At 41.3% G+C, this 144,179-nt stretch overlaps 2 protein-coding genes across 8 annotated transcripts; both read right to left on the reverse strand.

The window, feature by feature from the left end:
- Positions 1-8,009: 8,009 nt before the first annotated feature.
- On the reverse strand, positions 8,010-19,079 carry GP1BB (glycoprotein Ib platelet subunit beta). The gene is made up of 2 exons (XM_063457036.1): positions 18,991-19,079; positions 8,010-9,074 (listed from the first exon to the last, which is right to left on the reverse strand). Exon 2 carries the CDS (start codon positions 9,064-9,066, stop codon positions 8,443-8,445), a length of 624 nt encoding a protein of 207 aa, XP_063313106.1. The 5' UTR covers positions 9,067-9,074; positions 18,991-19,079; the 3' UTR covers positions 8,010-8,442.
- Positions 19,080-28,471: 9,392 nt separating this feature from the next.
- Positions 28,472-90,499, reverse strand: SEPTIN5 (septin 5). 7 transcript variants are annotated; one of them, XM_063454450.1, is made up of 14 exons: positions 90,323-90,498; positions 90,184-90,194; positions 73,909-73,983; positions 57,891-57,987; positions 57,650-57,736; positions 54,378-54,501; positions 54,167-54,301; positions 40,090-40,207; positions 39,248-39,349; positions 38,578-38,674; positions 38,188-38,323; positions 35,529-35,558; positions 33,492-33,594; positions 28,472-31,778 (listed from the first exon to the last, which is right to left on the reverse strand). In XM_063454450.1, the coding sequence occupies exons 1-14, from the start codon at positions 90,363-90,365 to the stop codon at positions 31,722-31,724; spliced, it is 1,215 nt and encodes a 404-aa protein (XP_063310520.1). In that variant the 5' UTR covers positions 90,366-90,498; the 3' UTR covers positions 28,472-31,721. The 7 variants fall into 7 exon arrangements, with proteins under 7 accessions (XP_063310520.1, XP_063310521.1, XP_063310525.1 ...); XM_063454451.1 differs by lacking the exon at positions 90,184-90,194 and having other exon boundaries at positions 73,909-73,981; positions 90,310-90,499; XM_063454455.1 differs by lacking the exon at positions 73,909-73,983.
- Positions 90,500-144,179: the final 53,680 nt, after the last annotated feature.

Here is a 144,179-nt window from a genome sequence, read left to right on the forward strand (position 1 = left end):
CTTGGTAAAAATCTTGGAGCCCTTCAGTCTATCAAATAGCTCTGTAATCAGGGGAATAGGATATGCATTCCTAATCGTTAACTTATTTAAGCCCCGATAATCTATGCAAGGCCGCAGAGTGACGTCTTTTTTATCCACAAAGAAGAAACCGGCCCCAGCCGGAGATGAAGACCTCCTAATAAAACCTTTGTCTACGTTTTCTCGTATATATTCCTCTAGGACTACGTTTTCCTTAGTGGTTAGAGTATATACCGTACCCCTCGGAGCCATAGTACCAGGCAAGAGTTTAATATTACAGTCGTAAGACCTATGAGGAGGTAAAGTATCAGCCTTCTTCTTGTCAAACACTGCCTTCAAATCCAAGTACTGAGAAGGTATCTGTATGTCTGTAGATTGGGAAGAGTTAATAGGAGCATTTACTATTACTAAGCAAACCGGTGAGACTTTCTGTAAACATCCTTTCCTACAAACCTGACCCCATAATACTATTTCTCCTAGTTCCCAGTCAATGGTGGGGTTATGCTTCTTAAGCCAGGGATACCCCAAGACCACTGGAACTGAAGGGGATGAGATTAGCATGAGAGACATATTTTCCTCGTGTAGGATACCAATGGTTAATCTAACGGGTATGGTTTCACGAAAGATAACAGGCTCTGATAGTGGTCTACCATCTATGGCCTCAACGACCAAGGGTGTATCTCTTAGTTGAGATGGGATAGAGTGGTTATTGGCAAAGGCTTGATCTATAAAGCTTTCAGCTGCCCCGGAATCTATCAAAGCCATTGTATCTATAACTCCCTTTTCCCAAGCTAAAGAGACAGGTATACGAAGCCTATGGTCTTTATAATCATAAATAGAGGACAAGATAAAAACACCCAAAGCCTGTCCTCTTGAGAAACTTAGGTGCGAGCGTTTCCCGGCCGGTTCGGGCAATTTAGGCGTAGGTGACCTCTTAGCCCACAATACATACAAAGACCATCCCTTCTCCTGTACTGTCTCTCATCTTCTGAGAGCCGAGTGGTTCCTATTTGCATGGGTTCTGGGAGAGCTAAGGTTGTAGAGTCAGAATTCTGAAATGAGGGGGCTAGTCTTATGGAAGGTCTACGGGTTCTATCCCGAGTATTCTACCTCTGTCTCATACATTCATCTATTCGGGATATAAATGAAACCAAATCTTCCAAATTTTCTGGAAGTTCTCTTGTGGCAACCTCATCTAGAATCTCATCAGATAACTCGTTCAAAAATACGTCCATATAAGCCTGTTCATTCCATTTGACTTCTGCCACCAAGGATCTGAACTCTAGCGCATAATCCACGAGGGTTCTGTTATGCTGTCTAAGACGTAACAGTAGTCTAGCTGCATTGGCCTTTCTTCCTGGGGGGGTCAAAAGTCCTAAAAGCTGCAACAAAAGCATTATAATTATAGACTAAAGGGTTATAATTTTCCCACAGAGGGTTAGCCCATCTGAGTGCTTTGTCAATTAGTAAGGTAATTATAAATCCAACCTTAGCCCTGTCAGTAGGGTAGGCCCGGGGTTGTAGCTCAAAATGAAAACTTATCTGGTTTAAGAAACTTCGACAAGTATCTGGAGAGCCGCCATAGCGTAGAGGGGAAGAAACACGAGAAGAAGCACCCAATGTGGTTACCTCTAAGCCTGTGCTTACAGGAGAGATAGTGGAAGCACGCATTTCCTCTGACTGAGTATTAGGACGTGATAACAAAGCTTGCAAAGCTAGTGCCATCTGGTCCATTCTATGGTCCATGGCCTCAAATCTAGAGTCTGGGGAACCGATCTGAGAGTTAGCACCTGCAGGATCCATTGGCCCTGTCGTAATATCAGGATCGTGACGGGGATCCAACACGCAGAATGCAAACAGGAGTAGGTACGTATACCGGACCTTAGAATGGCCGCACTAACGTAAGGAGTAGACAAAGAATGGTCAGAGACAAGCCGAGGTCGAGGAAACGAGAGAACAGGTAAGCGAGAGACAAGCCGAGTCAAAAGGATAAGAGAGGTAAGCAGGGTCAAAAATACAAAGCCGAATCAATAACCAGATACACAAGAGAAGTAAGAGCACTGAGTGACCAGACTAGCTAGAACCACGACAGGGCAATGAATCATTGCAAATGCATCTCTTTTATACCTTGGTTCTTTAATTGTTGACCACGCCCCCAAAATGTCCTGATTTGCGGTTTCTGGCGGGTCGTGACGTGATTGACGTCATGACGTCGGCTATTGAGCGCCGCGTCATAAAAGGAGGCGGGGCTATCGTGGCCGGCGTGTAAAGCCCGGAAAGGCTGAAGCGATCGGGTGTACCAGCCCCCTTCTGAGGAACCACGTCTAGGTGTCTAACCTCCTCTGAGGTAGACACCACAGGTACCATGACAGAGAGACCACCAAGAGACACTGGGGTGGGAGGAGAGACCACTAAGGGAAAGATGGGGGGGGGAGGAGAGACCACTAAGGAAAAGATGGGGGGGAGAGACCACTAAGGGAAAGATGGGGGGGGGGAAGAGAGAGACCACTAAGGGACACTGGGGGAGGGAGAGGAGGAGGGACACTTGGGGGAGGGAGAGGAGGAGAGACCACTAAGGGACATTTGGGGGAGGAGACACCACTAAGGGACACTGGGGGGGAGACAGACCACTAAGGGACACTGGGGGAGGGAGAGGAGGAGAGACCACTAAGGGACACTGGGGGGAGGGGGAGGAGGAGAGACCACTAAGGGACACTGGGGGGGAGCCCACTAGGGGACACTGGGGCGGTAGGAGAGACCACTAATGGAAAGAAGGGGGGGAGGAGAAACCACTAAGTGAAAGGTGGGGGGAGGAGAGACCACTAACGGAAAGATGGGGGGAGGAGAGAACACCTTAGGGACACTTGGGGGAGGGAGAGGAGGAGAGACCACTAAGGGACACTGGGGGGAGGAGAGACCACTAAGGGACACTGGGGGGGTGGGGGGGACACTAACATACACTGGGGGGGGGAGAAGAGACCACTATGGAAAAGATGGGACAGGTGGGAGGGAGAGCTCTATGAGAAGGGGGAGCAGGAAAGAAATTAAGTCATATTAACCCCTTAAATACATAGCTTTAGAGGTAAAATGTGTCCTGAAGGGGTTAAAGTGTTAAAATCTGAATCTTTACAATATTTAGAACCATTGATAAAGAAATGATCAATGGCTAAATACAGTCTAAAGCAGGCCTGTCCAACCTGCGGCCCCCCAGATGTTGCCGAACTACAACTCCCATGATTCTTTCAATGAAACAGATAGCCAGTGAATCATGGGAGTTGCAGTTCAGCAACACCTGGGGGGCCACAGGTTGGACAGCCCTGGTCTAAAGCATTTGTCACACACTAGCACTTTGATAGAGATTTTATAAGGATATACTAGTAAGTACGAAACACTTAAGACTGTCTTCCCCTTCCTCCCATTTGCCATCTGATGCTCATGGTCTTTTTTATTTTTTCTATGATCTTTACAGGTAGAGGATTTTTTTCTTGTTTCCTCATTATAAGGTCCAGCAAGGCATTTGTTTAATTTCCATGAACTGCAATAATAACACACTCCAGTAGGATCCTCCAGAATTGTAAATATGGAGTAAATTCAATAATATTTGTATCATCATACACACACTTATAATGTACATAAAATTCCAGAACACAGTTATCTATACAAGCATTACTACATAACAGACAGCATGTATAAAGTACGGATTTTACTCACAATTGACTGATCTATTCTATACATTAAATTCAACCTCCTCCATTCATATGGTTAGAATGAATTAACCAATGTATTCCTTAACAACAGGGCGATGATGTTTTAGTGCCCTCTAGTGGTTTCATTTACAATGAACATCCTTTATACGAACAGTATAAAAACTTGTGAGCCAGATAGGCTGTGTTAGTCAGTGTTAATTTTGGCGGCAAATTTCAATTTAGTTTTAATCAATGTCTTTTGACCAGTGGTATTTTAGTGGTATTTAGTCATCCGAATTGTTTTAGTTTTAGTCTAGTTTTAGTTGACTAAATCTCCAGTAGATTTTAGTCGATTAAATATACTGGAGATTTTAGTCGACATGACTAAAATCTAATGGGTCTAGTTAAAGCCTCTATCTGTCTCTCTTGCCCTTTCCCCATCCCCACTTTGTCTCTTTGTGTCCTCCCAGCCCCTCTAGGTGTCTCTCTCCCAAACCCCGGTCTGTTCTCTTTTGCCTCTTCCACAGCCCCTCGGTGCAGTGTTAATTTTGGCGGCAAATTTCAATTTAGTTTTAGTCTTAGTCTTTTGACTAAAAAGCCATTTCAGTTTTAGTCGTATTTTAGTCATCTGAATTGTTTTAGTATTAGTCTAGTTTTAGTTGACAGAAATGTTAGTCGACTCAAATTTGACTAAAATTGTCAGTCGACAAAATTAACACTGGTGTTAGTACACAGAAAATGCCATTAACCCCTGCCAGGTTTGTACAAAATATACATAGAAGGTCCCTGTTTTCTTTTGTTGGTGTCAGTAAAACAGCATTCTTTGCCATTACAGAGGCTACCTAACCTTTAATTGGAGATATTTCCAGCTGTTCTTTATATTAATGAAATGGTGATAGGTTTATAGATTTTGTGCTGTAATGTCTCTTCATCTTTCTCAACGTTATGAGTTTTAATCCATCATCCTAAAGGGATCATTTAAAACACAGGCTGTGAACTGGAGATTTGAATCTGGTCTTTAATGCAGGGATTAATACCTAATGTCCAGGAGTAATGCTACCCACGGAATAAACCTTGCATTCATACATTTCAACAGTTCTGAAAATTTTTGACAGTGACCCAAATGATGTATATTACATGTGCAGGGAGGCTCATTATTTGGTTGTAGAATTAACCTTTTTATCATGTGTGATGTGGGAAATGTTTTTTAGGGATAAACTACATTTCCCATAAAATACTTCTGTGCAGAGGTTTATGGGATACGAGTAACTCCATGATTGGTTAAACAGTGCACAGAGGGAAACGTTAAATGTATGTATTGTTTTTCTTATTTTATTTTTAAATACAGGCAACATGGATATCATAGGATCCTAAAAGAGAACTTCCGAGTTAGCAGGAGGATTTATTTGACTCTGCTGGACCATGTGGTAGTTTAACCTGGGACCTTTGTGAGTGGATATTGAGTGACTTTGGAGCCTTTAGAAAAGCGGTATTGAATAAGAATTATTGCAGATTCTACTTGTAATTTATTGTAAGAGGTTTGGAAGAGATCATGCTTATGGGACATCATGTAGATACAACAAAAAGATAAAACAATAAAACAAAAAAATAAACACAGAGCGTTGGTTGAATCTCAAGATGATACACTGATGTTCCTGCAAATATTTCACAACCAGAGTAACAGGAAAATATGTCCAGTCCCCTAAATCAAATGACATTGTGGCTTTCTAAGATTAACATTTAGATCAAGATTGAATATTTGAAAGTGCATCATCTTACTAAGAGGAATATGGATTCCATAATAATTCAGTTGCAGGTTGTGGGCCCAAGTGGGATGACAATTTCACATGAAAGTGGTCATTTGTTCCTTCTCTCAAGTCAACCTGCCATATTGATGAACCTGTAGAACCTGCCATACTGCTGAATATGTAGAGCAATTTAATCCAGCATCTGATTTGCTTAAATGAAGGAACTTTTTTAGCTACACAGTGTACATAAGACAGGAGCATGTCTGGCAATTATCCTTGGGAATAAAATGCATTTGACAGGGTTTCCCACGAAAATAAGACACCCCCGAAAATAAGCCCTAGCCTATTTTCGGGGGATGCTCCTAATATAAGCCCTACCCTGAAAATAAGCCCTAGTCATTCGCTAATCTATGTTTGGGGAATTTTCCCTGAACATAGTTTCGCGGAATTCCATTCGTGAGTAAGCTTATATATGTTTGGGGAAGTTTCCCCGAACATAGATATGCAAGATTCCATTCGGGAGTAAGCTTGTCTATGGAGATACGCAAGATTCCATTCGCGAGTGAACTAATCTATGTTCGAGGAAGATGCTCCTAATATAAGCCCTACCCTGAAAATAAGCCCCAGTCATTCGCTAATCTATGTTTGGGGAATTTTCCCTGAACATAGTTTTGCGGTATTCTATTAGTGAGTAAACTAATTTATATTCGGGAAAGTTTCCCCGAGCATAGATTTGCAGGATTCCATGCTCTAGTGAATTGGTCTATGTTTGGAGGAATTCTCCTGAACATAGACCTGCTTTCTAGCACACGTTTTTCCACGAAATAAGACCTCCCACGAAAATAAGCCCTTGTGCATTTTCGGGGGGAAAATTAATATAAGACCCAGTCTTATTTTCGGGGAAAGACGGGTAAGTGCTTTATTTGTGGTGACACACCTTGTGTTGACTGTGAGGACTGGCATTGAAATGCAAATATAGAGAATTGTGGACCAGTTCCTTAATTTCAAACACATGGGCTGGTTTAATATGGATTCCAGAAAAATTTCATCTTGGCAGGAAAAGAGCTGGTGATTAGGACTAGTGAATGTCAGATATCTAGAGCAACATAGGAGAGAAATGGGGGGGGGGGGGGGAGTGATATGGGATAGTCAGAACAGATTGAGGTTTCAGTCTGATTTTTCAGATCAATGAGGATCCAGCAGAGTGTTTTAAAAATGGAGCATCAGATGCGAAATATTCAAACTTATGTATTAGCTGGATACTATATTAAACTATGCTGGTTAATCAACATTGAAATGTTGGGAATTCAAAGTGAATTTAAGGTTTTAACTCAAACTAGCTAAATTGGAAAAAATCAACTATGTTTTTAGTTTAAAAAAAAATCTCCCATATTGTAAAAAACTAAAATACAGTGTAAAAGCAGTTACCTATGAACAACAAGCTTGCAGTACCTTTATTTTTTCATACATTGCTCTTTAGAGTCTAATGGTTTTATAACTATTAGTGATCCTATTCTAAAGCACAGTAGGTTTTGCTGAAACTTTATGAAAAGATAATTATCAAATGTCCTCAGGCAAGGTTTGAGACAATTAAGCAGCACTATTTGAGGCTAAAAGGAACACTCTAGGCACCATAACAACTTAATCTTATTAAAGTTGCTATGGTGCCAGGAAACCATCCGGTGCTCAAGGGGATAAACCGTTCTCGAACGGTTTAACCCCAAAGATGCCTCCAGCGCTGATCTCAACTACCCCAGTTGGAGGTGGCATCCGGCTTCTGAAATTTCAGTTTCAGGAATCGCGTAGTGCAGTTGATTGACTAAGAGTGGTCCGCTGACGCTCTCAGTCAATCAGTGACTCGCTATTTACAAAACTGGCTTGGAAAGAAATGTACCTTTTTCAAGCCAGTCTTGTGAATGGGAAATCACTCATTGGCTGAGAGCGTCAGCCACATTGGAGGCAATTTTGGGGTTAAACTGTTCAAGAATTGACTAGCCCCTTGAGGTAAGAGTGCGCCGGGGGCCTCATGACACCATAACAATTTAATTTAGATGAAGTGGTTATGGTGCCTAAACTGTCCCTTTAATTATATTATAGTTCCACACAATATAAAATAGACATAAATAGAACATTGTGTACAACCAATGGGAATCAAGCAGATTAGAGATTCCATTGGTCATAGACTGCACACAAATCTGCATAACCATTGTCACCATAAGTTCTACAGCAAACATCCAGCCATGTGGCATGTATTCACATAAAAAATAATATGACATTTTCGTATATATGCCACATGAAGTGTGGCTTCATTCATCTAGCTTTAGAGCCATCCTTTGCTCTTCACTTTTTTTGTGCATTTTCACATATATATAATGTTGGATATTTTTCAATGTTTTTAACCCCTTAAGGACCAAACTTCTGGAATAAAAGGGAATCATGACATGTCACACATGTCATGTGTCCTTAAGGGGTTAAAGAGGCAGTCTAAGCTCCACAACCATTACAGCTCATTGAGGTAGTTATGGTGCTAGCAGGCTGCAAGCACCATCAACAGTTCTGTGTCAAACTATTTTTGAACCTTTTGACACAAACCAAGGGTTTCCACATAACCAGTATCAATGTCATTGTATCGTATTGGCAACAATATGCTGAATGTTAGCTGATATGTTCAGCTAATTGGTGTCATACAAATATGGATGGATTTGATATTGCTAAAACAAAAGTGTATATTCTGTGTTAGTAATTTAGGCTGCTGGGGGCCAAAAGACAGGTTTTGGACCACTTGCAAACAGTTTAACACATAACAGCAGGACAGGGCCAGTGGCATGCTGGGATCATAACCATTACAGTGGGCTTTAGTGGTTATGGTGCTTGGACTGCCCCATTAAATACATTAGACCTACCCTATATTTTCTATTATGCTGAACATTATCTGTACAAAAAGCACAGTGATTTGACATAGTTCCCTGTATCATGCTTTTTGTTTCGCCTCATGTTGTTCTGTCGTAGTTATACAGTGGAATATTATCGTAGGCGTAAGATTCTGAGTTCTGCTGTAGTTCCTTGGCAGTGCGCCGAGCCTCCCTGGCAATCCTCTGGAATCGGCGCAGTGAAAGAATAACAAAAATAAGCAGGATTCCTTGAACAGCAATAAAGATAAAAAGGCATAGTTGGGAGACCATTGCCAAATTACAGTACCAGTATTGGCAGGTGGTCATCAGTTCATCCTCAGTCAGGTACATGATGACTCTACCCTTGAATTGCTCTGGGGTAATGCAGGTAACATCACGGTAAAGGTCTCTTTTTTGTTGCGCTTGCAGCCAGCTGCGCAAATATAGGATATTACAGTCACATTGCCAGGGGTTCTGTTGCAAATGCACTTCCCGTAATTCAGAAAGACGGTCAAAGAGACCATTTGGGATGTTTTCGAGCTTGTTGTTGTTGAGAAGGATCTTTCTTGTAGATGGCTGGAATGAGGATGGTAGGGATTTTGAGCTGAGGTCAAGATTGGTACAATCCACAATACCAGAGCCACAGCGACATCCAGAAGGACAACAGGAGGTTAAGGGAGTCACAAGCAGGAACGCGGGTATTAGCCAGGACCAGTTCTTCATCTTCTTGTCTGAAAATGATCAAATATTAATAAGAGATAAGTAAGATGAGTAAGAGATTTCAAAAAAAGTAAAGTAAAGTGAATAAAAATAAATAAAATGAGTTAAAAAAAAACAAAATGAATAAAAGATGAGTAAGAGATTCCAAAAAGGTTATTTCAGTTAATTCTTCAAGCACTGACCTTACTTCTCATAATTTTGAGTTTAATTTCACAAAAATACTAATTTCATGATTTTAATACTCAAGACTAAAATGATCAGGCTTCTATACAAACAATTCTTAGACCAGCTCTTAAGATCCATCAGCGTCTGTGGTCCTATCAATATCATTATTTGACCACTGAATCTGGGACAATGATGTCTCTGAGAATTTTTGTCACTATCATTAGTTTGGATATTTAATACTATGTTCGGACCTTTCCTATTATCTGCCCTCCACAATCTCTAGGGTTAGAGTCAGGGCCGGATTAACATAGGGGCTGATGGAGCTGCATCCATCCATTTAAAAAAAAAAAAAAAATATTATTGAGGCTGCCTGGCCGTGCCGGCATTGCAGTAATACCAGCAATACAAATGCAGGTATTTTTCGCAGAATAAATGGAGATTACTCTGCAATACCAGCACCGGACAGTAGGGGTCACTGTGTGTGGAGAGAGGCAGGGATAGGAAGTTACAGCATATCCCTGCCTCTCTCTACTACTTACTGATCCGTGGGGGAGCAGCAACACAACAGAGTTCAGACAGGTAAGTGAGGGATGGGGGAAAAGGCAGCAGGGACACATGGGGACACTGAGACCCTAGGAGACACTAGGGGACACTGAGACACTAGGGGACATATGGGGACGCTGAGACACTAGGGGACATATGGGGACACTGGGGGACACAGACACTGGGAGACCTGGGGACACTGAGACACTTGGGGACACTGAGACACATGGGGATGCTGAGACATATAGGGATGCTGATACACATGGGGACGCTGTGAGACATAGGGACATTGGGAGGCACTGAGACATTGGGACATGGAGACACTATGTCCCAGTGTCCCCATGTCCCCCAGCCAGTGTCCCAGTGTCCCCAAGTCTCCCAGTGTCTGTGTCCCATGTCTCTCAGCTTGCCTAGTGTCCCCATGTGTCCCAGTCTATGTCCACAACTGTCCCCATGTCTCCCAGTGTCCCCAAGTGTCTGTCTCCCAGCCAGTGTCTCCCAGTGTCCCCTAGTCTCCCAGTGTCTGTGTTCCCATGTCTCTGTGTCCCTAGTGTCTTAGTGTCCCCATGTCTCCCAGTTTCCCCATGTCTCCCAGTGTCTGTGTCCCTAGTGTCTCAGTGTCCCCATGTCTCCCAGTTTCCCCATGTCTCCCAGTGTCCCCGGGTCTCTCAGTGTCCCAATGTCTCTCAGTGTCCCCGTGTCTCTCAGTGTCCCCGTGTCTCTCAGTGTCCCCAGTATCTTAGTGACATGGGGACACACTGAGGCATTGGGACACTTGGAGAAATGGGGACACTGAGACACTGGGAGACTAGGGGACTGGGCGACATGGGAACACTGATACTGTGATACATAGGGACACTGAGACACTGGGTGACTTGTGAGACAGACACTGGGAGACAGGGAGACACTGGGAGCAATCCATCTATACAGCAGAATCAAAACTGTGAGTAGTTTGTTGGTGATTTTACAGAATTTTCTCTGATGTCACTCCATGTGATTTACATCATGTGATGTCACACATAACTAATTATACAAATGACAAAGGCTGGTATTTTTTCCAAGAAAGGTGGCAACCCTAACTACTCTTCGCATACTCTTGCTTAAAGGAGCACTATAGGGTCAGGAACACAATCATGTATTTCTGACCTTATTATGTTAAAACCACCACCCTGGCCCCTTTTTGCCTCCCTAAATATAGTAAAATATTACTTGTATTCAAGTCTGCAGCTGCTGGCTCTGCCTCTGAACTGACTGTCTGCTGACATCATCAGAAGTGGTGGTCTGAGCAAATTACAATACTTCCCCATAGGATTAGCTGAGACTGTCAACTAGGCAGATCAGGGGCAGAGCCAGCACAAGTCCAACATAGCCCTGGCCAATCAGCATCTCCTCATAAAGTTAAATTGAATAAATGCATCTCTATGAGGAAAGTTCAGTGTTTGCATGCAGAGGGTGGAGACACTGAATGGCAGTGCTGCACATTAGGAAGTACTGCCCCAGGAAGCACCTATAGCAGCCATCTAATGAGTGGCCAGTGGAATTATTTTCTCTGAAAAGACAGTGTTTACTGCAAAAAGCCTGAATGGAATGATTCTACTTACCAGAACAATAAGCTGTAGTTGTTCTGGTGACTATAGTGTCCCTTTAAGTTTGGAAGCTTAAGAGGGATGTATGGGAACAAAACTTGTGTTGACAGGCTGACAATAAAATTAGTTTAGATAATGCAGACTTTTGTCTCTCTAACACTGTGGCATGTCCCCTTTCTTCTACACTCACTAAATACACCTTTTCTCTGTGTCAGACTATATACCAGGAACTTCTGCCTGCTAGTAAGAAGGTAAGGAGACAAGTGGACCAGCGAGTGCTAGGGGGACAGTCCTTAGAAAGCGTGGAGTAGGCACATCATTTGATGCATTTATGTCAAGCTCCGGGTGCTGCCTGCATAGTATGCCCTTGGTTGGACAGCCTGCATGATTGATGCATTCATGCCAGGCTGTCCTTCAAATTCTTTGGACAGACATGCCCCCCTTTTGGGCATGTTCTCCCCTTTTGGCAGGTATGGTCACGTGATTCGCACCAGTGGCCCACCCTTTTACCCCGCCCATTGACTTCTTGCTTCACTGGACACTGCTGTTAGGGGTTATTGATTTACTTAAAAGATGAAAGCATAAATTAGAGAGAGATTAGCATAGAGTATGTGTTTTCTTATAGCTGCATCCTATGAGTTTCCCTCCAGCACTATCTCCATCAGATACATGACGCTAGAGAGGTATGACTGTTTTAGTGTTTTTGGTCGATAAGATTCTGTAATTAGGCCCATCATAACTGTCAGCACCAGGCCCACTGGGCTCTTAATCCGGCCCTGGTTAGAGTTAGAAAATAATTGAGTGAGGCTAAATTAGTGCCTAACCCCAAGTTGAATTGTATTTTTCTAATTTTAACCATTTTGTAACCTTTTAACCATTAGCCTTACTTAATTATTATTCTAACACTAAGAAATAAAAAAGAGTGGAGAGCAGATAAGAGGACATTTAGGGATAAGGTAAGGTTTAAAATGATAGTTTGCAACTAACCTCACTCAATTGTTATTTGAACGCTAGAAATAGTACAAATAGTGGAGACAGATAACAGGAAATAACCCTAGAATTAGTTGAGGGCAGATAACAGAAAATGTCCGCATGTGTATGTATCATTTTCTATTTTACAAATATGTGTTTATAGGGTCTGAAATATAAAATTCACACCACACCTCCATCTTGACTCCCTGTCAAATACTGCTATAAGCTCTGCTCCCTGGGAGAGCGTAAGGAGCTCAGGTATACAGTGGCAAGTGAAAACAGTAAGAACAAGAAATGTGTTGCGCTGAACTTTCCCTGAATTTAAAACTCCATCACTCTAAAACGTCCATTGTAATCTATAGCTTGTTGACAAAAGCATTGAGTTGGTTTTGTTAAAGGGACACTATGGTCACCAGAATAACTACAGCTAATATAGTTGTTTTGGTAAGTATAGTCAGTCAATGCAGGCATTTTCAGAGAAAATGCAGTGTTTACATTGCACCCTAGAGATACCTCCACTGGTCACTCCTCAGATGGCTGCTAGAGGTGCTTCCTGGGCCAATGCTGTACAGTGTGCAGCACTGACATTCAGGATCTTCACCCTCTGCATGGAGACTCTGAACTTTCCTCATAGAGATACGTTGAATCCATATATCTCTATGAGGAGATGCTGATTGGTCAGCGCGGCGTTTGGCAGAATTGACAATCTCAGCTAATACAATGCTTTTTCTTAGTCAATTATGATGATCTCAGCCAAGGAGGTGAAACAGACGCACGCAGCATTGGAGTAATGGTGAGTTTTATGCTTATTTAACCTCTTAAGGACAAAACTTCTGGAATAAAAGGGAATCATGACATGTCACACATGTCATGTGTCCTTAAGCGCTTAAGGGGGCAAGGAGGGGCCAGCCACCTAGCATAGTTTTTTAACACTATAGGGTCAGTCAAGAATACACGTTTGTATTCCTGACCTTATAGTGTTCATTTAAGTCCATGCAGATGTGAGCAGACTAAAAATTGGAAATCCTCGCTTTTTTTTTTTTGCAACTTCCACCACTTTTTCATGTGAAGTATACAGAGGTATTTGTTTGTAACGTTTGTGTCAACACTCTATGAGTTTTGCTCACAGCAAATTTCTCCATGTAGCATTGTTGCTATACATTGGGAGACATGGTTGTTGGGACATCCTTGCTGGGCACCCCTGGCTAAAGACACACCGCCCTGGCACAGTGAGTTCTCTGGCAAGCAAAGACGTCAAAAGCAAGGCTGCCTGGTAAAGATTAGTGAGAATGAATCTAAGTCTATAATTTGTGAATGATGGTACGCTTGCAAAAAACAGGTCTTCGTACAAAAGAGGCTCACATTGGCCTGTAGCTCTAAGCTGTATCAGATTGAGTTCGACTTTCCTAAAGTTTGCCTTTTTCTACCGGATAATTCTGAAGATGACATAATCTGTGACATTTGCATGAGAAATCTGTGAAAAACACATGGAAGAAATGTAAGTGGATATTCTATGCTACTGACAAACCGACTCACTCTAAATAACATTTTAGGCACAAGAAGTACACTTACTACTACTTCATGCTGCATGCACGCTCCGTGAGTTTCCGTAGACTATGAATAAAGAGGATGAAATTGATGTCATAAATAGAAGCTATTTATACTATATGAGTAAGTCAAGGAGGAAATGAGATTACCGGTAAGTCCATTTAGGCTGAATATTTCAGATAGGGATACACAGGCACTAAGGGCCAATTGGGTCTAACCTACTGTGCAATACTTTGTCTAAACCATATAAACACTGACAATTACATTCTGTAAAGTTAATCCTAAATGACACGTTATTATTACTTCTAATTTTTCTACTGTAAAACGCAATGAAAAACAAGGCTCTATTCACTAAAAAGCAAAATATAATGGACTAAAAACCAAACTGTAAAAATTTGACAAAAAATGCTAATTTGGGAAAATTCTGAATTACAATACTGTTCTGTTTTAGTGAATAAACACCAAAGTAATGGGAGGAAAATTGGGATCATACAGTTGGTAAGAATTCTTTTAGTAATAAAAAATAATCATAAATAAATGATAAATAAAAGAGGACAGGGTGCTTGGCCTGCTCATTTAAAAAAATTAATTCCGACGTTTGGTAAAGGAACATTCCAACATAATACATAAATATGTTTGGAACCCTGAATTGTTGAATTCTTACTGGTACCCTGTTTCCATAAAACAGACTTTACTTACCTCTAATCTAGGGCCAATATTGTCTCCTTGCTTTAGCGTTACTCTTACTCTTACACTTACTAGTAAGGCTCTCCCAGGCAAAATTCCCACACAGAAGCACTGGGATCCTAAGGTTTTTGCTAAGCTTCCACGATGATATTCTTCTTATAGACTTGTTAATATGTAAAGCTCTTAGGATATGAACTTTGAAACATTTATTTCCCATCTATATGTTGTTAGCTACATTATTTGGGCGATTCTACAAACTTATTTCAACTTTTTGCGTTTGTTAATTTTTGATAGTTCTGGGTATGCTGGATAGATTTCCCTGGGGGGATGGTATCCCTTTATGGTGATCTCTGGTCTATGGCAGTCTATGATTCAAGGCATACAATGCCATTTCTTAGGGTAGAAGTGGTGTTATGGCATGGGTGTGTAAGGTTCTTCCTGGAGCTGACTCCTTTCTCTTGATAACGTGACTTGACTGATGACGGCAGCAGTAAGATGAACGCTGAATTGGACAGAAACCTCTTATCTGCTTAGATGCTACCAAAGGCCTCACAACTAAAAAGACATTTTACAGTACTACAGGAAAATGACCCCAAAGATATTGCTAAAGCAAAAAAATTCTATTTTTAAAAGCTTAAAAAGTGGAATGTACCTAAATTACCAGATGAACCTAAATTAAATCACCACAGTTGAAATCAAATGGGCATGTGTTTTACCTAAAAAACATATGACCAAAACCAAAATGTTTTCAAAACAAACAGTTAGATAAAGGGACACGCCAAACACCAAAATAATGTATGCTCCTTGTCCATGTTATGTCCAAGTAGTTCCACTTCTGTCTGCGTACATTGTTCCTAAATTCTTAAGGCCTACCTCCTATACTTCCTACAAGAGAAGCAATGCTTGCCTCAAACATGTACTTGGATGACTTCTATCCTCTGGGTGGCGCTATTCAAGGCCTCTCTGACTAACTCTAAATGGAAGTATGACTGAAGGTATAACTAAGCTGGTATCATTGGCCATTTCTGCCACAAGCTTTGGCGGCGGTTTGATTGACTTTTTCTGAAGAATGGAAGTGCTGAGCTACATATCACCGCTGAGAAAAGGTTTATGAGGAATGCCATTGAAATAATATGATGGGTAAATTTGGCTGACATGTTTTAGCTACTGTCCACTACTAGTATGGGCAAAGAACACTGCATCAATAAGCACATCCCAATTATTAGTATCAAACTGAGGAAGTTATGTATTTTTTCTTTCATTCAAGCAATAATCTAAGGAAAATAGATGTAAATTACAGTTGATAAAATTTTTCATTTTAGCCGTTGTTTCATTTTAAATCCAATGTGCTGGAAAATCAAACCGGAACAAGAGATTTATTTGTTATTTGGATTTTACTGTAACTAGTTAACACCCCTCCAATCCTCCCCACTGGGACTGATTCTCCGGACTGAGTGTGGCATTGTTTAAACTGTAAAAACAACTGCCCTTGAATTCTTCCTATTCTGCTATTTGAGTTACAGCTACAGTATTGCAATTCCCTATTACAATTCAACTTTATTTTCCTTATTTCCGTCCTCCACAATCCTCATTACCTACTTTCTGTAAATAGAGGACACTCATGTTAGCTAGTTTATTTACATATAAAAAAAATCAACATGCTATTCAAGATTTTACTAATCTTTAAAGAAGCTAGATGTATGAAATTCAATTAACATATTTTTTTTACAGGAGCAAAACTCTAGTTTAAAGCGTTTAAACATATAAAAGAATATGTGACTGTCCTGTCAGATTCTAAGCTTGTGTCATACATTTTATTTATTTTATATTCCATTTTATATGGCACCCACGGTTAGAGCATATTATAGCAATCACAATATCCCTTCGCAGTGAGAATTAGACTGGAAATAATACCGTGCTTTATGTTATATGCTATTCTTTGCTATATGCTTTACACTTTAAAGCAAACAAGGTATTTTAATACGATGAATCAAATGCTGCTGAACATTTTACATCATTAACCATTTTTTATATATTTTTTTAACAATGCATTACCTTTTGTAAGTTTTGTTTTGCTTCCTGTATAACTGAATGCAATTAACAAAAAATGTTTGAGATATTTCATTTTTAATCATGCCAGTTTCATAACATTTATTGCTGTTTTTCTCTCGCTCCCTCTATGTAGGAAATTTAATGAAAACGGAAACATTGCAATTCTGTTACATAAATGTCCAATACATAAAAATGTCCAATAAATAAAAAATAAAAAAATAAAAAAATAGCCAAACTGAAATATTATATAATCAGCTATGCTTTCAATTCGGCTAATCTGCCCTTAAAATCAGAAATCACATTGAATTCCCCTTGAATTCTTAGTTTCTTAAATATGTGTTCTAGAAATGCATTCACCCGTTTGTGTTTTTCTTTCTTTATTATATACCAGTGATATAAATTATAATTTGAATAATGCATGTCTGTCTGGCATAAAACAATTTATTCCACGTGAAAATTCCAAGTTCTACATGTAGAATTTATAACGTACTGCACAATTAATGGCGTGTATTATTCTGAATGCTTCACAATTATTAGTCTTGCTATATAATAAAAACATTTTGGTTTCTTGATCACCGTACATAATCAAATGTCAATGTTTTTACATTTGCTATTTTCCTGAAATGGATGTCTTATGTATGCATTTTATACAACTTTGCCACCGGATGCCCATTTTTTGGATCTGCAAATACTGTGACCACAGATGTTAATGTTATCACATTTTTATGATATTTTTGCGGTTCGATTACTGAGCTTTGAGTGTGCCTCCAAAAAATCGATCCAGAATTTACATTTACATATTCACAAAGAGAAATCTAGAGATATATATTTGGCGATAATAAATGTGCTAATTTGTTTCCTGGGAATGTCAAAATCCTATATATAAGAATTCAGATATTTATCAAGCACGAAATGACCATTCAGACGCAGATTCAGTAATATCTTTTTTTGCAGGTAAAATTAAATAAATATCAATATCTATACACTAACCAGCAACCAGTAGACAACAGGTTAAAATCATGTTGATAAAATGAAATGGAGGCCATTAAGATTAGGCTTGCGTGCAAATGCATTGCAGATGGCAAGAACGAGTCGAATGCCTTTTAATCTGTACCCGAATGATTGATCTGACTGGGATTTACCTGTGGAGTTTTATTCGGCTAATAAGACTCTACAGGTAAATCCCAGGATTGGTTCAGTTTATTCAGATTCAGAATAAATTGCATTTTATTTGTTTGTGCCAATTGCAAAGCATTTGTGCACAAGTCTACTTAGGATCCACTATTAATTAGACCTACTATTTATATCTCAGTGACTCATTTCAGGAGGTAGTTTGAGAGTAAATAAAGAGCAGCCACAAGGTGCTTATTATTTTTTGAATTCTCAGTTAATACGGTTTCTGTTCAGGATTTCATTCCAGAGTTTTTCCTGAGTTTCAGGGCAATGTCATTGGTCTTTCCTTTTCAATTTGATCTACTAAAAAGACAATGTAATTCGGGGCTTTACTGACACAATTCAGAGGTGAACTGACGCAATATTGAGGATGAGGATGTAAAATGCAGTTAATTTTCGATTATAGATTACTAAACTCCAAATTTTAAAATAGCCCCCAAGGTATGACTATAGCTGAGTTTACATATTTTTTTCAGATCAGCTATTTTAGCTTCAGTTTTGCAGCAATAAAAAATCTGATTTGCAAAATTTAGGCAAAAATTGCTCATCTGCAAAAACTAATTCATCCCCTTTACAAATACACAAAAAAGTCCTGCGTTCAAACTCCCACTACTCCTGGGAAGCAGCAATGACCATAGTACACATCAACCCCAATACATACAATAAAAACCAAAGAAAATAAGTCACTTGCGTCCTATTCCCAATCCCTATGAGTATTTATATAAATGTGTTTTTTTAGTTTCACTCTAATGGGTATTAGATGTAAACCCACCTGCCAAGTCGAAGGCAAACCACTTAGGTTCTTATTAACCCTTAATAGGTAACACATGGGATGTGTACCCTATTAAGGGTTAATAAGCATGTAGGGGTTTAATAAAAATACCCCTCTGTGAATCATTAGAGATTTTCTTTTGCCTTAAGCTGAAGCAAGCAAGGTGAATTGTTAGTATAGGACCCAAAAGTATAGGACCCAACTAAGAGGTTTGCCTTGACGTGGCAGATGGGCTTACATCTAATGGCCATGGAGTGGAACTAAAAACCCCCATTTATATAAATATGCACAGGGATTTGGAATAGTGCACAATTAACTTTTTTCCTTGTCTATTTTAGCCTAACTTTTGCCAATCATATTACAATTCACTAGATCTCAAAGTGTTGCGAAAAAGTTTGTAAATAAATAAAAGAAATCCACAAGACCTACCCCGTACAATGCAGATTTCCTGGTCCTCAAGGCCACTGCGTTTGAGATGACACTGCCAAACAAACTGTATGACAGCGACAGAGTGCACGCCAAAGATAAGAGAACAGCATTTTTAAAGGAGCCCAATGCAGGTTGCAACAGTTAACTCCTTCCTACAAGTCACACCCAGTCCCTACTGTTGAAGACGATCAGTGACAAATGTGAAGCTAAATAAATCCATGGATATTTAGATCAAATATAATAAGTTTCTTAAGTTTCACATTTTTAAATAACACACATAGGTTATGATTTCTGTATATTTATTAATACTCTGTGAAACTATTCTCAAGAGTGAAATAAGGATAATATCAAAGTATTTAACCATAAAAAGTGTATTTAGCTTAAACCGGGAAATACTGAGGCCTAGATGTTATTATTACCAAATTTAAGGTTATTACAATCTATTGTTTTATATTTCAACATTTTAATGGCTGCTGATGACATTTGAAAGCAACATCAACTAATTTAATCAGTTAAACAAATTAAAACACAAAAAAGCATCTAACAACAAAGCAAAATCTGTGATATAGTAAATACACATATTATTATTATTATTATGATATTTATAGAGCGCCGTCAAATTCCGCAGCGCCGCTCCTGAACAACAAACAATGTCAGAAGCGTCTTACCTGGGCTAAAGAAAAACAGACCTGGTCTGTTGCTCAGTGATCCAAAGTCCTCTTTTCTGATGAGAGCAACTTTTGCATCTCATTTGGAAACCAAGGGCCCAGAGTCTGGAGGAAGAATGGAGAGGCACACACTGCAAGATGCTTGAAGTCCAGTGTGAAGTTTCCACAGTCTGTGTTGATTTGAGGAGCCATGTCATCTGCTGGTGTTGGTCCACTATGCTTCATTAAGTCCAGGGTCAACGTAGCCGTCTACCAGGAGATTTTGGAGCACTTCATACTTCCTTCCGCAGACGAGCTTTGTGGGGATGCTGACTTCATTTTCCAGCAGGACTTGGCACCTGCCCACACTGCCAAAAGCACCAAAGCCTGGTTCAATGACCATGGGATTACTGTGCTTGATTGGGCAGCAAACTTGCTTGACCTGAACCCCATAGAGAATCTATGGGGCATTGCCAACAGAAAGATGAGAGACATGAGACCGAACAATAAAGAAGAGCTGAAGGCTGCTATTGAAGCATCCTGGTCTTCCATAACACCTCAGCAGTTCCACAGGCTGATAGCTTCCATGCCACGCCGCATTGAGCCAGTAATTGCTGCAAAAGTCCATGCTTATACTTTTCAGAGGTTCGATATTGTTCTATGTACACTCCTTGTTTTATTGATTGCATGTAATATTCTAATTTACTGAGATTGTGGATTTGGGGTTTTCATGAGCTGTAAGCCATAATCATCGCACTTATGACAAATCACGGGTTGAACTATCTTGCTTTGCATGTAATGCGTCTATCTCATATATTAGTTTCCCCTTTCACGTTGCATTACTGAAATAAATGAACTTTTGCACGATATTCAAATTTTTCGAGTATCACCTGTATATATGAGAACTTGTCTATTGGTGAAAAAATAATAACAAGGTTCATTCACTATCTAGTCATTAACTTAGTAATAAAAGAATTGTTATAGAAATATATGTAGAAATGTTTATTGGTTACATTTAATACTATCAACAGCTTACTTCAAACACTGTGGTGCAGTTGACTCCAATAGTGCCAATCATTACCTGTCATGCACCTTTACACTCATGTCCAGTCTGTTGCCACATCCTACCGATTCCACCTCAAAAATATTGCCCACATTCGCCCCTTTCTTATTCAAGATGCTGCTTAGAAGCTTGTTCATGCTAGTAATTTCTCACATTGGTTGCTGTAATTCTCTCCTAACTGGTCTCGCCAGAAACCGTACTGCCTTGCCACAGCTCCAGTCTCAATTCACTCTTCACTTCACTCACACCTTCCAAATCTGCTACTTTCCGACCCTGTCACTTGATTGCTATCCCCCACGCTACCATTACCATTGTGTTTTTATACCACACTTCCACCAGACTGTAAGTTTTTTCGAGCAAGATCCTCATCAACCTATTGTTCCTATAAGATTTTGTAATTGTCTCATTTATTCTTAAATTCCCCTCTTTACAATATGGAAAAGCTGGTACTATATTAATACCAATAATAATTATAATAATCATAACCCTTAATTTCCTCACAGCCTTACCCAAACCTCACTGTAACTTTATTTAGCTTGCAGGACTTGGCTGAGAATCCTTCTTCATTCAGTGTTTGTGGCCGTTTCCAAGAGATAAGTTAACTGACCTCTATAAAGTTGTGTAACCAACCATAGGACAATAAAGGCCCAGTCAAACCACACAGACATGCCTCAAGTTTATAGTAAAAAATACATTTACATGATCTCCTCTGTTCATTTATTAGCCTTTCAAAAAACGATAACTACATTGGTCTGGATCCTCTACCTCTCAAATGGTTAGATATAAAAAGATAACAGACAGTTTAGATTCATATAGCTGTCATTGCACAGCTTCCGTTATATAAATAAACCTCAGTTTAGTTCCAAGAACACTGAAGAGCCCATTTCAGAGTCCTCGAGTTGGTGTGGTTAATTTCCTGATGGAGCAATGTGGTCAGTTTACTGACAGAGCAGTGAGATTGGCTTCTCTGTAATGTACACTCTGTGACAGACAGCTGTGGTGAGCAGCAGGAAACCAAGGCAAGCCCTGTGCTCAGCTGATGGTATACTAGTAGGCAGCTGTCATATAGATTACACCAGGGAACCACGCACGTAGCCAAAAATACAGAGCTGCACGTGGGGTGGGCCACGTGGCTTGGCAAGCGAAGCACTGTTGATTACGCTCACACTAGCACTGAAGGTGACGTTTGTAGATGATAGTGTTTAAGTATTGCACCACAAGCAATGTTTTATAAATAATATATAAAATATCAATAGATCAAATATAATGCATTTCATGTACAGTATATATTAGATGCCAGTGTGTGTCTGTTTAAAACGAGAACAGTATACTTTCTGATTGAAAAAATACATAGATCAGTCTCTTTATATTTTTATATGCAGAGTAGTGTGTGTATCATAATGAAACACACCACAGACTACCTGCATCACACACACTGAGCTGTATACTCTGCGTGTTCTAAACACAGAATAATGTACAGGCATATGAACAATATAGCAGTATCTTCATATTAAATAGAACAATGCATGTTTTATACACTGAGCCGTATGTAGGTTGTTTTACAACACAAGTCTCACCAAATTAAAGTGTGCCCTTTGTGCAGTCCTGTTAATGACTAGATCGTCAGAGAGCCATCTGCATTTGCGGGGAATACGTATGTTATTTGTGTTATCACATCTAAGATGCGATTGTCTTTACTGTTATTAAAGTTATAATGTTTTCTTTAGATCATATAAATTGACCCAGTGTGCCATGTTTAACCCCTTAAGGACACATGACATGTGTGACATGTCATGATTCCCTTTTATTCCAGAAGTTTGGTCATTAAGGGGTTAAGCAATGACACAACACACTCAAGGCCAAAAACATCAGCAAATACAGCTGTGCAGAGCCCAGGTACTCAATGTGTATATGCTGGCGAGGGGGGCCCAGGTGACCCCAAGTTTCACCTCTGGTAGGTACAGCATTGGCATGTGTTACCAGAGCAATGCTCTGATGCAGCTCCGACCTGCTCCCTGACTGCCAGAGATGTAACATGGAGTCACCTGGGCCCCTCTTCACTATAAAAGCTGCTGTGCCACCAGGGAATCTACTGTCCCCACTTCCTGGCTATAGGAAAGAGGCAGAAGGGAGGGAATAAACGCTGTTAGAATATTTTTAAACTGCTTCAACCCCCCCACCCCCACTCACCCTCCCCACCCCACATCCACAGCACCTATCCAGCCCAACAAACTAAAACAAACACACAATGCATTCACTACACACACACTGCATTAACTACATACACAGACACAGTGCATCCATTACGCACACACTCTGCATCAACAATAAACATACACACACTACATTCCTCTTACAGACAGTCACACACACAGTGAATCCACTATACATAAACTGCATCCATTTTACTCACACAAACTCTCTGCATCCACTATACACACCAGTGGCAGCTAGTGAAGTTTTAAGATGGTGGGGTGCTTTTCATGAATACTCTGCTAGCTGCCTGTACCGACTTATTTTCTTGGTATGCTGATTACTCCGACTTCTAGCTTCTGGGTTGCCATAAGGTATCAAAGGCAAACTGAAAAAGAACTATATTTGACCCTGTAAATTTCCAAAACCCCATAAAACCTGTGCATAGGGGGGTATTGTTGTAATCATGAACCATCGCTGAATACACATGCGAGTGTTTTATTGCACTAAAAGCAAACAGTATTATGATATGCAATGCAGAACTTGGAAAATAACATTTCTTAATTTCCCATTTTCTTTTAGATTCTAATTCTATTCACTTTAAATTATTATTTACATTTATTAAATTTGAAATATATATATTTTTGTGGATTTGACTTACAAAACAGGGTACCAAGAGAAAACAATAGTGAAAATGATCGCCCGGTTATGGTAACAGTTTCGTTTTCTGTTGTTATTCATATAAAATATATTTGGTATGAAATAAAAGCCCTGTTTCTCCTTAACACAATAATGTTATTTAATAAGTGTGGTAGCCCACTGAGTACAAAAGAGGAAAATTATGGTTGAACAGACATATAGCTCAAATTCTAGGTTTTGTTTTTGTAAGAACTTGTACAATTGCCTCTGTCCATAAGGAGTTAAAGAAGATGATAGGTATGTGCAGTATAAGTTATTAAAACTAACTGTGACAGACAACACAGTGCTTTGTGAAATGTCTCCTTCTCCTTGTCACCCCAAATATAATATAGATTTGCTAGTATGTATTGTCAGCACTTAGCGAATAGTCCCCTTAAATATAACAAGGGTGCAAACATATGCAAATTTTATCTTAAAAAACTGTAGTAGAAAAAAGTGAAAAAGCTATAATAAAAAAGAACTGTATATAAAAAACTGTAATAAAAACAATAATGTTGTAAAAGTCTCAAATAAGTCCAAGGTCCTGGGGGGGGGGGGGGGGGGGAGGGGGGTGTCCAGATTCTTATGTAGTAGATGAGGACCCAGAGATGTATTTTGGAAATACCTTGAGGCAAAGAGAGACAAAAAGAATATATAGTGTAACTCTTTATAACATTTATTGCCCCAGAATATAAAAAGATCCCCCCAACATAGGAACTCTTACAAGAAATTGATTAAAATATGGTACTCATCGTTAGTGACCATGTAGAAAAAAATCCTTGTGGCTGCTCGTTCTCCTGTAGTTCCAGACGGATAGTTCTGTTCCCCAAAAGCGACAGCGTCTACCTGGTGAACTCAGGTGGGCTGTCCGAAAAAGTTTCAATGGGGAAACACCGTGGGTAAATCCGACTTCCTTCAGGAACTTAGTAGAAGAGGGTATGCTGCAAAATACTTGTTGCACCTCATCAACGCGTTTCGCCCTTCTTGGGTGTTTCTCCCAGGGATGAGACCCCATGATTTCCCAGGCATAGAACACACAGGGTTACAAAGAATATGTTATTTATATGAGAGTGACAGCATTGTAGCATTTAATGAATTAACAGGTAGAACAACACTGAAGCCAGTGGACATTTTTAGATATCTCCAGCTCAAAGATTTCACAAAACGAAAAGGCAGCAGAGAAGTTGCATGTCAACAACTGATGTTTTATGAACGGATGTGCTTAAAAAAAGTTTCACGACTCTTAAAAAAGGAAAGATCTTGGGGGGCGGAGCCGAGCAGCCAGGCTGAGCAGACGTGCCGAGTCCCAGCTCCTGATCCAAATCGACTTTTTTGGGGAAAAACCCAAGAAACTCGGCACAACCCTCTCCAGGTTAGCTTTAAACAAGCAGGGGACACCCGGGCGAACAACCCAATACCACATGTTAACAGATCGACAGCCGGGGGACCCGATCCAGCCACTGAGGCCTGCTGAGGCTTGAGGCGGGAGGAGACGGCCGCTCTTCCTGCTCGCGGCCCCAAAAACAGACTCTCAAGCACTACTACCTCCTACCCCCCCCCCCCGGACCGGTGGGGGTTATCCCGGTCCACGCTAGACGTCCGGAGCTATCTGCCTAGCCCCAGTCCTATACGCTGAGAAACAAACCTGAAACGCCTCTCCCTCGTGGCGCTCTCAAGATGGCGGCCGCTTACATACCCGACAAACCGAGCCTGCCTCCAAGCCAAGGGCCCCATCTTGGAACCTCCACTGATTCCCTGCACCGCCTGGAACAAATATTTATGTGTTTCTGGGAAAAACTACGAAAGCGGGCTCAGGCGGAGCAAACGGGACACCAGGCTCTCCCGGTAAAGAGTGTGCTGGACCGCCAACAATGTGGAGCGAAGGAGCTACCCTCGGGCACAACGCCAAATCACACTCCTACTCCTCACTACCAGGGCCCTCCCGGGCTGAAGGCCATGAGGGCTCAGACCCAGAGGCATTACCCACACAAACGGAGGCGCACGCACAGCAAGCGGATGCAGACCATCAGACCCTCCGGCACCTCCACACGAGGAAGACACCCGGTTTCCCGCAATCACCGGGTTAGTGGCACAGAAATGCCGGCCTACGCAACAGCCTGGGGCTGGAGGGACAACCTCACTCACACCAGTACCATGGCGGCACTGAGAGGCACACAGGAGGGCTCCAGCTGCTTACAACCAAAGGGAATCGGATGACCGGGACAGTCAAGAGTTTGCAATCCCGTGTCCCTGGAACCATAGACGAGGATCCCACGTGTTTTTCACACGGACACGCAGAGTCCCCCCTCCAGGACTGACACACAAGGGACCAAAGCTCTGTGCTCTGGACGACCACACAGACACACTCAACATAGCCTGCATAGTCATATAAAATGTTATCCCCTGCTTGAAACTCATAAGGTAGAAATGTTGCAATACACTCACACTCATATGTCTCTATGCCTAACATAGCTTCAAACTACACACGCTGCTTGAGCTAGGCGTCTCGCTTTTCGTATTTTATTATTTGTATTATTTGCATTTTTCATATTTTCTCCTACGTATAATCTCCACCGGAGAATGGATAGCGCCTATCTGCCAGAAAAAGTTGATTCTCTAGGCAATGAGTAATGTGCTTTACAGGGTTTCTTGTATGTCCCTAATAGCGCAGCACTACTGTCATGCCCATGTTACTATTTAGGAGCAACTTGAAATGTCATCTTCCCACATATCTTACCTGTGATATAGGGATGCTAACTTAAACTGCTAAAATCAAGCTGTATTTTCCTTATGCCAATCTGAGTTTTACTAAGTATTACTATGTCTTCTTGTTTCTTCTCTACATTAACAAAAATGTGCAGTGTAAACCGGTTTGTTTAATCTATGCACGAATAAAATAAAGAATTTAAAAAAAAAAAAAAAAAGTTTCACAGAGGCCTAATCACCTCTTTGTATGTCAATCTAAGTTTTTACACACTAGAATGGGGCAAATTACACTATACTGATCAATCAGAGGCGGATTTAGGGGTGGTACTGGAAGGCAGAGAATTGCAGGAAATATGGGAAGCCAACAAAACTACTTCTATCTGCGTCACATTACAAGAACAGTCTTATAAGCCAATGTTTTGCTGGTACACAATCCCTATTAAATTATATCATATGCAGAAAACTCCAGATTACCTTTGATGGAGAATACGCGGTCACAGAGATACACATGTGGTGTAGATTCCCGATGGTACATATCTTCAGGAAGGAGGTTGGTAACCTATTAGCTGGAGTGTTCCAGAGGAGGGTGGAGATAAACCCATGGGTTTACCTGTTATCTAGGCCAAGAGATGACTGGATAAAAACAGAACAAATATTGTTACATAAACGGATCTTAGCTGCTAGACGAGCCCTGGCACAAACATGGCTGAAGCCAGAAGCCTCCACATTGATCGAACAGTAAAAAAAATAAAAGACACATATATGGACATGTTGAAGGCACAAGTCATGGACATGTCTAAGACATTTGACAAAGTGTGGGAACCCTGCTTGTCTAGAGACATGAGCAGTTAGGGGGAAAGAGGGATGGGAAATATCTGCTCCCACACTTCAGTGGACGTTCCGATCCTCCCTTACATCTGCTCTTGATAGCCCTTGGGCTCCTCTTGTGGCACACCCATCACTCTGACTGCATCAAGTTGACCACTCGCCCTACCTTGCAGATAAAACAAGCTTCAAAGCAATCGCACTGGAAGAACATACCACTTACCCCTCTTTCTTTCCTGATAATTACTATTTGTATAAATAGGTTTGAGAGGAGTACAGAATTTTCGTGGCCTTGACTCACAAAACAGAGCCCCGAGAGAAAACAATAGCGAAAATGATCGCCCATTTATGGTAACAGTCTAGTTTTTTGTTGTTATTCATCTGCTTACTTGTTTTCTTACCTATAGATAAAACCTTTGGCGATGTGAGTACGAGCGTGCAACCAAGGAACAGGCTGATGAAGTCATTTTTTTTCTCATCCGTTGTAACACACTATTATTATTTCAATGCAATAAGTGTAATGATGGAAACAAGTGTTTTATTTAAGTGTTTTGATTTATGTTTTCTGACTATTGCGGCGGGCTGCATCATTTGCCATTGCAAAAATAAAGAATATTAAAAAGTAAGCTTCTCCAATCAGCTACCAATTAGAGGGAGGAGCACTGTAGAAATGAAACCTATTACAGAATGAAAGATTCCCCATATTTATTTGGTTTATCACTCTCCTCTAAAGTAATAGAATCTTGCTGTTTCTAAACTACTGCAAACCTTTTTTCCACATATAAAAACTGGTGGGGTGCTGCCACAATGAACTAGCCACCACCGATACACAGACACACTCTGCATCCACAATGCAAACAGCAATGGCAGCCCTGGACACACAGCTGTCAATGCTACATGTATACAAAAGATAGTGCTGGCACTTTAGAGAACTTTAAACTTCTACCTATTTTTACTCCAAACCCAAAGACCTGAGATTTGCTTTCAGCTTAGCCATTTTGTCTTAACTGCGGAAATTCAGCCATCAACCCACACAGAAAAAAAAGAGACAAAAAAATCCAAAACTATCAGTGCTACAGAGCCTCTTTACAGTAGGTTAAACAAAGTTGAACATTTTAGTTATATAATGCACAAAGCATCAACATACTTGGTGCATCATTGTTACCCTATCAGAGTTACCTTGCAGTAGTGGGTATATTCACTTGTGCATTGGCCAGGTAACAGAAATCTCTTAGTTCGGTTTATACACTTGATTACAGCTTTAATTACTGGAAGTGTGGTATTTTTGCATGAAGGACAGGTATTATACACAGAGTAAGAATGGAATCTTAGAAACACACAGTACCTACTAAAGTCACATCAGTGCAAGTCATTTTTAAATATTTATTAGGATTCTCAGGTTGTAAACATAACTTACAGCAACAATCATTATAAGAAATATTCAGGGGTCAGTTATGCACTGTAGGAGGTGGGTTACTGTTGGACAAAGGGTTGCACTTTATTTGTAAGGCGACATAGGCACAGGATTAACAGGCAGTGGGTCTGCTTAACCCCTTTATTTTCAAATTGTCTATAAGTTGAGGTTGAAGGTGAAGTTGTCATTTGACTATGATGAAGTTAAAGTTTACCTATTCAGCCTCTAGCAAGTCTAGCTGCTGAACCAGTTTCAATCTACACTTAAATAGTAAATGAAATCTCAACCAGGGATTTGGCATGATTCGTTTCAATCTTCCAGTAATTCCTGTTTTGATGCAATCAGAATTCAGGAGGCTAAGCACAGATCAGAAGGCAGTGAACAGGTGTCTCATTGTAGAAAGTAGCTCACATTGAGCTTTGTAACTGTGATATGTATAGGTGGAAAATCTTTACACCCATTGGTAATGGTTTGACATTACACAATTAATTGTGGTCCATGTGGCGTGCCTATGGCACCACATTTTGTGTGGTGTTTGTGGCACTTTGATAACAGTGTGTGATTATCTGAAAGTGAACAGTCTGGATGAGATATTCTTAGTATGGGTGCATTTTCAAATGTATTAATTAAACAATACAGTGTTTACGTATACAGAGGAATTATGGGACTAAAAGTGTCGGAACCATGTGCAATATTCCTGTTGTTCCCATGGTGACAGGTCCGCTTTTAAATTTCAAACAATACCGGCGATTTATTACTGCGTAAAAAGAGACTGCAATACATGGCAAAGGAGACAGCAGTGTTTTGTGTAATAAGTTCAGTGGACACAAAGTAACAAAGCTTGGAATATACATATATATTGAGATTGGATATAAGTTATATCAAGATTGGTTTACTATATAACAATTTTGCATGGCTAGAGGCTCAGGGACATAGCTACAGAATACGCTCAGTCCACATGTAATTGTGATATGTTGAAGAATGTGAGCTGCAAGTCTTCATGGCACAAAGTTGGTTAACCACTGGTTGTTATTACAATGCACGATGTATAGCACATTGCAAATGTCTTGACATTTAAATGGGCACGGTGGTAGGTATATGTTCTGCTCTGCTCTCACATTTTTCCTTATTCTTCCTCTATTGCCAAGAATGGCAGTACCTTGGGACGCCATCTGGTAATGGGACGCAAAATGGTAAAGTGATTCTATAAAAATATTGATCTCCAGAGAATCGCTAAATGCAATTTACATGGTCAGCAGCTAATGATAATGATATGCTTGGTCCCTTCTATGAAAGTGGGGTTCACATCAGGTTAGAATACATAGTGTATTTCAAGGAAAGTGCTGAATACGCAAACTAAAAGAAAACATTAACTGAACAGTAGATAAACTCATTCAATTTGCAATAAGAGGTTCATTTGCAAAACAGCTGTACTGAGCTGAAAAATATGTTTAACAAAATGTGGCAATTTCTCTTGTAACCTCCTGATGTCATATTATGACACTCTAAAATGTTCTTTTGTCATGTTGACTCCATTGCTTCTTCCATGTACCAAAAAACTATAATAAAACATTTTTCCACCTCAGATAGTTTGATCTGTTTGGCAAATAACATGTCAATTCACCACAACTTGTATAGAGAATAAACGCCTAAAAGTAAACATCAGATCATGTTAAAACAGATTATACAAAGGCTGTAATAATGGACAGTCAACCTCTGAAACTCCAGTCAGCAGTCTGCATCAGCTGGAGAGTGAGGGGATGCTTGGTCCTCTTTGCAGTACTAAAAGTTACTGTTAGTATAATAGGACACATATATGTCAGGGGTTTGCATTAAATTACTGCATTGTGCATGTCGACACAGAATTGCTAATGGTTTAATATCACCTTAGCTAGAGAGATGGAGTAACCATAGAAAAAAAGCTCAAAGGCAACAAACACACTGACTTTTTTTTTGTACCCGTCACAAATATTAATGTGGTCAACTGTAATTTCATGCTTTAAAATTGATGCAGAGTTTTTTACGTTTGCACTGTTTCTTGCACATTAATTAAAGAAAATTATAACGTCATAGTTTTTTTTTCCACTGGAATTTTGTGTTCCCCCATCCATTTATCCTGATTCCGCATAATCTAAAACAGGGGTGCCTAGAAGACAGATCAAATGTTGTCCAAGATGCTTTGTCAGACTTTATAATGGCAATGGATAATGGATGTTGTAGGCCTTTTGGGCTTCCCCGATCTACAACCTACAGCTTGTGTGCACCTATTTTCGGCGAAATATCCCTACATTATGTGTATTCATTACCTAAACTGAATGCTTACCCTAGCTTCACTAACACATTTCCACACCATTCACTCCCCTACACTATACAGCTGGAGAGAACAAATGTCTACTGAATGGGTGGCAATAACTACCTAGATGTTTTGTCAAGGTAGTTCTACAACAGCTGGGGGATTTACCTATTGTCCATCTGTGGTCTAATAATGGCTTTCCATCACATCACATTTTCATATTGATTCTGTGTTAGAAGTGGACACTCTATGCCAATACACTGTTCACCCTTTCACAATGACTTCCTCCTTCCTCAGTGGGTTACTTATTGAGTAACAGTTACTGTGAATAAACATTGATACAAAAAAAGGTCCTGAGTCCAACATACTGCAACACTGTACAAATAAAAAATAACACAAGCTTTTCTTGTAGCAATGACAAGCATATAGGTACAAAACAAAATTTCATTCCCCACCCCTCGATAAATGCACCTTCTGCTTTACGGACACAGCCTGGTGGAAGAAACAGGATGTGTTCTCTTGAATTAAAGTAAGCATTCGTTTCTGGGACATTTTTTTCCATAAGGCTGTGGGCTGTGTCTTTCTTGTTTCAAAATTTTTTATACATATCCAGGTTTGTTTGTTTGTTTTTCACAGCCTTTTTTTTTAGGATGAAGGGCAAATGATAGAAATAAAAAATAAAATATTTGATTAGCCTTAATGTGAAGTGCTTGGCTCCATAACAGTGATATCACGATGGAATGGGAGAGGTCAGTCAACAGAAGGAGGCGTTCGTATTGGACGGGTGCTGAGAGTAATAAATAAGATACAGCGTTGAGTCCGTAGACATCACATCCTTCTCAGTACTGGTCCTAGAGGTGATAGGCTTGGGGTGTGGGAAACGTGAGGGGAAGTGCCGTCATGACGGGCTGCTCACTGCTCTTGTATCTGTTGCTGCATTTTTTGCAACATTTCCTGCATCCTTCGAAGCTGGAGGAAACAGAGAGGGAGAGAGTTATATAAGTTATATTGGCCATGACTTACACATATCGGGTTATTCACTAAGCCAAGAATTGCTTGGAATTAACAAGGGACTTTTAAACTTGGGCCACAATAGTTAAGCTGGAAAAGATGAGAAGCTGTCATTTTGGCCTAACATTTTAAATTCCCTTGTCATTTCCCAACTATCCATGGTTTAGTAAATAACACTGACAGATATTAAAAAGAAGATAAGGGATTAAAACAGATATTTTACTGACAACGTATATTAAACATACATCAAGGCATGAGCTTAGAACATGAAGGGGTGACCTTGGAACTTAAGTTCCACTCTACCATTGAATTCCTTATTATAACTCATTATTAAAATGTACAAAGCTCCAATAAATGTGTGTTTTTTGCTTCTTTATTTTGTGAATATTTGTTCCTCAAAACATCTGCAACTTTCCCACACTTCCTGTCGCAATTCTCTCCTCAAATATACTTTTGTGCAGCGTCTACACAGCCAATTTAAAAACAAAATGCAGCGGCTGTAATCATATTCCAATATCATTATTTCATCCCTTCACATGCCTTTTAAGCTTCCTTTGTTATATATTCCTATATCTTAGTGGTGAACACTGCTGTGCTTGCATCTTGGTTTGGGCATTGACCATCATCTCTGATGAAGTTACATAAGTTTATACAGTATTAAAAGACCACTATAGGCACCCCCCAGACCACAACAGTTCAATGAAGTGGTCTGGGTGCCAGGTCCCCCTAGTTTTAGCCCTGCAGCAGAAAACATAGCAGCAGGGTTAATCCAGCCTCTAGTGGCTTTCTCCCTGACAGCCACTAGAGACGCTTCTGCGATTTACACAGAGTAAATCGCATGTATTTGAAGCTGGACATCCTCACGGAGTCCAACGTCAACAAAGATCCCCATAGGAAAGCTTTGAGTAATGCTTTCCAATGGGTGGGTTTGAATGTGCGTGCCTCTGGCCGTGCATGCACAGTCGGCTCCACTCTGGATCTGACGTCAGCGGGGGAGGAGAGGTCACCAGCACCGAGGGAGCCCGGTGCTGGATTAAGGTAAGTGGCTGAAGGGGTTTTAACCCCTTCAGCGCCAGGGCAGGGGGCTCTCCAAGAGCAGAGAGTGCCAGGAAAACGGGTTTGATTTCCTGGCACTTTAGGATCCCTTTAAGGGAAAAGATGGAAAGTCCTTAAAGGGCCATTTCAAATATCATACAGATCACAGTGAGCTGTAGTAGTTATAGTGCAAAGAGTCTTTGGGTCATTTCTCCACCAGTTATCATCAAACTGCTTGAGTGGTTTGACACAAACATAGGGCTTTCCTCGGACCTAAAGCCCAAGTGTAAATCTTGGCTGATATAATAGTGCCACATTAGCCTGTCCAACATTTGATGGCAATGACAGGCTAAGTGATCTGGAAGCCAGTTTTTAGCTGGGGGACTATGCCAGATACTTGTTGCACCATAACCACTACAGTGAGCTTTCATGGGTATGAGGCTGAGGTTGCTCTTTTAAATAGCATGACATTTACTTGTTAGAATGATAGAGACTCCACCAATGCCAGTGGTATGTCTGGTATTGGTTAATTTAAAAAAAATGGCAAGGAGCTGACTATCAGGAAGACAGAAGGAAAGGTAAGTAAAGTTAGAGATGATGAGGAAGATCTGGAGCTTGTGGTATAGTAGTACTCACCTCTTCATCCTTCATTTTTATCAGTTTCTCTGTCTCAGCGTCAGGAGTTGGCAATGGTAGAATGGGAATTGGACTCTCTATCCTGTTGTCCTGAGTCAGTTTGCTGTCAATCAAAAAAAGCTGGATCAATCAAAACTCTACAGGAATCAATGAAAACCCAACTAGAATTTTATTTAGGAAAACAAGCAAGCATTGGTTAGAGAAGCCCGGTGCAAACAGCAATTGGTTAATCAGCGACATGCCACTGATTGAAGCCTCCCATGTCCCTACTTGGGAGGAGTGTAACGAAAGAAAAACAAAACATATATAATAAATTAGTCGCCACCCATGGACAGAAAGCCAGTCACAAAAAGCATAGGTTTGTGTTATGCAGAGTTTGTTTGCACAGCTAAAGGTAGTCTGGGCTGTTGGTACAATTCTGTTTATAGCATACTGTAGTTCATTGTAATGAGTAATACATTTTAATAGGAACATCTTAGTAATTATTCAAAGATAAAAACCAACAAATCAACTACGGTTGAAGGTACAACTCAAAATATTATTTCAAACTACTTGACAGAATTATATGAATGTCAAGTGCTTCCGGTTCCATGGTGCTAAACACAAACTGAAAGACAACAATCTATATGATTGAAATAGTACTATAATAATTGTGATAAAAGCAAAGAATAAAATAACTCACAGTTTAAAGAAAATTAACACTTTTAGGGCCAAAGATTTTTTCTAAAATGAGTTGGTCAACGGTTTAGCACTGATGTGATTAAATATATAATAGAAGGAAGTAATTGAATGAATTAAACTTCTAATGCACGGTGTTAGGGCTAAACCAAGGTCTATTGCAGTATGAACTTTACAAAGCTAATTAAAAATTATATTTAATAAACTCTTGCCATGTTTTTAGGCTGATGGATGGTGCAAATTTCAATATGGGTGAACATAACTTAAGTCAGAAAAGACAATTCCCATTCAAGTGCAGCTCTCAACATGTGTTTCTCTGCCCACATGTGACATGGCAAAGTGCCAAAGAGAAGTTTCATTGAGAAGCATTCAGATTAATAGTGGCCCAATGGCAATTCCTCAACCAACGTTTTAAACATATTTCCCCTACGTGAGACACACAGTAGCCCCAGATATTTGTGTAAGCACTTCCACAAAGTACAATGCCCATTTTATTTCAAGATTTGTACTAAAGGTGGCCAAAAGAGGCAAAGTCCCTGAATATTGCTCAGAAAAGTATGCACTCTTTTTCTCACACTGCGTACCTGCATCCATCTATTTTTGCCTTAGCAGATCAATATGGTGCCATAAGGACCAGTAGAGTATCAATTGGGCCCAATGTACACAAGCAGAAAACAAAAAAATGCAAACATCCTGTTCATATCTTATTACTATTTCGCTAATGCCACAACACCTAATCTTTAAGATCAAGTAAGTAAAGAATTTTATTTGGATGCATAAAAGGACACAATATTTGGGCCAACTAATTTTATCTGTCTACGTATCAATGCCATGTAGCTAAAGGTCCAAGAGGTCTCAAGTGGGCCAGGGGTAAAGACATAGAAAAAAAAAAAAAGAAGGTTAATCACAGTCAAGCACAGGCCTTCACCAGAGGCGGATTAATGCATGCTGCAGCAGAGACTCATACAGAAGTTATTTAACACATGAACACGTATAGGCTTCCATTTAATATTGTTGGATATGCTTTCCAAATGATTTCATAATTTTGGATAAACTTTTAAAATGATTTTTTTCAACATATTAAATTATCAAGAATATTAGCATACATAAAAATATATTGGTACATCAAAGATATCGAAACATTACAAAATTAAAATATTTTCACAGTATTACATTATTTGAAAAGTTTATCCGAAAATATTAGATCATTAGGAAAGCTTGTCCAACGATATTAAATCAAGGCCATATTCGGTTATGCATATGATGGCCATTTGTGGTCCTGCCGCCACTTTTCATTCACCCGTTTAGTATGTATGACTTTTCACACTATTAGTATTTCGACTTAGCGATGACCCTAACCTTTGTGCAGTGTTCTGTCTTTCTTCATACCTTGAAAAGACAAAAGGCGACATACATATTAACTCAATTATTTATAACTTCCTAAAAATGGTTCAGGGCAGGAGTGTTTAATAGCTTAGAGGATATTAGTAGTTTCCATGTTTAAGTGTAACATTCTCATGCCACAAGGTCTGTTGCAAGTACATAATGCCTTCACTGAAGCAAGTTCAGAGAGGATTTCCATAAAAAAAATGTAAAACAGATTGATCTTGATTTAATAAGCTTTCCAAATGTTTTCTTTACAGAGGTCACCACTAAGGTCTATGGCAATTTCTGGAGATAAATAATTTAGAAAATATTTATGAGTATTGAAAGGTTATTAAATTGAGGCCTAAGTTATATAAACACCCTCTTACAGGCTGTAAACTAAAGTCAAATATTTATTGAATGAAATTGAGTTATTTGGTCTCCATTCCTAATCTGGTCCCTTGGTATAATACAATCTGATACAAAATCTAACTGTTGCCTAGGTTGTTTGGAGGATGTAAGACGGGTGGTTGAATTCTGGGAACATTTCTTGTGTGATGGATTGCAAGGACTTGGCATCTGTTCTGCCGTGGTAGTCTGTCCAGAACATGACATCACTTCCTGTGTCCAAGAATATCTGCAGATTACTAGTTAAACAGTGCAGGCAATAAGCATTTGGAACGGACACATAATTTTCTGTTTTGGCTCTGTAGTCCAGTTGATTAGATTTGTAGAAAAACACACTAGAAGCATTCAGTTGATGTTATATACATTAAAAATCCATGAACTGTTTAAGAATTCTCACTCATTTGACATAACATTCCACATTAACTGTATAAGTAATGTAACATTTTAGAAAAAGTCAGCTTGTTTAATACATGGTTGGAAATCTATTGCATTTGTCAACTGCCTTCAACTTGTGTAATGTAGAAATCTAAAAACACGGTAGCATGTGCTCCGAAGAGCATCACTAGAGAAGATATGCAGTCACTTTCTATTCCTTTTTATTTCAGACAAATCAGTATTCTCTATCAATGCAAACATTCTTCAGTGATCCACTGTGGTGGCCTTTTGTAGCACACCAGATCATGGGTTAATGTTGAACTCACAGAGCATTGCTGCTTCTTAACAATATCCAAATCAATATCCAATATATGGACTGCATTGTGTGTCCACAAGAATATGTTCACATGCATCTTAATATTTGTATTAATGCACGTTTCTCTGGGGGGAAATTTTGCATTTCCCCCATTTAAATAATAATATACCAAACAACAGGTTATTTTATCGTGCAAACAATTTTGTTAGTTTATTTACTACTGATCTCCCTTGTGTGTCAATTTGGTTTGTATTTCTGTATTTTATCAACTGTATATGTATATGTATACACATATATACTCGGGGTCTGTGCAGAAAGTATCCAGCCATTGTTAATATAATAAGAATGGTTTGTGCGACATTGATGTAACCTGGCAGCCAAAGAGAACAGAACGGAATGCGCATGCACGAACAATGACGACTTCATTGTACTAGTCAGTGGGGGTGCTAGATGTTGTTAAGTGAGCATGTAGAACAATGAATCTTCGTCAAATTTTGCATTAAGTTTAAACATTCCTCCGCGGAAACTATTCGGATGATTCAGGTGGCTTTCGGGGATGATGCAATGAGAGCAGCGTAAATAAAATCACTTAGGTGACTCAGCCCCCCTACAGCCCAAGTTTGGTGTCCTGTGACTTCGGGCTTTTCCCAAAACTAAAATTACCTTTGAAAGGGAAGAGATTTCAGACCATTGATGAGATTCAGGTAAATATAACGAAGTAGCTGATGGCGATTCCAACAAAGGATTTTGCAGAGTGTTTTGAACAGTGGAAGAGATGCTGGGAGAACGGTGTGAGATCCCAAGGTGCCAACTTTGAAGGAGACTGAGACGTCATTGTCCTATGTACAATGTTTCATGTATCTTCTTCAACAAATGTCTCTACTTTTATTATTACATGGCTGGACACTCCAGAAAGACACCAAATATATCAATTAAGAATAGGCAGCAGGTGTGCTTGGCTAGCACACGCCAACCTGCAGGTCCTCCTCGTACGAACACATTTGTACCAGCCCTGCTAAATAAGCAGGAAACATAGCCTAGGTAAAATAAATAAAATAATTGCACAAGCCAATCAAAAGTAAGGTTATAACTCAGTATCCTGCCACAGGCCTCTTGGTTTAAAAAAAGAACGATAAATGGTTGGTAGTCTGAGGCAGGTTATAATCTTTTAGACAGTCTGTAACCTTAGGAAAGTATAAAAATAAATTCCAGCTCTTCATTTTGGAAGTAGTGTCTTTTCATTCAGGTGCCCAAAGTACACAACAGCAACGTTTCGACTGCTGCAATGGTCTTTATCGAGGTAGAGATGTTCTTATTTCGGAATCTGTAATCTTAGTCCAGGAAACAATGTCGAGAGTGATTTTCCTTGTTTGGTGTCAAGGTTTGATCTTCCATAACTTTAGATTGAATCCCATCATAGATTATCTGAAGCCAGTTATCATGATTTGGTTATTGATGGATGTGGTGATTTGGTAATTGTTGAGTTGAATGTGTGACACAAAATGCAGTATGCACGCTTCTAAAAATCCGAAATACAATAACTCGAGCACTCACCTGGTCATCTGATGGATGCACTGAGCTCGGTAATTTTCATAGTGCACGTCACATGTAACATCCTTCAAGTCGTGCATGTGTGTGCGAATCAGCATGTTCCTCAGTTTCACAAAGTCACAGTGTGACTGATTCTCCACTGCATTACGACAGGAGACAGACATTAATGATTTATTTATATAATCACAGTGTGACCGCACAGGCATAAGCAAAATATTTATTTAACAGTACAGCATGGAAGAGTCTCTGCTGGACATCAGATACAGATAGAAGTGAAATATTATTAATAATGTATAGATAATAAATACAATTACTGCACCTAATTCCTTACATATTGTAATAATATGGAAAGTTCCCAGCATATGGAAACACTCTATATTACACAAAGCTCACCTTCCACAATGCCCCATGGGTACAAACGACCTCGTACTCTCTGACCTTTGGCTTCTACTACAGTATTACTGCCAATCACTGCGAAAGGAGCACTTTCCTGCAGAAAAGATAAAACTGAATAAAAAAGATCCATACAGTGCTAGAATGTGTAAGATGCTGGCGTTTTTACACGTGGATAACAATGCTGTGATACCTTTATTGTGACACAGCTGTGTTATTGAATATAGTATTATTTGTTAGATTCATGCACTGTCAACTAGACCAGGCGTAGGCAACGTTCGGCACTCCAGATGTTTTGGACTAAACCTCCCATGATGCTTTTCCATCATTATGGGTGAAAGAGCATTATGGGGATGTAGTCCACAACATCTGGAGTGCCGAAGGTTGCCTACCCTGGAACTAGACCATATGGTAACAATTATTACAACCTGGAAGTGTAGAAATCTAAATCACAGAGTATATTGAACAATTTCCAAACGAATATGTCAGTAGCTCCATACTCTCATTTCCCCTACATCTTTACAGTGCTTAAGGTGAAGCACGGAATTCTCCAGGCACTGATTTCTATATGTGCTGGTATGAGATGCGGTAAGGGTGAATGGAACTAAGGCTGAGCAGAGACAGGGAATAAGAGGACTGAGCAGAGAGATTATTTGTGTGCTTTGTTTACCTTTAGCTCTCTGTCCTGTTGCTTGAAATCATCGTCCTCATCTGAGTCACACTCGGGGAACTGATAGACCTTGATGCCAAATTTCTCAGTCTCCTCCCTGATCTGAAGATTTGATTTGAAAAATGCAACAGAGCAAATACAATTAGAGCACTGTGTGCGGGGAGGAGAACAAAAATATTTGAAAACTATTCATAGGAATGTAAAACAGATACATAAGTAGAGAGGAGGAACGCTAATTAATAACAACATTGTATAAACAGTCAAGTTCCGTCTTATACACTACAACCCCCATAGATCTCTTATAGACAAAAAAAATAGCATTAATCTGGCTTGTTGGTCCAAAATAATTGAAATGTGCACTTGATAACTCCAACAATAACAAGTACACATAGATATACATGAGGGGAGTCAAAGAGAAGAAGCAGGAAGAACGTGTGGTGAAGATGTGCGTGGTAACTTAAATACTAGAAAATCCAGAAGTTTAGAAAGGTGAGGCACTCTTGGGAAAAACGCATAAGAACCAATGCACCTCCCTGTACTCTGTAGTAGAGGTCCGCAACCTCTCAATAGGTAGAATATAAAGCAAAACCCATGGTTCAACAGGTAGGATGCAACGTGCAATTTATTTAGGCAGAGAACACAACAAAACACAACGTTTCTGCCCAATGGCCTTCTACATGATTAAACATCCTGCTTCGCATCCTACCTGTTGAACCTGTGGATTGCTTTATAATACATCCTAGAAAATGAATGGTGTTTAGAGAGTGGAAAGTTGTGCAACATCCATTAATTGTCAAAGATGATTTGTGTTTCTATTCCAGGTAAAAGCCCTGCAGCCTCACCCGTTCCTTTAGTTTGCGTATTTCACCCGGAATCAGACAGTCAGCCTTGGCAATCAGGGGAACAATGTTCACCTTCTCGTGCAGAGCTTTCATAAATGCCACATCCACAGGCCGGAGACTAGGACAGACAAGAATTGTAAAAGGCTTAGTGTACAACAGAATAATGTATAAGCATGGCTACAAAATAAGCAGCTTAAAAAGTGGTTTATTTACCAGAAGTTATGTGAAATTGTGACTGTCTTTGTCACTCAGTTCATATTTCTACACAGAAAGATAACACATTTTACCATAAAAACTCTAAATATGAGCTGTATAAGAAAAAAATCAAACTACAGGCCTCTGCAGTGCCCTCATAGAGTCCATAGTACAAATGTATTTGCGGTCAGTCAGACAACCATGTATAGACAGTGCTAATATGTCAAAAAAGAAGAAGAAAGAGATGGAGGAGAGAGGAGGAAAAAGAATATTATAAATATTGCAGTTCTTTTATATTCTTGGTTGTGTTTACAACCCCCAAAATACACATGAAGGAGGTATAGAGATAGCTATGTGTAGTTGGGATTTGGAGATTGATATGTTAGGAAGAGACAGAAGGACAGAAGAATGATGAGGGAGGGTGAGGAAAGGATAATGGCACAAAAATTAATCATGAAATCATAATCATTAATCATGAAAATCATGGTAAGTATAGAAACACATTTTCTACTGCAGGGGTAGGCAACCTTTTAGCAGCACTGTGCCGATATAAGATTGTGATGTCCCGTAGCGTGTAGGTCCTATCTTTTTAAATTGAGCTGTGTATGTTGCTGTCTTCTGCTTGTGTTATTTTTACTGTAATTGCTTTGTATAGTTGTATTTGTGCATATATGAGCTATTATCCTGTATATGTTCATTAGTAGTTTATGGTATCGTGTATGATATCTATGAATGTGGGCTGTGTATGAGGGCTGCTTGTGGAATTGTGTGTGTGAATGGAACTGTCACAGTGTGTGTTTGGTAGTGTGTATGTGTGGGGCTGTTTGGGGTATTGCATGTGAGAGGCTGCATGTGGGGTTGTGTGCATGTATGTGGATTGTTAGCGGGTTACGTTTGTGCGGATTGTGTGTATGTTTGTTTGTGGGCTGTTCATATTATTTGTATGAGGGGAGGGTTATTCTGCATTTCTGTGTATATCTAGCAGTGTGGGTGGCTTCCCTGGGTTCCAGTGGGGACCAGTCTGGCCAGGTACAGGTCAAGGACAGGAGCTGCAACAGCAGCTGCAGGCTGCTCTACTACAACGTGGATTCCCATTCACAAATGCTGGGAGGAAGTGATCTGGGATCACTTCCTCTATGTGCTGCAATGCATAAATTGAGGATTGTCCTTCACCACCTCTTCGTATTAGCAGATATCTGAAGTTTTACTGGGACTCCTGATAGGCCAGAGCTTGTTTGTCTCTAGCAGCCTTGAGTGCCGTGCAAAGACACCTTGAGTGCCGTGCATGGCACTAGTGCCATAGGTTGCCTATCCCTGTTCTACTGAGTGGGAGAGGCTGCATTAAAAAAAAAAAAAGAAAGACAAATCGCAACAATTATTTAAACATATTGTGAGCTACAACGTTTTCAGCGAAAAAGGAATTACCAACACCCCCTTTGGCAAGAAGAGTAATTAATCCTTCAAGTGCAAAAAGGATAAACTGTGTACACACTCTAAGTAATCCAATGATTAAGCACAAGCACTGCTATTTTAATAAAATGGCAATCAAGCAGTTGTTTAATTAGCACTTGACTGTCAGATAAAGTGAACAATACACATACCTTGCCTGATCACTATAAACACAAAGAAACAATGACTCCTTTAAAGGGACTCTCCAGCCCCTCTGCAAACATTCATCTTCAGGGTTATCATGCAAATGGCCATCCAAATATTTTTGCATGATACCAGGACATGGGATTTGAGAGTGAGAGATAACATCTGTGCCACAAATCCACCTCTTGACTCTCACTTTCAAGCTACAAATGTGTAATGAACCAGCCTGAAATTGGCACCGAGCAGCTACCCATTCATCTGAACGGCACAGAGCTTACATTCGTCATGTGGAAGCAGTACTGAGTATGCATATCCTGTCACAGTAATTCTTTAATAGTGATGAATGATTCTTAACACCTGGCTGTAACAAGTACATCATATTTATAAAGTGTTTATTGTAGCATCATTGCTTTTCCTACAAATTGATACCCCTTTACAATGAAAATGGTGTACTGAAAGTGGTTTTTTTTAATTGTATTTTGGAACTTGTTATATTAAGATTATGGAATGGGTCACCAGACTAATTTCATCTACATAAATTTGATCCTTGCCTAAAATAAATGGTGGCAACCACTTTCCTGCAGAAACCTGCAGATGGAATAACTATAACCCAGTTAGATAGGGGATTGAGAACTACAACATTAAAAAGATGTATTTAAGTAAATAAATAAACAAATTTCATGCCTCATTTCTTGCTATTATGCTGAATACTTCCCTAATTGGCGCCCCACACATTTTAATTCTATCGACCGTTAGCTGTTGATAATTATTCACTTTTTTATGATGACTTTGTCTGAGCTTAATGCTGTTAGTTATTAAAAATGTAAAATAAATAAAAATGTTTGTGAGGGTGAGTATGATGACCATGTAGTATAACAGAGGAATAATACCTTCCTTATGCTCCCCCCAGCCCTGCTGTTTGGTGGAGGTATGCCTACTAAACATTGAGCAGCCAACGACTGCTCACTGTACTTAAAAAGCAGCTATTGCTGCTTAGTCATTAATAAAACACAGAGGGACCTGGCTGCCAAGAGGCTAGTTTTTAATTATGGCTTTTAACATGGCTATAGGCATGTACAAGGATGTATGTGCTGGCTGTAACCATCAATGTATCCCAGGGGGACACAAGACAAGTGATTCCCCGAAACCAGCAGGTGGACCATCTCAAATACACATACCTGTGCATTTGAGGGCACCTCACAGCACTTAAATTTGCAGCAAATGCAAGGAGAAGTGTTCATATTAATGTGGGTTTGGGACACTGTATCTAAATGTGTTGAGGAGAAGCACCAAGTAGGCAGGGCAGCATCCAGAGTTACTGACCACTGAGAGCTACAGCTGAAAAGGAAGATTATGCTCTCCTTCCCACTAATGTTTTTTCCCGACTACCTACGACATTTGTAGGTGTGAATGTGTATTTGTATGTCTATGCACAACGAGGGAAGTAGCCTCTTGAAAAAATCCTCCGATATAGGTCAATATGCAATGAGAAGAGAGAACAAAGAGTATAATGTAGTGTAGTATGTAACCTATTGATTGAGGAAAACTAAATAAAATGCACTTACAGTGTACGGAGCTGATAATTAGCTCAAATTTAGTACAGCTAGGCGGCACAATGCCGGCCTATGCATATGTAGTTAGCACCAGCTAACTATGTAGGGGGCTTATCCAGTGGTATATAAAAGAAACAGAGTGCACACTCACAATATTTTGAGCCTTCTGATGGCTCCTTGTAATTAGCATGGAGTGGAATGATCCCCACTCTTGGATAAATGTAGTTGAAATCCACACCATGGTGGTATCTGAATAAAACAAAATTAAAATATTGTGCTCACTTTATAGGTTAAAAGTTATAAAATTATAGGAAATGTACTCACTGGTGCAGAGCAGAAATTTTTTTTTGCTCAATCCATAAGGTGTAGGTGGCATGTTCAACTGGTACTAGACTAACCTTTGTCAGTCAATAGGGCACACATTACAAAGAGATTAATTAAATCCTTAAAACACTAGCATATCTTCAGTCAGCACACCCAGAAGTTTACAAATTTTAAAAGCCACCAATGATGGCTATTTGTGAACATCTAGTCCGAGCAGAGTATAAAATACCCACTTAGCTTATACAAAAGTTTTTGGGAAAACCACAAGTTTGAAAATTTCCCCTGTTTATACTATAGCTCATGTAGTTCAGTCTTTAAGGGCCAAACGTTTCACACCCACGTACAGGAAAGCAATTTTGGATTAAGCAGTATGTCACTTGTTATTATTATTATTATTATAATTATGATATTTATATAGCGCCATCAAATTCCGCAGCACTTTACAATGGGTGGACGAACAGACATGTAGTTGTAACCAGACAAGGTGGACACACAGGAACAGAGGGGTTGAGGACCCTGCTCAATGAGCTTACATGTGGGGTAAAATTACACAAAAAGGTAAGGATGGTAAATTACACAAAAGGGTAAGGATGGTATTAGACTAGTGACAGTTGCAGAAGAGGAATCAGTCAGGAGCTAGTAACAGTTTAATTTATACGCTTTTATGAAGAAGTGGGTTTTTAACGATTTCTTGAAGGAGTGGAGACTGGGTAAGCATCTAACGGAGGAGGGAAGCGAGTTCCACAGGAACAGTGCAGCCCTCGAGAAGTCTTGAAGGCGAGCATCAGAGGTGGGAGTACGGACAGAAGATAGACGTAAGTCTTCAGCAGATCGCAAGGGCCTAGACGGGACATACTTGTGTATAAGGGAGGATAGATAGGTGGGAGCAGCATTATGTAGCGATTTGAAAGCAAGAACCAGAATTTTAAATGGAGCTCTATATTTTATAGGAAGCCAATGTAGGGACTGACAGAAGGGTGAGGCATGGGAGGTGCGGGCGGACAGGAAGATGAGCCTTGCCGCCGCATTCATTATGGACTGAAACGGCGCAAGTTGGGAGCACGTAAGACAACTGAGATTTGTAAATCAACATTTGTTATATACTTCATCAAGTGCCCTTGTGGCCTTGTCTATGTCGCTGAAACCATCGACAGGATTAGGATCGCCTGTCCCATCATTGCTCTGACATTCATACTAAAAAACTGGACAGACACTCATACTAAAAACTGCAAGCACACATGGCTGAAAGCAACCATTCAATGGCTCAACTGAGGGGGAGTGGGACAGAATCAATTCATTTAATGATTTGCCATTTCAAACAAGAGAAATCAATCGGCAGAAACTTTTCAAAAAACCTGAAGCAGTTTCAATATATACTCTACATTGCATGAAACCCAAAGGGTCAAACATAGATTTCCAAATGTCTAGATTTTATGAAGTAACTGCATTTTCTATATCATTGCTCCTTTCCTTGGTAGCTGGATTATTATTTGTAACTTCTTGCGTTGAGGTTCTAATATGTTCTTTTTTTCTTCTCTTTTTTTTAGAGTGATTTTATCTATGCTTTGTAGGTCCCCTGTTTTATAATTTATATCTGTGCTATACACAAATTGGACAAAGTGATGCATCTCTGTCCTGGATTAAACCATTATGTTTTTATTGTAATAAACCATATTCATTTTTATAGGGAACTATAACTGTAGTCATTTGGAATGAATACCATGGATGTTATTAATAGAAGAATGAATATATGTTTTATTACTATTCTTTTTCTGATTGTATCATTGTTTACTATTCTGGTGTCTTTACTTTGATGCAAAAAGGGTTAATCTTTCTATTTTTGTTTTATCTTAGAATGACTCTACCACTGTAAGTTAATCCATGTAGTTATACTAAGTATATGTTATTAAATGGTATGTTTGGGGGGCGGGGCCGGACCGCCAAGCTGGACGGCCGCAAGTCAGAGCGGCTCCAGCAAAATGCTACTGAAAACCCGACAAAAATAAGCATTTCCAACCAAAATCCGACTGACAGCGCGGATCCCCAGAGCTAGAGGACTGCTGGACCCGGGGAGAGGCTGGCTCATTGAGCTTCAGTCCCCTGGGGGAGAAAATCTTGTTGCCAAAACCTGGGCCTTCTCTCGCGGTGAGCGAGGCAGACGGCCGCTGCCTCACTATCCTGCACCACAGATCCTGGCTGAGGGTCCGGACCGGCGCGGATCCGGCTCCGTCCCGCCACCATGGACCGGGGGATGATCCCGGTCCTCACCCTGCAGACATGACCGCGACTCTGCTAACAAGGCCGGGGAGCCTAACCACTGCATCCAAAATGGCGGGCGCCATGTGCGTGGACGGCATAGAGAATACCTCCCTCCTAGCGCCTATTAATAGCAAGACGGCTCCTGGTGTCCAGTCCCGCCACATGGGGAAGCTACAAAACCCGTGGCAATCCTCACAACCACTCAAGCCACCATCACGAGACACAGGCGGCTCGAAGAGGCGAGAGATAGGACAGAACGTCAAGCAGCCCGCCCGGGGTGACTGCACCTTCTACCCAGCGAGACACCTTCAGTAGCGGACCGACCCAGTGCTCGCCCACCATACAGCCTGCAACAGAACAGCCCGGAAAACGGCAGATCCCTGCAAATAATACCCAGCCATTACAACATGGCTAACACCAACCGACGGATGGCCTTAAGCCGCAAGCCCACCACAGCAAGGCTGCTACCTGGAGGAACAAACGGACAAAACATATCCTGATGCCTGCTCTGAAGGACCCTTACTCCCGACTACTCAGACAACAGAGCAGGTATCGGACAAAAACAGGACTGTCCCTGAGTGGGGGACCTTGGGCCCACCGAGATGCCGACCCCATCCCGAGCCACCAGGGTGAAAGCTTGGTTCATTCTCTTATTCTCTTTCATTTACATGTAGACGGCAAATCAGCTCATTATTAACATATACTAGATTAACTGCAATGGCATAACTTAACTGTATACCACACTTAACTCAACTATTAGGGTACTGCATAAAACGCTTTAACAGACTTGCTCACTTTGCTGTGTATGTATGTGGTACTCTGATGACCAGCTCTGCAGGGTTGGTAGGCACCCTAGCTTGTTTATCACTGCGACACTCATACTGCATTCCATACCTACACCAGCATAATGTATTTTACATAGTCACTCCATACACCAGTAGGTTAAATCGCACTTAACTGCTAACTAGCCTCAGAGGATCACTCATCCCCTCTCTCTGTTGCGTTATATACCGTTCACACCTATATACATTCACACTAAGAGAGAGTACACTACATGTCTCATCTGCTTGCTACCGCACTGATGAACATAGCTTACATATGCAAAGCCTCATACCCTACTTAACTTAACGTTGATACAGCAAGTATACACTTTTACGCAGACTACAAGATATTGAATACCCTAGGCTTAACAAGCATGTTTTATGTTTAGCATTTTTATGTTCCCGCAGTTGAGGCGCAGCAGTCGCACAAGTCGTTAAACGCTTACTTATTGCGTTATCTAACTGAACTAGCTTGTTCCAACATAAAGTGCCTCTTAAAATGTTGTTATATTTGCCTTCTTTTCTTTCACTCCAGCATAATCAGACTAGCTTGTAAACCTCACTTCATTCACGAATACCTAACTTGATAACATAAGATTGTATCATAAAAAAAAAAAAAAAAAAGTGTCTGCCTTGCTTAGGAGTACCATTGTTGTTTTATGTTGCTGTGTAAGCTATTTACTGCCTGACTTAACTACTTGCCTGATATTATGTACACTGTGAACTCTACTGTTACCACTACCTATACTATAAAATTGTGCATGTTACTCGTATGTCCCTCATGTAAAGCGACGAAAATGTTTGAGGACTGCTTTTGGGGCACCTCAGGCCTGCCTGTATAACTTATATGCACTACAAAAATAAAGAATTTAAATGGTATGTTTGATATTGACTCTTCAACTTGACAAAGACCCTGTTGGGTGAAAACTTTGCAGTTGTGGAATAAATCGCTCGGTTCTTAATTTGCTGAGTAGTAAATTCATTATATAGTGCCCACATGAGGAAAAAATTGTGGATGCACCTATTTTATCTCCCCCAAAAATATTTTCAAACTACGACTCCAAAGGGTCCGTGTCCACATTTTGTCTAGGACCCAAGATGCTGTCAGTCTACCCTGAACAACATTTGAGACAGACTATTAAGCAAATGCATTAACAAAATGAAACAAGAGTAGAGTACGCAACAACAAAATGACACTGGAGAGATATAAGCAAAGAATGTATTAATAAACTGACATATGAGAGCCATAACCATATAACTCACTATACAATCAGTATACGAGAGGGAGCACTATAAGTCTCAATCACGACCCGGCAAAAGACGAGTGAGATACAGAACTCAACAACACTTAAGATTTGACATTGGTACAGCACCAGCTAGAATAGCTGCTTGTCTATATCTTCTAATAACTAATAATGTTGGCCTATTTTCAAACACTCGAGTTAGAAAGCACTTGAGAAATACTGCCCATAATATGGCATCTTCTGAGATAAATTCTGAAAAATAAATGTATACAGGTTTTACAAAAGAATGCTTAATTTAAAAAAACAAGCTAATTTCAATAGGATAACGGCATCTTTACAACAAATTGACTGGCTTGTTTCTTTATTGATATTTAGAACTATTCACATTTAGTTTTTGAACCTGAGTAGCCACTTAATATAATTGAATGGATTTTGGTTTAAGCTTATATTTAAGCTTACATTTCTAGTATAGTATATACCATAAGTTATTTGTGGTAGCTGTACACCTGTATACATATACTTCAATGTGTTTCTTAACTTTTTTCGTATATACTATAAGCCATGCAGGATTGGCAATCCTTTGAACCTACATTAGTTTTTTGGTTTTTTTTAACAGAAAGGGTTAACTTCCGTTTTCCTCTGTCTTGTTTGAGAGTGGACCTCCCCCCCACTTTAAAATAACCACAGTGATTGGTGAAACAATTACATTTGGGTTGGGCTGACCCTATATATAAACACTCCTGAGTAGTTACTCTTTTCATAGCCCTGGACGAAGGTGCAGTTATAGCGCGCGAAACGCACGTTGGGCATTTTTGTTACTTCACATTTTTTCACTTATGATTTCAGCACTTTGGCTTTAAGTTAAATCACCACATTTGGGCTGTCAGGGGTGGTAGTCGAGAGAGAGATATTTTTTAGGACTGACCATTAAATTCCCTGCATATATAGTCTGGTAGGGACTTACTTATTTATGGGTCTTTTTGCTCCTTTTCTCTCAGATGTTCGGAGTACAGCAGAAGACATCATTGAGGTAGCTTAAACAGGTCTGTGCGTATATATATATATATATATATATATATATATATGTTATTCTGTATTATTTCCACTTGTATATCACTTGAAGAGCTGTCTCAATAATTAGGGCACAATTTATACTAGATTATTATAAGAGACACTTTGTAGCTCTTTGTAGCCCAAGGGGTAACCCATAGTGGGCTCAGGTGAATTTCTCCTCCTGTGAAATGATTTAATGCCATTTTTAGTTACCATTCCATGTAGTAAGCACTTTTCCTGTGTAGAGGACCTCTTTATTATTATTATTATTGCCATTTATATAGCGCCAACAGATTCTGTAGCGCTTTACAATATTAAGGGTCAATTGTTTATACCTTAGTTGTCTGCATTCAATTTCTCCTCACTTCCTCTTTGTGTTGCAGCTAAATTGTAACTATTTGTTATTTAGTCTTATTTTATTGAAAAAAAATATTTTTTAAAAAACTATTTGTTATTTTTTCATTAGAGGGACATTGTCATTTTCTGACATGCAGTAACGAAAATATACCCCAACTCGCAGGATTCAACTCGACAAAAGACAACACAGAGGAGAGATACGTCTACCGGACCTTAGAATGGCCAGAGTCAGGAACGATCCGAGGTCAAGGGCACAGAGAGACAGCGTAAACTAGGACTAGCCGGGGTCTGGTGCACAGTAAACAGCAAGCCGGCAAACAGAACAGATAAGGATAAAGAGATAACGAAGTCAGGAACAAAGCCAAGGTCTATACGAAGGAACACAACAAGCGCTAAAGGGAACTGCAACAAAAACCACGATAGGGCAGGGAGTAAAGGGAGAGGTAAGTTTAAATAGCTTCTAAACTAATGTGATTGGCTCCTGTCATATTCACCCCCCCCAAAAGGTAAGTGTATGGGGAGTGTGGCATGACAGGGGCCAATGGGAGCCTTTTGGCAATTTAGGCTCCCACTGTCTCTTTAAGAGCGCGCCCGAGACTCGCGGCGCGCTCCTAGATTCAGGCGGGACACGTGACTACTTCTCGCGGTCACTGCCCGCCTTCCTATTGAAGCCGTCGGATGAGCCGCGCGCGGCTCGTGCAGCAGCAGGACCGCGAGCGGTTCAAAGAGAGGACCGCGGCCGGCCCCTGGATAAGGTAAGAAACACTACACATGCCCAGTTGGGCATATTGGACATATGTTATTTGAATGTACATCCTACCCTTATGTCTTGTGTTACTTTACTCCACTTCTTCTAGAATGTAAGCTCTTTGGAGCAGGCCCCTCAGGAACCTCTGTTCCTGTGCGTCCAACTCGTCCTGTTGCAAATGCTGGAAACAGTTGCGCAAACAGCGGAACCAGCTAATGACAACCCGGGAACATTTAAATTGCTGTCTTTCCATTGAATGACATCAACTTTTGAAAAAGCTTCGGAGAAACGCATCAAGTGAGGATTTACTCCATGTATTGACTTGTTTTATTCATTTATTTTATTCTTATAGTGTGCTGTATGCTCAGCATTTTAATACTTAAATAAAGTACTTTTTTAATTTATCAAGTCTGTGGAGTACTTACCTTTGCCCAGCTCCTGCTGCTTATCCGGTTCCTGTATATATCCTCAGGTGAAGATTGTACCACCTAAAGTTCTTCATACTAGCACAGGTCCTTGCTCTAAGTTGCATAAGTAGGATAATATCCTTTTTATATAGCTATTTCCATATACATACCATTGGAAATCTTTCTGTTTCTTTGCATATGTTGTCCAAATCAACTTGAATGGCTCGGGACCAGTCGGTGCTTTATCTCCTCCCGCCATCAGCAGATGATTTCGGTGTATATTGGCCTGTGGAACAGGCGACAGGAATAGTCTCACTCTGGTCTCGCTCTCCATTTCTAGCCCAGACTGCTTGGGGAGCTGGTGCCTGGTGTCCAGGGGTCTTTTTTAATCCTTTGCAGAGAACTCTTCGGGCGCTCGGATGGCAGTGTGGACGTATTTCCACGTGGGCCCCCAGCCCAGATGAAGTGTAGTGAGTCCGAGTGGTTGCAGGAAGCACTGATATGACGGGCGAGGTGGAAGTGCACTTTCGGCTGTCTATGCTCTGCCAAAACTCCTTACACAGTGTCTTGAATTTGGTCTCAAAGCTCTCCCTCCAACTCTGGCCCTTCAGGCTTGCTTGACTCATAATGTGCTCTGGTGTGTCGGCCATGCGGGATGAGCCACGTGGCAGTAAGATCCACAGATATCAGGCGTTTGCTACTGCAGGGAGGTATTCGCCCCAGCGGACACCGGGATATCCCCCACCGGTCCGAGCGGTTACAGGGCTGCAGAAACTGATTTAAGCCGTGTGGCTGCAGCTGGGAGATCGGCCACCTCTCCCCGTTGACAAGCCAGCAGACTGTTTGAGTCCGGAAGGTGAGATTGCTCTCTAGTTCAGTGCTTTTGAGGCTCAGGACAGGTCACTCTGCTACCCGAGTTGTCTTCTGTATATTTGGTCATCTGTCAGGTAAGTTTCAGTTACTTAGAAAGATACAAGAAGCTCTGTGTAGCAGGAGATGTTAGCACACACGTCCGACCATCTTGGGAGTCATTCTGCTTTATATGTCACAATGGTGAGGGAACCTCTTGTTGGTGAATTGCTGCTATATTTAGTGATAGTGAGCGCCTATCTCAACATTTTCTTGTATTATGCGGCAAATACTTGTTTGTTAGTCCACCTATTGTACAGCGCTACAGAATTTGTTAGCACTTTATAAATAATAATAATAGCATGTATGTGAACAGGTTGTCGATCCAAGGAGAAATATGATTGCCATTATGGAGTCAATATTGAATAATGTTTTCCCTTTTGTGACATTATTGGCCTTGGCTTTTTTGTCTTTTTTCAACAGAACAAAAAGTGGTGTTTTATAGGTTGAACTTGAAGAACCTAAGTCTCTTTTTTTAAGCTAGACTTCTATGTAGCAACGTAGCTATGATTATATATTATATTATTATTTTTATATATTTTCTAGCCTAACTGTCATTTAACATCAATTTATGTCTGAGTAATGTGTATTTTCACTTCTCATTCATATTCATTATTAGTATTTTGTGTCATTATGTTAAGTTGATTTAGAATTAATTGTTTGAGTGCAAGGGGTGTTTCTTCCCTCACCTGTTTAATTACTCCACTATCGTGGAGGTATTTAAATCAAGTTCTCTTGCAGCTATTCAGTCTTGAGAAAGTCCCGTGGGCGGGACGAAACGCGTAGACGTGACTGCATGTGTGGCTGGTCCCGTTTGATCTTTTTCGGCTGCCTTTTATTGTTCCATTTATTTTTTATTTGTTTTTCATTGTTCATTTGTTTTCTTTATTATTTATTTTTTACTTTCAAGTTTTATGTCTCTTACCACTTAGTTATTTTGGTTAAGGTGAGCGAGGGGTATTGTACCTCCGGACACTGGGAAGCTGAGGACTGGCGGCTATACATTCAAGGCTGCTCCATTTCAATTATACCGCGGTCTTTTGAGAAGATACCGACCGCGGTATATATCTTCATATTGCGAGTGACTTACCAGGTGTCTGTGTGAGTGGTCTGCCACAACGTTCACCGCGGTCTTTTTCGAAGATCCCGACCGCGGTGCATATCATCGTTCCTCGACGGACCCCTTTTGAAGTGGGTCGGATGCCGGCGGCATAGAATTCCCTTCAAAACCCCTCCTTTTTTCTGGGGTCTTTTCCTCTATCACCTCGGTGGGGGGCCCACACCGAGGCAGGTACTTTCTATTATTGTTTATTTATTATTTTTTATATACTTTCTATTTACTTATCATTTTTTATTGTTTATAGATATATTTTTTGTGGTTGCTTTTTTATGTTATTATTTGTTCTTTTTGGCAGCTGTTTTGATACTGTATTTTACACTTTGTACCTTCAATATAGAGTTAGGTGACATATTAAGTATCTATATTGCACTCTGTATTGTGTTACATATTTAATAGAGAAAGTTGATTGGTACATTGTTTACTACAGTGGATCCGTGCACACATTGTGATTTTTTATTTATTCAATGTTTCCTTTGATTTTTTAAATAAATATATTTATTGTATAAGTGTTATATCACAGTAAATACAATAGTAATTTTCTCATATATTTATTCTTGAGCGCACATAGTTTTTTATACTTTTTGAGCTACCACTCAATTTTAGACGCTTGTGTATGTATGTAGCTGCCAGTCCCAAATATTTGTTGTTTAATACACCTTGTATCCATTTTTTCTAACGTAGCTATGATTAAATAAAGCACCTTTCATAAACTATAAACATCAGTAAGTAACCAGGCATGTATCAGTACAGAACTAATTAAGGGTAGAATTCACCTGTAAACTGACAGTGTACATATATTGCAAACAATTCAATAACTAACACATTAGATACACTGTCACTGAACTCGCCAACTGACAGACATTTGATATAAATGTATATAGAACTCACCAACAAAGCAGACACAGTACATATACTATCACACAACTCAACAAATTACATTTTACACATCCACACAGAGGCCTAGAAGAAATGTCCATTAATAAAGAGAATACAATTTCTAAAATAGACATGACACCTTCAAGGGAAGAGTTTCTTCAAGAAACAAACTAGTACAGGAGAGAGATCACTAGTGAATAATAAGATAAACCAGATCAGTACTGAATTAATGGGTAACCTAGCAAAGAGTGCAATCATGTAAATTGTAATCATGTTTTGTATGAAGTGATGGAAGGTTTACAGAACACTTGTATAAAGTTTGCAAACATTCACACACAAAACAAGAGGCACCCTGACATTGACATCCAGCCCAAGTCAGAAAAGATTATAATGATCAATAAAGGCAAGTGGCAATAGGAAGGGAGGAATATAATCATTTCAATACAATACGACATAAACAAAGGAAAACGGAAAGATATCAAAAACATGACAGTGCCACTTCAGAAGATCATCGTTACACTAAAAAAAAAAAAGGCACTAGAATGAATAGTCCGACAAAGCAGAGAGGCAAGTGAAACACAGCACACCTTGTACAGCAATTTTTCCCCATTATCTTACCCATGTCCAAAGGGTGAGATGAAGTACAAACAGCAATGAACTCTGTTATCTTGAATGTTTTTCCGATTCAGTCCACTCTCATCCCGAAAATATTGCTCGAATTGCTGGTCTATGTAGTCTGTGATGGCCTTCCAACTGTTGTCAAAGGAAAAGTAATGAATAACCGGGTTACAAGACACACACTGTAATAGTGCACTCACAATCCACTTACCATTCGTTATTATTGACAGCATCGCCAAAGCCTGGTGTGTCCACTATAGTTAGTTTCAGTTTCACTCCTTTCTCCTCTATATCCACAGTGTGCTTTAAAATCTCTACTGTTTGACTAATACGCTCTACAAAGGAACAGATCAACACATTGTTAGGCCACAGGCTGCTGTTATAGACGTCAACTTCAATTTATACAGTGATGTCACCTGGTGAGCAACTGAACATATGGCAAGTGTCACATGCAGCAATTCGTTATCAATGCCCAATAATGAATGAGAAACCCTTAAAAAACTATTTATAATGTTTTTTTATAATCCAGATTATTTACAAATTACACGTGAAAGCAGACCCCAGGCTTCACAGCAGCCATAATCCTCAATCTACAAATCTCACTCGAATAATTTTGAAGTTACAGAATATCAAGAATCCTTTCATATCACTGCATCACTGAAAGTGTAACATCAACTGCGTGCAACATTCTTACTGCAACCATTAGTTATCAGTCACTAATTATGTTCCGGACAATATAAATGAGGTATACTCTGGTCGGCCATAAGCTTTTCTGAAGAGGTAGGTTTTGAGGGACCCCTGAAAGGATTGAAGACTAGACTGGGGGATAGGAAGCTCTTCCAAAGGAAAGAGGCTGCTAGCAAAGTGTCTTGCAAGCATGAGTTGGCTGTAAGGGTGTGAGCAGGGGACAGGAGGAGGACACCGGCAGAGCAGAGAAACTGGGGAGGGGCGTATCTTCAAATTAGTGATGAAATGTACAGTTGTTTATAACTTTAAAGGTAAGGGTTAGTATTTTGAATTGACTATTGTAGGGAAAATGAAGCCTTTGTAAGGATTGACAGAGGGGCGAAGTGTAAAAGGAGCGACATGGCAGCAGCTTCCATTACAAACTGTAGCAAGGCTGTATGGTTTCTGGGGAGAACAATTAGGAGAGAATTACAATAATCCATGCAAAAAATTATTAGAGCATGAACAAGCTCCTTAGCAGTAGAAGGGGGCGGACGCGGGCAATGTTTTTAAGGTGGAATCAGAAGGATTGGGCAACAGACTGGAAATGAGTTGTAAAGGTGAGGTCAGAATCAAAGATAACACCAGGACAGCAAGCTTGCAAGGATGGGCCAATGCAGGTAACATTAACTTGTAGGGAAAGCGAAAGAGGGGGAACAGTATTATGAAGATTAAAAGTAAGCAGCTCAGTTTTAGAAAGATTGATTTTTCAGGAAGTGGGAGGGCAAATAGAGATGGAAGAAAGGCAAGCATTGACACATTGAAGGGGAGCAGGGGAGAGATATGGGGAGGAGAGATATATCTGGGTGTCATCCACATACAGGTGATAGTGGAATCCAAAGGAATTAAGTTTGCCAAGAGAGGCAGTATAAAGAGAGAACAAATGGGGACCAAGAACAGCTCTAGAGCTGGAGAGAGAGGAGTGTGCAGAAGCATTGCATTATGGGTGTTTACAACTCCCCTGCTGGGACAGATTTTATCTTTTATATCACAACTGAAAGGAAATTAATTTGTCAGGTAAGATATACATTTTGGAGTTTTTGCAGCAGAAAATTATTTTATTTTATATGCCATTGTTCTTATATGCCACCTTTATTTTGGAGTACAAAAAGAGGCAAAGTACATGGATGGTGAACATTCAGAAAGTAGTATTGCTTAGTAAGACATAACTGGAGGCCCACAGGTCTGTTGTAATATAGAAGGAAAAATAACACTTTTCAGGAAAAAATTGTAATAAAAGTTGAACAATTTTTGAACCAATCTCCCTTCGCCGCAAGACACTTTGCAACAAGCATGTCAAACTCACGGCCCGCAGGCGTCAGCGAGGGAGCTCAGTCTTCCTACTCCTCACTCCTTCCTCACGCGCGCTGTCTGTAGTGATGCCGGGTGCCAGAATATGACGTTATTCTGGCCCAGCATCACTAAACTGCACACGTGAGGAAGCAGTGAGGTGCAGGAGGGATATCTCCCGAGAGATTATCTGTCTGTCAGAGAATGCGTGTGTGTGTGTGTCAGTGAGTGAGTGTGTGTGTCTGTCCGTCTGTGACTGTCAGTGAGTGTGTGTGTGTGTGTGTGTGTGTCTGTTAGTGAGTGTGTATCAGTGTGTGTGTCTGTGAGTCAGTGAGTGTCTGTCAGTCAGTGAGTGTGTCTGTCAGTCAGTGAGTGTGTCTGTCAGTGAGTGAGTGTGTGTCTGTCAGAGAGCGTGTGTGTCTGTCAGAGAGTGTGTGTGTCTGTCAGTGAGTGTGTGTGTCTGTCAGTGAGTGTGTCTGTGTGTCTGTCAGTGAGTATGTGTGTCTGTCAGTCGGTGAATGAGTGAGTGTGTGTGTCTGTCAGAGAGTGAGTGTGTGTGTCGGTCAGTGTGTGTGTCTGTCAGTGAGTGAGTGAGTGTGTGTCTGTCAGTGAGTGTCTGTCTGTGTGTCTGTCAGTGTGTGTGTGTATGTCAGTCAGTCAATTAGTGCGTGTGTGTGTCTATCAGAGAGTGAGTGTGTGTCTGTCAGAGAGTGAGTGTGTGTGTGTCTGTCAGTGAGTGTATCAGTGAGTGTGTGTCTGTCTGTCAGTGTGTGTCTGTCTTTGAGTGGGTGTTGGTCAGCTTTGCGATGGCCGCAGCTGGACAGTGGAGGACCTAGAGGTGCACGGAGGCACGCAACGCCACGTCATATTCTGACGTGATGTCAACGTGCTCCACCTTCACAGGGTTTCAAGGAGTAGCGGGAGGATCCGCTTTGGCACAGGGTGTGGATGGTGCCATTGGGGGTTTACCAGAGGCTGGACTCAGGAGTCGCATAGTGGCAGCGGCAATGTGAGTAGACTCTGCTTGTTGGCTAATATTGTTTTTTTGGTTTTTTTTTAAACAAGGGCCGGGGTTTAGTGGAGGGGGTGCAGGGATTTAGTAGAGGGGGATGCTGGAATTTAGTAGAGGGGAGGGACTCGGATTTGGTATAGAGGGGGAGATTGGGGTTTAGTAGAGAAGGGTGCTGGGGTTTAGAAGAGGGGGTGCTGGGTTTTTTTTTTTTTTTATACTGTACTTTTCAAAACAAACCTATGTTTCTATGAAAATTTAAGTTTGGCTTTTATTTGCGGACCATATAAACTTAAACCTTGTTTATTTGGCCCGTGCCAGCCTTTGAGTTTGACATGCTTGCTTTACAATGTTCACATACACATATTTGGGAAAAAAGTTGGGTCATAAATAAAATAAATACAAATAAACAAACAGATTAAATTATCTATAATTTGTAGAGGGGGGAGTTTGTTTACCTTCTGCATTTAGCAACTTCCTGTCCTTGTAAAGATCTGTGAGAAATAGACTGTTCACTAATGTAGATTTTCCAAGGCCGGATTCTCCTGCATGGACATACAAAACATTAAATTACTGTTGTAACACACCTAAGACTTAATAGATTTCACAAGTATACAACTGGTCTATATATATATATATATTGCTCCTAATCATTGTCACGGCAGTGCTGATTTAAGTATATTAGGCAATTTGTCTCACCGGCCACCATGAGTGTAAAGTCAAACCCTTTCTTCACAGACTTTCGGTGAACTTGATTGGGTAGTGTGGCAAACCCAACATACTGCTTTTCTTGGTCCTATGAGAGATAGTGAAAATGGCAAATTAGAGAGACTTGAACCTACAGAAAAAAATGATAAAATGCTTCAATTTCTCTTCCTACCTGGACTACTACTACTCCTGGTCCTACTGTGACCGAGAAGCAGGCATACCAGCTGTATGTGTACAACGTCTATTTTCTTTGTCTGTACCAGACTTCCCAAAACTCCGGCCCTCCAGATGTTGCTGAACTAAAACTCCCATGATTCTATGAATGAAATAGATAGGCTGAGAATCATGGGAGTTGTAGTTCAGCAACATCTGGAGGGCCAGAGTTTGGGGAAGCCTGGTACTATACAAACTAACAAGCACTTTGTTTGGTACACATAAAATGTGAAATGTATCCAAGATTTTCTTGGCTGTAGAACTACATTTGCTTGACAGGGTGTAACAAATCCAGTTAACCATTTCTAGAAGGACAGATTTTCAACCACTTCTACAAAGAATCAGAACAAGTCACAAAATGCCTTCTCTGCTCTACACACAGGCAAACTGAAATCTAAAATGAACATTTTCTCAATTTAGAAGTGACAATGGAAGAATTGCAGATGATCTGCTTTGTTTTGGTTCTAATATATGTAGATTGTCCAGAAACTATCATATAAGTCTTTATAAGACAGGACAAAGGGCAAACCAAACGGTGGGTAGACATAGAACACACAATTTTTGGAAGAGATCACCCGTCTCTCTACATGTGGGTCCCTAAACCATACAGACCCCTGCCCCCCCCAACCGCCCCCTCCATCACTCACTCCCTGGACCTATGGGACAAACTACAGACCAAATATGACCAATCCTCTTTCCTCTCCCCAATGACCCCGATCTGGAGGAACAGACTGTTCCCACCAGGACTAACCCCGAGGCACTTCGCTAGCTTCGACCAAAGAGACATGGACAGGCTTAAGCACTTATACCTAAACAATAAGGTGATACAATTCTCGGAAATCAAAGAGGCGGACACGCTGACGACATTTGATCACTTTAGATTCATTCAACTACGCAGCTTTGCCTCAAACCCGATAATTCAACAAGCAGGCACAGCAACGCCCTCCCGATTCGAAAAAGAATGCACACACTGCCCGACCAGACGGGGACAAATCTCAGACCTGTACACATCCATAGCAGCTCACCCCACTCAAATCACACTCCCGTACATAGCAGCCTGGGAGAAAGACCTAGGACCCCCGGGAGACAACACTGACTGGGCTGACATCTGGGACGCTACAGTTACTGTGTAACTCACACAGAACAAGCATATAAGATGCTATTCCGCTGGTACCTTACGCCCAAACGCTTAGCAATTATACACAAAACACCCGACACTTGCTGGAAAATGTGCGGCGAACAAGGAACGTTCCTCCACTGCTGGTGGACTTGCACCAAGATCAAACCCCTGTGGACGCAGGTCACTGCTCTATTGACAAAAATCTTGCACAAACCGTACCCACTAGACCCATGGGCGCTGCTGCTCTCCAGGCCCTTGGAAAACCTAACCAGAGCAGAAAACAAACTTAGTGCCCGTATCGCCCTTGCAACAAGGAGAGCAATAGCGGAACTATGGTCGACCACCCGAATCCCATCACCAACGATCAACACCAAAAAAATATTAGATCACATACAAATGGACAAACTTACGTCCTTGATCCATGACACACCTCGACGCTTCCACAAAATCTGGGACCCATGGATCGAGGGAGACACCACACTGCCATGGTAGCGCTAACATACCCAACAAAAGACCCGCCACCTCTGGAATATGGGCCCACCAATACACACGATTAAAATGGCCCGCTAACTGTAGGGTCCCCATAGAGCATACCCACCACCTAACCCCACCGGGAACATCGGGCTGGGATCCCGTGCCGTACCTCACCCTACCTAAGCACCCAAAGTATCCCCCACCGGGGAGAACTCTCCAGAGACTTACTCCCCACCCAGGACACCATTACCTCACCCCGATACCAGGCTCAGATACTTAGATTCCCCAATATATCATGACACACAAGCCCGAACACACGCAAACCCGAACTACAAAAGACGCTTGTGACTCAGGTCCAGCACTGACCCCATGAAACAACAACACAGACTTTATACACCATAAATCTCGACGACCAACCGCATCTTCTCTGGGAATCGCAGAGGGAGAAGTGGGAGGAGGGAGGGAGATAATAGAATGACTACTCCCGGAACACAACAAAGACTCCCTAGAAACCACAGAGACGCACCAAGCCACACGGGTGTGCACTGGATAACGATGATATACACCAAGACAGCCAAGGTCCACCCACTATCACTGTTGCTCCCCCTCCCTGCCATACTAACTCTCTCGCTTTCAACACCCCGTTGAGAGACCAAACCCTTCCCAACGATGGGACAAGCGGACGAATATACGGGAAAACTATTCAGAATGTAAAACATAAATGCTCAGGGGTGAAATACACACCACCACCCCTCCCCGAAATTCCCCTCCTGTTACCACACCCCCACTTACTTGGGATAATTACAGCAAAATCGAATAGGGCAACCGTACCCCCTCCCCTTTCTAGTTCTGTACCCTTCCCTAACCCTTAGAATCAAAGCAGCAACAAATGTTACATATGTAGTACAAACGTACTAACAAACATCTGATAATGTAACCAATGAAAGACCTTATCCTATAAGTATCTCATGTATGTCTGTCATTCACATGGTAATTAAGCTTTTTGATCTTTGTAATAATAATAATCTTATTCCCTTGTTTCCTTCTGTACCCCCACCCCAATGACAATGAAAACGTTATAAAATATGACAAAAATAAAGAATTAAAAAAAAAAATAAGACAGGACAAAGGGAAATAATACAGAACTAGATGCCATCAGGCAGCAAACACTAGGTTCTAGCAAACCCTTTTTACGCCATAAAGGAAATATGAAAAAGTATTTTTATAAAGTAGGTTGCGCCAAAATCTGATTGTACCTCTTCTCAAATATATCTACCCAAAATGAAAAAATACAAAATGGTGAGACAGTGTGAATTACCACTTAAACAATTTTTTTTTTTATTCTAGTGTTGAAGTGGCAATGCAGAAATTGTGTTAAAGTTTTGTGAACATTTTATACAGCTACTGAGAAAAAAATAAAATAAATATGTTGAAACCATGTGGTGTCAGCATCCAATAAATATCTGAGATGTCTACAAATGAGATACCAGAATACAATCTGGCACTGTAAAGGGAAGATATTGTTTGACCTGTCCAGTAATGTGAAATGCTGTCTATATAAGGAGGAAGCCCAGGTTAGTTAGATATCTTCTAGTTTGTTTTAATTAAAGGGATATTATAGGCTTTTATGGTTTTGTGTATCAATCATGCCCCATGCAGTCTCACTGTTCAATTCTCTCTCATTTAGGAGTTAAATACCTTTTGTTTCTTTTTATGCAGCCTTAGCCACCCTGGCTGTGACTGACACAGTCTGCATGAACATAATTGTTTCCTTTTCAAACATATGTTAACTTACTTTAGAAGTTGTATCTCCTGCACTGTACATTCAACTGTAATCACACACAGGAGGATACTGCAGGGTCTAGTTAGCTATTAATTGATGGACGCATATCTCTTTTCAGCCTATGTAACTTTGTGACTAACTATGTAACTATGTAATTCTATGTAAATTCTAGATTAAACATACTTTGCAATATATTAAGTTAAATCATTGGATGTCATTTTACATAAAGTTTGTAGGAAGGCTGTGCACATTACATGCAGGGAGGTGTGACTAGGGCTTCGTAAACAAAACAATTTAACTCCTAATCTGCAGAGAATTGAGCAATAAGATGCGATGAAGGGATATGATCTAGACACCAAAACCGCTTCATTACGCTAAAGTTGTTTTGGTGCCTATATTGTCCCTTTAAACAAAATTACTTTTGAGCAGATGATGCCAAGTACCAACACAAGCCATGTGCAGCATTTTATATTCGAATATTCTGTAAGACATATCTAATCACAAGGTCATCATAATGACTTAAACATTTAGGGGTTTGCTTCACATCCTACACAAACACTGGGTCAGAGACTCATATGTGATTCTATAGACCAATCCTGGCAGACAAATGTTTGGTGATGGTGAGAAGCCACAAAGTGGTTTTCATGTACCACGTTGTTGTCAAGCTTTTTTTTTTACTAGAAATTACAGATTATTTATTCCAGGCAACTACCCAGACCAGCCATCTGTTACTGGAATTAATAGCCACAACTTACCATATACTGTACTAATAAAATGTATAATTAAACAGATTGAGGCATACCATCTGGCTATGTAGAAACCTCCAATTGGGGATACATACCAGGAGGAGATGATAAACCAGCCTGCTGTATTGAACCTATAACCCCATGAACCATAACTCAGAAATGTCCATGATAGTGATTGGCCCCCAACCCATGGTCACCTTAGATTGCATTGTATCTAATCCAGTGAATCTAATAAACTGGAGACAATGTTTTCAAGGTTTTCCATAGGCAAAATGTTAAACAAATGATTCTTTTATGCAACACTCACAGCTGATAAAATTATGAATAGATTGGATACATTTTACAAGAAAGAAATCTTGTCACAGACACTCAGCATCATACATACTTCCCATGGCCTAATGTGGGGAACAAGGGTATTGTATTACAAGTACTTGAGTTAACATGTGTAACCCTTTCATGGTTGGGGGCAGGGAGTACTAATGTTTGGCACTGCACATTCAGCATTCAAGCACTCAAAGGGTTAAGCTAAATAATTTATATATTTTATTTCTTATGTAAACTTCTTATACAGGGCAGTTTCTAAAGACTTAAAAGATCAGTATTTTTAACACAGCATATAAATTTAAATACAAACCATTTTTTGTAACTTTCAACAACAATTACATTAAAATGTTATTTTAGATAGAAATAGAATTTAGAAAATAGCCAATCTTTTTATGAATTGAATTTTATTCAATGGAAGCCTGTGTGCATAAAATGTGAATTGTGAGGAATTAAAAGTGAATTTCACATTTAAGCTAGAACGTTTAGAATTTTCTTTAAGTTCCAGACAATTCAAATTTTATTGAATAACTTCAAAACAAAAGTCACCAAGTAGATTATAGGTTTATGTCAAAAATAACACAGAAGCAACGATTACATCCACAGGTAAGAAAAATGTGGGCCCTGTGGTCTGGCTTCTTGTCCATCTATAGTAAGATGTATTTTAGGAGGGACCGTGTGTGTGAATGTGTATGCTGAATATTTTGGGGAAAAAATATTTAACAGTTTTCTCATTCCACATCTGCCGAGGGGATGCTTTACGATCAACTACTCTTTCTGTTAAAGCTATTAAAATTTTACTTTGGAACTTTTTTTTTTCAAATGATTGTCTCTCTATTTAGGAATGTATTGGTTTGTAAGGCTTCTATAACATCCACTGTTTTGCCTCTTCTATTTGATACATTTTAAGATTCTACTAAAGAAATATATTTTATGATGCATTTCTATGTGGGTATTCAGAGCCTGTATATATACAATGACAACCAACACAGGATCCCATACATGACATGCATATCCTATCTGTACCTTTAACAGTAACGTTGAAGTAAACTTACAAATACAAGTAATTATGTAGCTTTGCCCAATTCTGTACCAGCCCTCACCCCCCTCACTCTTCATCGGCAATTCCCCTTTGTCAGTTCTTGCAATAATGTCATTCTATAAAAACAGAATTTTCAAAAAATGCTAAGCTTCTAGAGTGCCAAAAATCTGATCACGCATTCATTCTGAAACATCTCCTTCTCTCGTCCCTTCCTATTTATTCTTTCCGGGCTCTTTCCTCCATTTGTAAACACTCCCTCTCTTTCTGTAATTTATTAACTCTCCAGTGTGCCACAAGTGCCATGTTAATCTGTTTTTCTGTGCAGAGACTTGCATGGCACAGACACAACTGCAATTAGTAGATCAGCAACATACCACCATACCAGAGTCAGTAATTCACTATGTACAACCATTAATATATAAATGCTTTGTGTGTCTACAGTAACATTTCTCGGTCCCCCTTCCTGTTTCCCATATTACTATTTTGCACCTATTTTCCTGCAGATTACCTTGAGTTTCATTGGGTACTTTCTCTGGGTCAGAGTTCTGGGAGTTAACAGTCTCTCAGCCAAAAGTTCCTGAATTATGATGGCATCCATACCCACAAGCAGCGGCTGTTCTCACAGTAGTCACCAAACACACACACATCCCTCCCCTCCCACAGTTGACTACATCCATATGTCTGTCTGTCTGTATGTGTGTGTGTGTGTGTGTGGGTGGGTGTGTGTGCATATGAGCATGTTTCGTTGCCCTTCCCAGCCACTACTCTGGAATTTCCTGTAGCTTTCCATTGGAAAGAACTTGAAGTTTATAGACTGCGTTAATCAGAGTGATAGAAAGAAGAAGGAAGGAAGTCATTAACCCCTTAGTGTGCAGCCATAATCAGCACTGAAACAGTTAACTATGCTGCCAGCAGATTGAGCTGCAATATAATAGGATAGCTGCACTAACAGATCAGATCATGTTTATTGAAGGCTGTTTGAACTGGAAAGATTTTCAATAAACAAAGTAGAGATCATTGTGCTACTACAGTTCCCATAATCCTCAGACATTTTCCTGAAGCAAAGTAAAGATAATTGTGCAACTACAGTTCACACCATCCCCATACATTTAGACACTAATAAAGCATTTTATTTTAATTTATAAATAAAAATAAATCAGAGCACACGTTTCATCATTCATCAACATTAGAATGTGAAGCTCTCTCATCTCATTGAAACATTCTACTACTGAGTACACTGCTGCTGTTGTTATTTTGACTCCTTTTAATGTAATGGGTTTAGAAACATGTACATGGACATGGCATTTACTTATTATGTAGCTATACCATATTTTCTGATGCATGAAGCTCCTATGGAAGGGGTGCCCAAAAGGTAGATCCCCAGATGTTTTAAAACTACAGCTTCCATGATGCTTTGTCATTCGAAAGCTTTCTAAAGGCATGCAGAGCATCATGGGAGTTGTAGTTCTACAACATATAGAGACTTATCTTTGGGCACCCCTATTCTGTGGCATATATTTTCCATGTATGGGTTCGATGTATGTTAAGAAAAATGGGGATACTTTGATAGATCCTTTCTATGATTAATAAGCAATAGAGTAGAAGGGAAAAGAGGCATATTTCCAAAAAATAAAAAAGTTAAAACGCATGACCTTCTGATTTTTGGATGTTTTCTTGAACCTTAAAGTGGCTCCATAAACTCTATGGAACATCATATGGAATTTTAAAAAAAACTGTCTGAAATCAATTTGTTCAGAAGCTTTTTTTAATGCAATTAAATACAATATTTGCAGCTGGCTTTTGACATTTGGGACACAAACCATCATCTGAGAGATTAAGGAACTATGTCCTGCAGAATGGAAAGCTGGGAGCTAATCTGCAAAACACAAAAATTTACTGGCTGCTGCTATCACATGTTCTCTTCAGTTTTAGTTGTTATCTTTAATTTTGAGAATGTGGAGGATTGTGAAATTATTGCATACCGGCCAACCTCCCAGTTTTCAGCCCTTGCCCTGTCATTTTGGGTTTGATTTACTATATATAACTCCTGGGAAAACCAGGAAACAACATTTGACTCACTCAGAACCTCTCTGCATAACCAGCATACTTCAACATTGCCTTGTGCATGCAATTCTAAAGGGGGCTGGCCAGCACGACTGACAATCAGCATGGCATCCATACAGGCTGATACTTACACCTTTTTCGGCAATGCCTACCACTCATCGTGCCATCAGCTATTCTCAATGCTTCACACTCCCTAGGGCTTCCATCACCCACCCATTGTCCCACTTTTACACCACCCAATGTTGGGAACTCATCACCTTAAAGATGACCACAAGTAAAATATAAACAGATCTTCAGGAGACAAATCCAGATAGATTTGCTTAGACAAATAATAATATTAAACTATTTGCACTATTATTTAAACTAACTTGTGAAAATACATTTTAAGGATGTAGTGCCCTTTATCCTAGCAAAGGGTTATGGGTATTGGAGATTAAGAAATGTGATAAATATTTTGTCCACCCTTGCATCGGGTTTGGAGGGCCGCCCGGGACATCCTACAAGCATTAGCCGGCATAAAATCTTCCTTCCACTTATGCTCCATAACATGATGTGGAAGGGCGCCACTCAGCTCAACCTCACGGGGAGCTTTCAGGTCCTGTTCCCCCAGGCGTCATCCTGTGAGCCTCACCAGCCTTGAATTGAGCTACTTGTCCGTCCCAGGGGACAAGAAGAACTAGGGATATCTTGGAGGTGTGCCCTTTTATAGGCAGGGAGGAGGGAATTAATTTAATTATTTTCATTTGCAGAGCTTCACTTAAGGAAGTGACTACCCAATTGTTTGCAGTACTGCCACTTACGACAGGAAAAAACACAATTAAATATCCAAAATCAATGCTGCTTTAGTACACAACTATAATAGGCAAGTACAGGTTTAGGCTCACCCAGGATCCCTACATAGGAATGAAAAAAAAACAACAGGAGATGGCATCCATATACACTTAGAATCATAACCAGTATAACGGACTGCAGTGGTTGTGCAGAATGCCCCTTCCAACCAGAAAACAATATCTGGCCATACGTTTTAAATATATGTCCAGGAGACTGGAGTGTAATTTTAAACAATGTGTCATCGTAAACTGTCCTTATACTAACATTACAATGTCTCACATAAATACCCATTAATATGGACTTCCTCCCACATAAACTATAATGTGCTCGTTCATCCCCCTCCCCTGAGTTCTACACAACCTTGTATCTAAGTAAAAATGAACTTTAAAAGAATGACAGGGAAGCACTCTGTTTTGAGTTTGACAATAATGTAAAAATGTTTACAGTTTAAGAAGGATAGAAACGTCCATAGTGGTATATATGCTGGTTTTATTCATTGATTTGTAAATTATGGGAAACCATATGGAATAGTAAATTATAGGCAAACAACCAAGCTGGAAAAAAAGTCTCCAACTCAGCTTAAAGGGACACTATTATCACCAGAACAACTACAGCTTAATGTCCCTGCAGACATTCCCATGTAAACACTGCTTTTTCAGAGAAAGGACAGTGTTTACATTACAGCATAGGGACACCTCCAGTGGCAGTTACTCATACGACCACTTGAGGTGTTTCCTGGGTCAGTGCTGCACAACGTGCAGCACAAATGTTCAGCATCTGCATGGATGTGCTGAATGCTCCCCATAAAGATGCATTTCTAGAGATGCATTGATGCACTAATGCATAGAGATGCGCATTAGCCTCCCAATGCTTTAATATGGGAAAGCATTGGATTTGCTGAGATTATTCATTCTGATGATCTCAGCAGAGTAGGGGAGGATGGGCAGACACGTTGGATTAAAAGTAAAATTTTACTCTGTTCTAGAAGGGCAAGGGGGCAGAGATCTAAATGGTATTTTTTACACAATAGGGTCAGGAATACAAGTTTGTATTCCTAACCCTAAAGTGTTCCTTGAATTATACTCAAATTTCAAAAAAGTTTAAATGTTGCAAACAAGTAGTCAAACTGGAAGCATATCTGGTTTGTCAAAATTGTCCAAATCAGCTAACATGGCCTTAAACTTGAAATTCACTCTGTATTCATGACAATTCTCACTGTATTAAATAAACCTGTTTGACCTGAAATATGTAATTCATTCTCTATTCTGAACAATTTCCCTTTGTGAATTAACCCCTTAATGGACACCAGAGGGCAGCAAAGGTCTGTGTATTGCACTATTGTAACTACAGAGAATGCCTTTCCAAGTATGCCTGATAGTGTCATCATTACAAAGTCTATAGCATCTATTTTAGGGATATGCTTGCTTACCCTGAACACTTTTAAAGCCCACCAACTCCACTAACAATGCTTTTTGCTTAATACAGCGAATTTATAGCATCTAGCCTTTCAGTAGCACACCAGACTAGTTAAGATTTGTTGAATAAATCTATAAATATTTATGTTTCTTGTATATATGTTTCCCAGCCTATTGCATCAGACTATACTTGTAGGTGCTTGCTATAATATAATAATGTTTATATATACGAGCATATGTAAATATTGCAGATGCATACGAAAGTAGATAATGTACATAGCACAATCTATTTTAAACAATGGCAATGGGATTGTTATATAGGAAAGCTTATGGCCTCCCAGAGTAACCTCTACCTCACATACCTGTCTCTTGCCCTCTCCTATAGGGCAGCACTCTACTCTCTCCTCCAGCTCTGCTTCACTCCCCCCTTATTCGATTGCTATTTGCTGTCCTATCGTGTTTTACACCCCGCCTCCTATAGACTGTAAGTTTGTTTGAGCAGGGTCCTCTTCAACCTATCGTTCCTGTAAGTTTTCTTGTAATTGTCCTATTTATAGATAAATCCCCTCTCTCATAATATTGTAAAGCGCTACAGAATCTGTTGGCGCTATATGAATGGCAATAATAATAATATAGTAATGTCATCGTTAGGGTAATGCATAAACGAAGCCATTAACAGACCTTGATTCATGTACCATAGCTTAACACAAAGAACACTGTGGAAACATTAGAAAGGAATGTGAAGAAGGTTACATTGTAGAGATGTACTAAACCAATTAAAAGCAGGTCTGGCCCTCATACCCTGTTTGGAACACAGTTTGGTGAACATTGATTGGAGGACAGATATATATATATATATAAGTTTGTTTTAATAGATTAACATATTAAAGTTCACAGAACATAGGTTAAAAGAAGATAAAGCAAGCAAGGTGTGAAAGGGGAGATGCACTAAAGCATGGTATGAATGGTCCCATCACTCCAGGAATGCAGATTTGTCCTGTTATTATTCCATTATATTCAATACATGTTCTAAAGGGGTTTTGAATAGCACAACAGAGCATTGTCCAAGGAGTTCACATAAATGTGGGCTGGAATTCTGAAAAATGAAAATATGGGTCTATATCAATTTGCATATTTTGCATGGTATTCTAGGAGAGTTATGGACACAATCTTTTAAACTTACATAACAGTGTTAGTGTGTCTGAAACACTTTTATATTTGTTTTGTTATGCAGATATTGAAAGCAGCATATTAGTTAATTTACTTGACTTATAGAGGAGGCGTTGTCACTTTCTGCTCTTACCAAAGCGTTAAAGGTGCACAAAATACTAATGCAATGGTTATGGTCGCAGTCAGCTTTACCCTCCATGTTTCTTCCAAGGCTAGTTTCCTAAATGCATAGGCCATCTTCATATACGTATACACTGAACAAAATTATAAACACAACACTTTTGTTTTTGCCCCCATTTTTCATGAGCTGAACTCAAAGATCTAAGACTTTTTCTATGTACACAAAAGGCCTGTTTCTCTCAAATATTGTTCACAAATCTGTCTAAATCTGTGTTAGTGAGCACTTCCTCTTTGCTGAGATAATCCATCCACCTCACAGGTGTGGCATATCAAGATGCTGATTAGACAGCATGATTATTGCACAGGTGTGCCTTAGGCTGGCCAAAATAAAAGGCCACTCTAAAATGTGCAGTTTTACTGTATTGGAGGGTTCCGGGGGGGAGGGGTCCACAAACCAGTCAGTATCTGGTGTGACCACCATTTGCCTCACGCAGTGCAACACATCTCCTTCGCATAGAGTTGATCAGGTTGTTGATTGTGGTCTGTGGAATGTTGGTCCACTCCTGTTCAATGGCTGTTCGAAGTTGCTGGATATTGGCAGGACCTGGAACACGCTGTCATATACGCCGATCCAGAGCATCCCAAAAATGCTCAGTGGGTGACATGTTCGGTGAGTATGCTGGCCATGCAAGAACTGGGATGTTTTCAGCTTCCAGGAATTGTGTACAGATCCTTGCATTATCATGCTCCAACATGAGGTGATGGTCGTGGATGAATGGCAATTGGCCTCAGGATCTCATCACGTTATCTCTATGCATTCAAAATGCCATCAATAAAATGCACCTGTGTTCGTTGTCCATAACATACGCCTGCCCATACCATAACCTCACCGCCACCATGGGCCACTCGACCCACAACGTTGACATGAGCAAACCGCTTACCCACACGACGCCATACATGCTATCTGCCCTGTTCAGTGAAAACCAGGATTCATCCATGAAGAGAACACCTCTCTAAATTGCCAGATGCCATCAAATGTGAGCATTTGCCCACTCAAGTCAGTTACGACGACGAACTGCAGTCAGGTCGAGACCCCGGTGAAGACGACGAGCATGCAGTTTAGTTTCCCTGAGACGGTTTCTGACAGTTTGTACAGAAATTCTTTGGTTATGCAAACCAATTTTTGCAGCAGCTGTCCGGGTGGCTGGTCTCAGATGATCTTGGAGGTGAAGATTCTGGATGTGGGGGTCCTCGGCTGGTGTGGTTACACGTGGTCTGCGGTTGTGAGGATGGTTGGATGTACTGCCAAATTCTCTGAAACGCCTTTGGAGACGGCTTATGGTAGAGAAATGAACATTCAATTCACGGGCAACAGCTCTGGTGGACATTCCTGCAGTCAGCATGCCCTCAAAACTTGCGACATCTGTGGCATTGTGCTGTGTTATAAAACTGCACATTTTAGAGTGGCCTTTTATTTTGGCCAACCTAAGGCACACCTGTGCAATAATCATGCTGTCTAATCAGCATCTTGATATGCCACACCTGTGAGGTGGATGGATTATCTTGGCAAAGGAGAAGTGCCCTCTAACACAGATTTAGACAGATTTGTGAACAATATTTGAGAGAAATAGGCCTTTTGTGTACATACAAAACTCTTTGAGTTCAATTCATGAAAAATGGGGGCAAAAACAAAAGTGTTGCATTTATAATTATGTTCAGTGTACCTATATGCAAACAGTATGGTGTATGTGACTGGACAGGTAAATATGACTGGTTTGGGGTATGACTGGATGGTGAATGTGTTTGTTTGTGTGGAGGGTGCTTGTGGGGTGAGGCTTTTTTGTTGTGTTGCATGTTAGTGAGGACGCTACTTGTATGGTTTGCATGTGTGTGGGGTGTGGCTGCTTCACGTGCCTGTGTCAGGGTAGGCTACTTCTGATGTTACATGTTTCTGCGAATGTTGCTTGTGGAGTTGAGTGTGTGTGAGGTTGTGCATGTGGAGGGGGGTTGCTTGTAGAGTTGCATGTTTGGGAGTGAGGCTGTTGTGGGGTTGTGTGTGTTTGTGAGGGAGAGGCTGTTTGCACTGTAGTATATGTGTGCATGTGAATAGTGGCTGTATGTGGATAGGAGCTATAATATGTGTTTAGTGGGATGCGGGCTGTAGGATCAGGTGTATAGGGGGATACAGGCATATTGATACCCACACACATTTAGATTTGTATTTAAATGCCTGGTGTTCATTGGTTTGCTGCTGGGATTAGTTTGTGCTCTGTAGTTACATAGTTACAAAGAGACTTGCGTCCATCAAGTTCAGCCTTCCTCACATTTGTTTTTTTGCTGTTGATCCAAAAGAAGGCAAAAAAAAACCAGGTTGAAGCACAATTTTGCAACAAGCTAGGAAAAAAAAATATCCTTGGATCAAGCAGTTATTACCCTACATTGAAAGATTATATCCTTGAATATTCTGATTTTGCAAGTATGCATCTAGTAGCTGTTTGAACATCTGTATGGACTCTGATAGAAATCACTTCTTCAGGCAGAGAATTCCACCGCGGTTTCTATCTGCTGGTTGCTGTCTGGGCGGTTGCTGTACCACTCTGCACCTACTTTGTCCATCTTCACGGCTTCACCTCCACTGTGGTCTTTTTTGAAGATCCCGACCGCAGTGTGAGAGAGTTGGAGTTCCCATAACGAGGGTTCATCTGGTTGCTCTTTGATCCGCCCAACATCACCTTTATTCTGCCCACCCAGGGAGGACTTCTGGACAATTACTGGTTTTTTTCATTTTATATTATTTCACTCAGTATTATTGTTTCTTGTCACTTGTCTTTTATTTTTATATATCTCATTTATTCATCTTCTGGTTATATCTACCTCAGGTGGGGGCCCACACCGAGGACAGATATATATTATTTATTTTTTTTCCTATTTATTATTATTATTGTGTTTATTGGTATATTATTTGTATCCACCCTACCTTCATTTAGTGATCAGACCTCTATATATATATTCTTTATATTGAGGTTATTCCATCTTTTTGGCCATTCAGTGCAGTTAGTTTGTGGATACATTTTTTGCCTTTTTTTATTTATTTATTTTTTTGTTATTCTGTTTTATGAGATTTTTGTATTTAATTGTCCGGTTAAGGTATAACAGTGGTGATCGGAATTAGTCCTTTGCTGATTTATTTTTTACTTAATTAATAAATTATTTTTGACAATTTTTATACTATTTATCTAGTTTTATAATCTTAAGCGCACACACCCTATTTTCCATTTCTGAGTATATAACTCATCAAGTCGCTAGAGTGGGTGTGTAGCTGCTACTCTTCTTTTTTATTCATTTACTGATTTATTTGTGGTGTTATCACTGCATGTACCGTTTTCTTCAGAGAATTCCACATCCTGATTGTTCTTACAGTAAATAAACCTTTCCTTTGCCTTAGACGAAATCTTCTTTCTGCCAGTCTAAACGCACGGCCTAGTGTCCTATGTAGTGACACTAGGGAGATGTTGCTTCCTGGCTCCTGGGATTAGTAAAGAAAAAAAAAACACAGACTGATGCTAGCAGCTCCTCTGTTGCCCATGAGGTCTGCCAATTTGAATCTGAATACCAGGCACTTGCAGTGGCTCCAGCACTAGTAGGCAGATGCCTTCTCTAGTGAGAGGAAGTTGCTCCCCCCGCGACCTGATGCAGAACATCCATAGTTTAATATGCTATTAACTTCTCCCTCACCAGAATAGACTGGGCCCTCTAATGCCTGCCACCCTGAGGCCATGGTCTTGGTGGCATTTTGGGGAATCCGGTCAAGGTTATGGTGATAAAAGGCTTTGCTCTCCTTCAGCTCTTGTTTAAACCATTTTTGAGAAGCTCAGCCAAAACATTGGATCCCCGAGACCCCAGTGTCCAGGCTCCCACTTATTGGAACTGCTAATGATGTAATCTCAATAACTGTAAGTAATATCAATTTTATCTATGTTTGGATGGCAGTGATTGGCTGAGAGTGTCCACTGGATAAAAGTGATATTGCTAACACAGAAGTGACCATTGGTTTTGTTCAAACTGTGTTAAACCAGTTTGACTGAGATAGGGTCTTGTAGCCTAATAGCTCCATAACCACTACAATGACATATAGCAAATGCTTCCCATTTAATCCACAGCTTGCTGCTATCTGACAACATTGTTTTGTCTGCCAATTACTTGATGTTATATATACTCCTGTGGAATTGCAAAGTGCTGCGGAATATGTCAGTGATATAAGTGATAATCAAACAAAGCATCCGTCACTGTAAAAGAAGCCTGCTGAGTGATGTTTTCCAAACCTAGAATAACAACGGTTTTGTTAGTGCTGGTTAGAATTGCGGGAGAATTGTGAAAACCCACATTTAGTGTTGTTACTGGGGGGTACATTGTCATATTAAAGTAAAATCTCTCCAGCTTGAAATTTCTTGGTGCATCTCCCCCACTTAAAGGAGGGTGTCCTGTTATAGGAAACACGGGAAAGGGGGGGGGGGGGCTGTGCACTTCATGCAGAGAAAAGGGAAAGGCAGTGAGTTTACTAAAGCTAGTCACAATGCAGCATTACACACTAAAAGGAAAGGAACAAGTTCAGGAAGGCAGGAAAGGATATAGTTTGCAGACAGTAAGAAAACTGCCTGGGAAATTACACTGACCTAGGGCGACAGGGACAGGGGGTAAAGGTCATCTTACCATAGAGAGGGACTGGGGACGCCCCTCATGGGTGCCCAATGTCAAACCACTTCTGATACCATCATACCCCGCTGTCTGTAAGAGATCAAAGGTAGAGGGGCTAAATTGAAAGCAGGGAAAATAAGGAGCCATCCTTCACATGCTGGTACTGTTCAAATTAGGAAAATCCTGTATTGTGCATTTTGTTAATGAACACTTTCACAGTTCATTAGGAGCAGAAGTTAGCGCTATATTGTGAATCATGTACATTGCAGCACAATACAGCATCAAATGAGAGGACACGGTCTTATTTTGAGATAGAGAGCCTGGGAACATGAACTGGATCACAGTGTCAGAAATTCACGTTACTAAACATTACATCAAACAATGCACCTTACAGTGGTTTCACTTGGCTTTCGAAGATGCATGGGAATTAGCCTGGAAAGTATTGTTGTTGGGGGAGCTGCAGATGCCACCCTAACCTCAGGCATTTGGGCACACCCTTGAGTAAGAGCGTTAAAGGCACCTCCATAAATCTGGTGGTTGTATAGGCAGGCAGCCAAATGTCAATAAAACATCTGACACAACACCACTTGGGACACAAGTGGTAATAGCAGAACACCCAAAATCAGCCTGAATCTAAAGGGTCCAAAATAAGGTCAATAATAGAGAGGACAATAACAACAAATAAAATTTGCACTGTGAAAAAGAATTTAGAAAATAACAGATTTTCCTGAATTTCCATAGTTAAAATATGTCATTTCTTTGTCAAATAAATATATCATATAGACCCGTGTTTCCCAACCCAGTCCTCAAGGCACACCTACCAGTCCAGGATTTAAGGATTACCCAGTTTTGTCTAAGGTGTTTTTAGAAAAAAAAGAAAAAACACCTTAGACACAACTGGGTCACCCCTAAATCCTGGACTGGTAGGTGTGCCTTGAGGACTGGGTTGGGAAACACTGATATAGACATTCATTGCCCTGATGTAGACACTTTAACAGAGTTTATATGTTGGATTCGGTGATTAGATGTTTTTGTTTTTTTATTGGGGGGTTTTGGACAATACATTATACAGAGCTATATTATTTTAAAGCGGCGCGGTCACTTTCGAGGGACGTCTCCATGGTGACGTCTCCACCGGTGGTCCGGTAGGTAAAGGTGAGTTCTACTTAACTGAACAAATCCCTTGCGGGCGCCACCATCTTCCTCCTGCAGGTCCTCTTCAGCCGCTGGCACTTCAGCGCCTGAAGCGGACATCATTGATTATAGCTGGGGCCAGACCGCAGGATCCCCCATAGACAGCCAATTTGCTGCAGCCGTCACTGATAATAACTGAAGGAATTGACATTTCTAGATGGCAGTAGCTCTGCCCAGTGTCAGGCAATATACAGAGATAAAGAAGATAAAGAAGTTCCTGTGATATAGTACACATTGACTTATTTTATGCTTGATTTTAGGTTGTTTCATGGGTCATTTGTATGGTAATATTTTATCAAATCATTTATTGTGTGCTTTCACAGATTTCTTTGTTTATTTGGGATTACACGCTATTCTGTGTTGTGTGGACTGACTCAACACTTGGTAGCAGCACCTTTCTTTCCCACAGTTAGCGCTAGGTTTGAACTTTTTTTAACTTGTTACACTGTTTGTTTTAGACAACATGTGAAAACCCTAGAAGGTGACATACAATGAAATTCTAAAAATATAACCCAACAAAGATCTAAAAAGGGGCATCTGATAATGTACCGCATTAGACAGCAAATCCCATGGTAAAAATCGTTAACATCACCACGTTAATCCAATATGGTAAAAGCAGCAGTGAATTAGCATCTGTACAAATTAAGCATATGGGAGACCCCACAATGGAAGCCATCCTATAGAACTGGCGTCTGGCAGCAGTCTGCTTGTGCAGTGCAAGATGGAACATTAAATTACTTTATTTGCAAGAATAGCTTACTCCCATTGGAAATACACCCAAGGGTGTGTTAACGACTCTTGTGCCATGATATGACTAAAGCTTGTGAAAGCTGCTTTATGATGTCATATGATGTCACACCTGATACACATATCTAATGCTCCACTAATCAGTGAGCAGACAAATTGAACCTACAACATTCGGGCACATTTTCACCTTAACTTCCTTGCAGTTACCTCTCTACTTGTGCTTGTGGCAATTGCTGTTACATATAACAGTGGAAATTAACCCTTTGAGTGTGAGGGGGTGAGCAGCAATTTGTTCTAGCATCCGTGCTGCTAAACACTCTAATAGTCCAATGCTATATTTATAAAATAACTTAGCTTTTAACAGGAAGCAGTGCGTCTGAGCTTGTGTTGTGACTATGTAAACAAGGAGTATAAAATCCCAAATCCCTCTATAATTTACTTTGGACTTGCTAAAAAAAAAAAAAAAAGTAGATCTGGGAAGCTTGCCTTCTTCCTGAATACATTGTTTAACCTAAAATATTTTTTAAAAAGCAAGTAATAGAGTAAATGGAGGGCTTTACACCCAAATAAAGGAAGTATTTGAGGATGATTCCAAATGGCTCACAAAGTAAATCTCTTGGTCCATAGAGGGCTTGGGGTGACAGGCACTGCATGTGACAGAGCGCAGCTGCAAGCAGCGGCACACAGAAGCCAGACACAATGCGCCCTCAGAGCTCAGGCCAGGTGCTGGGGACGTGCTAATGCATGTGGAGACCTATGAGAAAAGGCAGCCATTCATGTAGCTATCTCTGGGGTGAAAACCTGGCTGGAGGACCACAGTGCACTGCAAATGAACAACAACATTATTATCAGAGGAGGGTAAGAGATGCAGACAGGAAACCTACATAGTGGAAACAAGCACCCCCATCATCTTTATTTTTTATTTATTCATTCAGTTTTGTGCTCAAATGAGGGATCTAAAAATAGTTTTTAAGGTTTCATATGATGAACGACGAACTAGTGTTAACTCTTCGTATTAATAGTGATGATGAATTTATTTTGCCACAAAATAATTATTTCAGGTTCGTTTCACATAGAAAAAATGATGTGTTTATTTTATTTAATCAAGTGAAAGTTGTTCTCATTTGAGTGAACGAGCCAGTGGATATAGCTTTTTCCAGCTTAGCTACAGAATATTGGCTTTGACGCTCCAAACTTGTGTTCTGTAGTATTGATTCCATTCATACAGATAAATGTAAATACATAATACCTAAAAAGTATGTCTAAAATTGTCCCTTTTTCAGGGATCCGTCACACCTTATCTCATTTTCAAACATTAAGAGCTGTGTGAAATACGAGTGAGGGCTCTCTTTTTTTTTTTTGCTGTATTTTATTTTTTGAGCAGTGATAGGGTTTGATGTTGTATGCTTCTGATTTCTTGTTTAAAAGGTTACTCCAACATTCCGGACCACTTCTGTCTATGGAAGTGGTCATGCTGGTAGCAATCTGTATGTGCAGTTTTCTGATTGAAACGCTGTACATACAGAAATATTTGCACCTTTGTGCCGGGGCTAGTTACACCCCCAGCACTTGTGACGTAAGCAGTACACAACTCTGTTCCAGGCTGCCTAATTTTAATTCTGTGCAAAAATTACATCTGTCATGACAGCACACTGCACCCTTGCAAGGGGAAGCTTGTAAGTCCCTTCCCTGCATTGACAGTTATTCTTTATATCCATCCACACTCCCTCTTCTTCCCGTCTCAGATCAAATGTGAGAACAGTCCAATCAAATGCTTCTCTTTGACAGCAGAGAAAGGAAATTGCTCCTCACAACCTCTGCATTATATCGCACTACTAGCTCTACTGACCGGGGTGATCTCGGAATCAAGCCTGGAGACACGCTCACCGATCCGCCGCCCGCCGCAGCTCCCGGCCTGCCCGTCATGCGGGTCCCACGGAGGGAGGAAACGGCCGTTCTTCCATCCTGAGACTCTGGGTCTCACGCAACTCACCCGTCCCCTGAACCGGCGGGGGATATACGGGTCCCCGCAGGTGGCACAGCAACCATAGAAGCATGACAGCCCAAGCGAGGCCCACAAGGCTCACCTAAAATGGCCGCCGGTCAGGTAAAGCCGCAGCCACGAACAAGCCTAGGGAATCAGGAGTGGCTGATTTTTTTTTGTTTGTTTTTTTATAATTCTTTATTTTTGTAGTGCTTTGCAAATTTCACGGATGAACATTGCAAAAGGTATAACAGAAAAAATTAGCTATTAGAGTATATCACATGTCTGATTCACTACGCTTTTTTTTTTTATTATAATATCAAGATATTCTTACTTGTAAAACATAGAGTAGGGTAAATGATGTGTAAACTGAGGGTGCAGCTTATCACAGTGTAGCTTAGGGTTGCTCCTTTACTTTAGTTAGGTGCCCTCAAAAGCACGAGTAGGGACACAGATTAATAATAATAAAAAATAATAAAGTATTTAACCAGGAAAGGTACATTTAGATTACTCTGGTTTTCAAATACGTCCAGGGGATGTTACCTTAGCCCACCATCCAGGGGTAGATTAGAATGGTATTATTATAGGTGTAATATTCTCTTTCTTCCTGTCTTGGGGAAGACAGCAAAGTTTGATTACTAAATACCTATCCTACTCCCCTCTGTGGCTGTACTCCCCTCTGTGGCTGTACTCCCCTCTGAGGCTGTACCCATTTATTCCTCTATAGTTTTCCCATGTGGAACTTGTTACATTTACACTCTTTGACTATATAACGGATTATTCTTTGCGAGAGACACTTTCATGATAGATAGATATTTTAAAGGGATACAAAAGGCACCCAGACCACTTCAGCTCATTGAAGTGGTCTGGGTGCACTGACCCTTTAGCAGCTTTGTATTCCTTTAAATAATTACAGTAAATGTAACACTAGGAATAGGTGACATCTTCCCCCCCCCAAGGGTTAAACGTTAACTTCTCAGGATTTAACGCACCTTGTCACCTTGTTTCCGACATTGCACTGTGGGCCCCTTGTCTGGCCCCTTCTCCTTGGCTGATGATCTCAGCCAATCCAATGCTTTTCTTTGAGACCATCTACCTGAAATAGAGTTTTACTTTGCTAGAGCCTCACTGTTTTCAGCTGCAGGGTTAATGCATTCATTGAGATGACGTGGTCAGTTTGCCTATATGGTTCCTTTAAGTTTTAATAAATCCTATCCTTAGTCCTTTTAATATTTTTCCTACACCTTGGCTGATGGATCTATACCTGCCGTTCTATAGTTTTTTTAGGAAAATTTGTAAATATTAACATGCGTATACTGATACTAAATAGCGCCCACTAATTTATGATAAGGGTCACTTACATGTGCAAAACATTTACAGGCATTTTTCAATTTATTGCAAGAAATGAAGGAGAACCACTTGTACAGATACATGAAAGCTGTCAGTTAAATCGGTTACCGTGGTAAATGACAGAATGATGAAGTGGACTGCAAATTTCAGGTCAAAATACACTAATTAATTCTCCAACTTTTTCTCACTTATGTATAAAATTTGCAATTCCCTTCTGAAGGCCTTCTACAGACACCATTCCATACACAGCATTTCAACTCCCGCTTGGGAACATAAAATTGCAGCATATGCAGATGAACACATTGTAGAAGAATTCAGCAAAATATGGCCTACTCAGCAAAATAAAATAGACATGTCAGCAATAACGTCCATTCAGTACTATCTTTTTTCCTTGACTTATATCAATACCTACTTACCTTTTTATGCCTGCATCGCATGGACTAGCCTAAAACACCCACCACAAATCCTTAAACTTAAAGCACACAACCCACTCCACTCCAGGGTAAGCTACGCCAATTACAACATCAGATAAAAATGACAAATATACCTTTCATAGTACTGTTCCACTACCACTGACTCCTAAGCTTTTTTCCATACAACATATAGGACAGCCAGTTTACAACATCTGAAAACTACAAACAGTCTCAACAAACATTGCTCCATCTCCTCGCGGATCCAGAAAACATCTGCAACACTATTGTCCAGGTGGTTTTGGCCATACAAAGGACCCACTGCAGCTGTCAGAAACAAAGTGGCAGTGGCACGTTCTGCTATATCTTGTGGACTTACGGATGGTTTCTTTTTTGGATACAAATACATTTCATTATTTCCCACATCACGGATACGAGCCCTGCCTTTACACCAGCGGCATGATGCATATTAATGTGCTGTCAATGGAACAATATTATAAGATCACAATATCTGCCTCATTAACACAACAAAAACATTAATACCCCTCCAATGGAAAAGCTCTACACAATCTAACCTTATAAAATCACTATCATCTGCTGAAGAAATCAGACTGGCAGAAGCAATAATATAAGTTCATTTGTTACACACGCAATGCATGGCCTTAAAGGTCCTGTGGACCACATTTATAAAAACCTGATTATAGGTATGACATATTGTTTATGTTTTTACTCAACTCAGTATGTGAATTAACGTATATTCTTGTGTACGAATGGCAATGCTACTGCCTACTGTACTCTCTGAAGAATCACATGCTATTATGCCATTGCAAGGGAGTTGAGAATGTATGAGTTTGATGTATCCAAAAGACACACACAGTAGTACCCCACCCTCCAACTACTGCCCTCTACTTACCCCAAATACTGACACCCCACTTTGACCCACACACCCCCAAGCATCACATACTACCCTTCCTCAATCCCCTTGAATTTCCATTCCTCCACCCTCCACACTCCAAACTGAACTATAGTGCTAAAAAAAAATCACAGTGTTGAGTTTTATTGCAACTGAGACTGGGATCTCCTCATTGTCCTGGGCCACGTTATTACTCTTCATCCCCTATCCAGTATTATGGGATCTATGCCTCTCAGTGCCACGATACAATGTCCTCTGCTGCGACACTGAAACAGACAACTTTGTCTAGTTTAGGTTGGTGATATGGCAAATTATTGTTGCATGCACTTATTTTCAGTCCTCACAACGGTGGTAATTGCTATGTGGTGATTACTATCAATAGGCCACTAAAGCACAGCCACAAGTTTAGAAAGTCATCCGTAATTTGTGGACGCTAATATCTTCTGGCTGTTGTTAATTACAAGAGCTTACAGCAGATACCTACAGGCAACACTAAAAACAAGCCCTTCGACTTGAAAAAAGTAGATTTTGCCTATGGCAGGGGAAAGGATTCTTTTTGTGGCTCAACAGCAGAAAGAAATGTGTTAAAAACGCTGAACTTGATGGACTGTATTACGATATAACAATATCACTAATTTCCTATGAGGGAAAACAGTTGTACAAGGACTATAGAAGCAGCACCTGTCAGTAGGAAGGATCCAAAATTCTCCAGTTTCACTACAGTTTACATGACCTGTTTTAAAAACCTCATAAGGAATGAGATTATGTAAAACAACATCAGCAAGAAAGCTTTTCCTTTCTGCAATTCATTAGCAGTACTTAGTGCACCCTCTAATTTGTTCCTCTGTTTCAATTTACACTGTGGTCTTTTTAGAAATGGGGCGTGAGATCAAATATTCACTACAGTCAACCGCAAAAAGAAAAGCTTCACAGCAATAATAAATAACACATAACATATTAGTCTTTAATTTAGTTTTGTGCCATCAAAGTATTATTTATTTTCAGCAATGCATGCACCAACAAACAGAAAGTATGATCCAAGATTTGTTAAAGAGACAGAGACTCAGCACAGATATAAACAAGGCAAATAGCAGAAGTTAATCTTGATATTATGGATGCCAATAAATAATTCACTGCAATACATTTAAAAATAAACAAAAACATTATACACCTCTAAACATCTGCATCATTGGGTAAAGCCATACATATGTATGGGGCCCGGCCCGTGCTAACAAGCAGAGCGCTAAGGAATCTGGTTGGCCAGATATAAATATTGTATTCTGAACGCGAGTCTGAGCAGGTCCCTGCCCCACTGGATCCAGGGAAGCCACCCTCCTTTAGCACAAAGATGAGTGTGGCTAAGATAGAGCTTAACTGGGTATAATAATTTTGTGTCTGTGTGGAAGTATTTATTTGTGTGTGGTAGTGTAAATCTTGGTCTGGCAGTTTGTATCACTTTGTGTATATGTGTAGCAGTATGTATGTGTGTGTAAATGTATGTGGCAGTGTGTACCTGTGTTTGTATGTATGTATGTATGTATGTATGTGTATCTAAGTGTGTTTGTGGAATTATTTTTCTGTATGTGCTAGTTTGTATCTGTGAGTGTGGGAATGTGCGAGACTGGGAACGTGTATCTGTGTGTATGTATCTGTGTGTGTGTGTGTGTGTGTGTGTGCGTGCGTGTGTATTTGTTTCTGCTAGCATGTATAAGGAGGGTCCAGCCAATGGTGGTTTTGAAAGAGGCCCCAAATATTCTTCTGATATCAGGGCCACCTCTGAATATCCACCATTTTCAGATAATCCCCATAATTTTCAGTTTCTGTTGATAATAGGATGATATTCCAGATAGCCCACTTGCTTTCAAACTGCAAGTTATAGAAGCCCCACAAAGCTATGTACACACATTCAAAATATATGTGACTGCAGAGGTTATATTCAATTCATCTCACATCCTCCAGGAAAATAAATATCAGGTTTTTATTTATTTTTTCTATGAAGCCCTATGACTTGCAGTGTTGCACCTCAAACACATTTAAATGTAATGCATGGGAGTATGAATAGCTTAAAAAACCCTGAAGCTATAATCTAGTAGTGCAACGTCCGTTAAAGGGGGTCTGTCATGTTTTGGTTCTTTGTTTGTTTTTTTGAGACAATTACTACATACTGTTAGATTGTCTCTGTCATTATTCTGGTTTTTCTACTGTGTCCTATTTTCAATGTATTGTTATGTAAATGTTAAGGCTATTTAAAAGGTTAGTAACACTTTAGTATGAATGGATTTTATATGAAATAGCACCATGAGACACATTTCCATTTGAATTTAAATGCCTGTCATAATTTTAGTACAGCACGAAGGCATGCACTTCAGGGAAAGCTGCAGAACTGGAGGAAACAAGAATAACGCACTAGAATTGTGCTGTATTCTGATTGGATGCTCGATGCTGTCAATCATAGTACATCTGTAAAGCAAGTTCTAGTCAGTGATCAGCATATGCACATATAGGGATAAACTAATGGATGCCTCCAGCCTCTTTCCTGGAACAATAAAAGGTCTATTATTTTATATAAACTGCCTTTCACTAAACAGTACTATTTCTTTAGCGGCTGTCTTTCTCAAAGACACTCTGGCATAATCAGACTATTGAAGGAATAGTGTAAGCACCAAAACCACTTCATCTTAGAGAAGTGGGTAAAGATATTGCCCCTTCTGTCTGCCAATGTAAAACACTGTCGTTTCTGATACAGCGTCAATGTTTACATTTTCCCAAAATCATGCCCCTAGTGGCTTGCTCACTGAAGACCATCAATTTTCAAAGGTCTTTACGTTCTGCATCATCAGTCAAAGCATTGTGATAACAAATGCAACCGATGCTTATCTTAGAGAGAATCACTGGAGACAGGCTTCTTGAAGTAACTGCACCGAGGAGACTCTCCCAGCACTGGATACATTTGAGTTTTTGGGGCATTTAATTCTAACAGTAAAAATGTATATGTTTATTTTCACCATTGGACCGTTCATTTCATTTGCGGGCACTGCTGATGCCACACTGACTTTCTGTCAACTCACGGCACTATAACTGCTGACTTCAGTAGTTAATCAAGCTACGCATTCATTGGAGCCAATTAACATTCTGATAGTGCCCCCAGAAATATATTACACTGACATTAAAGTGACCGCAGACTCAACACCCATTTTTGAATGCATTATACAAAAAATTCCAAACCATATTTAAAGTGATCATATTTAAAATTATTTTAAAAAAATCCAAGTTTGAAAATTCTGCATTTGCTGCAAATCCCCACGCTTTGCATCGTCTGCAGCAACCTCTGCCAAGTGCAGCAAGCGATGCAGCCAAAAATGCCCTTTTAACTTTTTATTCAAGTATTAAGCATTTCCCATAAATCTCTGCACAGCGCTAATTTCAGGAAACAGTAGGGGCTTCTGGTCATTGTTGTTCCATTGCCAGTGATCTTCCGAAGAAAGGTAGCCTTTGAGTTAGAACTCCCATAAAAAGGGATACCATATTCTTCAAGTTTTTCAGGACACATATAATTTATACAGAAATTGCTGCCTTGCACTATTTAGCAGTCACATACTGCAGGCAGTAAATCAGGTGATAAATCAATCAGGAATCCTGCAATACATACAGTATCCATTATTACAAAACAAGAGCAGAACAAAGAAGCACTGACCAGTTCGTATTAGGCAGAAAGGAGTTAAAACTTAACTTTTAATGAATAATAGATAAAAGATAATAAATAAACGGAGACACTCTATATAAGACACAATATATACCGTTTTTTAAAAAAGGGCAGCATTTTCATGTACTGACAATCAACATAGTGAAATTATAAAATATACTTAAAACTAAAGATCAGTAACAAAAATTGCATATTTGTATTATCTGGCATAAATAGTTCCATTCATGGTTTTTCATGAATGAAGCTAATTGACACCAGATCTCCTTGAGCTGCACAGAGTAGAAAACTGACAGTTGAACTTCACATTTCATAAACATTTTAAAAGATAGACACACAATTCTCTGACAGCGATAACATTGACAGGATTGGTTAAGTCATTTAAGACATTTCTTAATCTGCGCAGAGCTCACAGCAGAAGCTGTTAATTGCTGGGGATTTGCAGCTAATTCGAAAACGTGAAATGTGACTATTTAATGTTTGTATTTTCTAATATTTTCTAATGATGTCACAGAGACATTTCTACACAGTCACTAGTTTATAGATCTTGGAACGTTAAACATTTTTTTTCACTTGTTATAAGATATGTAACTGCATGTTACCTAAAATATTTTGAGAGTGGAAAGGCACTATACTCAGATAATACTGGACTCCCACCTCGTACTATACACAATGACCATGTCATTTGGGGATACAGATGTTTACAAGGATATACTTGTATTTATGAGAAACAACATATGAATACTTAACATTAGGGTAAAAAAGGGACACTATAGGCACCCAGACCACTTTATCTCAATAAAGTGCTTTGGGTAGCATGCCCCCATCTTCCCCCCGTCCTCACGTTTTAACATTCTACAGAATGGTAATGTTTTTATTGCACGGTTTAAATGCCGCCATTGGCTTTCACTAAGATTCAGACAGTCACTAGCGATGCTTCCAACGAAATACAGTACATTTCTGATATTTTAGTCCGATGGTCTCATAGAGACCATCTGATAGGCCCAGATTGTGCAATCACATAAGCCTCCCATTGCTTTCCTATGGGAAAGCGTTGGTTTGGCTAAGATCATTGAGCCAAGGAGGCAGGACTGCAGCTCGGAGACTGGCACCGTAAGGTAAATAAACTTTTTTTACTACCTACGCGTGGGAGCAGTGGACTTAAAGGGCACTATGGCGTGAGGAATACACATTTGCATTCCTAATGCTATAGTACTCCTTTAAAGTGTTTTCTTAAGAATATATGCTTGGTTTATAAATACTAGACAGCAACATTTTCACAGGAATGGGCTGCTTGATTTCTGCCTTGAAAATCCCAAAGCTTTCAACTGACCGCAATTATATCATAGCGCAATCATTTTACTTTTTAAACTTAAATCATACTTCTTCTTTAAAGTGTACACTCTTTTTCATATTTGGAATGTAGTTTGACACACCTGCTTTAATGTGCCAAAGCAGGGTGTGTGTCTGCATGTGACTATGTTTAGTTTAATAAGAATAATTGGCTATGTGGTCACCGCATGCATGTTAGTGGGGTCATGTCTGTTGTGTCATGAACTTTGCAGGCTTAAAATTCTCTGTGTCTTAAAATTATCTACCGTATGTGATCTGGAAAACCATAAAAGATTATAAATTGTAACTATACTCACACGCCATGTGTTGCAGCATTGTCAATTTCACAAAAATGTCATAAATAGTCATTTCTACTAACAGGCAATAAATCTTCTTCCCATAAGATAATAAAGTGAATCTACCAGTGTGACTTACAGCTCCCTCTTGTACGTGTCCCAGCACAGCCTTTCTTAACTAGGTGTTAGCCAGCTGCACGCAAGGTGTCAGAGTGACACAGAACGAGAAGCTATGCAACCCTGCTGGATCAACAACATTCACAGGCCAGATTATCAGGAACAGCCACTCCAACACACCAATGATGGGAAGGTGCAGCACATCTAAACACACCACTGCCTTGTTTTACAGAGATATAAAAACTCATCATCATTTAATAGCAGAAAGAATCCACTGTACTTTGTCTACACATCCCTCCTTCTGACCCAAAATAAACTATAGTTGTTTTTGTTCAGAATCACACCAGTTAATTTATAAGCTTTCATTATCATCTTTTGCCATCTTTAACTCAGAGCATGAAGACATGTTCTGTTGCTCCTATCATCTACGATATGCATCTTTACTGTATTATTTACAGATGTCAACTTATTTATTATCACTGTTTAACCCTGACTATTTTGCTTTTTTATTTTAGATTTTATTACCCATTAGCAATACACTAATAATTTATTATATAAAATGTTTGACAAACTTCCAAAATGTTCCACGCAACATTAAAGGATCACTATAGGGTCAGGAACACAAACATGTATTCCTGACCCTATAGTGTTAAAACCACCATCTAGCCCCCCTGGGCCCCTCATGCCTCCATAAATATAGCAAAATCTTACTGTATTCAAGCCTGACGCTGTAACTCTACATGCTGTTTGTCTCAGAAAAACAAGCAGTCTGCTGTCATCATTTAGAAGTGGTGGCCTGGTCTAATCACAGTGCTTCCCCATAGGATTGGCTGAGAATGACAATGAAGCAGATCAGGGGCAGAGCCAGCATGATTCAAACACAGCCCTGGCCAATCTGCATCTCCTCATAGAGATGAATTGAATCAATGAATCTCTATGAGGAAAGTTCAGTGTCTGCATGCAGAGGGAGGAGACACTGAATGTTTGGATGCATTTTAGGCAGCAATGACCCAGGAAGGATCTCTAACAGAAACCTGAGAAGTAGCCAGTGAAGTTATCACTAGGCTGTAATGTAAACACTACATTTTCTCTAAAAAGACAGTGTTTACAGCAAAACGCCCGAAGGTAATGATTCTACTCACCAGAACAAATTCAATAAGCTGTAGTTGTTCTGGTGACTATAGTGTCCCTTTATTAATGTTCCCAGGCCATTAAGAACACTGCCTGGACCATAACCCGGTACAGGCTGCTGTAGTGGTTATGGTGCTAGGAGAGCCTTGGCGCCGTCCCACAGTACAATGTCAAACCACAATTTGGCAACAGACTGCGTTACAGCTTCACAATTTTAGCCTAAAATGTACAATTTGGATTTAATTCACTACAATTCTCTGTTTAGTGAATAAACCCCAATGCACTTTTAATACACCTGACAAGCAACATTTCTCAGGTATTAATGAAAATTATACACACCATGCTGTTAGGTAGTCTTTAGTACTTAAAGATACACTTCTAGCTCCATAACCACTACAGTGTGCTGTAGTGGTTTTGGTGAAAGGGATGCCCTGGTGCCCATCCATTGTAAGTAGTGAAATTGTTTTTAGCCAATGAGCTAAGCCCTGCACCACCAGGCCTACTCAGACATAGAACTTCCAGTTCTCTATCATTACTAATGGAAGCTTGACTGCCTAAAGTGTGGGGAGGACCACGGCACTTCTGACACCATAACCACTACCGTGTTCTGTAGTGGTTATGGTGCTTGAAGTTTTTCTTTAAATGTACTCAAATATACAATAATTGTGTGTTTTTCCTGTAGCATATAATGGGAATTTGCAGTTTCTATGGTAGGCGTAAAGTTGAATGAGTTAGAAACTGCATCCGGTGGTAATTTCTCTTGTTCTATAATTCTCTATTGACCAGTCGATAACAGTGGAAATCTAAAGCATGGAGATAGTGGCTACATGTATAGACAACCAGCTCAAACTTTACTTAACCAAGGAAACATAACCTTCTGGGTTTCATGTAAGTGTGTAATCCGTTATGCTCACATTTATCTAGAATATAAAAGGAAAAGCAAAAAAATAATGCCATCAAAAGCAAATGCTCAAAATCCAAACGGAAAGGTTTATTCCACAAGGTACGTAAACAAACAAACAGAGGAAAAGAAAAGTCAAAAAATCTTCCTAACATGTTTCGAAGCACCCGGTTTTTGACATAAAGAGTCATTTTTTCTAGAATATAAAAGGCTTAAATTGCAGTTTTTATTAATGATGTCATCTGCAAATAAGTAAATGGTATGAGGGCTCATCACTGTATTCCCGGTCAAATTGGACCTCATGAAAAGAAGCAATAATACAGCCTGAATCGTTGACATTCACATGCTAAATTTATCCATCGGCCAGAAAGGATCTCTCATGGAAAGTACAAAACCATAACAGGAAAATGAAGACAAGTACTGCCAAGGTAAATTAAACATGAAGTGTGAATAAAAGTTGTAAAAAGAAGCAAGGTGCTGGAATAGAAGCTCTTCAAATAATAACTAGAAGCAAGACTTTGCAAAGAAAACATGTAGTGTAGTGCTTTCTATCATACCATACAGGGGCCCTGGGAGCACATTACACATTGTTATTTCAACTCCTCCACTGCTTTTTCCACTCCTAAACCAGTTAAACGTTCCTTCTCCGTGGTACAGTTCAATTCCCAGCTGATGTCACAAAATGACATCACTCAGTACCTCCCCAGATCAGAAATAACCACCTCTTCATAAAGAGATGCTTGGCAAATGTGGAGTTATTTAGCCAGATGGGAATAGCACGCAACAAGGCAACTGCCAAAAAATGACATGTGCGAACCAGAAAGGATGCTGCAGACATACCGGTTATATAAAAAACGTGCATAATATATAAAGCCGTTTAAATATAGAAGTACAAAAACAAACTTTGACAGCAATAACCTTTTTCACTTGGTCACATAATACTCCCTGGGTCAGACTGTTTATACCATCTGGGATACTGTGATACATTACACTAAAACACACATTATTTGTGAATATTTAGAGGGCGCATCTACCTATATATCTCACATAGAAAAAAAAACACAGGTTCCCCTGTGACATCCTGAGTATTCATCGCCCAGTATTACCTGCCCAGACAACACAAACACTAACCAGCCACAGAAGAAATGAATTTGCTAAAGGGAGTTCAGCCCATTCCACAATGAAACTTCCCCTCTTTTTGATACCATCTATTATTCTAGCAATGAGTGACATAGCTAAAGGGCCCACATTCTTGCATATGATGAATGGTTTTGAGCTATTTCCCCACCAGTATGTACATATGCATTGCGTTAGACATTGAATTCAAATGATATCAGGCCCAAAACAAAATAAGAGATGACTTAGCACTTGAAACATATGGACCAGTATAGATTATACTAAATACATGGCAACATTAAAATGAGGATTCAATATACTGTATACCTTATTAAATTGATTCACATTAATGAGTATGTCCATCAGTACCGTTAGCTATAGGATTTGGAATGTTATGTATCACATGGCACACACATTAATACCATTTATAGAATGGGGAGGTTTCTTCTAGATGCAATCATGCACTGTACAGTAGGAAGGGATGCCAGCTGTAGGGGGTGTATTTCAGTGCCAGTCATCCATTTCTGAATAAGGATGCTAGAACATTAAATCCTGGATGCGACTGTATGGGTTAAATCCTGATGTAGCTGTCAGCTTGCCTTCTCCCATGCAATATGTCATTAGGAACACATCAAAAAACCTCAGAATGAGGTCATAGCACCCGTAGCATGGACATACCGATCCTCCTCATCCCAACATGTCTATTGGAGGAAATGATGCTGAATCGGTTCGAATCAAAATACTTCATTATTTTATATCTTGGTTGATTTTTTTTTGTGTGTGTGTGTCAAAGGTCTGCGAAACGCAGAATAATGAATCCACAGCCAGTAAGCTAATCTCCTCCGCATGACTGTTTGTATTTGGCCAGGGGTATGTTTGGTCATTGGGGAGTTAACCCTTTAGTACAGATTGCTGTATTAGAAGGCATTAAGGGGTTAATCCCCGTGTGATGGATGTGTGACAGTGACATTATAGGTGGTGCTGGTAATGTGAGTGCATGTATGTATAATTATCATTTAATTCATATTCAGTGTGTTAACCCCTTGTGTGTCGGATTAGGCTGCAGACAGGATGAAAGCATGGAGGGCACTGTCCTTACCTCTTTCTCGTCTGTGGAGGTCCCAGGAGGCCGCACGGGATCCAGGAGGAGGTGGGGGAGAGGAAACAGACAGGTCAGGGATCTGAACACAGCGAGCCCCCATTACACCCCCTCCCCCCTCCCCAGGCTGGCAGCTCACCTGTCTTCAGCAGCTTGCTCTTGTACCTGATGTTGGTGCTCATGGTGCGCGGTGTGAGGGGAGGTGAGCTCGGGGAGGGCGCCCTTTGTGCCGCTGCTGGCTGCTGCTCCCTTACAATAGACTCCCTGGGATGGGGAGAGCAGGCTGCTGCTGCATTACTGAGCCAGGGACTGCAGCGATTGGCGGAGCGCGGTCCGGCCTATGGTGATCAGCCAATAGCAGGGCGAGAATGCTCTGAGTGAGCCCGCCTCCTGCTGTCTGCTTTTATTGTGCGGGTACCGTGTCAGTGTGTGATTCCGGTGTATTTACTGATACACAAACACACTGCCTGCACACACCGACACACAGCCCGCACACACCTCACACACAGCTTGGTCATACACTAACACACCGCCTGCATACACTGACAAGAAGCCTGCTCCTACACTTAAACACAGCCTGCTCTTACACTGACACACAACCTGCACACTAACACACCGCCTGCACACACTGCAAGAAGCCTGCTCACACACTTAAACATAGACTGTTCAAACACTGACATAAAGCCTGCACACAAACTCAGCCTGCACCCACACTGACCTAAAGACTGCGCATACACTGACACACAGCCCGCACACACACTAGCAAAAAGCTTGAACACACACTATCACACAGTCTGCTCACACATTGACATACAGGGTGCACACACACACTAAAATACAGTTTGCTCACACACTGACATACAGCTTGCTCACACACAGCCTGGTAATTTACTAACACACAGTGGGCTCACACACTGACACACTGTCTGAACACACACTAAACAGACAGCCTGCTCACACACTAACACACAGCTTGCTCACACACTAACACACAGCTTGCTCACACATTGACACACAGCCTGCGCACACAGTGACACACAGCCCGCGCACACACTAGCACAGCCTACTGACACACAATCCGCTCACACACTGACACACAGCTCACACACACAATGACACACAGCCTGCACACACACTCACACAGCCTGCTCACATACTGACACACAGCTTGCTCACACAGCCTACACACACTGCCCGAACACACACTGAAACACAGCTTGCTCACACACTGACATACAGCTTGCTCACACACAGGCTGGTAATTCACTAACACACAGCGGGCTGGCACACTGTCTGAACACACACTTAATAGACAGCCTGCTAACACACAGCTTGCTCACACATTGACACACAGCCTGCTCACACTGATACATAGCCTGCGCACACAGTGACACACAGCCCGCGCACGCACTAACACAGCCTACTGACACACAGACCGCTCACACATTGACACACAGTTCACACACACAATGGCACACAGCCACACACACACTCACACAGCCTGCTCACATACTGACAATCAGCTTGCTCACACCGCCTACACACACACTGAAACATAGCCTGCTCACACACTGACACACAGTATGCACATACACTGACATACAGCCAGCACACTCACTAACAGTCTGCTCACACACTGACACACAGCTTGCTCACACACTGACACACAGCCCGCACACACCGACATACAGCCCACACACACTGACACACAGCCCACACACACACACTAACTCATCCTGCACACACTAACACACTGCCTGAACACACACTGACACACAGCCTGCTCACAAACTGACACACAGCCCGCACACACTGACATACAGCCTGCACACACTGACATACAGCCTGCACACACTGACACACAGCCTGCACACACACTGCTGACATATAGCCTGCTCACACACTGACACACAGCGAGCTTGTGAAGAAAATAGCAATGCTATTCGGGACTTTTTATGTTTTATTGGTTCGGTTGCTGTAACTACCGAACACCGACCAAACCTGCTGGCTCATTATCTTCAAAGGAAACCGTCAATTAAGCGCTCTCTCTGTATGGCCGCCGTTCGTATAACAGAATGCAACGTGCAAAACAAAACGGCTGGCATCTTGTTGGCACAAAAGGAGGCAGCAGGACTTGGTCGTTGAGTGTCTGGAACTAAAATCGGACACTCGACTTCCTGAACACCGGTCAAAGTATACAAACGCCTGCTTCCTTTTCCCGAACAGCCAGGAGAGCGCTGTTCGGTAGTTTGGTTCCCACGAACCAGGGGAACAATCACTACTATGAGCCAGGGGGTTCCGTTCGTACATTTATTCGGTTTTATGACTTTTCAAAATAGACCAACCGCACAGCCTAAACTCATGGAACTGTTTCTAGGCAGGAGCCTCGTGTGCGGTTGGTACATAGAAACATAGAATGTGACGGCAGATAAGAACCATTCGACCCATCTAGTCTGCCCAATTTTCTAAATACTTTCATTAGTCCCTGGCCTTATCTTATAGTTAGGATAGCCTTATGCCTATCCCACGCATGCTTAAACTCCTTTACTGTGTTAACCTCTACCACTTCAGCTGGAAGGCTATTCCATGCATCCACTACCCTCTCGGTAAAGTAATACTTCCTGATATTATTTTTAAACCTTTGTCCCTCTAATTTAAGACTAGGTCCTCTTGTTGTGGTAGTTTATCTTCTTTTAAATATAGTCTCCTCCTTTACTGGGTTGATTCCCTTTATGTATTTAAATGTTTCTATCATATCCTCCCTGTCTCGTCTTTCCTCCAAGCTATACATGTTAAGATCCTTTAACCTTTCCTGGTAAGTTTTATCCTGCAATCCATGAACTAGTTTAGTAGCCCTTCTCTGAACTCTCTCTAAGGTATCAATATCCTACTGGAGATACGGTCTCCAGTACTGCGTAAAATACTCCAAGTGAGGTCTCACCAGTGTTCTGTACAATGGCATGAGCACTTCCCTCTTCATACTGCTAATACCTCTCCCTATACAACCAAGCATTCTGCTAGCATTTCCTGCTACTCTATTACATTGTCTGCCTACCTTTCAGTCATCAGAAATAATCACCCCTAAATCCCTTTCCTCAGATGTTGAGGTTAGGACTCTATCAAATATTCTGTACTCTGCCCCTGGGTTTTTACGTCCAAGATGCATTATCTTGCACTTATCCACATTAAATGTCAGTTGCCACAACTCTGAGCATTTCTCTAGTTTACCTAAATCATTAGCCATTTGGCTTATCCCTCCTGGAACATCAACCCTGTTACATATCTTAGTATCATCAGCAAAAATACACACCTTACCATCAAGACCTTCTGCAATATCACTAATAAAAATATTAAAGAGAATGGGTCCAAGTACAGATTCCTGAGGTACCCCACTGGTGACAAGCCCAAGCTTCGAATATACTCCATTGACTACAACCCTCTGTTGCCTTTCACTCAGTCACTGCCTTACCCATTCAACAATATTGGAATCCAAACTTAAAGATTGCAGTTTATTGATAAGCCTTCTATGTGCAACAGTGTCAAAAGCCTTACTGAAATCTAGGTAAACAATGTCTACTGCACCACCATGATCTATAATTTTAGTTACCCAATCAAAAAATCAATAAGATTAGTTTGGCATGATCTCCCTGAAGTAAACCCATGTTGTCTCTGATCTTGAAATCCATGTGTTTTTAGATGTTCAACAATCCTATCCTTTAACATGGTTTCCATCACTTTCCCCACTTCTGAAGTAAGGCTTACTGGCCTATAGTTGCCGAACTCCTCCCTATTACCTCTCTTGTGAATGGGCACAACATTCGCCAACTTCCAATCTTCTGGGACTACTCCTGTTATCAATGATTGGTTAAATAAATCTGTTAATGGTTTTGCTAGTACACCACTAAGCTCTTTTAATAGCTTTGGGTGTATTCCATCAGTTCTTATTGACTTATTTGTCTTTACTTTTGACAGTTGAAATAGAACCTCTTCCTCTGTAAACTCACGTGTAATAAATGACTAATTTATCCTTTTTCTTAACTGAGGTCCCTCTCCTTCATTTTCATCTTTAAATACCGAACAAAAATATTAATTGAGGCAGTCAGCTAGACCTTTATCCTCTTCTACATACCTTCCTTCTTTTGTTTTTAATCTAACTAATCCTTGTTTTACTTTTCTTTTCTCATTTATGTATCTAAAAAAAGTTTTGTTCCCCTTTTTCACTGACTATTTACTGCTATTTACTGCTATTTTCTCTTCTGTGTGTGATTTGGAAGCTCTTATAACTTGCTTAGCCTCTTTCTGCATAATCTTGTAGATCATTCTGTCTTCCTCACTCTGTTTTTTTTTATAATTACTAAATGCTAACTTTTTGTTTTTTACTATTTTGGCCACATCTGCGGAGTACCACAGTGGTTTCTTGAATTTTTTGCTTTTACGGACAAGCCTAATGCAATTTTCTGTTGCCTTCAGTAGTGCAACTTTTAAATAATCCCATTTATCTTGGACTCCATTTAAATTGCTCCAGTCTGATAATTACTCCTTTACACATATTCTAATTTTAGAAAAGTCTGTTTTTCTAAAGTCTAAAACTTTTGTTTTTGTGTGGTGTGACTCAGTCACTGTTCTTATATTAAACCACACTGACTGATGATTACTGGATCCTAAACTTTCACCTACAGTAATATCGGTTACCAAATCTCCATTTATTAACACTAAATCTAGTATGGCCTCTTTTTACGAGTTGGCTCCTCAATGACTTGTTTTAGAGACAATCCCAGTAGGGAGTTTAGAATATGTGTGCTCCTGGCACAAGCAGCTATTTTTGTTTTCCAATTCACATCAGGAAGATTAAAGTCACCCATGATGATAACTTCCCCCTTCATTGTCATTTTAGCTATTTCCTCAACTAGTAGATTATCTAACTCTCAATTTGTCCTGGGGGCCTATAAATCACACCTACACGAATTACTGTGTGATTACCAAATTCTAACGTAACCCAAACAGACTCTATGTTTACCTCATTAACTTTTATTAGGCTAGATTTTATGCTATCCTTCACATACAGGGCCACCCCTCTCCCTTTCCTGCCTTCCCTGTCTTTTCTATATAAAGAGTACCCTGGTATTGCTATGTCCCAGTCATTTTTCTCATTATTCCATGTCTCAGTAACAGCGACTAAATCTACACTATCAGTTGCCATTATTGCCACAAGTTCATGGATCTTATTCCCTAAACTGCGAGCATTTGTAGACATGACTCTAAGCTTATCATTTTTTAACACACTTGCTACAGGCACCTTCTGTCCTTGTTTTGGGGGACAATTGAATTGATGTTTTATCACCCTTTTGCCCCCCCCCCCCCCCTCCCTCTGCTAGTTTAAATACATCCTAGCAAAACCTCTGAACTGCTCACTGAGAACATTTGTTCCCTTTTGAGAAAGATGCAAACCATCTTTTTTGTACAGTTTATTTCCGTTCCAAACAGAGCTACCATGAGAAATAAAGCCAAATCCTTGCTCCCGACACCATTCACCAAGCCACAAGAGTGTTATGCACAGTGCAGCTGTTTTTTGTAATATAAACATAGCTTATGAGCAATCATCACCCGTTTGCATCTTTAGTTGGAGACTATATGGTCAGGGGTGCTTTAGATATGGCTGTGCTTATCTTGTTAAACCAACAATAAGAGACCCAGTCATGGATGGGTTTGGCCTTGTGACAAGCGTTCCTTCCCACATACGTTTGCCACGGACTCCTGGAGGAGTGTAGAAGCCGGCCTCCTGCCCACCGACTATGGTCCAGATCTGGGACACACACGGTTGGGAGTTACTATGCCCAGCCGCCATTAACAGCTTTCCCTGGGTGCCCCTGGTTCAGCACTTTCCTTTCATGCGAATAGAACCGAACGCTGGCTCTCTGGTCGGCCGTTCACATGAAGCAATCCCACAAATAGTCCCAGCAGTACTTAGCCACGACCGCTATGAAACTAAATTCTGCATGAGGACTTTGTGGGTTCCCGGTCACCTCAGTGTGACTTAGCCGCAAATGTTATGGAACTGTTCCATGCGATTCCCAGACAACTTGGTTTGCCAGGAGAGCGCTATTTGGAGGGAAGGTGCCTGAGACTAAGGGAAACTAACGTTACCTAAGAGCCAGGTAGAGCACCCTGCATAGGGTGCAGGAGCTCCCGAAGGTTGATTGGCAAAAGCACCAAATGCCCTGGAACTATTTTGAGCATAGGAACGCTTGTGCAGCCGGTCAGAACTTTAACATGGTGGCGTTGGACAACTTTTTGGACAATTTGGGCGCTCAGATCAGGGCTATTTAATGATGTATTATTTGTGGGGTTATTGTATATTTTTATGATGTTTTGGGGTATTTTTGTGTTTTATATTTTTATGTTTGCCTCTCTGTTCCTGATAGTTAATTAGTTTTACTGGTCTTTAATGCAATTATCTACCTGGGGGGTGGGGGTGGGGGGCTTGTGCTTTATACAATGGAGACACCCTGCTGGGGTCTGGGCATAAATGCCTGAGTTTGGCTCATTAAAATAATTTGTACTCCCAGAGCTATGTGTCGTCTAGTTACTGGGAGGGGAAGGGCTATTCACTACTCAGCACCTTGTTCCAGCTCGTGAAGGATTCGGCAGGGGAAAGTCATTGTAAGGACTACAGCTCCCAGTACTGTGTGTCGTCCAGTCCCTTGGAGTGAATAGAGCTAGTCCCCTATTCTGATACAGGACAGAGAGGCTCAAGGAAGAACAGGTGAAATCACACAAGCGAATTTCATTCCGGCGAATTCACACAGGCAAATTTAGTTCCTGACAGCGGGTTTAAGAAAGAATAGACTTAACATGTAACACTAAAATTGAAATACCATCAATGTTAAAATGGAATATGGCAATAAACATTTTTCATTGTAGAACAATGTTGTATAGTAGTATCTTGTATAAATGCGCATTACATTTGCCAGCAAAAACATTTTTCAGCTTCGAGGTTTTTAAAAATGTAGGTGCGCATTAGATTCGATTAAATAAGTAAATACGGTATTTGTAAAGAACACTACTCCTGAATTCAGCTTGAGAAAGATGAAAGGATCCAGTCAAGGATTCAAAGTTTTCTTTATACAAGTGATAAAGGAAGTTATTTGTGCTAAATTCTTTGTTGGCTCTAATTTTGGGGTCCAGCCTATTTAATGCCGCCCCATTTGCTCCACCCACTAATGCAGACTGACATACACTCATCCAAGCAGACTGACACATACCCATGGAGACTGACACAAGCGCACGGACATATGCAAACTGCTGAAGCAAAAAAGAACCTTATTGATTGATCTGGAAACCAAGAAGCTTACAGTGACACACACAATCCAGAGACTACCAATATAATTAACACCCTGAAAGAAACACTAAAGTCTACTGTAGTGGTTAAGGTGCCAAGAGCGCCCTCCCAAAGTCAGTAGTCATATCGTTTAAGAACAGTTGGACAACTTATATTAGACCCTTCAGGTGCCTAAGACAGGTTTTGGAGAGGAACAGTTTAAGTTGGATGGTGGTGGGGGGAGGGTTGGGGGGGGAGTGAGGCCCGCTGATTCCACTCTTTCTCAGTTGCAATGAGCCTCACACTGCTACCCTATCATCCAAAAGGACATAGGCATCGAAAAGAGAGATAAAGATGGAAAGCATGTATGATGTCCACTTTCACAGGGCTTAGGATTGCTGCAGCAAGATATTTCACATAGATTCATCTGTCTCAGAAGCTCTTCCATCAGGAGCAAAGAATGGTCCACCTCATGTCACTGGGACAAAGTGGCTTCTGTTGATTGCCTGGGGATTTTGTAGAGGAGTACAGTTTGACAACTCAGTCTTACTGCATAGCTCCTGGAAAATGGTCATAAAACAGACAAGCTATGGCCACCTGCAAATGAGCTTGATCACCACTATGACTATCAACCTTATTCCACCAATGGAGGAGGATCTTTGTGTAGGAAGCCATCGTGCTACACAGAAAAGTTACAAGTCATTATGAGATTTGAGTGGGGATCAGATAGAGTTGGAATAAAGGGATTTGCAAGAGAAAAGGGAATTTTCATCGTTTCAGATGTAGATATAACCATAGGTGAGAATCTCATTCTAGAAAAAGGTTGAAAGATTGAAATGTGCTCCTCATAATTCAGTTAACTCTTTCAACCTCTTTGTATATGTGAACAGATTTGTTTGAAAACATGTCTTTAAAGAGATTCTTTTAAAAAGGGAAAGGGAGGGCTTTATGGAAAAAGATGAGTCAAATTATAATAAAAAAGAAGTCATTAGATTCAAACCCAAATCTACGTTCTGTCCAAATGAAAAAGGCAGTCAAGTTGAAGCCTTTTACAAGATGTTGAATAGAGACATAAATAAGTAAGATTTGAAAATTTAAGAATTTTAATTTAACTAAAAAGGAACATGAGGTCTTGAAAGAATTGAAAAATAGAAAAGACCTTGTTCGTTATTAGAAGTGCAGACAAGGGTGGGGGCACAGTCATAATGTCCACCAAATACTATTTGAATGAGACAGAAAGACTTTTGAGAGATAAAAGTAGAGGACTACAGAACTAGAGAAACCTAGTCCTGGAGCCAAAAAAGGACTGAGTGGGCAGCACATAAAGGGGCCTAACCCCGAGCGATAATTAATAGAGAAATTCCAAAGCACGAGGTGTTTGGAGAGGAGAGCGAAGGTCCAACTACCAAAATCACACTCGGCTGAGGGTGTGCCCACATGGGGTGTACTAAACTCCCCAGGTTGGTAGAGAAAATAATAAATCTTTATTAGAAAAAATATATACATGTAAATAATAAAAACACGGTAAATGTCAAGAGACTATATACAATATACGGGGTACAGGAGTGGGAATTGGTCTCTGAGGCTGTGCGTACCGGAGGCAACAGGGTACAAATAGTGGGGATAAGCCGTGAGAAGGTGATGTCAGGCACTGAGACCAGACAACCACCTCAACAGCTAACTCCACAAAATGAGTTGTAGTGATAGAGTCTCTGCATGGGTAATGCAGATAACAAAAATAGCCCTATAGACCCAAACTGTCTGAGTAAGGAGGGATTCCCAGTGAACCAGGATGTCCTCCCCTAGAGTATGTAGCAAGCACTAAACCTATTGCATAGATAGTTATCCCATAATAAAGGAATTGCTGAATATATTAGAAGGTAAATTGGGATCAAAGAGAGGATAGAGATAAGGTCATACTGACAGAAATCCCTCTTATATAAAGGTACCCAAATCACTCAATTTGTCTAGGTAGTAATCAGCTTCTAAGTGTAAGTTGGTAGAGTGCTTGCACAGAGACAGATGCAGACAGAGTTGCAACAGTGATTGAGTATGTGATACACACTTGCAGAATGTTATCCCACTAATATTTGAGTATCCTAGTGGAATTGCTCCAGAAAGGGATATAAAACTGCAGTTCTGGAGCCAATAGATAGCTGCTAGATATCTGGAGAAAATCCCCTCAATCTGGATATCTGGCGAAAATCCCCTCAATCAATGGGTCCAGGGGCATAGAGCTACCCCTGCCTCCTGGTTGCAAAGGACGTCTCCCCGCCAGTCAGACCAACCCACACGTTCCCAACCCCATACAGAAGTGCTGACTACAAATAGAGCCTGAGCCTAATCAAAGTCGAAGTATATTAATCAAATAAATGTTAAGAGAGTTAAGCTAGGCTAAGCGTCTTACTTGACGCGCGTTTCGGCGCTGTGTGGCGCCTTTTTCAAGAACGGTAAAGAGATCCTCTTACCGCCGGAGTTTTAAAGGGGCTAGTGCCCGCCCCTCCCGTGACGTAATGGCCAATCGCGTGAAGGCGCGTCATGGGAGGGGTTGGGAGTCAAGGGTTGCTCCGGTCCGGCAAAAAATGGTCGGATGTGATACAGTGTATGTGCCATAGCATATGGGCGATTATAAACCCTTCAGGCAGTACAGTGTACATAGTAATGATTAGGGAGCAAGTCCTTGTGGTATTAAGAAAAGTCTCAGATGCCATATGTGAAAATCGATCTCAGTGTGAAGATAGCAGTAAGCATCTGTCACACCTGAGATGATAGAACGTAAGGAGCATAGACATATTAACAAGAGGACTTACAAACTTAATAAAGACAGTACCAGATAGTTAGTGTAGCATGGTTGAAATATATACAATATATACATACACATATATGAAAGTTATAGAAAAGGGGAAAAAGAAAACCCCTCATTAAGACCATTTGGGGTTAGGGTCTTCAATTGATAAATCCGAAAACATTCCCTTTGTCTGAGGAATTTGTCATAGTTGCCTCGTCTAGGGTTCTTTTTGACTAGTTCTAAGCCACAGAAGCGTAATCCTTTAGGGTCGCTGTTGTGGTATTCACAAAGGTGTCTAGAGATGGGGGTTTCAGTTGGGTATTTGCTAGATCTAATGTGTTCTTGTATGCGTTTCTTAAAGGGGCGGAATGTTTTACCTACATATTTTTTGTTGCATTCACACGTAAGTAGGTAAACGACCCCTGATGTATTACAGTTGAAGAAAGAGGTTATGGTAAAAGCCTCCTTCTCCAAACTGTCTTTAACAGTTTTGGAGTCTCTTTTCATGAATTTGCATGAAATGCACCTCCCACACCCATATGTCCCAGTGAGAGGAGTCTGGAGCCATGTTTTAGGGGGTGGTGCAGTTTTGAGGTGACTTGGGGCCAGGAGATCTCGTAGATTTTTGCCTCTGCGAGCTGTAATCGAAACGTTGGGGGCTAGTACTTCTTGAAGGTGTAGGTCGCTGGTTAACAGAGGCCAGAAGCGTCTGAGGCAGCTTTTGATATTTTCCCACCCTGCATCATAGGTCGCGATTAGGCGTATGGTGTTCTTTTGATCCTCAGGTGGTTTGGGGTTATCGCCACTCAGTAAGGTATTTCGATCTGAGTCAAGTGCTCTCTGGTATGCACGTTTGAGGCACCTGTTGGGGTAGCCTTTTGCCTTGAAGTGGCCTCTTAGTTCCTTTGCCTTGATCTTGAATTCGTCAATGGTAGTGCAGTTGCGTCTGACCCTAAGGTATTGACCAGTAGGGATACCTTTTTTGAGGGATGTCGGGTGGAAGCTGTCCCATCTCAGTAGGTTGTTGGTTGCCGAGGGTTTGCGGTATAGAGTGGTGTGTATTTTGTTATCATCTGTTATAGAGATCGTTAGATCCAGAAAATTCAGATATTGGCCGCCAAATTCATTCGTAAATCTCAGGTTCTCATCATTGATGTTTAAGATACGGACAAACTCATTAAACTCATGTAGGTTCCCCAGCCACACTATGAGCACGTCATCAATATAGCGACGCCAGAGATGAATCAGGGGAAGGTATTGAGAGATTGCTGGGTTTTGGGATAGATGTTCCTCCCACCAACCTAGATGCAGGTTGGCGTACGATGGGGCACAAGCTGTCCCCATCGCACTCCCCCTGATTTGATGATAATATTTGTTTCTGAATGTAAAGTAGTTGTGTGTAAGAACGTATTCGAGAAGTTCCAGACAGAATGTAGTGTGTGTTATGGCACTCTCGCCTCGTTGTTCTAGATAGTAGCGTATGTGCCGGATGCCATTGGAATGGGGAATGGATGAGTACAGGGCCTCGATGTCTAAGCTACATAGTTTAGCTGAATGTGGTACTTCAAGATTAGCTAAGAGGGCAAGGGTCTGTTTCGTATCCTGGAGGTAGGAAGGAAGTCTTTCAACGAATGGTCTTAGGATTTTGTCAATATATGTACTTCCATTCTGTGTCAGATTTTCTATGCCCGAGACAATGGGGCGGCCTGGGGGTGAGGTCCTACTCTTGTGTACTTTGGGCAGGCAGTAGAAGGTTGCTATCTTAGGGTAACGATTGAGGATGAATTCGTATTCATCCCCAGATAGCAGCCCTCCACTGCGGCCTCTATCCAAGATCTCCTTATACTTACTGAGGAAATCGTTTGTAGGGTCTGACCTTAGGATTTAGTGCTTGCTACATACTCTAGGGGAGGACATCCTGGTTCACTGGGGATCCCTCCTTACTCAGACAGTTTGGGTCTATAGGGCTATTTTTGTTATCTGCATTACCCATGCAGAGACTCTATCACTACAACTCATTTTGTGGAGTTAGCTGTTGAGGTGGTTGTCTGGTCTCAGTGCCTGACATCACCTTCTCACGGCTTATCCCCACTATTTGTACCCTGTTGCCTCCGGTACGCACAGCCTCAGAGACCAATTCCCACTCCTGTACCCCGTATATTGTATATAGTCTCTTGACATTTACCGTGTTTTTATTATTTACATGTATATATTTTTTCTAATAAAGATTTATTATTTTCTCTACCAACCTGGGGAGTTTAGTACACCCCATGTGGGCACACCCTCAGCCGAGTGTGATTTTGGTAGTTGGACCTTCGCTCTCCTCTCCAAACACCTCGTGCTTTGGAATTTCTCTATTAACTTTTGAGAGATAACCTGACATATAAAAAGTTAAGAGGGAGTCCCAATAAACAATATAATAAGGAATTAAAAGATCTATTAATCAACTATAAAGAAAAAGGTGCTATTGATAGCAAAAGTTTTTCATTCCTTTTTTAAGACTTTCCAAGAATTCCTACACTATACTTTTTACCCAAAGTTCACAAGTCCATTCATAAGCTGCCAGGAAGGCCACTTCTTTGGATTCTTTGACATATCAAGGGTGTCCGAATATATTGACTCCTTCCTCCAGAAATATGCACAAAACGCTAAGTCATATTTAAAAGATACTAAAAGTCTCATCCAGGAATTGGACTGTATGGAATGGAGGGAGGGGTACATATGGGCAACCTTTGATGTCACATCCTTATACACCCTAATTGAACATCATTTGGGCCTCCAGGTGGTTAAATGGAACTTGGAACAAAATTTATTTATTTGAAAGTTTTTCCTCACCACAAAGCCAGTTTTTATTAGAAGGAATTACATATATTTTAACACATAATTTTTTTATTTTTGTTACAGAATTTTTTCTTCAAAATAAAGGTACAGCCATTGGCAACAACCTTGCGCCCAGTTATGCGAATATCTTTTTGGACTACTGGAAAACAAGGAACATCTGGTCCAGTAATCCTTTTGGCGCAAACTTGGTGCTCTGGAGATGCTATATTGATGACGTTCTAATGATATGGAAGGGTACAGAAAGAGATTTAGATGATTTTACTTCATATATTAATGACAATGATATGTCATTAGTTTTTACCCTACAGTTGGATTGTAAAGAAATCAATTTCTTAGATCTTACAATTTTTGTTGAAAATTTGGAAATAAAAACCAAAACATTTTTTAAAACAACAGACACATAGAATAAATGTATACATACGAAAAGCAGTCATCATACAACATAGAAACATAGAATGTGACGGCAGATAAGAACCATTCGGCCCATCTAGTCTGCCCAGTTTTCTAAATACTTTCATTAGTCTCTGGCCTTATCTTATAGTTAGGATAGCCTTATGCCTATCCCACGCATGCTTAAACTCCTTTACTGTGTTAACCTCTACCACTTCAGCTGGAAGACTATTCCATGCATCCACTACCCTCTCAGTAAAGTAATACTTCCTGGTCTTATTTTTAAACCTGTGTCCCTCTAATTTAATTCTATATCCTCTTGTTGTGGTAGGATGCAATGATGATGGAACATTTGCACATGCGCGCTCAGCGGAATTATAATGAACTTCCTGTTAGCAGTGGAACGCATGTGAACCACACAAGAGTTGCACATGTACTCTCGGCGGTATTGGAAAGATTTACAATAGATGAGACTGAACAATGGACACTACGGATTGGCTGATGGCTATCCAGGGTGCTGCTAAATGACCTTTTTAAGATGGACGCAGTTAGAAAAAGGTATACAGATGCTGGGTCCCCTGACGAAGTCCAAGGACAGACGAAATGCGTAGGGCGGAAAGACAGAGCTGGTGACATTAATTGTTTTTATTTCTATTTCATTTTATTGACATATCCATTTTATTGACTTCTGGAGAATTGTTTAGCATTCCCCTGGATAGAGAGGAGTTGGGTTGTGATGGTCTTTTTATCACAGGATTAGCACTGAAAGTTACTTAGGGTCTTCCTGAAGTTTTTTTAAAGTATAAGGATCATTTACTAGTAGAGATGTCACGAACATAAAATTCTCCCTTCGCAAATGGCGAACGCGAATTACCGCAAATGTTCGCGAACGGGCGAACCGGGCGAACCGCCATAGACTTCAAAAGGCAGGCAAATTTTAAAACCCACAGGGACTCTTTCTGGCCACAATAGTGATGGAAAAGTTGTTTCAAGGGGACTAACACCTGGACTGTGGCATGCCGGAGGGGGATCCATGGCAAAACTCAGAGGGGGATCCATGGCAAATGCAGAGTCTGGTTTTAATCCATAAAGGGCATAAATCACCTAACATTCCTAAATTGTTTGGAATAACGTGTTGTATCGATCAGGTAGTGTAAGGGTTACGCCCGCTTTACAGTGACAAACCAAACTCCCCGTTTAACGCACCGCAAACAACCGCAAACAGTCCATTTGCACAACCGCAAACTCCCCATTTGCACAAGGTTGGATACCAAGCTAGCCATGTCCTGTTCCTTGTACTCACTGATGTCATTGAAGGTCTCTTCCTCCACCCAGCCACGTACAACACCAAGGGTCCCCGAAAGGTGACAACAAGCCCCCTCGGACACCTGCTGTGTTTGGTCTTCCACCTCCTCAAAGCCACCTTCCTCCTCTGACTCCTCTTCTTCAGACTCCTCTCTCTGCGTTGCCTCTCTCTGCGTTATTATAAGGTGTGTTAAGTAGTACTATTCCTATCAGTTTAATCCCTGTTACGTCCCCTATCAGGGGACGTGTATATGGCATCGATTTTAGGAACCGGGAGATGGAAAAAGATGCTTGGTTGGTCCTCCTACTTCAAATTTGGGGCACTGCGCGTGTAATCTAATGTGCCACCAGATAGGAGTGGTGTGTTAAGTAGTACTATTCTTATCAGTTTATTCCCTGTTACGTCCCCTATCAGGGGACGTGTATATGGCATCGATTTTAGGAACCGGGAGATGGAAAAAGATGCTTGGTCGGTCCTCCTACTTCAAATTTGGGGCACTGCCCATGCAATCTAATGTGCCAACAGATAGGAGTGGTGTGTTAAGTAGTACGATTCTTATCAGTTTAATCCCTGTTACGTCCCCTATCAGGGGACGTGTATATGGCATCGATTTTAGGAACCCGGGAGATGGAAAAAGATGCTTGGTTGGTCCTCCTACTTCAAATTTGGAGCACTGTGCGTGTAATCTAATGTGCCACCAGATAGGAGTGGTGTGTTAAGTAGTACTATTCTTATCAGTTTAATCCCTGTTACGTCCCCTAACAGGGGACGTGTATATGGCATTGATTTTAGGAACCGGGAGATGGAAAAAGATGCTTGGTCGGTCCTCCTACTTCAAATTTGGGGCACTGCGCGTGCAATTTAATGTACCACCAGATAGGAGTGGTGTGTTAAGTAGTACTATTCTTATCAGTTTAATCCCTGTTACGTCCCCCTCATCAGGCCTTTTTTAGTCAAATGTATCGCCCACTGTCAGTCCCTTCGGGATCCATCCCTCATTCATCTTAATAAAGGTGAGGTAATCTAGACTTTTCTGACCTAGGCGACTTCTCTTCTCAGTGACAATTCCTCCTGCTGCACTGAAGGTCCTTTCTGACAGGACACTTGAAGCGGGGCAGGCCAGAAGTTCTATCGCAAATTGGGATAGCTCAGGCCACAGGTCAAGCCTGCACACCCAGTAGTCAAGGGGCTCATCGCTTCTCAGAGTGTCGATATCTGCAGTTAAGGTGAGGTAGTCTGCTACCTGTCGGTCGAGTCGTTCTCTGAGGGTGGACCCCGAAGGGCTGTGGCGATGCTTAGGACTTAAAAAGCTTTGCATGTCCTCCATCAACAACATGTCTATAAAGCGTCCTGTCCTTGCCGGCGTGATCGTGGGAGGAGGAGGATTACTTTCACCTCTTCCCCTGTTAGATTCCCGTTGTGCTATGACATCACCCTTATACGCTGTGTAAAGCATACTTTTTAATTTATTTTGGAACTGCTGCATCCTTTCCGAATTGCGGTAATTCAGTAACATTTCAGGCACTTTCTGCTTATACCGGGGGTCTAGTAGCGTGGACACCTAGTTCAGGTCATTCTCCTTCAGCCTTTTTATACGAGGGTCCCTCAACAGGCACGACAGCATGAAAGACCCCATTTGCACAAGGTTGGATGCCGAGCTACTCATGTCCCGTTCCTCGTCCTCAGTGATCTCACTGAAGGTATGTTCTTCCCCCCAGCCCCAACAAGCTCCACCACAGCTAAGCGAAGCAGTCCCCATTAAAATCCACCAACGCAAAAGGCGTCGAAGACAGGACCGGAGGCACAAACAGAAATGCAGAGCCTGCCCCACGTCAAGCACTGGCCTCCACCTTAAGCCACCACAATCCCGCACCGGACGTGAAGCACCACCGGGACAGATCCGACCACCCGACAAAACAAGCTTCCACCACCTCAAGCCGCGAACCCGGCACTCAGCCAGAGACTTGCCTTTGTTGTTCCAGGTATCAGGAACTCCCAGGGTCAGCACCTGGCGCCCAAAAGGGATCGGATGAGCACAAGCAGTAAACAGCAGCCTGCCAAGCATGTCCCACTATTGCCGATCCTCCACACCATGCCTTTGATCACATGAACTGCTCTCTGCACATTAACTAATCGTAAAGTAGCAAGCGTTTAAACATGTCATTATTTCACCTCCTAAAGAGTTTATTGTCGTAGTTCCTTACATGCCTTTACCTTAACCGTTCATATATTATGTTATTCACTAGTCTCATCTCATGGGGCGACTCACACTTGATTTATAACTAGTGGTGGAGCTGCTGATATAAATACACAGTTGATAACGTGCAAGCTACACCCTAAACATGACAGCCATCTTTCACAACAATGTACTGCTATATACTCATACCCTCAGTGCAACTAGCCATGATATACGCACGTTCATCCTAGCATGCTCAAATATAACACACCTCTGTCTAAAAAATTTTTTTTTTAAAAATTAAAAAAAAATGCAGCTTCCGAATGAATCTAAAATGGATGCTGTCCAGGAGGTGGGAGGGTCAGGGAGGGTGGGTCTGCTGCTGATTGTCTGGAATGTGTCTGCTGACTATGCGGTACAGGGTCAAAGTTTACTCAATGATGACGAATAGGGGGCGGACCGAACATCGCATGTGTTCGCCCGCCGTGGCGAACGCGAACAAGCTATGTTCGCCAGGAACTATTCGCCAGCGAACTATTCGGGACATCTCTATTTACTAGACCTGTAAACCAAATAATACTTCTTAAACATCAAGTTCTACTACTTTAGTAGTGTAAGGCCTGAGGAAGACTGCTAATCGGGAGCTACTTGAGAACTATTTGAGACCTACTCTGTGAACTACTTCAGAAACAATGGGTCCTAAAAAAAAACGTCAGACAGCGACAACTACTGTAGGTCTTAAATCTGCTATACCAAATTCTTCGCCACAAAGATCATGTACAGATCTAATATGCCAGGAACAAGACCACACTGGGAAAGGGGTACTTAAAGTTTATGAACCTTTGAGTTCACCAGTTAGCCCTACAATGTCTGAGGGTTTAACAGAAGGCGCAGATATCAGAACAATTCTGGCACAACTACCTTCTAAAGCGGATTTGATGGATATGTTTTAAAAAATGGAAGATAGTTTTGGTGAAAAATTAAAAGCTGTGACCTTAGAAATACATCACTTAGGAGACAGGGTTTGTGTATTGGAAGATAATCAAGAAACAAACGAAAATCAATGGTCTGAATGTTGGAAGTTCCAAAGATCACAGACTGAAGCTATTCTGTCCCTACAAAGGAAATTAGATGATATTGATAATCGGGGAAAAGAAAATAATCTACGGATAAGAGGGGTCCCTGAAACCATGCGGGATGAAACAGAAGACCCTACAAAGATTCTTAATTGTATTTTCAATCAGATTCTATGAAGATCTCTAGATTCCAAGATTAAGCTCGATAGAGCACATAGAGTAGGAAGACCAAGGAATCCATCACAAGAAAATCATCTAGATTTAATCTGTTGCATCCATGACTTCTCCATAAAAGAAGAGATAGTACAGAAAGCCAGATTGAAGAAGGAAATTAAATATGAGGAGTATTCTATTGCAATTTTTCAAGATCTTTCACCTTCTACCTTAATGGCACGTAAGGCTTTGAGACCGATTACTCTTCTACTAGGACAGAAACAAATAAAATATCAGTGGAACTATCCATTTGCTCTACTGGTCTTTCAGCACTTCAAAACATATATGATAAAGACCCCAGCAGATATGCCAGATTTCTTACAAGCTCTTGGGCTCCCTTATATAGAGATCTGTAACGGATCAACTGGCACCCCGACTGGGTACCTCCGTTGAAAGATGCTCCTAGCGCTTCCAGAGGACTCCAAGCACTCCACCAGACACCATAAGCACCGCAGGCTGCAGCTATCTCCCTTCAGAACGAAGCAGGAACAAGCTCTTACAAGAGCTCAGTGATTATAGCAAGGGAATATGCCTAGCATAGCAATCTCTTGTAGCAGATTCCCCCAATAAGAGACAGGACTCAAGTTGAGGGTAAAAAATAGAACTCTCTGGCTGCTAGCTTGCAGCCCTTTTTATTAGGTGCTCCCATGAAGGGGAGGGACACACACAGTAACGTACATTAACCAATCACACAATAGTTACATCCCACACATAGCCCTCCCCTCTACCTGTAAACTAATTATCTGTACACACAGGAAAATACAATTATCCTAGGTAGGGAAAATACAGTTTTTACACAACATTCATAACTCCCAAAATATACATCACATTCGCATAAAAATACATATTCACAATCAATCCATTCAGGGGAACAACATACTCAAAAATCATACGAATTGGACCAGGGGTTCAAAAGTTAGTACAAATGTGTATTTGACCTTCTGGAAGCATGGTTTTTAGAAGCTCAAACTAGTTCCCCAGAATCCTCTATCCTGGAGACAATGGAGAAGCTGATTTAATTATATCCAGGGACAAACACAGCCTCCATTAAGCACATGTTACCAGCAACCACCAAAAGACATAAAAATACATAACTCCTGTTATACTAAACAGAACCCCCACATTCAACCCATCCCCAGATGGCTTGGATCTGAGCGCTCAACATATCCAAACAGCGTTTAGATGCCACAAACACAGTTCAAACGCCATGGGGTTTAAGTTTCGTATGGGCTGATGAGAGGGCCCATAATCCTGGGGCAGCCCAATAACCCACAGTATGCCCAAATACCATGCATAAAGGGCCAAATCGCCCAGGGACCGTAGTCACAGGGTAAGAGGCGGGCAAGCAGCCCCCTCCAAACCACAGTGGCGAAGTGGCTTTCGCTACAAGATCCAAGGGTCTCTAAGGACTTATCAGAAAAGCTTTCTCCAAATTTTTTAGATAACTATACAGATGATATTAAGGAACAATGGACATGGGAAGCGCATAAGAGTGTGATCCGGGGGGTCTTAATCAAATAGGGTGCTAGATGTAAAAAGGAACGAGCTGAAGAAATACAAAGGCTAGCAAAAAAATTGGATATAACGGAGTCTATGCATAAGCAAACCCCAACTGAAGAAAATTTTAAATGTTTAACGGCAGTTAGATCTAAGCTGAGGTCATTATTGACATATGAGGCCCAAAGAGCGGTTCAGCTGACACAAAATACAATCTACACACATGGGGATAAAAGTGGGAATTTTTTAGCTAAAGCCTTAAAAGTAAAGTTACAAAAAACATATATACCCAAAATGAAAGACACACAAGGGAAAATTTGTAATACTACTGAGGAAATAGCAAACATTTTTAGGAACTATTACAAAGACCTATACAATATAAAACCCCCTGAGAAGACCCCATATGAAAGAGAACAATATCTTTCTAAAAATATTCCATTAAAAATTTCTAAAGATACATCAGCTCAATTGGAGGAATTGTTCTCCCCCCAGGAGCTTTCGGCTGTGATAAAAGCAATGCCTCTTAATAAAAACCCTGGGCCGGATGGTCTCACTGTACGTTATTATAAACAATTCTATAATATTCTTGAGCCACATTTTCTAAGAACGTTTAATGGCCTATCTCCAACTATGGACATTCCGCCATCAATGTTGAGAGCAGTAATTGCTGTGATACATAAAGAAGGGAAAGATCCAGAAATTTGCAGTAGTTATAGACCGATTTCTCTTATCAATGTTGATTTAAAAATATTTGCAAAACTTTTGGCAAATATGCTTAAGCTCCTTATGCCTGGACTGATCTACCCTGATCAAGCTGGATTTGTCACTGGCTGTGAAGCCAGAGACAATACCACTAAAATGTTGAATGTAATACATGGATCTATGATAAATAAATGTCCTACAGCTCTGTTAACTATAGATGCCGAGAAGGCATTTGACAGGGTGGATCGGTCCTATCTGTTTGCTACCTTAGAGGCATGGGGGCTTGGCCTGAGATTTTGTAATTGGGTACAGACTTTGTATAGAGGTCCCTCTGCTAATGTCCGTGTTAATGGTCAACTTTCCAACTCCTTTATTACTAGTAATGGCACCCGTCAGGGTTGCCCATTGTCCCCTCTTCTCTTTGTTCTAGCATTTTAACCTTTTTTAGAGGCTATACGAAAGAACATAGACATTAAAGGGTATAAGTATATGGGAGGAGAGGTTAAAGTAACTGCTTTTGCCGATGACGTTTTATTTACGCTTATAGAACCCCGATATACATTTCCTTATGTCCACGAGGAATTGGAGAAATTTGGTGGCTTATCTAATTTTAAAGTAAATTCAGATAAATCTGAAATACTGGGAGTGGGGATAAATATAGGAATTAAAGAGGAACTACAAAAGCTATATAATTATAAGTGGACAGACACTAGTATAACATATCTAGGGACACTACTGACGATACATCTAAAAGACTTATACAAATTGAACTATGGGAAATTATTGAGAAAGATTGAAGAAGATCTAAAAAAAATGGAATCAGGCCTGTTTCACATTGATTGGGAGAGTTAATATTATAAAAATTATGATTTTACCTAAGATATTATACCTATTTCAGACATTGCCGGTCTTACTGCCGAGAGACTTCTTTAGAAAATTGCGATCTACATTCCTTTCATTTATTTGGAACTATAAAACTCCACATATTGCGTATAATACATTGACATTACCTATCGAGAGAGGTGGCCTGGGTCTTCCGCATATCTATAGATACTATGTTGCGGTATTATGTGCACGAATTAGAGAATGGACAGCTATAGATAAGGGGAAGCCATGGTATAGAATAGAACAGGACTTTATAAAGGTGAAGTTGGAGACCCTGCCTTGGCAGAATTGCAAATTAAAATTACTATCTCCATTTAAACATCCAATTATAAATCATACCATACAGACGTGGAGAAGACGTAAAGATAGATGGAGGTTATCCCCGGGACTATCGTTTTTTTTCCCAATAGCATCCAATTTGGAATTCCAGTTTGGGCCGAGCCGTAAACTATTGGAAAAGTTAACCGGAGATGCAGACCCTTCAGTAACAAGTTTAATAACAGACGAAATACCCATTAGAATAAGAGAGTTCCCTTTATGGGACAATATGACAGTGCTTATAGATATAATGGGGATCAGGTATTTAAAGTCTTTTATAAACCAAAAAGTGCTGCCATAGTGGCAGATGAGAGATAGAACGGAGTTCGAGTTTCTTTGTGCTCCTGGAATAGAGAAGAAGCGCTATCTGTCCAGTATATATAGTTTAATTCATACGGGTGCTATAGAGAAGACTGTCCCTTCATTCCAAGTGAAATGGACGCAAGGTTTGAATATTCAAATGGACAGCGATGACTGGTCATTTGTGTTCAAAATGGGGATTAAGGCACAGGTGAGCACCGCTAGGAAAAATTTTTTTTTTAAAAGAGTTACTAGATGGTACAATACCCCAGATCGACTTAAAAAATACGGAGCACTGGCTTCGAATGGTTGTTGGAGATGTGGCGAGAGGGGAGCGAATATGGAACACATATGGTGGCAAAATTAGTGGGAGCTATTGGCTACAGGTACTGTGTGTCATTTATAAAAATTTTCCAATGCTCAATCAATTATCCCCATCTAAGATTCTGTTGGGTTGGCCAGCTTCCTTTAAGGAGAATAGCAAACAGATATTGTTGAGTTATTTATTGAATGAGGCAAACGCTCTGATCCCGCTGTTTTGGCTTAAATCTAGTATTCCGATTAAAGAACAATGGATTCTTAGAGTGGAAGCTTTAAGGGAATTTGAAGAAGTTCATTGGGCCACCCAGGGAAAGAGAGACCATTACGATAGGATATGGGAACTATGGTTAACGTACTGGGCAGAAACACCATAGTAAGACAATACCATAGTAAGTCTACGTTAAGACATACTCAAGACAAGCTAATAGACCACTAATGATAGAAGTTTTGGCAGAACCTCCCTTTTTCTTTTTTCTGTTTTTCTGTTTTCTCTTTTTTTTCTCATTTTGGGATTAATCTAAGCATATGATGATATGGGATCTTGTTAATGTTGTTTGGCAATGACATAAAGCGGTCCCAATAACTGACGCAAAAAAAAAAAAAAGAAACACTTTTAGGGTGGCTGTTAGGAAGACAACCAATAGAAGAGTATTTAGCCCTGCAATGCAAACATTGTCGTTTCTATTAAATGGCCATGTTCTACATTGCAAAACTAAAATGACCGGGGTCGCTACTGAAGTGGTGTGGGTGCCTATAGTGTCCCCTTAAAGAAACACTCCAAGGACTATAACTATTACACTGCACTGCAGTGTTTATGGTGCCAGGAGTGCCATGACACACCCCCCATAGTAAGTAGTCAAACTGTTTTAGAAGAGTTGACTTGTTACCCGCGGTTCCCATGGTGTCATTCCCTGCACTACAGCTGCAAAAGATCAGGAAGTCATCTGTCTGAGCAAAGCCCAGTGGTGCAGAACTTAATTCATTGCTTGAGAATGATCATTTGACACTCTCATCCAATGAGTTGGTCTTGCACTTCAGGGCTTAACTCAGAAGAGCAAATAGAGGCCTAATCAGGAGCTTTCCTCTTTCTGTCGGCTGTAGTGAAGGCAAAGACACATTCTAAAGGCCACAGGTAAGAAGCACAATCTTTTTGATACAGTTTGACTATTTACAATGGGCACCCTGCCAGGCTGTAGTGGTTATGGTGGGGGGCGTGCCTGGGCCCTCCTGGTTCCTCAACCACTAGAACACATTGTTCTTCAGGCCTATCTTTAGCTAGTAGAAGAATTACTTTTCATAATGACATTTCTGTAATTATTAGGGTTGCCACTCTTTGCACTCTAAATGCGACCTGATGATTAACTTATTGAGAGGTTTTGTCCTTTTTTGTGTCAAATTCAATATATCAGGTTCCTGATTCAGGGAGACCTATCAGTCATAATGTTTGATGTTATATTTGTAATACCCTTCCAAAAATATTCCATTCTAATCTTGAGGATATTTTGCTTAAGGCATCTACTGCTCACTAAAGGTATGTATGAAGGAACACTCCAAGTACCATAACCACTACAGCACCCACTATTAGGGAATGGATCCGCAAAGTGGTCTCAATCCGAATCATGAAAGAACTTTGCTTCTCCATCTCCCACAAATACTGCCTCTACAAAAAGAAATGGGACTCGTGGTTGAACTTTGTACAGAAAGAAGCCAGGTCCTAAACCTCCTCTCCACTTCCTTTCCTTCTCCTTACTACACTCCTGCCTACGTCTTACCCTTCAGAGATAACGGAGTGTCAGAGCTAACTCTTCAGCTAGTTAGTTAGTTGCTGTAAGACTAACAAAAGGCAATTTTAGAACCTCTTGTTTTCTGACAATATTTTGATGGCTCTCCTATAGTTCTCCCATATTTTTTCTTAACATACATAAATAGGTTATCTTCATATCTACACTTTCGTCGAAACAGCAACATACATCTATTTAGTCACATCTGTTGACACACGATAACGTAAGTTATATACAAATAAAGTTGGCCTTTTAACCCCTTAAGGACTGGACTGTTTTTGCGATGTTGTACATTTGCAACCAGGCCTCTTTTTACACTTTTGTGGTGTTTGTGTTTAGCTGTAATTTTTCGCTCTCTCATTTACTGTTCCTATACAAATTATATATTGTTTTTTTCAGGACAAGAAGGGTTTTCTTTACATACCATTATTTATATAATCTCATGTAATTTAATTAAAAAAAAAATATATGATGAAAAATGTAAAAAAATACATGTTTTTTGACTTTAACTTGAAAAATCTTTTACTCATCTACAAAAACGAATAAAAAAAACTGCTAATAGGATTGAGAATTTTGTCCTGAGTTTTAAAATACCCAGTGTTTACATGCTTTTTTGCTTTTTTTTTGCAAGTTATAGGGCTATAGGTACAAGTAGGATATTGCGGTTTCAAAACATATATTTTTTCAAATTTATCAATAGTGACATTGTAACACTATTATCTGTCATAAATCTCTGAATAAGACCCCACATGTACATATTTTTTTCAAAGTAGACAACCCAGGGTATTCAATATGGGGTATGTCCAGTCTTTTTAGCAGCCACCTAGTCGCAAACACTGGCCAAAGTTAGCGTTCATATTTGTTTGTGTGTGAAAAAAGTAAAAAACTAAATTGAACGCTAATTTTGGACAGTGTTTGTGACTAAGTGGCTACTAAAAAGACTGGACATACCCCATTTGCAATACCTTGGGTTGTCTTCTTTTGAAAATGGTATGCCATCATGGAGGTAATTCTCATTCCTGGGCTACCATACGCTCTCAAAGGCAACGTAATCAACCTGGCCATTTTCAATGTAGAAATATTTGACCCATATATTTGACCCTGTAACTTTCAAAAACGCTATAAAATCTGTACATGGGGGGTACTGTTATACTCGGGAGACTTTGCTGAACACAAAAATTGGTGTTTCAAAACAGGAAAATGTATCACAACAATTATATCATCAGTAAAAGTGCTGTTTGTGCGTGAAAAATGCAAACAAAAAGTAACTTTCACTGACAATATCATTTCTGTGATATGTTTTACTGTTTTTTTTTGTTTAGTTTTTTTAAAATTCTTTATTTTTGATGTGCATGCAATAACAGTAAGCTTACTCAGCCACAACAGCCGTCGCAAGCAGAATAAGAACAGGTATAATAAACTTGGTATGGCATTTGAGTAGACAGCACACAATTTTATCAGTAATGTGGCATTAGTAGTTGCACCTTTTTAATGTAGTGTGTTGGCAAGCGTGTAACAGCAACTTGGTAATAAGTGTCAGTATGTAAGTCTCTTGGGCTAGTGAGCAGGCTGTCTTTAACTTACATGTGTGCCCCAAGCACTAAGTGAGTGAACATATGTGAGTGTGATAGCAGGCTAAGAGTATTCATCAGGTTTATAACATTATCTTAGGTAATGTGCCTAGCTAAGCGTAGTAGGAGTCAGTGTTAATAATAACAAGCGTAACAGTGGCAAATAATAACAAGCGTAAGTCCATGTCCCTGGTTGCAGGCATGTTTACCAGAGTCCGCCCGGTTAAGTAGGATTTTGAGGATTCCTGTGTGCCGGCGTCTTCACTGGAGCTGACCTGCCGGTAGTTTACTAGCCGGCTTATCCAATTCCATGTCTGTTGGGGGGTTGTTGGGCGCCCCGCCCTGGGCTTGTTTCATGTGAGGCCTTGCGTTTAGGAAGGGTGTGAGACTGTACCTCGTCTGGGTGCCTCGTGGTTTTCTGCCATCTTGATCCGCCATCTGGAGGGGCTGTGGTTGTCGGAGTCACCAGAGGTCGGCGCCCAGCGGCTTTTCTCCCCGCTTTGTGCTTACCGCTGGCTTTAGCGATCTTCAGCAGGGTGGTCAGTCTGCGTGGTCTCCGCGGTCTCCTGCATTGTCGCAGGTTTGTCTGGGTGTTTGGTAGCTTGGGGCAGTTTGCGGGTTCACACGGGCCGGTCCGGGTAGTTGCTGGTTTTGTCGTGTGCTGGTCTGGTTTCAGTGCGCTCGCTTGTCGCGCTGCCAGTTGCGCCCAGAATCTATTGAAGATCAGGTCCAGCTTTGCTTGCGTGGTCGCTAGGTGGTCCTCTGGCGTGGGATTCTTTAGGCCCTCTGCCATCTGGGTTGTGCTCTGCGGCTCTGCTCGATAGGTACCAGGTATGGTGGTGGTCTTAGCTTGGTGGGGACCGGGATGACCCCCGCCGGTCCATGGGGGGGGAACGGGGGTTCCACCTGTGCCTTGCAGTGCTTTGGGATGGCGGGAGAGAGGCCGTCTCCCCCACGTCCGCCTCGTGTGTAGGCCTCAGCGGCAGAATGGTCGGGACTCGGGTGTACGACCTCGGGAGAGGCATCATCCCGTAGGTCTTGGTGTCCTGAGTCGCTTGGGAACCAACAGAAGTTGGGTCACTGGTTCTGCTTAGCGGGATTTGGTACTGTTTGCGTGAAATTGCAGGAGCATCAGCAACACGCGTCTGCTCCGCTCTGCTGTCAGGCCCCGCCCCCCTGTTTTACTGTTTTGATTCACTAATATTTGTGTTCAGCGAAGTCTCCCGAGTAAAATGGTACCCCCCATGTACAGGTTTTAGAGTGTCATAGAAAGTTACAGGGTAAAATACAGTGCTAGCAAATTAAATTCTTTGGACTTTCTCTGGACATAAATACGCACGTAGAATTTAAATATATATGCATATTTATATATTTGAAGTCTACACGTATATTTATATAAATATTTATGTAATTTTGTATTTGGACATATGTATATTTCGTATTACTTTTATTTATTTATATATACATAGATATATATACAATTTTATTCTAAGTGTATTTTGATACAAATATATATATTTTAATATCAAAATACAGTTAGAATAAGGGGGCGGAGCTAAGCAGGCAAGCAGCCCAGACGTGCGCAGCAAAAGCTCTGACATCTGTGGACAAAAAACGGGGTACTGTATCCGAATGCTGACACCCACAGACCGCAGACCACGGCACCCGTAACCAGGACAGGCTACCGCATCAGATGGTGCCTCTCACAAGCCCCTACAAAGCTGACCTGATACAACGAGGCTTGCGGCCTACACTAGACTGAGTCACGGAGAGACGGCCGCTCTCCGGGCACACAAGCAGGTACAGGGACCGCGGCGAAACACTCCCCCCCCGGACCGTCGGGGGTCATCCCGGTCCACATATCACAGCCCCACTCACCCGACTCTCACCACTGATCGGCCCATGCTGCACACACAGTCGAGTCACAGAGACCAAGATGGCGGCTGCAGACCATGAGGCAGAGTCAGTCGGGCGGCACAAAACACTTGAACAGCGCCTGGATGACTTGTTCAATCAATTCTGGCGGAAGCTACACCGCAACACAGACCCAAACCTGCAGGCACAGAGGAGATACTCACCTCCCATGGGCCAACAACGACAAAGGGAGTTACCTGGATTAAAGCACTCAACGAGCGCAGACCATGAGACAGACCCCGCCATCACTACCACACGTGTTATGCCGGAGAGACCAAGAGGCCCCTTGAAGGCGGACATACCTGGCCGGCTACGGAGACCGCCATACCCCCAGAGGTAGCAGAAAGCTTGATATAAAATGCCCCGGCGCAGGCGAAGCATGCATGCACAAGGTGGGGGAAAGATAAGTCGCCCAAGAGGTGAGAAGCATCAGGGCCACCCTCGACCTAGCCTCAACCCCTTACACACTACAGGGACTGCTCCGCAAATGACCTATACCTACGTACAACCACCCACAAGGAACTCCCGTATGCTGCACCCCCAAGACAACTGGAAGCTGTTCCCATCGGCACCATCGAGTGCTCTACTGGAATCGGCCTCGCGCAGGGGCATTGGTTGACAGGACTCACCTGGAACATCCACACATTGCCAAGCAGGGGAATGGGCTGACGCTGGATTCTCTGGCGGGGGCCATCCTTATTCCACCATTGTAATGCCTATTATCATAACTCAGTGTCTTAATGCTTTTGTATTTTTGCTTTATGATCTCAAATTTTAACCAAGGACTCTACCTAGGATTTAGCGTGATATCTCGCCCTTCCATGGGCAACATAGATATAAATGTAGGAACACGGCCCCAGGGGCTACCCTCATCTACTAGCCTTTGGCAGCTTAGCAAGTTTACTTACCACATGTAAATCACCTAGCCTTGTCAGTACAATAGGCCAGTTCTCCTGCACTCTCCTACACGGCACTACATGGCTCCTCGTAGGCCACCAGGCACACCACACACTTAGCCCCCTCAACTGTCTAGCCAGGATTAATGTGCTTAGCGCAAGCTCAAACACGATAATAAACCTCTACCTGAAATCAACTGACTAGCGAGTTTACACCTTGCTTAACCTTAACGTTGGCGCTATAACACTGTAAGCCTGTTTGTTATACCAGTCTATGTCATTATGTTTCAAGTTCAACCGTGATGTGTTACCATTAGACATTTATGCTTCCATTATGCATCTATATACAAAATAAGTGCACTACTTGAATGCCATAGTTGTGAATCGCTGTATTACGAAAGCTATTGTGGCAGAGTAAGCTGTTTTGTTCACTCATGCACTCAAAAATAAAGAATAAAAAAAAGAATACAGTTAGAATAAAATTTCATATAGATATATAAAAAAAATTAAATTTTTATTATTATTTTTTAAAAAATAATGTAATTTAATTTACTTATTATTTGTATTTTATAATATATATATAAAATATATATAGTTATTTTATATATATTATATATATACGTGTGTAATTTAATTATAAGTGTATTTTTATATTAATATAAGTACATATTAATATAAAAATACACTTAGTATGACATTATATATATGATATATAGACATATAGTATATAGATATAATATATGTCTATAAATCATATTTATATACACATATATAATTATATATTTTTTTTATTATTATTATTTTACACATGCAGGGAGACTGCCTGTCAGCACAGGCAGTCCCCCTGCAGGCAGACACATGGACACCTATTGTGACCATGTGATCGCTCTGTTGAGTGATCACATGGCCCCAGGGGTCCTAATCCGCCATGGGGAGACTGTCTGGGCTGCAGGCAGTCTCCCCCCACCGGGAGCACCGCCGATCGCCGCCAGGGGAACGACGGCGATTGGGTAAGTACATTGCACCATTAGGACGGTTCAGGACCGTCACCGGTCGGCAACGCAAAAATGCCGATGACGGCCCTGAACCGTCCTCGGTCGTTAAGGGGTTAAAGTCCACGGATACACCAAATGGGTACAAACTTTTAACACTCAGCACTTATTGCTATTTATATTTTTTTGTAAATATAATTTTTATTATGGTGCGGAAGGTTCTGAATGAGACTCGCAGGTCTCTTGTTGCAGTTAAATCAAGTGACTAGGACACAACATGTGTCAGAACATGAGAAAAGAAAAGACATATGGTAAATCACAGTTGATTGGGTGCGCAGGCCCATGATATCATTGGACTCGCAGGTCCTCGATTAGAGTTAGCAGTCCTCTCTAATGGACCAATCTACAATGGAACCGTTAGCTTCAATCATGTTATAAGCCTGAGTCTGGTCCTAACCAATAACGTGTTGGTCGCTGTATATTTAGTATCGTACTGACTCTGTAGGTATGTATTCTGGCATCATGATTGATTATTGTCGTTCACTCCTGCCTCAACTACCTATCACTTTCGGTTTCCCAACCTAGTTAGTCCACTTGCTCTAGGTTGTGGCTCCGCACCTTTCTGGTCGGTGCGTATTGAGTGGGTCGGGAATAGGGGGGGATAGGATCAGGTAAGGAAGGAGGGGTAGGGTTAGTCTGTTGTCTCTGTGTCTGTCGGTCTTGGGCTCTCAGATGTTTGACTCGTCAGTATCGTCTGGAATTCTGGTTTCGCAGTCGTCAGTATCCACTGCGTCCAGATATCTAAGTATGTCTGTTGTTGCGGTCCAGCCACGTACATAGTGAGTTCCTCTATAGCTCTGAGGTCTTTCATTTGGGCAAACCATAACCAAACGGGGTCATTTTCGTCTTCCAGAACCGTGGGATTGTCTGTTTCGCTATATTTAAGATCCGGATCACGAGCGATTTTTTATATTTGGATGTTGGAGTGTTTGTGTGGTGGAGTAGCATGGCTGCCGGTTCGAATGGTGGGGGATTGTCCGAGAAGCGGGCTATAATGGTATGGATAGTGTGCCAGAAGGGTTGTATCAGTTCGCAGTCCCACCACATGTGCATGAGTGTGCCTATCACCTTTTCGCATCTCCAGCAGAGGCGAGACTCATTCGTGTTTATGTGATGTGCTGTGGCTGGTGTACGATACCATCGTGTGAGCAATTTATAAGCTGTCTCTTGGCTCTTGCTAAATATGGAGCAGTGGTGTATGATATTGCACATCTTTTCCCATTCCAGGGCGCTAAAAGTTTGGTTCAGGGATTCCTCCCATTTACCCATAAAATTAGGCGTTTCAGTTGGTGTCTGTGATTGGAGAAGGGAGTATAGGTGCGATACCCCATGTGGTAGAGGGTCCGGGTCAGAGCATAGCCTTTCAAAGGCTGTGAGATCTCTGCCGAGAGCCTGGCCCTGTGGAAAGAGTCTTACGTAATTGCGTAATTGTTCATACCTAAAACGCGTTAGGAAGGGCTGGGAGGTCTCCCCACACATTTCTGTCAGGTCTTTCATTCCCCGTCTAGTGCAGACATGTCGCAGGTGAGGTAGGGGATCGTTTACCAGTGCTCTTAAGGCTCTCGGGTCCAGGCCCGGCGGGAAGTCTGGGTTATGAACCAGGGGCAGCAGTGGGGATGGGTATGTGAAGAGGGCATGACGTCCGACACTACTGCGCCATACCGTCAGTGTCGCTTTTGTGTAGGTGGAGTATCGTATTTCCTCTCCTGACCCCCTGGCGGGGATCCACGGGAGGAGGGCGGCTGGTATGCCCGCTTTATACTCCTCTGCAGTTTTACATAGCTTGCTAACCCCTGGTTTGGACCACTCCACCACACGTTGCAGGTGGCACGCTTTGTAGTATAGTGTGAAGTCTGGTAGGGCAAGACCTCCTTTGTCTTTGGGTTGTGAAAGCAGTGTATGTTTCAGTCTGGGTCTCCTCCCATCCCACAAGTAGGACCCCAGTGCTCCCCGAAGGGTCGTAAAGAAGGATGTCGGGATCACTATGGGCAAAGCCTGGAAGAGGTAGAGCAGTCTCGGTAAAAAGTTCATCTTCACAACTTGCACCCTACCTAACCAGGATATGTGGGGGAAGGCCCATTCCCTCATCTCTTTTCGGAATTGGGTCATCAGTGGGGCGAAGTTGGCCGTGTATAAATTTGTTGCATTCACTGTCAGCCAGGTGCCTAAGTAGCGTATTTTGTCTAAAGCCCATTGGAAATTATGACTCCGACGCAACTGGTCGGCTCTATGCGCGGGTAAACTGATATTTAGAATATAAGATTTTGAGAAATTAATTTTCAGACCCGAGAGGAGCCCAAATGCCCCAAATGCCTGCACTAGGTTGGGTAAGGAGACCTCCGGGTGAGTGATAAAAAATAGTAGGTCGTCTGCGTATGCGGCTATTTTATGATGTGTATCCCCTGTATATAGGCCGGTGATATCGGGGTGGCGTGTAATGGTGTTTAGGAATGGCTCCAGGGCCAGTACAAATAGTAACGGGGAAAGGGGACATCCCTGGCGTGTGCCATTATATATCGGAAATGCCTCCGTTAGTGCCCCGTTGACCAGCACGTGCGCTGTCGGCCTGGAATAAAGGGCTCTAATCCATCCCTGGAGGTGTGGTCCCATACCCATATGTGCCAGCGTCCGGAACATATATTCCCAGCTGACCCTGTCAAAGGCCTTCTCCGCATCCGAGGAGAGCAGGAGAAGGCCCGAGTCATCCCCGGATTTCCTATGCATAAGCGTGAGGGCTCTGATAGTGTTGTCCCTTGCTTCACGTCCCATCACGAATCCCACCTGGTCTGCGTGGACCAGACTGGGCACGTGTGTTTGGAGTCTGGTCGCTAGGACCTTTGCCAGAAGTTTAAGATCCGTGTTGATGAGGGATATAGGTCGGTAGCTCCCACAGTGCTCCCGATCCTTTCCCTCCTTGGGGATGATGGTGATGTGTGCTGTTAGTGCCTGCTCGGGGAAGTCGTGTCCCTCTCTGATTGCATTAAACATGTCTACTAACGGGGGTTACAATATGTCTGCGTATCTCTTGTAGTATTTTAGTGGCAGTCCATCAGGGCCTGGGCTCTGGGCAAGCGCCAATTCCTCTTGGGTAATGGGTTCCTCCAGCTGGTCAGCTACGTCTGTCGTTAGGGAGGGGAGTGTATGGGCCGAAAGGTATTCACAGAGTCACGGAGTCTGAGGGCGTGTGAGTCTGTGTGTGGCCGCGGCATGGAGTATAGTTCTGTGTAGTATGCCCGGATGATCTCCTGTATCTTAGTGGGGTGTCTGTGAAGGATTCCTCCCTTGTCTCGAATGCGGTCAATATATGTGTCTTGCCTCTTTATATTGAGCATGCGCGCTAGAAGTGTCCCACTCTTGCTACCATTTACATCGAATAAAGCCCTTTTTCGCAGTGCGGCTCTATGGTGTTGGGAGTGTAGGAGTGTGGTCAGCTCTCTCCGCAGACTTAGTAACGTCGCCTGGTGTGTGGGGAGTTGAAGTCATTTGTTGAGGGCGTCTAGGTGTTGTATGTCTGCCAGTAGTGAGACCATGCGCGCCTCCCTTTGCTTCTTCAGGAGGGCGCCCTTTTGTATGAAATGCCCCCTAATGACACTTTTGTGTGCTTCCCACCGTATGGTGGGGGATGTCTGGGTACCATTGTGTGTGAAGTATACGTGTAATGAGGTTTCTATTTCCGCCGTCAGTTCTGGCATGGCTAGTAGGGCTTCATTTAACCGCCATTTGGAGATCTTAGGTCTGAATAGAGGCGACTTCAGAGTGACCGTCACCGGTGCATGGTCTGCCCGAAGTGCCAGCGGTAGGTGGTATTGTGACATAAAGAGGTAGTCGATGCGGGTGTATGAATTATGCAGATGTGAGTAAAAGGTATAATCCCTTTCATCGGGGTGTAGAGCCCTCCAACAGTCCACTAGCCTCTCCCTTGCCAATAGGGCCCTGTTCGCTGTAAGATGTTGGGTGGGGACGTGTGAGCGACCCAGGGAGGAGTCCCACTTGGGGTCCAGAGCTACGTTCAGGTCTCCCCCTAGTACCATCACGCCCTCTGTGAAGCTCTTAAGGGTGCGGAGTATCCGGGCTAGGAAACGATATTGTCTACAGTTCGGGGCATAGACGTTAGCGAAAGTGTATAGTGTGCCTGCTATCTCCCCCTTTAAGAAGATGTACCGTCCCTCCGGGTCGGTCATTACTCCCTTTTCTTTAAACGGAATGCGTTTGTGAAGAAGGATAGCTGTCCCCCTGGATTTCCCACCCTGGAAGTCACTGTAGTATCCAACGGGATAGTGCTGGTTCGTCAGTGAGGGTCGCGACCCCTCTCTGAAGTGCGTCTCCTGTAAATACACTATGGATGCTTTACGGGAGAGGAAGTCCCTCATGGCTCCCGACCTTTTCTCGGGTTTGTTTAGGCCCCTAGCATTGAGGGAAAGAATCGTGATGGGGGCATCACCCCCTCCCTCTCACAATCACCCCCCTCTCCTCATCACCCCCTCCCTCTCACAATCACCCCCCCTCTCCTCATCTCGACTTTTTTTTATTTATTATCCGTGCCACATTTTTTATGAAGGTTAGTACCAATCACAACATGCTTCATTTAACATATTTTTTTGCAATTTACTCTTTATTCTTTTACCACATAAAAAACAAAACAACAAAAAAAACCAAAGAGAAAATAAATAAATAAATAAATAAATAAATAAATAAAAGGGGATACAGAAAGCAAAAAGGGAGGGTACATAGAAATATTAACCCTGTTATCATAATTCAGATCCCAAAGAATTCTGTTATCAGAGAGACAATATTATCATAGTGCATATCGTAAAGTATAGTCTTGTGTTATACTTCTACTAAAATTAGCTTATTTAATATTGACATATTTAACAGTTGGAAAAGAGATTCCTGATCTTCTGTCTCTACTTCTGCTTAAATATCTATTACAGCCTGGGTTTAATAGCTCTACTTCTATTATAGAACAAAAAAAAAAAAAAAGGGGGGGGGAGATAAATAAATAAATAAATAAATAAAATAAACACATTTTGGCAATTATATTGTTGTTTTTCCTTTCTTATCTTTTTAAATGTTTCTATTTACATCCATTTGCTATGTTACCCGCTATTATTCTATTTTTTTTTTTTTTTGCACAGATATAGTTTCCCTGCTTCCTTTCCCTATTGATAGTGAATAAGATTGTCGAGTTAGAAATAAAAAAAAAATAGAAACTAAATAAAGCCTTATCCGAAACCAGTAAGTCTAGTTTCTCTCCATATACTAGTTCTTATTATCAGATTCCAGGTAGGTTTGCCACATTTGAGCTATTTGTGGGCTCAGTTTCCCTATTTTTCTTTGGTTCCACATTAGTAATTCAAATTCTACTGTTGTCGACATTGCTTCCTCAATTTCTTGTAGTGAAGGTAGATCTTTTGACTTCCAATACCTAGCTATTAATATAGACCCTGTGCCCAGTAAAAGAAATATCATTTTCTTGATTATTTTAGTGGTGTTTATTGGGAGTGATCGCAGCAGTATTGTTTTTGGGTCATGAGGTATTCGCTGATTTGTGGTTTGTTTTACTATTTTTCCAATCTTCTTCCAGAATATATTCACCTCTTTACATGTCCACCAGACATGCAACATGGTGCCTCTGTCTATGTCGCAGCGCCAACACCTGTCTGATGAGTCCGGGAAGATAGTGTGCAGGCGAGCTGGAACCATGTACCACCTGTACATTATCTTCCTTGTTACTTCTAGATGCGCAGTGCTAGTGGTTAATCCGGAATGTGCGTTAAAAATATGTTCCCATTCCCTTATTGGAATATTCTGTTCGAGATCTTCTTGCCAATATTTCATAAATTTCCAGTCTGCTTTATCCGCTGGATTGGCTAATGTTTGATAGCATAAAGACAATGATTTTTTCGGAGGGCTTAATGATAAGCATTTCTCTTCAAACTTTGATATAGAAGGTTGCAACATATCTGTTCTTACTTGAACCTTTTCTGTATCTAGAATCGCTTTAATTTGGAGATATGCGAATGTGTAGCTTGCTGGTAAAGAAAACTCTTTTTGTAGAGTCGAAAATGATTTTAAACCTTCTGTGGTGCATAAATGGAACAGATGTGTAATTCCTGCCTTTTCCCATTTCTGGTATGGAAACGTTCCATTACAAAAATATAAGGTTTTGATTGGAGTCGCTAAGGCCCATGGGTTAGCTGTGCACAGTTTATCTCTGTAAGTATCCCAGGTTTTCAATAGATGTTTAGTGGAGGGCAGCATATTAGGATTCAATTGACGTAGTTGTTGAGGCTTCCATAAAAGTGTCGAAAGATCTTGTGAGCCACAGTAGTTATTTTCTATTGCCACCCATTGAGGAGTATAGTTGGTTGAATGAACACTGATAACGTTCATAAGTATTGAAGAGTAATAATATGCTTTTATATTTGGTATCCCCATTCCTCCCTTCTCCAGGTTTCTCATCAGTAATGTTTTAGGCATTCGCGGATGTTTATTACCCCAGCTAAAGCGAACCATAGCAGCTTGCATAGCTGTTATATATTTTGCATAGCATTGCTTCATTTAACATATTGATATATATCACAGTAATGATGTATTTTATTGTCTCACATGTAATTTACAAACCTAAAAATGGGAGGTGAAAGGGCCTCACAAGTGGAATAGCCTAGGGCCTCTTCTAAGTGGACTCCTGAGTGGACTGTGTATAAAAATGGTTGTAACTCTTTGAATTAAAGCTAAAAGTCTGCACATACAGAGCCAAAATTATGAAAATTGTATCAGTGTCCACATATTTCCAGACCCAACTGTATTTATTTTTGTGTAATGTGTAATTTATATATTTGTAATTTAACATAATGAGACCATGGCTTGCAAAATTGCTGAGCCTCTAAAAGCCATATCTGAACCTTGTCTTTCTATTCCTACAACAAATGCAGGAATTTAGAGGGAAGACCAATGTAACCAAGAAAGAGCAACTGTCCAAATGTCTATGACTTGCAAGTGAGGGGAGACCTTGTCTGGCAACAGTATCCTCTGTGAAGGAGTAAATTATTCAGATAAAAATCCCATTCTTGTTTTACACTACTTATAATGGACTACTGTGATTCAAGCTTTGAAATTAAAGAGGGTATCTCTACGTAGTGTGCTTAACCAAGATGTGGCTGAATTTTGGATTGATGAAAAGCCTCAAGAAACACTTATCCCTTTAGTGAATAGCTACATGTCTCACTGGATTTGGTGTTTTTCTGTTAGTAACATTCCCTATAATATGACTGCAACAGTATGATCTGCTGGTCTGCACATGTAAGTATTGTTTTTATACTATCACAGGGCTAGTACATTTTGGGTTACATTTTATAAAAGAGCTTTTTATAATAAATCATGTTTGCAACGATGCATTCACTATTAAAAGCACACTATAGTGAAATACATTTAAACATGTATTCCTGTCACTATAGCTGTCTTATACCTACCATATTTAGCTGCCCGGCCCACCTGTCACCAATGTAAAAAGTGAGTTTACTCACCTTTACTCCAGCGCCGGGTGGGTCCCTCGGCACTTGCTCGGCCTATGATTTGCATCCTTGGCTGAGATCATCAAAATTGATGATCTCAGTCAATCCAATGAATTCCATAGGAAGCAACTACACGAAGCTGTAGTTGTTCTGGTGACTATAATGTCCCTTTAAGTCTACCAAGCTTTGACCTGGTTTAGAATGACTGAAATCGGGTTAATGGGTCAGCAGGCTAATTGAGTACCAGGATAATATATTGCCAAGTTAATGGTTCAGGAGGTTTATAGGACACTAGATATTGGGGAGCAGATTAAAGGATCACTAGATGAATGGGGTGCCTGGTTAATATGGTGCCAGGCAAATTAGCAGATTTATTAAATGCCATGTATTGAAGAGCTCTTGCAGTTGTTGAATGTCTGAGCTCAGTTTGAGTAGGCCCAGTGCCCCAAAACAGGACTGTTCTGCTCATTCTGGGACTGTTGGGGGGTATCTGCAGTCCTATGGTTAATTACCAGATTATACTTATAACATGAGGTAAAGTCATGATTGTAATAAAGACACAGATGAACATTCTGCTTGTCGCTTTCTTTTATTCTCTCAGCAGCAAAGACACAGGTTATGTACAACTAAGAAAAAAACAAACCCAGTTGATCCTAAGCAACTGCTCTTTGATGCTGATGCAAACAAAGTAAAAACATCACAACTAAAGTCCAATAACGATGAAGAAAACACGACTAATATAATCCTGAACAAATACGTAGGATCCTCAACTGGAAACAGGGTTGCTGATGCAGAAGGAGGATTTCATGCTAAAATAAGAAAAAATATGTGGAAAAATCGAGATATAAACATGGAGAAAACCACAGATATATTCCAGCCAAAGTCTAGAACAATAACATTCCATAATGGAAAAGATTAACCTATCCCTATTGCACAGTATTATATAATGCAATCCATATACATTCAGTACATAAATTCATAAAAAATAAAGCATCTCCAGACAGAATAAACAGCCCAAGTCACTCAAAAGACAAAACAAACTCGTTTTCCTGGCCCTATAGTGCCTTGAGCAGGGCCGCCATCAGGGGGTGACAACCATGACGGTTGTCACGGGCCCGGCGGCCCTGTGGGGCCCGGACTGCTCTGGCAGTCTGGGCCCCACTTTCCCTCTCTGCACACATAGATAGCGAATATCGCTATCTATGTGTGCAGCCGCGGGCCCTCGGCTCCCTGTTACCGCAGAGGGGGCCCACGCAGCACACTGCCTCTTCTCTTCTCGTCTCTGCTAATAACTCTCGCGAGACCCGGTTGCCATAGCAACGCTCCGCGGGTCTCGCAAGAGTTATTGGAGGAGAGAAGAGAAGAGGCAGTGTGCTGCCTGGGCCCCCTCTGCGGTAACAGGGAACCCGGGGGGCCCCACCATGCCACCGGACCACCAGGGATGGAATCTCCCCCCTCCCTAGACACAGGTAAGCAGGGAGGGGGGAGAAACAATGAAATTAAATGTCATTAAAATTAAAAAAAAATTATGTTAAAATGCCCCCCCCCCTCACCCCAGATGGCACATTTACACACACACACACACACACACACACTACATACACTGACACAACACACACACACTACATACACTGACACAACACACACACACTACATACACTGACACAACACACACTGCATACACTGACACAACACACACACACACACTGCATACACTGACACAACACACACACTGCATACACTGACACAACACACACACTGCATACACTGACACAACACACACACACACACACACACTGCATACACTGACACAACACACACTATATACACACACACAACACACACACACACTACATACATTAACAAAACACACACACACACTACATACACTAACACAACACACACACACACTACATACACTGACACAACACACACACTGCATACACTAACACAACACACACTCTGCATACACTGACACAACACACCCACTGCGCACACTGACACAACACACACACACACACACTACATACACTGACACAACACACACGCACTGCATATACTGACACAACACACACACACACACTATATACACTAACACAACACACACACTACATACACTAACACAACACACACACACTGCATACACTGGCACAACACACACACACTACATACACTGACACAACACACACACACACACACTACATACACTGACACAACACACACACACACACACTGCATACACTGACACAACACACACACACTACATACACTAACACAACACACACACACTACATACACTAACACAACACACACACTACATACACTGACACAACACACACACTGCATACACTGACACATCACACACACTGCATACACTAACACATCACACACTCTGCATACACTGACACAACACACACTCTGCATACACTGACACAACACACTCTGCATACACCAACACAACACACACTGCATACACTAACACAACACACACTCTGCATGCACTGACACAACACACACTGCATACACTAATACAACACACACTGCATACACTAACACACACACTGCATACACGGACACAACACACACTGCATACACTAATACAACACACACTGCATACACTAACACACACTGCATACACTAACACAACATACATACTGCATACACTAACACAACACACACACTGCATACACTAATACAACACACACACACACTGCATACACTAACACACACAGTGCATTCACGAATACAACATGCACTCTGCATACACTACACACTAACACACTCACTGCATCAACTATACTGACACACACTCTGCATTAGCTACACATTAACACACTCTGCATTCACTACACTAACACACACTCTGCGTCCGCTACACACTAACACACTCTCTGCATTCACTACACATTAACACTCTGCATTCACTGCACTAACACACACTCTTCATCCGCTACACACTAACACACTCTCTGCATTCACTACCCATTAACGCTCTCTGCATTCACTGCACTAACACACTTTCTGCATTCACTACACTAACACACTCTCTGCATTCACTACACATTAACACACACTCTGCATTTATTACACACTAACACACACTCTGCATTCACTAAACTATGCACACACTCTGCATTCACTACACTAACATACACTCTGCATCAATTGTACACACAGCATCCACTACACAAACATCCTGTATTCACAGTACACACACTACATCCACCACAAATTGAAACACTCTGCATTCACTAGACACAGACACTGCATCTAATACACACACTACATCCACTACAGACACTGCATCCACTAAACACATTTCATCTAGTACATACAAACACTACATCCACTACACAAACACACACTACATCACTGTACACACACTACATCCACTACTCAAACAATCTCTGTATTCACTACACATTAACACTCTTCATTCACTATACACAGACACTGTGTCTAATACACACACTACATCAACTACAGACACTGCATCCACTAAACACATTTCATCTAGTACATATAAACACTACATCCACTTCACAAACACACACTACATCCACTACTCAAACACTCTCTGCATTCACTACACATTAACACTCTGCATTCACTACACTAACACACACTCTGCATCCGCTACACACTAACACACCCTCTGCATTCACTACACATTAACACACTGCATTCACTACACTAACACACACTCTGCATCTGCTACACACTAACACACTCTCTGCATTCACTACACATTAACACACACTCTGCATTCACTACACATTTACACACACTCTGCATTCACTACACATTTACACACACTCTGCATTCACTGCACTAACCGACACACTACATTCATTACACTGACACACTCTGCATTCACTACACACTAACACACACTCTGCATTCATTACACACTAACACACACTCTGCATTCACTGCACTAACCGACACACTACATTCATTACACTGACACACTCTGCATTCACTACACACTAACACACACTCTGCATTCATTACACACTAACACACACTCTGCATTCACTAAACTATGCACACACTCTGGATTCACTATACTGACACACACTCTGCATTAACTGTACACACAGCATCCACTACACAAACAGCCTGTATTCACAGTACACACACTACATCCACCACAAATTGAAACACTCTGCATTCACTATACACAGACACTGCATCTAATACACACACTACATCCACTACAGACACTGCATCCACTAAACACATTTCATCTAGTACATACAAACACTACATCCACTACACAAACACACACTACATCACTGTACACACACTACATCCACTACTCAAACACACTCTGCGTTCACTATACACACTGCATCCGCTACACAAACACACACTCTGCATTCACTGCACAAACAGTATCTAATACACACAAACACTACATCCATTACACACATTCTAATTCACTTCCACTATACACACCACATTCAGTCCCGCATCATTGTCAGCGGACTAGGTAGGGCGTGGGCGGGCCCGGGAGGGAGGGGGTGGGGGCCCAGACCTTGTGCTTTATCAGGGGCCCCAAAATTTCTGATGGCAGCCCTGGCCCTGAGGGTGCCCCCACCCTCAGGGTCCTGCTCCCGCCGGGCTGAAGGAGGAGGAAAGAGGTTGAACACTCACCTTTCTCCAGCGCCGGGCTCCCTCGGCGCTGGGGACTCTCCTCCTCCTTCCGACGTCATCGGCTGAATGCGCATGCGTGGCAAGAGCCGCGCGCGCATTCACTCAGTCCATAGGAAAGCATTCTCAATGGTTTCCTATGGACGCTGGCGTCTTCTCACTGGGAAAATCACATCAATGAGACAGCCACTAGAGGCTGGATTAACCCTAAAGTAAACATAGCAGTTTCTCTGAAACTGCTATGTTTACAGCAGGCAGGGTTAACCCTAGATGGACCTGGCACCCAGACCACTTCATTGAGCTAAAGTGGTCTGGGTGCCTATAGTGGTCCTTTAAAAGAAGGGAAAGAAAACAACATTCATACTCAGAGAGTGACAATATTCGCCTCCATGTCTTTACTTCATGTTTTTAGCAAAATATGGTAATTTTATTACAAGACACTAAGGCTCATATTCTGCTTGTTCAAAACTGAAATAACATTAGAAGTGAAATGAGACGAATTTTGGAAATACAACTCTTTAAATGTAGACTCACTAGACAGTGGCCTTCAGGAGATCCTCCACGTGACAAACCAGATAAAATGCCTTGGACGCATAGCATTTCTCATTGAGTGCCATCTCAAGAGTGAGGTATTGATTCTAGCCAAATCCATAATCCATCTCACCCAGTGTGCCACAGTGACTAAAGCCACAGTAAGGTGAAGTTTCTGTAAGGCCAAAAATATTTGGGCGAGAACCGTCTCAAACTATAGCAGTCCTGGCTTCATGTTCTCAAAGACATGACACTGGACACAACTTCAACTTGTGAGGAAAACTTGGATAAAACACCAGTTAAATGAAAGAACTTGGATAAATCACAGATTTAATGGAAGAAATGTGAAACTAAACACCATCAGGGATATAAGTAAGTGTATCTATATCCAATGCTCAGATTTTAGAACACAAAATCAGACACAAGGAACATAATCAACTTGGCTGAAAGCTGTTAGAGGGAGAGGTCAGAGTTAGCTGACCAAGAATCAAAATAGCGTAACACAATAGGAACATCACATATTAAAAATATCTAGCACCTACGAGATGATTTATGTAGCTGACCGTGAACATGTTGTCCAGTCGCAACAAGATGGAACAATTGATGGATGCCCATGGACGTCTGCCTTGAAAAACTCCTCTGGACCCATGAACATGCCAAGGCCGACCATGCATGGGGAAGAAATAGGGTGTTGGTCTGGTGTCTTGCATGGCAGATCTAGTAGTAGCAGGACCTTGGTGCTATGAGCTTGGCACATACAGTAGCATGTTCACAACCCTTGAAGGAGCAGCTAGCCAGACAGCCTGTGTTCTGCTGGTCCTTCCAAAAAGCTTTAGTGGAGAAACCTTTTTTAATGTTAGCCTGTGCCTTGTCCAAGGCTGTGAACATGCTAACGTATGTGCCAAGCTCCTTAACAAGTTGTATGCGAAGAGGAGACCTTTTGCCTGTGGCCCAGGTTCAGTAGTAGCAAGGTTTACCAGTCAGCGGTGCTGGGATGTTACAGGTCCTCTGCGTTGAACACTCTGCAGATCCAGGAGGATATAGTCATCTGTCACAGGTTTGGGTACTTATAGGTCTGCATATTAGAAACAGTAAGAATAACTATACTGGCAAATGGACAGCCATTGTGCAGCAGTAGTTGACAGTGAGACAGGGAGTCTCATTGCAATATGAATACAATGCCCTTGAAAAATTTCCCAGCACAGCTAGGAAACATAAGGATAAGTCAGGGATTGACAAATTGCCATGGCCTAGGTGTTTGTCAGCCCAAGGGAGCACAGAGGCGGCCAACCAAGGGAGCATGGAGGCAGCCAGCCGGAGGAGTGTGGAGCAGAGTGGCGAGTGGCTTCCTGCAGGTCTTGCTCGGCTCCCTCACGTGCCCTGCTGTAATGCCGGGAGCTATAATATGATGTCACTCCTGCCACAGTATCACTAAACAGTGCCAAGGGAGCAGAGCAAGAAGAGCTTGACTGGACACAGGGAAATTATCCACTCTAGCTCTGCCGGAAGTAGGGAGGCTGGTTGGACATAAAATTAAAAAAAAATATTTGTATCTGATAAAATATATGTGTGTCTGTCAGTGTGTGTCTGTCAGTATCATTGTGTCTGTTTGTCTGAGAGTGTGTCTATCTGAAAGTATGTGTGTGTGTGTGTCTGGGTATGTGTGTGTCTATCAGTGAGTGTGTCTGTTTGTCAGTGATTGTTTCTGTTTAGGTTACCGCCCCCCCTCTGATCGCATGGGAAAGGTATTTTTACCCACCTTTTTTGATCTCAGTCAAGCAAATGCTTTCTCATGAAAAACATTGGGATAGTATTGCGCACGCGCAACAAAACACTACGCTGCGTCAATCAGCATTTCCTCATAGACGTGCATTGAATCAATGCATCTCTATAGGGAACATTCAAGGAATTTGTAGCTTCTCCCTATTTGGCTAAGCACCGGGGAGCGGATTGTGAATGCTGAGGCTGTTGGGCCTTTTGATCCCATTTCCTGAGTGAACACTCGACTGTGATGTTCTGTTGGATCCACATTATCCTTGACGCTAATTGTATGATGGGAACACTAATACTATAGCTCCATCCCTCCGCACCGCCCCCTCTTCCCAATATCAGACCTGCTAGAGTTTATCTGCGTATGTGTGACAACGTGCTGTTGTTTAGTATTTTTCACTGTCAGTCTGGGAAATAAACAAGGAGGTAGAAGCTCTAAAGGACAAAAAGGCAGATTTTGCATTAAAGGAACACTATAGTTACCTGAATTTCTTTAGCTAAATAAAGCAGTTTTAGTGTATAGATCATTCCCCTGCAATTTTACTGCTCAATTCACTGTCATTTAGGAGTTAAATTACTTTGTTTCTGTTTATGCAGCTCTAACCACACCTCCCCTGGCTATGATTGACAGAGCCTGCATGAAAAAACAAACTGTTTTCACTTTCAAACAGATGTAATTTACCTTAAATAATTGTATCTCAATCTCTAAATTGAACTTTAATTACATACAGGAGGCTCTTGCAGGGTCTAGCAAGCTATTAACATAGCAGAGGATAAGAAAATCTGAATTAAACAGAACTTGCAATAAAGAAAGCCTAAATAGGGCTCTCTTTACAGGAAGTGTTTATGGAAGGCTGTGCAAGTCACATGCAGGGAGGTGTGACTAGGGTTCATAAACAAAGGGATTTAACTCTTAAATGGCAGAGGATTGAGCAGTGAGGCTACATGGGCATATTCTATACACCAAAACTGCTTCATTAAGCTAAAGTTGTTCAGGTAACTATAGTGTCCCTTTAATTTAAACGGACACTCCTCATGCTAAAAATACCTCCTTATCAAAGGTATGCTAACAGTCTCAGCGTAAAACAGCACTGAGTGAGCTGTTTTTTTTTTTTTTTATTCTTTATTTTCGTTTTGGTGCATCTAATCACATTTTCATACATTCGTGACAAAGATCTTTCTGTGAGACATATGCACCTTTTGGGTCAAGCATTATCAATTCAGGTATAACAGTAACAATTGTTGTTCAGATCATTCAGTGCTGTCAGTGGCTGAGCTGGTGCATACCTTTCTGATAAGGAAGTTTTTCTAGAGTGAGGGGGTGTGGCTAAAGAGGCAGGCTAATAGTGCAGCATTCTGCAACACATGTATTGGTGCCTCGAGTATCCCTTTAACCCCTTAAGGACCGCTGACGGTTCAGGACCGTCAGCGGTAAAACGTGCGTTTGGACCGCTGACGGTCCTGAACCGTCATAACGGTTTTGGGCAACTTACCTGATCGCCGTCGGTCCCACGGCGGCGATCAGCTCTCCTCCCGGTCCAGGGGGACTGCCTGTCTGCCCGGGCAGTCCCCCCTCGGCAGATCAGGACCCCACGGCCATGTGATCACTCGATCACATGACCGCAATAGGGGTCTGTGTATCTGCCTGCAGGGGGACTGTCTGTGCTGACAGGCAGTCTCCCTGCAAGTAAAAAATCATAAAATAAAGTGTAAAAAAAAAGAAATCAGTGTAAAAAAAAATAATAATATGTGTATATATATATGATATATATACATGTATTATATCTATATATACCTATATATAATATATGTATATATATAATATATATAATGTCACACTAAGTGTATTTTTATATTTATATATACGTATATTAATATAAAAATACACTTATATTTAAATTACACACAAATATATACAATATATATAATAACTATATATAAGGTATATATATATATATTATTATAAAATACAAATAATATGTTAATAAAAATAAATAACAAAAAATAAAAATATTTTTTAATAAATAAAAAAAAATTATATATATATATATTCAATTTTATTCTAACAGTATTTTGATATGGATATATATATATATTTATATCAAAATACACTTAGAATGTAATGATATATATATATCTATGTATAAATAAATAAATAAAAATAATACAAAATATACATATGTCCACATACATAATTACATAAATAATTTCATAAATATACACGTAGACGTCAAATACATAAATATGTATATATATTAAAATTCTACGTGCATATTTATATAATATTTTTAACTAATTAAGTAATTTTAATGATTGCAATTTGAGGGACCTGCCTGCCAACCCAGGCCAAAAGTCCAGATAATTTAATTTGCTAGCACTGTGTTTAACCCTGTAACTTTCTATGACACCCTAAATCCTGTACATGGGGGTACTGTTTTACTCGGGAGACTTCGCTGAACACAAATATTAGTGTTTCAAAACAGTAAAACATATCACAGCGATGATATTGTCAGTGAAAGTGAAGTTTTTTGCATTTTTCACACACAAACAGCTCTTTCACTGAGGATATTATTGCTGTGATATATTTTACTGTTCTGATACACTAATATTTGTGTTCAGCGAAGTCTCCTGAGTATAACAGTACCCCACATGTAGAGGTTTTATAGTGTTTGTGAAAGTTACAGGGTCAAATATAAGGCTTGATTTTACTTTTTTTTTTTTTATTGAAATTTGTCAGATTGGTTAGGTTGCCTTTGAGAGCGTATGGTAGCCAAGGAATGAGAATTAGCCCCATGATGGCATACCATTTGCAAAAGAAGACAACCCTAGGTATTGCAAATGGGGTATGTTCAGCCTTTTTTAGTAGCCACTTAGTCACAAACACTGGCCAAAGTTAGCGTTTTTTGCATTTTTAACACACAAACAAATATAAATGCTAACTTTGGCCAGTGTTTGTGACTAGGTGGCTACTAAAAAAGACTGGACATACCCCATTTTGAATACCCTGGGTTGTCTACTTTAAAAAATATGTACATGTTAGGTGTGTTTCGGGGATTTATGACAGATAACGGTGTAACAATGTCACTATTGATACATTTAAAATATATATATATTGAAACAGCAATTTCCTACTTGTATTTATAGGCATATAACTTGCAAAAAAAAAGCAATAAAGCATGTAAACACTGGGTGTTTTTAAACTCGGGACAACATTTTGAATCTATTTAGCAGTTTTTTTCATTAGCTTTTGTAGATAAGTAAAAGATTTTTCAAGTAAAAGTCCAAAAACATGTTTTTTTTTAAAAATTTTTACCATATTTTATTATTTTTTTTAAATACAATATATGACATAATATAAATACTGGTATGTAAAGAAAGCCCTTCTTGTCATGAAAAAAACAATATATAACTTGTATGGGAACCGTAAATGAGAGAGCGGAAAATTACAGCTAAACACAAACACCACAAAAGTGTTAAAACTGCTCTGGTCCTTAACGTACAAACATCGCAAAAACAGGCCGGTCCTTAAGGGGTTAAAGGTAGGTTTTGGGTGTTTCCTGGGCGAGGTCTTCAAGGTGTATTCATGGTGTATTTTTCTATGTATGTATCTACAGACCAATGTTGTAAATATTTATTATAATAAACTACCTTTAAGGAACACTAACGTCATCTCATTAAAGTGGTCTAGGTATAGTGCTCCTGTATGTTTAAGCCTTCAAGGTAAAACATTGCCGCTTGCAGAAAGGGCAATGTTAAGGGTCACACACCCCTAGTGGTTGTTATACTGACTTCCACTAGAGGTGTTTACACTGCACTGACTGCCCAAAACTCGGTCACGTGATGCAGCAGCTCATAGGAAAGCATTGGATTAAATACTTTCCTATGAGAAGCATTGGATGTACACACGGTGCATCCTGCACATGCACATCAGGTCCCTATGAGGATCATTGGATTGAACAATAGCCAGAGGAAGCCATGCCTACTCAATGACCTTGCAGAGAAAGGCAGAGAGGTGAAAAGCGCCATGGGAGTCTTGAAAAAAATTTTTTATTGCACATGGAGGAGGGACCGTATATAACTAGGAACAGGGTTTGTATTCCAAATGCTGTAGTTTTCCTTTAAAGATCCCATATCAAAATACAATGGTTCACTCATTTAAGGACCGCAATTTTGTTGACCTTTCAGTTGTTATAAAACATCTGTTTTTTAAAATTGTTGTTGATATAAGATTTTCAGAGTGTTCCTGTGCTCGGAAATTCCTGGGTTATTGGCCCTTCAGGTACTGTATCCATCTATAAAAGACTTAGAACAGTGTTGTGCCGAGTTATGATGATCATGCCCTTCTTGGTGAGTTTTCTAACTTGAAATGCCGCAGTTGTCTTAGATAGTCACTGATGTCTCGTAGGCAGAGGATTTATATTTTAAGTCCATCAACACTTGTGATGTAGTATTTTACAAAGGAAAGTGACAGGGAGAACTTTGACGAATGTTCCTCTACAGAGTTATTTTTGTCTTGTAAAATGCAAAACTGCAGATATGGTCATGAGTCAATGCAAATATATAAAATTGTTTGAGTTTCATAGTTAACATTATCTTTAAAGGGCCATTATAGACACCCAGATTAGTTCATCTCATTGAAGTGGTCTGGTTGCAGTGTCCCTGACCCTTTAGCCCCTCAATGTAAAACATTGCAGTTTCAGAGAAACTGCAGTTTAAGTCCTTGAAATGACACGGGATGTCCCCACGCTTTGCACAAGGACATTCAGCGTCTTGGAAATGTCCAAAGGAAAGCATTGAGTTAGTGCTTTTCTTATGGGGAAGGCCTAATGTGCATACTGCACATGCGTTTTAGGTTCCCCCAATTGGCTGACATTATTATTATTTATTTTTCAATGTCCATGGGGCCGGTCTATGTTACATAGATACATTGCATGTAAAAGCACTAGACACGTACCTTAGCAGTCTGTTACCAGACAAATATTACTGGAATTTATTCCTACAGTTGTTGCTTGTTAACTCCTTATACCCAGTGGCGTACATACTGCAGTCGCAGGGGTCGCAGCTGCGACCTGGTCATCACTCCAGGTGGCCCGGCCGCCCTGTGGACCCCTGCGACCAGCTGCCCGCCGCCATGTGTTGTGGCCCCGGCCCACGTGGTATTACCACCGGGGCCACACATTTAGGGGCCCATCGGGTGGCCCATGCTGTTAGGGCCACCCGATGGCTATGGACTTCCAGGGAGCCCGGTCAGCGCTTTAACAGCATGACCGGGCCCCTTTTGATGACATCACAGTTGGGAGGAAGTGACTACCCGGTCACTCCTCCCAGCTTACAACGGGAGCAAAAGAGAAGTAAGTCAGAGTGGGAAGTCACCCTCTTGCATCTAAAAGGTAGGAAACAGGAGGGTGACTAAAATAATTTGTATATGTGCTTGTTTGTATATATGTGCGTGTGTGTATTTCTGTCTGTGTGTGTGTGTTTGTATGTATGTGTGTGTCTGTATATATGTGTCTCTGTGTGTCTGAGTGTATGTATGTGTGTGTGTACAGTGGCGTACATACAGGGGTCGCAGCTGCAACTGGGCCTATCACTCCAGGGGGCCCGGCCGCCCTGCGGACCCCTGCGACCGGGTGCCTGCCATCATGTGTTGCGGCCCCGGCACATGCAGTGTTATCTCCGGGGCTGCATTAAAGGGGCCCATCGGGTGGCCCATGCTGTTAGGGCCACCCAATGGAAATGAATTTCCAGGGAGCCTGGTCAGTGCTGCTCTTTAACAGCGCCACCGGGCCCCCCCCTGCCTCCATTATACTGCCCCTGTACCCCCATACTGCCCTGTCCCCCTCTACAGCCCCTGCCTCCATTATACTGCCCCTGTTCCCCCTCTACAGCCCCTGCCCCCCCTTTACAGCCCCTGCCCCCCTCTACAGCCCCTGCCTCCATTATACTGCCCCCCACAACCCCTGTCCCCCCTCTACAGCCCCTGACCCCCCTCTACAGACCCTGCCTTCATTATACTGCCCATGTCCCCCCATACTGCCCTGCACCCCCTTTACAGCCCCTGCTTCCATTATACTGCCCCGTCCTCCCCCTCTACAGCCCTATCTCCATTATACTGCTTCTGTCCACCCATACTGCCCTGCCCCCCCTGTACAGCCTCTGCCTCCATTATAATGCCCTTGATCTCTACAGCCCCTGTCCCCATCATGATGCCCATGTCCCCCCTCTACAGCCCTTGTCCCCACCATGCTGCCCATGTCCCCACCTATGCAGCCCCTGCCCCCCTCTACAGCCCCTGCCTCCATTATACTGCCCCTGCCTCCATAATACTGCCCATGTCCCCCTCTACAGCCCCTGCCTCCATAATACTGCCCCTGTCTCCCACTCTACATCCCCTGCCTCCATAATACTGCTCCTGTCTCCCTCTAGAGTCCCTGTACCCCCTCTACAGACCCTGCATCCATTATACTGCCTTTGTCCTACCCGCTACAGACCCTGCCCCCCCTCTACAGCCCCTGCCTCCATTATACTACCCCTGACCCACTACAGCCCCTGCCTCCATTATACTACCCCTGACCCACTACAGCCCCTGCCTCCATTATACTACCCCTGACCCACTACAGCCCCTGCCTCCATTATACTACCCCTGACCCACTACAGCCCCTGCCTCCATTATACTTCCCCTGTCCTCCCCTCTACAGCACCTGCCTCCATTATACTGTGCCCCCTTCTACAGCCCCTGCTCCCCATACTGCTCCGCCCCCTCTAGCCAATGCCTCCATTATACTGCCTCTGTCCTCCCCCTCTACAACCCCTGTCCCCACCATGCTGCCCATGTCCCCCCCTTTACAACCACTGTCCCCCAATCTACAGCCCCTGCCCCCCCTCTACAGCCCCTGCCTTCCTTATACTGACCTGTCCCTCATACTGTCCTGCATCTACTATACTGCTCCTTTCCCCCCCTCTACAGTCCCTACCTCCATTAAACTTCCCCCCCTACAGCCCCTGTCCCCCCTTCTACAGCTCCTGTGCACACCTTTACAGCCCCTAACTTCCCTACTACACATCCCTTCCACTACAGCCTCTATTCCCCAACACGTAGCCCCTTGCTACCATCAACCTTCTTCAGCCCCTAACACACTACTACAGCCCTATTCTCAATTAGAGCCCCTAACCTTCAACTACAGCCCTTGCCCCTCCCCCCCCCCCCCACTACAGCTCTTGTCGTCGTCGTCCCCACTACAGCCCTTGCCCCTCCCCCCCCCCCCCCCACTACAGCTCTTGTCGTCGTCGTCCCCACTACAGCCCTTGTCCTTCCCCACTACAGCCCCTGCACTCCCCCACTACAGCCCCTAACGGGCTGAGAGGAGAGGCACACAGAAAAGGGCTGTGGGAAAGAAGAGGGTTGTATGATACATACAAGGGAGTGTAAGACAGACTAAACAGGGGACACAATACACTAAAGGGGGTAAGAAATGCAAAAAGGGGTCTACAAGACACCGGTGAAGATGTATTTATGGGGGAGAGGGGAATGGGGTGGCAAAATAAATCTTTGCTTGTGTAGCCAAAAATCTTTGCACCGGCACTGTCTCTGTATGTAGGTGTGTATGTCCCCTCTGTTTGCAGTCCTTTCCCCCTTCCCCTTGTGTGCAGCCATTTCTCCCCTGAGGGTTTCTTTTTTTTTTTTTTTTAGGGAAGTGGGGGCCTTGAATCTAAATTTAAAAAGCAACACTCTAAAGTTAAAAATAAATATATTTATTTTTAGCATTGGTGTTCTTTTAAAGATACATTGCATTGTAATTGTTACTAATAGCAATCTAAAAATATTTTCTCTGCCATCAAAGTCAGGGTTGCAAGCAAACGGCCAGCTTTCCTCATATTTCTCTATAAATGATTGGGGGAAAAAACCTTTATATAATAGAGACTCCATTTATACTTTTTATGAAGCTACCACATAAGCACACTGGTGCAGTTTGTCCCCTGGGACAACATCTACTAACACAGCGTACCCCTTTACTAAACACCCTGCTGTTATGTCTGCCCCTCCAAAACATTCTATGTTTCCCCTCAACTCTTATGAGCCTTGGGCTTACACTGCCTGTTTTAACAAGAGCTGTAACCATGAAACTGTGCACCCTGGGCAGAATTTCTGAACCCCCTCCCTCCCTCCTCAAATAAAAAATGAAAAATTCCACGTGTGGCTGTACTGTGTCTGCTGCAGTATGACATTTACTGTACCACTTCTCAAAGTGTCTGGTGGGAGAATGGAATTCAATTATTAAACACAATGATAGACATCACCAAGCACCTGTGCCCTGCAGCGGAAAAGGGATCATACATTATGAGCGCAGGGTTTTTAATCTTGCCACAGCACTGTATCAATACAGGAGAGGAAAGTAGTAAACTCCATGGCATCAAGAAATGTTGCAATCAAAATATTGTTAGATGAAAATATTATAGAATATATAATTATTAATATTTATAAAGAACCAACAAATTCCATAGCGCTGTACAATGGGTGGACTAACAGACAGGTATTTAAGTGTAACACACAGCAAGAGAGGGGTTGAAGGCCCTGCTAAATGAGCTTACATTCTAGAGGGAGTGGGGTAACTTTGGTAAACTTTGGTAAGTTTAATATTGGGTGCATGGGTCTTAGCCAGTGTGTGGAAGTCAACAACAATCATCTTCATGGATAACAACCCTGGGTACCTAATGCCTGGATATGACAGGCTTCCCAGCTAAGCAGCCAATCATAGCTGTCAATACACCAAACACTGCTTTAGAGCTTATGTATAGGATTAAACTGCTGTGAATTTAAAGGGACACTGTAGGCACCTAGACCACTTCAGCTCATTGAAGTGATCTGGGTGCAAACTCCCATCACCCTTAACCCTGCAGTGGTAATTATTGCAGTTTTTATAAACTGCGATAATTATCTCTGAGAGTTAACTCCTCCAGCCACTAGAGGGACTTCTGGAATTTCAACAGACTTTTGGTCCGTTATCTGACGCTGGACTTCCTCACGCTCTGCATGAGGACCTCCAGTGTCAGATTTTCCCCATAGGAAAGCATTGAATAAGATCCTAATGCAAGTGCGGCCATTGCCACGCATGCGCATTAGGTGTCCCCCGCCGGCGGGGGAGGGGTGTGTGCGGAGCTGAGCCAGCGCCGAGGGACATTGACACTGGACCCAGGTAAGTGACAGAAGGGGTTATTAACCCCTTTAGTGCCGTGGGAGGGGGGCCTTGACAAAGGGGAAATCTATAGTGCCAGGAAAACGAGTTTGTTTTCCTGGCACTATAGAATCCCTTTAACTCTTAACTCCACTGAGCTCTATGACAGCACATATGTACTGTGTGTTTTCTTTTATCCATGTAGACTCACACATATTTTAGTCCTCGAGCGTGGTATACATGTAGAATGTACTGGACTCAGAGGAAAGGGCGCATGACGCTAACAGCCTTACAGGAGCTGGTTGCAGGAGGCACCAAGAAGGGTACAGGCCTTTATGTCCTCAGGAATATTATTTGTTATAGTTTGTGGGTGATTTAAAAGAGGAAATTTGTTTTGGAGAGCATGTTCTGCTATACGATACGAATGTAGCATGATGGTAGCTTTATCATTTGGAGGGGCAATTTTTAAGAAGCAGAACAAATAGAACTAGAAAGAGGTAGATTATAACATGTCCACATGCTCTTTTTTGGCAAACTATGCTGCCTGCAGCAGGGAAGACGAGCTAAGATGATGCTGAGGTGCCTGGGAGGTTTAAGTAGGTGTTTGCCAATTTCTCCAAGGTGAGATATTTATCTTCGTTAGCTATCTGCCAATGCAAAGTGTTTTTTATTCTTGGCATGAGGCACCTCAACAAAGTAAGCCTAGACTTTATTCCTTGCTTGGCTGTTTATGTTCTCTTCAGGCTTCCCCTCTTTATTCTCTTACTCACTGCTGCCTCCAGACTTAAGGAATGAGTCAAGCAAAGAGACAGTCATTCAGCAGCTGTAGTTAAGGTTGAGATAGTCATTTGCTGTTACACCGTCTCCCTTCTCACTGCAACCATCTTTGTTTGCACTTTGGCTTGCACATTTATGATGTGTTCAGGAATAACTTTAAGCACTCTGAACCTTTGGTCCAGGGAAGATGGACAATTACAGTGTTTGGTACTTGGAAATAGATACAAAAT

Source organism: Pelobates fuscus, chromosome 5 (genome assembly GCF_036172605.1).
Source record: "Pelobates fuscus isolate aPelFus1 chromosome 5, aPelFus1.pri, whole genome shotgun sequence".
Lineage (NCBI taxonomy): Eukaryota > Metazoa > Chordata > Amphibia > Anura > Pelobatidae > Pelobates > Pelobates fuscus.

Coding starts and splice junctions, on each gene's coding strand:
- GP1BB (XM_063457036.1), bottom strand. CDS start 9,066: ATGAAGAACTGGTCCTGGCTAATACCCGCGTTCCTGCTTGTGACTCCC.
- SEPTIN5 (XM_063454451.1), bottom strand. CDS start 90,365: ATGAGCACCAACATCAGGTACAAGAGCAAGCTGCTGAAGACAGGTGAG. Junction 73,982..90,309: donor AAGACAGGTGAGCTGCCAGC/CTGGGGAGGGGG, acceptor TCTCTTACAGAC/AGCGGGGTATGATGGTATCA. Junction 39,350..40,089: donor TACGCAAACTAAAGGAACGG/GTGAGGCTGCAG, acceptor TCAAATCTTCAG/ATCAGGGAGGAGACTGAGAA.